The 143270-nt window shown below is 46.9% G+C and overlaps 3 protein-coding genes across 5 annotated transcripts in view; 2 read left to right on the forward strand and 1 right to left on the reverse strand.

The window, feature by feature from the left end:
- Window positions 1-24197: 24197 nt before the first annotated feature.
- On the reverse strand, window positions 24198-48492 carry GALNT12 (polypeptide N-acetylgalactosaminyltransferase 12). Its single transcript, XM_036433228.2, has 10 exons — window positions 48023-48492; window positions 41042-41211; window positions 36858-37047; window positions 34414-34599; window positions 33966-34083; window positions 32479-32655; window positions 31268-31399; window positions 28666-28779; window positions 27660-27806; window positions 24198-24622 (listed from the first exon to the last, which is right to left on the reverse strand). Exons 1-10 carry the CDS (start codon window positions 48409-48411, stop codon window positions 24482-24484), a joined length of 1764 nt encoding a protein of 587 aa, XP_036289121.1. The 5' UTR covers window positions 48412-48492; the 3' UTR covers window positions 24198-24481.
- A 12174-nt stretch (window positions 48493-60666) lies between these two features.
- On the forward strand, window positions 60667-100585 carry ANKS6 (ankyrin repeat and sterile alpha motif domain containing 6). Of its 3 annotated transcripts, XR_004987100.2 has the most exons (17): window positions 60667-61075; window positions 65881-66389; window positions 70145-70189; window positions 70868-71072; window positions 71747-71853; window positions 73966-74114; window positions 75372-75570; window positions 76300-76349; window positions 79375-79578; window positions 81156-81309; window positions 83181-83350; window positions 87040-87223; window positions 92060-92127; window positions 93955-93986; window positions 94145-94240; window positions 94365-94481; window positions 98450-98468. XR_004987100.2 is itself a non-coding variant. In XM_036433226.2 (15 exons), the coding sequence occupies exons 1-15, from the start codon at window positions 60720-60722 to the stop codon at window positions 98552-98554; spliced, it is 2622 nt and encodes an 873-aa protein (XP_036289119.1). In that variant the 5' UTR covers window positions 60668-60719; the 3' UTR covers window positions 98555-100585. The 3 variants fall into 3 exon arrangements, 1 of the variants encoding a protein (XP_036289119.1); XR_004987101.2 differs by lacking the exon at window positions 94145-94240 and having other exon boundaries at window positions 98450-100585; XM_036433226.2 differs by lacking the exons at window positions 93955-93986; window positions 94145-94240 and having other exon boundaries at window positions 60668-61075; window positions 98450-100585.
- A 24044-nt stretch (window positions 100586-124629) lies between these two features.
- GABBR2 (gamma-aminobutyric acid type B receptor subunit 2) overlaps window positions 124630-143270 on the forward strand; it is a 304115-nt gene continuing 285474 nt past the window's right edge. Inside the window, exon 1 of the mRNA XM_036433225.2 lies at window positions 124630-125026. Coding sequence (XP_036289118.1) covers window positions 124703-125026 — 324 coding nt within the window. The 5' untranslated portion in view covers window positions 124630-124702. The remainder of the gene's footprint in view (window positions 125027-143270) is intronic.

Raw genomic sequence — 143270 nt, forward strand, 5'->3', positions numbered from 1 at the left:
GGCTGCTATTTTCATTTCATGTCATCACACAAAGTAGCCGACTGGCCTTCCCCATATCCTGCCACCAAGAACCTGGGGGTTCTGGTCCCAGATGGTGATCCAAAGCCTTGCATCGAACTAAAATAACTTACACTAAAATAATCAAACAGTTATAATCATGGGGAAGCACTGCATCGCCACCAGAAACTTGGAAAGGGTACCCTCTTTGGCCAGAACTTTACAGCGCTGCCCAAATTTTAATGTGCACACGAATAAAGGCATCATGCTAAAATGTGGATGCTGATTCAGTAGGTCAGATGGAGCCCAAGAACTAGCATTTCTAACAAACTCTCAGGTGATGCTGATACTGCGGGCCCATAGAACACACTGAGGAGCAAGAGATCAGAAGACAAATGTGAGCAACTTTCAGAACTCCAAGGAAATGGTTAAAGATATACAAATGGTGACAGAAAAGTTGAAGAGCAAGCCTAAAGCTACAATGGAGCTTCTACATATAGAAGAAGAGAACAGAGGAGATAGAGAAAAAATTAAGTTGTATGTACCTTGAGCAGCCAGATTACTATGATCTCTGGATGCATAATAATCTGCCCCTCAGTGTATATATTCTGAGGCCCTGTGCATGAACTTGTGCATAGGTGGGGTCCAGCCAGCCTGGCCAGGGGGAGGGGACATCATAAAGGGGCAAGAAATTTAACAGTATGCTAGCAGCTGAAGAAAAGACACATGGCCTGGCTGGTGTTGCTCAGTGGTTGAGCATCAACCTATGAACCAGGAGGTCATGGTTCAAATCCTAGTCAGGACACATGCCTGAGTTATAGGCTCAATCCCCAGTAGGGGGTGTGGAGGAGGCAGCCAATCAATGATTCTCTCTAATCATTGATATTTCTACTCTCTGTCCCTTTTCCTTCCTCTCTGAAATAAATTTTTAAAATGTTTTTTTAAAGAAAAGACACATGGATTAATGCAGAAAGTTCAGAAATAGTCCCAACCATGCATAAACAGTAGTAAATTCATGGACTCAGACAGTGGTATGAAGGCTTGGGGCAGAGGGCTAGGGCGGGCTGGAAGAGAGTCCATGGTGAGGAAAAGAGGACATCTGTAATACTTTCAGCAATGAAGATAAAATTTTAAAAAGTAGTAAATTGTAATGCTATTGTTTCTAAATCAACGAGAAAAATATGTGGTGGTGCAACTTGCTAACCACATGGAAAAAATAAAATTAGATGCCTACCTCATACCATTCACAAATTTCCAAATTAATTAAAGCTATAAATGTAAAAATGAACCGTGAAAATATAACAAGAAAATCTGCATGTATATTTAAATAATCTTGGTCTGGGGAAAAGACTTTAAACCCTGCCAGCAAAGATGGAACAAAAAATAAAAATATCAATCAATTTTAATTTTAAATATTTGCATAGTGCTTTTAAAAGGCCAACATTTAACTGGAATAATGAAATAAAAAGGATCTGGAATAGAGCTAACTAGACTAATCTAGTCCTTCACTGGGTCAACTATGAGAGGTTGGTAGATCCACACTCGCTATACTTTTGTCTGTATGCTAGCTGAGAGTTGATACAAATATATAATTTTTTAATTGTTCAAAAGTGTATGGTCAGCATGGATGAACCTTGAAAATATTATGCTAATTGAAATAAGTCAGACTGAAAGGCCATATGGTTTATAAGTTTTTTAAAAAATATATTTTTTTATTGATTTTACACAGAGAGGAATTGAGAGGGATAGAGATTTAGAAACGTCAATGAGAGAGAAACATCGACCAGCTGCCTCCTGCACACCCCCCACTGGGGATGTGCTCGCAGTCAAGGCACATGCCTATGACTGGAATTGAACCCGGGACCTTTCAGTCCTCAGTCTGACGCTCTATCCACTGAGCCAAACCGGTTTCGGCTATAAGTTTTTTTTTATTATGGAAATCCCATAGCTATTGGAACAAGCAATTGCATAGAGACAGATATGTGACTGGTGGGATCTGAAGGGAGAGGAGAATGGGGAATGACTGCTAATGTGCACAAGATTTCATTTGGGGGCGATAAAAATGTTTTGGAATTGGACAGTGATGATGGTTGCATAACTTAATATAATGAAACCATTGAATTGTACACTTTAACAAGGCAAATTTTAAAGTATGTGACATATCTCAATTTTTTTAAAAAAATGTTGAAATTTACTATGAAGAGCGGGTTCAGTCCTTCTAAACTGAACCTGTTGTTGTTGCTATAATATAGTTAAAAGCTCCCTTTGGGTATCATTATGACGTGATGCCTGAGCAACACTTACTCATGGGATCTTTCCCTCCTGGTGGCCAGGGGAGACTAGTCAAGGCCATGCCTCCTCATGGAACAATGCAGACCTCTCCCATTCGGATGAGCCACCTACCTATACTCCCACTACCAGTTCAGAGCTTGCCAAGCAACCTCCCAACAGCTCCAGAAAAGTCTGGTTTTAGTTTACAAATTTGAGTAAGCATGTGCTGATCCTTTAGTGGGTGGATTTGGCCATCTGTGGTTTTAGACCATTTCTAAACTTTTGGTTCCTAAACCATGGCCTTGAACTCAGGAGGACTGGGATCCTCTCCCAGAAATCCATCAATGTCCCTTTCCAGCAACTCTGTGTCAGTGGGCCTTTTGTCAATCTGATATCATGCAACTTACAGATATGATTTATCAGAACTGGAATGAACTTTAGAATTTAATCAGTCCAACCACCCTGACTTCCACCTCCTACAATCACTATTCAATGGATGGGGTCCAGAGAGGAGAAGGAGCCATCCTTAAATCACCCAACTAATAAGTGAGGAAATAGAATTAAATTACATTTCTATGACCCAGTCCCAAAAGCACATGGGCTGTATCTCCAATTATTCATGTTGCAATATTGGCCTTGTTGCACTTCCAATGTAAGAGTCTCCCACACAATGAAAAGCAAATGGAATGGTGCAATATCAGCATCAGGACAAAGGTCTTAAATGTTAGCAATTTGGAAGGCATGCTCAGGGCAGGCCCCTCAGGCAACCTGCTGGCACCAAGCATCTTCTCCAAGTTCCCTAAAACTATGTAAACAGCTTTGTTTGTAGCTGCAGGTGGAATTAATAAGAGGAACCTCTCCAGCTAAAAGGCAAATTTTACAGTCTCATAAAATACTGTAGCAAAAAGGAGCAATTTTCTTCCTTATCTCCCCTGTAAATGAAGCAGTTTCTATTGTGATATCAGATGCCCTTTCATTTATGTATTTTTTTTTTTTCAACCAACACTTTCTAAACATCAACAATGTCTCTGGCCCTGTGTCAGGCACTGGGACATGAACATGGGTCAGACATATACCCAAGTTCAAGCAGCTCCCAGTCTATTGTGAGAACTCCAATACTACCGTGGAGACTCAGGCAAGGCCATGATTCTGGTTTGGAGGTCAGGGAAGCCTTCACAACGGGGATGACATTAAGCTGAAGCTGGAATGTTTTCAGGTGGCAGAGGGGGAGAGAAAGCTTTTCTGACATAAGGAACAAGTGAGCAAAGGCCCAAATCATGAAGGTGCATGGCATTTCTGGGAAAGGGGAAGAGACGGAGTTTCTGGAACACGGTGCCTGGAGCTGTGTTATGTTGGCCTGTTCCCACTGTGTCTCCATCCCTAAATTATGGATTTCTTGGGGTCAAGCCAGGGACTCTACATTATCCCCTTTTAAATTTTCAGCACCTGGCCCAGTGCCCAGAACCTTGTCAGAACTCTGCAAATTTTTCCCCCCAAGTGAAAGAATAAGTGAAAATAAGAGTTCACAGGTGTTAGGTACTAACTATACAGTAGGCATTGTACTGAGTGCTTTATGCACATCACATAATGTAAAGCCCACGTAAACCGATGAATTTGGTGTTCTTACTCTCATGCTTATTCCCCTTTAACAGAAGAAATTATTAGGTACACAGAGGCTTGTAGTCACTTGTCTAAGATCACTCCTCAGACACTAAGAGCCTATCTGGTCTTCAAACCCAGAACCGAGCCAGAGGTATTCTCTGAGAGACTGCTTTCTCTCTCCCCAGGGGCCAGGTCTGCTCTCAATCCCTGGAGTTTGCTCTCTGAAATGCTATTATCTCACTGCAGTGGGAACGAATAATAAGAGGAGGAGGCAGGTGTCAAGTGGTGAAGAGCTTCTCCTACCACAGTTGGGATCCTGGACTCCCTCTTAAGAGATAAGAGAAGGCTTAACACAAGCCAACAAATGTCCTGGGTCCTTTCAGTATCTTGTAGGAAAATGAGCTGTGTGTGGACTTAGCAGCCAGGCCAGATCTCCTGGAAAGAGAAAACTGGAACCTAAAACTTCTTTGCTCTGTTATCAGGGTAGGTACAACCAGATGTACAAGAAGTGGTGCGAGGGGCAAAGGTACTAGTGGGTTAAGGTTTTCTCTGTGTGATAGTCTCAAACATCTGGATCTTGTCTACGCTCTAAATTTGGGTCGACTGGAAATCCACTTCCTCCTGATCAAGATAAGTCCTCGGCTGAGAATCCAGGCAATTGTGTTAAGTCATTTGATTGCCTTCCTCTTGGAAACCTTGAGCCAGCCATGGGGGAAATTCTCAGGGCAAGGCAAAGAATAAAGGTCAATGCCATGTTGCATCCTGATGGCTTTTACAGACCCAGGAGCCACAGGAGAAATCAATTCCAGTCAGAGAAGTTGTAAAATTTTTCCAAAGTGGAGCCAATATTTTATGATTCTTCAGGTAATGGAAAAACATACACTAAGAACATGAAAACAACCCCAAGTGTCTCCAGCAGCACGGAATTTATTTCTCATTGTTGTCTAAATAAAAATAGGCCAGTTCAGTCACAGGGCTGTGTTCCTTAATCCATCACTAAATGACCTGTTATGAGTATACATGGGAAAAATATGATTACAAGTTTTTCCTACTTTTCCTGGCTGCTCACAGCCATGCTTTCTTTTTCAAAGCTTTTTTCCCTGAGTATAAAAATAATATATATTTTATTATTAAATTAAATAATAAAAATTTCAGTGTAGAAATTTTGGGAAATAAAGAGATTTTTAAAAAAGTAAAAACCACTACAATCTACCATTAACAAGGTTTTCTTTAAAACAAAAATTGAGATCATGTTGTATATATAATCTCATATTCTCTTTCATTTAGCATTTATCAGTAGCCTAATTTTATATACCCAATATTCTTCAAACATGTCACTTTTGTAAGTTATATTAGACTTCTCAGGGTGGCTGTGCCATAATTAAAGTAACTGATCACCAGACTGGACACTCAGGTTGTTTCCAGTCTTCCTATTTTATAATGAATGTGTGAAATGTCCTGGTGGAAATATCTTTGCCCCACTCTCTACAGGTTTCTTTAGGAAGTAGAATTTCTAAACCAACCGGTGTGCAAAACTTACATTTCTTTTTTTTTTAAATATATTTTATTGATTTTTCACAGAGAGGAAGGGAGAGGGATAGAGAGCTAGAAACGTCAATGAGAGAGAAACATCGACCAGCTGCTTCCTGCACACCCCCTACTGGGGATGTGTCCACAACCAAGGTACTTGCCCTTGACCGTAATTGAACCTGGGACCTTTCAGTCCGCAGACCGATGCTCTACCCACTGAGCCAAACTGGTTTCAGCAAAACTTACATTTCTTGATAGATATTGCCAAGTGGCCTTCTGTTTGTTCAATAAATATTACTTGGATGCCCAAATGCCAAGTGTGGTTTTGGGCACTGGGGGTGAGACACACTTTGTACCTGGGGAGTTATATTCTAATGATGGTGCCAATTTGTCTTCCCACCAGCCGTGCCTGGCTCCTCGCCCCCTTGCCAGTGTGATAATTTTTTAAGAATAAACCTAGGGTAACCCAATAGTCAAAAAATATTATTTCAATTATTGTTTTAATTTTAGTTTTTTATTAATGTACTTTCCCATAAATGTAGCAATCATCTCTATTTATGTGTGTGAATTGTCTTCTCATGTTCTTTTTTTTTTTTTTTTTTGTATTAAGATGTTTGCCTCTTTTTATTGGCAAAAGCTTTGGTTATGTTCTACACAGTAACTTGCTGCCTGCCATATTTTACACATACTTTTCATTTGCATTCTGGATATTTATGGTGCTTTCTAACTTTTCATTTGGCAAATCTTGAGCACATACCAGGCATGGAGGATGGAGCAATGGACAGAAACAAACATGGAACAGGCAGCCCCATGGGGCAGACAGACTTGCTTTATGAGAATAAGGCAGAGAAGGGAAGGGTAGCATGCAAAGATTCCTCTGGTGACTGAGGCATGGCAAATGTCTTAGGGAGAGTTCTGAGAAGCAGAGGCTGATGGGAAATATCCAGGGAATGCTCTTCAGGAAAAACCTATAGGGGGTGAGGGAAGCTGAAAAGAAGGGGAAAAGGCCTATCGGGAATGCTGTCTCCTATACAGTTCAACTTGTCCTGACCCGCAGCTGGCTAGGGAGCATAAATTAAACTGCAGATCTTCTTGCTTTGAGGTGAAGGTGTGGAGCCCTTTGTGAACTCCCACCAAGTCATCCTTGGTTTTGAGATGTTCTGGAGGGTCAGGGAAGGCAGCCTCTCTGGCAGGTGGCTCCCCAGAAGAGGCAGCTGTGAGCATCAGTGGTCAAGGCTGCTGCATCTGGAGATGGGTGCAGAAGCCTGGTGAAGGGCAGCTGGGTGGGGCACCGATGGTGTGTCCTGCACATGCCCAAGCACCGGAGAGGCAGTGTGGCAGGAGGAGTGTTGGCAGAGCTACGCAATCAGCTTGGCAGTTAGCAGAAATCAGTTTGGCTTCGGTGTGGAGATTGATACATGGACAGGGCAGAGGTGGACTGCAGGGGTCTAGGAATAATTGAGTAAGTTTAGGGCATGCGAAATACAGTCCCCCCACCTTGAGGAGTCCTTGTGGCCATGATTAACATGCCAAAGGCTCTGAGAAACCCTATTATTTAGAATCTTGATTGACTTTGCTCCAACCCACATTTCCCAAGAAATCACAGAGGAACAGAAAGGACAGCATAACAATATAAAGGGTCAACTCCAGGTGAAAGACAGAGGCCTGGACAATGGTGATCCAGAACTGCAGAGAACTGGGTGGACTGAAAACATATTCAGGAATTTAAAACCACAGGACTTAATTGAAGATTGGATATGGAACAAGAGAGAGGAAAATGTCAAGGATGACTAACTCCTGGGTTTCCAGAGCTTCTAGGTGGTGGCGCATCATTCTTGGAGAAATTTCAGGTCTGACATCAAGTGGGATGATTGATGGTGGGCAGGGAGAGAGGACCATGTATTGGCAAAAAAAATAAAAATAAAAATAAAAAAATAAAATGTTACTCTTAGAAGAGCATTATGCCAAGCGGAATAAGCCAGTCAGAGAAAGATAAATATCATGTGATCTCACTCATTTATGAAATATAATGAACAACATAAACTGATGAACAAAAATAGAACCAGAGTCACAGAAGCATCAAATAGACTGTCCAACCTATGAGGGAAGGCGGGGGATGAGGGGGTAAGAGATCAACCAAAGGACTTGTATGCATGCAACAAAAGGACACATATGGGTGGGGGGGGAGTGGGGGAGAGGGCATGTGCTGGAAGATGGAGGAAGCCAGGGAGAGGTCAATGTGGGGAAAAAAGACTTATGTAATACTTTAAACTAGGGGTGTCGAACTCAATCAGAGAAGGGGCCAAAATCTAAAATCCAGCCTAAATCGCGGGCCGAATGGTTTACTGAACAGTCATAAACTGTCACTGTGATGGAAACGCAGCGGAGTGTAGTGATAACAGCGCGGTGCGGGCCACATTGCAAGGCCTGGCGGGACGGATTTGGCCCGCGGGCCTTGTGTTTGACACATGTGCTTTAAACAATAAAAAATTTAAATTAAAAAATAATAATAAATAAAAAATAATATAAAAAATTTTAAATGTTACCCTTAGATATTTAACTTAATAAATGCCAGCAAAATGTGAACCCATGGGGAAAGCCCTGGACTATAGGCTTGGGTTCTAGATCCATCTCTACTAATAAGTGATTCTAGAACCTTGAACAGATCCCTTCATTTCATTGAGCCTCAGTTTTCCCACCTGAAAAATGGAGATAAGTCCTATTCTAACTACCTCACACAGTTGTTATTTTGATCAAATAAAATAAAAATAAAAATGTGTCCAATTGTAGAAATTAACCCAAATACAGGAGTATTATTATGATTATCACTAGCAGTCATTAGAGGTTATCTCTGCCATAATGCCCTAAGGAATCAAGTCAGACAAGACATGAGATCAATAGATATTCAGGCACATACATTTGTGACATGGCTATGGTATAAAAGCAATTACACAGATTCACTTATAATCATCCCAACAACATTTTTTTCAGATAGAAAACGTTTTTTCTATGTCACTAATGTCTCTCCCTCTGCTCACTCTTACTCAACCAGAGTCAACCCCAACCCCATCAAAATCTGATCTCAAGAAATCGTCCACTGATTGGAATTAAAGAAAAAGTGCCGATAAAGCCTAAAGGATTTTCTTCCCAGGGATCTCCTCAGCAGAGAATTAAATCCTTTGCTAAAGACAGGAATTCCTATGGCCAGACTTGGAGAACAGGGAGCACATTCAAAGAGGTATTGAGGGCAAAATAAGCCAGTCGCAAGAAGACAACGACTGCATGATATACAGAGATAGGAAGAAGAGAGGCGTTTGTCAGAGTTTGGAGGTGGGGATAATGGAGAGTTGGTTTTTAATCAGGGAAGAGTTTCTATTTTTCAAGTTGAGAAGAGATTTGAAGACAGATTGATGTTTGCACACCAATGTAAGTGTACTTAAAACCGTACACACTTAAAAATGGTTAAGATGGTAAGTTATATGTGTATTTCACAGTAATAACAAGAAGGTATTGAAAAAGTTCAGGATCACATCATTATAAATTTGTCAAAACCTATGCAATGTACAATACAAAGAGTGAAGGCTGATGTAAGCCCCTGACTTTGGTGATGATGATCTGTCAATTATGTCCATCAGCTGTAACAGATGTGCTGGTGCCTCTCTGATGCAAGATAGTCAGGGAGGCTGTGCGTGTGGAGGGGCAGGAGGTACCTGGGAGGTCTCTAAGCCTTCCACTCAATTTTTCTGTGAACCTAAAACTTCAAAGAAAAAGAAGGAGAAGAAGAAAAAGAAGAAAGATGTACTGAGGTTTGTGATGCTTGTCCTGGTGCTCAGGGAATCAATCACCCTGCAGAGGGAGCCTTCTACTACACACACACACACACACACACACACACACACACGCACATGCACATGCACACGCACAGCTCTGCACAGCCTTCTCCAGTCAGCTAAGCAAGGAGAGCCAGTGCTCATCACTTGGGTACATTCAGGGATCACTCTGAAGCTTTAACATTCAAAGGCAACTTTGTTCTCATTGTGGAGTCATTTCACATCCCATTTAGCTCTTACATAAGACATACTTTGGATCTGATCTATTGCGGGGGGAGATGGAAGCATTACCCATTTTACTCATTTCAAATAAACTAAAAATAACTATTCTACCCATTTCCTGGAGCCCATAAAACACTATTTGGAAAGAACGGAGGGGGGAAAAAAGATATAAAATGAAAAGAAAGACATACAGAAGCTTGGCTTCAAAACCTGGCTCTGCCCCTCATCTGCTGTGCAACCTGGGGCAGGTTCCTGGCCCTGTCTGGCCCGCAGGCACCTCATCTACCAAGTAGGATATTTGCCTTGGAACCTCTGGCCTTTGAGATCCCTTCAACTCTGACACCCTACTTTCCTGTGAGAAGTAAGACAAGAAGTTGGGTTGCCTTATTTTGCTACCCAGCTAATAGATAAATCATTTTTTTATTATTGAGAAATTTTTCCAGATTAATTTTGATGAGATCCATGTGGTAAGAAGTAGCTGATGTCATCCTTCCTCTCTTTCCTGTTCTAGTGTCTACAAATAGTCAGTAATGCTCACAGTCTCCACTTCCCCAGCTCCTGCTAGCTGCTCAAAATCACCATAACCTCCTGTGGCCAAATCACAGATACAACTCAGTCCTTTGTTTCCTCCCTCGCCTCTCAAGAACATTTCAACATAGGTGACTGCCCTGTCTTTCTTGAGACACTCTCCTCCCTGGGGGTGAGAGAGAAAGTGAGGTTGCCTTCCCAGAATCCTGAGTGTCAATGCCCGGATTTGTACTTACAATATTGCTGCCGAAGCCCTGGGCCTTGATGCTATAGGTGTCACATCATTATTTGCAGTGATTTGCTTTCCCGTTGCCATTATTTTACCACTCAATTCTTGACTCTCTGGATGATTCATTCATTCACTCATTCATCAATTACTTGTCAAGAGCCAAGTATTTGCCATATACTCTATTGGCAATTCGCATGTAGCAAGACTAGCATGGCCCCATTATGAATGCACACCCAGCATTTATAGTTCATGGAAGAGGCAGGCATTAAACAGGTAATTATAAGATGCATTTGTTTGTTCGTTTGTTTGTTTATAACTATACTTTTATTGATTGGAAGAGGAAGTGAGAGGGAGAGAGATAGAAACATCAATGATGAGAGAGGATCATTGATCGACTGCCTCCTGCATGCACCCTACTGGGGATTCAGCCCACAATCCAGACATGTGCCCTGATCTAGGTGGACACTCAAACACTGAGTCACACCGGCTGGGCAAGATGCATTTATAATTATAAATGTGATGCATTCTCTGAAGAAAAATACCAGGTGAAAGAGGAGCTCCACAGGATGTCAGCAAAAGCCACTTGAGGAGGGTAATGTTGACACTAAATCTAAAAGGCAGAAAGGAACCAACATAAATGAGTGAGACAGTTGGAGTCCTCCAGGCCCAGGAAAGACCCTCACGAAACCTGGTTGGGGAAAGGGGGAGTAGCATCTTGAAATGGGGACCCAGGGTCCTTGGCAATGTCAAGAACCAACAGCACCCTGCTCTTACCTAGATCAAAGTTTTTGGAGTTGCTTTGGGGAAGCAAATGGAGACTCTGGAGGAACTAAGCCCCCACTCCTACCCCCAGTCACCCCCTGGCACTGCCACTGGGGCCAGGGCCCACGGAGACCATAGCCTTTCCATTTAAAGGCCTGAAGGGGGCCAGAGCGAGGGAGAGGGCAGAGCAATTGGAGGAGGGGGTGTCAGGAGGGCCTGGACCCTACCAGGCCCCAGAGGACTGCTTTAGAAAAAATATTCTGCTGATCTGTGGAAACTTGGGAAAGGGCAGGGAAGAAGGTAACTCATCTTTAGTGCTGGCCCTGCTTATTTTCAATAGAGGTAGAATAATTTGTCACAGAGAAAGGACTACAACCCTTTTCTTCAGCTTCCCTGTGGAGGTTGGGCAGGCACTACCTGTCATCATGACACCCACAGGGCCTTCGCAGGCGACCTGGTCCTGCTCCCTCAGTCACGGATGAGGAAATCAAGGCTGTGAGGTGAGGGACCTCCCAGGCCAGACCATGTGACCAGTAAGAGGCCCAGTTAGGACTTAAACCTCATCTGCTTGTCTCCAAAGCCCACGCCTTGTCCACGCATCACCCTTGGATGCCACCTGGGCCACTTGCAGCTTTCCCAAGGGCTGGAATCCCAAGCTTAGCAGCCTATCGGTGCCCCCTCCCCTGCCAAGCCGTCTCTCTTCTGTCACAGAAGAGAGAAAGTGTCCCCTAAATGAATGTCATGAGCAGATGGCTGTGAGCAAAACAATGTCTCTGCGGCTGGGAGTGGCCCAAGGCCATGTGAGGAAAGCTCGCCTTCCGAGGGAGGACCAGCTGCTGTGGAAGCTGGAGCGTTCGCCGGCGGCCCCTCTCCCAGGAACATTAGCTCAGGAACGAGCGTTGGGCAGGAGCCCGTGGGAACCAGGCCTGCGCTCCCCTCTCTAGGGGCCGCCTCAGCCACGGACTTCGCTCTCAGCAAAATTTTTGCCGGACATCTGTATTGTTCAGGGAACTGGCGCCGGGGCTGGCTGCCACAAGGGGCTCCAAGAGAGTCCACCAATTCTGGGGCTGTCACCTCTGACCCCACAGAGTCCGTGTCTCCCAAAGTCCACATTCTGACCTTGGAAATCTGGAGCAAGCTAGGGGGAATTTAGACAGATGTGGCTTTTCCCAGTTTCCTGTGGAAATTAAGTGAAACCAGGAGGCATCTCATTCAAGGAGATGAGATATGTGAGGAAAATGGAGAAGATAAACACACGAGGTATTTGTTTGCAAAGCAGTGTTCTTCCAGGCTCAGGGCTCATCAGAGGGAAGTTAACCTCTGGAGGGCACTTGGCAACAAAGCAAGACCTTGAGCCCCATCTTTCTTCCCTCACGCCCACCCATGACCCCATCCTCACAGCAGTGATCCTGGGGTTCCCCACCCCTGGCACCTTTGCACACTTGTGAGCCTTTGCACCGTCTGTTCCCTCTCCTTGCAATGCCCTTCCTTACCTTTTTGGAGAACCTTTACTCAACCCTCATGGACCAAGTCAAACAACAGCCCTTGGACTCCCTCCCTCCTGCCTTCCCAAGCCAGGGTGCTCTTCTGGGTTCACCCATCACCTATAAACACCCCCACAGTGGTCCTGCTGCATGGACTTGAAGGGCCTCTACATTCTCCCTTTATGGGAATGACTGGGTTGTGAGTGCATGGCCCTCCTCACCTGTCAGGACCACCCCTGCTGCAAGGCAAGCTGGGACTGATGGCCTTGCGCTGAGTCTATACGTACCAAGGCGAAAGTTCTGTTTCTGTGTAAAAGGAGGCAAATAAATTTTGGAAACAACCAGACACCTTTTCTAAAATAACAACTGACAGAAAGTATTTTGGTTTAGTTTGTTGGTTGATTTTGTTTTTATATATATCAAAGCTCTAGCACCATCCCAACAACCCCGTGAGAAAACTGAGGCTCCAGGTGGTCATGTCTTTGGGTGAGGACACTATGGGCAGTGAAGGAACCAGACAGAAAATCTGTGGTTTGAGGATTTCCATTTAAAACCTCCAAATACTAGAGGAAAAGGAAGCTGACCAGGCAGCTAGTTATCGGGAGAAGAAATGGGGTCCACTTGAGCCCTAACCCAATGTATCTGCTGTGTTATATATCTGTCCCCAAAGCGACACTCATGGAGGCTAACGCCCAGAACAAACGGTGAGGGCCGGCTTTCCCAGACTGGACTGGCTGCCCTGGGAATGCTCTGTTCTGGGGTCAACCTTAATGGGAACACTGAGAAACTGAGACATGAAAGGATGTTGGGCTGAGACTGGCTAGGAAGGATCTGCACGCCCCATCCTGTGAGGAAAGTACCACAGCTAAACACCTTGGAGACAGGCAAAACCTGGGGAATGTGATTCCCTGTCTCTCTCCTCCATCACGGTGAGGACTCAGTAAAGGAGAGTGACAGAAGGGAGCGAGGCTGTCTGGGATGGAAGAGGGCTCGGTGAGTGCCCCCCAGGGTGTGCAATGAAATCCAACTCCACAAAGCCCTCACATGGCAAACTGGGAGCAGACACCTCTCAGCTCCTTGGGTCTGAGGATCCCCCATTTGTCACAGGCCAGATCCAGTGCCTGGGATGGTTGCCAGCCTTTCTCTGAGATACCCCCTGTCGGTAGATTTCTCTTTATGTTACTGCTAGTTTTTGCCTTCCACAACCAGAGACTCTCCCCTTTATAGGATTGGATGTACCGTATTTTCCGGCATATAAGATGACACTGTGTTCTAGTAAAAAGCCTGCTCAGATTGGCTAGAGTCAGAGAGGCGGTCTATTAAAAAAAGAACTGGTGTTGCCTCGGAAGTGTGGGGTAGTCTTATACAGCGAATATAGGCCTAAACCTATGTTTTAACTATAAAATTAGGGGGTCGTCTTATACGCCGGAAAATACTATAAGCAGACTTGTAAAGTGGCTGTCCCCAAGGAGCCATGCAGGTGGTGGGAAGGGAGGGGCAAAGATGGAGAACAGACTCTGAGTCCTGGTCCTATGTGGGCACCAGGGCCCCCGAGTGACCTGAGCATGTCCCCTCTTCTGCCTAAGCTGCACTTTCCTTCAGATTAGAACATGTTGCTTGCAGGGTGGCTGGGACATCCAGAGGGGGCTGCTCAGCAGGCAGCAGATTAGGAAATGGCCCTGGCTGCAGAGAGATCTGCGAGTTGCCAGTGTGTGGGTGAGAGAAAGGTCTAAGAGAGGCTTAAGAATGCCATGGACACTGGCTTGCTTCTTGCCTTGATGACTTGCTGTTAGAAAAACCTGCCCCGGAAAATGGTTGCTTGTCCCAGAACTAGTACACTTAGAGCCAAGACAGCTGATCCATGACTGGAGTGCTGCCCAGCTGAGCCTGGCCCAAATTGGCTTGTTACACTGAGTTTTGGGGTGATTGTTACTGAGCATTACTGACTGATGCAGAGACGGGAAAGGTCTTAACGGGGGACAGACTGAGCTGGCAGGTCTTTTACTCTTTCCCCTTCTCCTTCTCCTGGACTGAGACAGATTCAATGCTTGGAGGGTGCAGCCATCTTATCACCACAGGGTGACAGGAACATGCTAAGTGTGGCTGCATGGATAGATAGAACGAGCCTCCATCCCTGATAGCACCATGAAGCCATTGCGTCAGCCCTGAAATGCCTAACCCTGGACATCTTCTACGTCAGAGAAATAAAGCCTCTACCTCCATTAAGCCTCTGTTTTTCAGGTTTATGAAACTTCAACTAAATACAGTGCGTGATAGACACATAACCATTAGATCAACCAGGGAGGCCGTGAGAGGTCACAAGAGGACCCCACAGGATCCCAGCAAATGTGGCTCAAGAATGTGGGAGAGAGAGGAAGCCCACAGAAGTCTGAGGTGAAGGAGAGGCTGAAGTGAAGGGGGAACTAAGAAAGGTGCTGACCAGAGCCACAGAGAAGAGAGTGGTAACAGGAGACAGGGGTAGGCCAGGCTGACGCCAGTGGTGAGATACAGAAACACGAGGAAGAAACCTTCCAAGGAATTTTGGAAACAAGAGGTCCTTGACCTTGGCAGGGTTGAGGACAGAAGCCAAACCACACAGAATCCCAGGCCCCTGCGTCTCACTCCTGGGGATGGACGTTGGAGGAAGGATGATGCAATGGGAGGAAGTCACTCCTGGGCCAGCTGCAGTCTTGTCCTCACCGCAGGGACCAAGTCTCCTCCTCACTTCCAGATTGGAGTCTAAACTCCTCAGCTTGGCTTCCAGCCCCCCCCCCCCCCCCCCCCGCCTCCAAGACGCAGACCCAGCAAAGACCTGGCCTCCCCTCCCAGTTTCCCTTCCCACAGTTTAATAACCACTACCCAGGAACCATTCCTGGCCAAGCTGCCCTCCCCTTGGACAGCTTTCCCCCTACCCATCCACCGCCTGCTCAGCCTTTCCACGTGGCACCAATGTCACTTCTCCATGATGGAGATGAGCTCTACCCGTTCTCTGCCTCCTCCCACCTCCCTGTGCCCACCGGAGACCTCATTGTCTGGGTGCAAGTGGTTTGCACTTGCCGGGGTGGGGACGCCCAGGTGGGAGTGCCTGTGTTTCTGGCACCTGTAGCCTTGGCGAATTGTCATCGCCTGGTGGCAGGAGGCCTTGCCTGAAGCTCCCAGGGCAGGGAGACCTCCTGGCATCTTCAGGCTCACTCCCGCCCCCTTCCACGCCCCCAGGGCTGCTGTCCAGCCCTCAGGAAGGAAGCAGAACAATCAGCAGAGAAGCTGAGGACTTTCTTCCCCTCTCTCTGGAACCTCCCAGAGGGCAGCTGCTTCCTTTCTCTCCTTTTAGAACAAGAAGACGCAATTGTGACCAAATTTAGAAAACAACCAAAAATTAAAATAAAATACAACCCATATTTTAAAATCCATTTTGACAGCTCCACCCACTTTGAGGGATGTTTCTTCTGAGCATCACGGCTGAGGGTCCCGCAGCAGCAGCAGCAGCAGCAGCGGCAGCAGCAAGACCAGCCGCGATGTCACGATGTTGGAGGCTGATGGGGGAAGGGGGCTTCTCACCCAGGACAGACAGACCTACCACACCAGCAAAGGGGGTGTGAGGATGAGACCCCAGGGAAGGGCAGGGCCAGATGAACCCAGATCCAAGGAAGCATCTTCTCGGATTCTTATTTCTGCCAGTAGCTGGAGAGGACAGATGCTTCCAGAAGCCACCTCAGAGATCAGTCACGGTGGAGGGGCCCCTCCTTAGGTCCATGCTACTTTTAGCACATTGTTTGGCTGTGTTCTGTGGGGAACAGAGGGAAACCCAGGGAACCAGACAAACAGTGTCTCCCACCTTATATAATAATAGCCACCGGGTACTGGGTAAGTGCTATGTTTCAGGAGCTGTGCTGGAAGAGACTTTTTTTTGGGGGGGGGGGGGGGGGATGGGGGGTTAATATTGTTGCCAGGAAAACTCCATGAGTCGCGTTGCCTCAGATTATCATATGGTCGGGGGTGGGGGGGCAGTTGTGGGCCAGAGTGAAGGAAAGGAATTTGTTAGGAACAATGTAAAGTCTTGCTTTGTACTTATGGTATCCAGAGGCAGTTTTAGTAAGGCTGTAGGGAAAAGCTGCTATGTCCTTTGGCCACATTAATAAAGATAGAGAGGCCAGATTCAAGGTGATGATCTCACTGAACTCAGTTCCCATCAGCCCAAATGAGACCCATTTTCACTGAGCCTTAGTTTCCTTTTGGGGTTTATTTATTTTGTTTTATTTTTTGTTAATCCTCACTCAAGGTTATTTATTTAGTTTTTTTATTGATTTTTAGGGGGAGTGGAAGAGAGAGGGAAAGACTGAGAGAAACATCAGTGTGGGAGAAATCATTGATTGGTTGCCTCCTGCCTGAGCCCTGGCCAGGTCCCCGGCTGAGGAGGAGCCTGCAACCAAGGTATGTGCCCTTGACCAGGGTTGAACTCAGGACCCTTTGGTCTGCAGGCCAAAGCTCTATCCACTGAGCAAATCCAGCTGGGGTTGAGCCTCAGTTTCTTCTCCAATAAATCAGAGCTAGAAAATACCTCTTTCATTACATTGTTGTGAAGACTAAACAGGTAATGTATGAAAACCTATCATTCATCAATGATCATCATTGATGTTTAAACCTTGGCATTTAAAACAGAGGGGAGGTTTTCTCCCAGAGTTGAGAAGATCTGGGAATGCCTACTCTCTTCATATATCTGAACCCTCTTAAGGGCAAATGAAAGAGACTAATTCTGCAGAATCAGTCTGTCCTAAGGGACAGAATCATGTTCACTTGGCAAAAGCCAATATTAAGCTAAATTCAGCCAAATAAAAGAAATTGCAGCTGTAAAACTGGAAGGAAATACAGCTGACCCTTGAGCAATATGGGGGTTAGAGGTGCCAACTCCACCCCCACCCTGTATAGTCCAAAATCTGTGTCTAACTTTTGTCACCTCTAAACTTAATTACTAACAGCCTACTGCTGACCAGGAGCCTTACCAACAACAGTTAACAGTTAAGCCTCAATTAACAACAGTTAATTGGCATGTACTTTGCATGTATTCTTACAATAAGTAAACTAGAGGAAAGAAAATGTTACTAAGGAAATCATAAGCAAAAACACAATTACAGAACTGCATGTGTTTACTGAAAAAAAAAATCCACACTATTTGTGCACCTGTGTAGTTCAAACCCATGTTGGTCAAAGGTCAACTGTACTTCCACATGGTGCTATCTTTGGGTATTGAGAATCTAAATGCTTTCTTTATATTCTTGTGTGGTTTCTAAATTTTTAGCTGAGCATATTGTTTTGAACAATTAAGAAAATATAAAGTGTTAAAGAGAGGAAAAACATATGTGTCAGGAATATGGTAGTAGGAATTGGAGATCTACCAAATATAAATCATGCTTTCAAAACTCTCAAACCTGAAGTCCATTCCCAGCAGAGGTAATGCAGCCGCCCTCTCTGGGGCCACCCCAGCCCTCATCCTCAGAGGACAGAGAACAGGCACCTGACAAAGGACCACGAGTCCGGATCTAAGAGTGCAAGGACCACCTGCTCCAGTGGAAGATGGTGCCAAGGGCCTCAGAAGCCCATGAGGTGGGGAGGAAGTTTTTCAGCCCAGCGCTAGGGTCAGGCAGCTTTACCATCAGTTAAGTCTTCCCTCAACTTTTAATTTAGAAAACAGACTTGCCTTGGATTTGAAAAGGCAGGAGTGAGCGGCCAAGGCAGGTGATGGGGCAGACATTAGAACTGGCAGCAGCTGATGTGGGAGCTGGTCCCAGCCTCGTCTCCCGGGCTGTGTGATGGCTGGTAAGCCCCTTCCCTCTCTGAGCCTCAGGGTCCCCTTGTGTAGTTCCAAGAGGCTGGGCAGAATGAGCTGGTTCTAAGCTGCGCCCCAGCCCAGACTCAGCAGCTGAAAGCCGCAGTCCTGCGGCTATACTTTCTCAAAGTCTCCACGGCCCAATGAACCTCAGAAGCCTTTCAACCCCATTGTTCCAGCCCTGCCTTTAATGGAGCCACATCTGGAGTGTATCGTCTCCGATCCCTGTTTTGTACAGTTCTTCACAGCTGGGTCCCCATAAATCAATTAGTTCTGCAGACAAGTTCCCAGAATTGTCCAGAATCTTACCCAGAAAAGGCAGTTTTATTTCCTTGCGTTCTCTGGTTCCAAAAGGAGTGAACGAGCCCAATCCATTTCAGGACAAACTCCCAGAGTCCTTGGAATCTTGTGGCAGCTAGGATTTTGTGGGGTGGCCGAGACCCATGCTCCTGCGTCCTACCTGTGGGCCCAGAGGATGGATGGGCCGGGGAGTCCCCTAACCCCCATCCTACTGAGAAAAGATTGGACTGAAATGACCCTCAAAACTTCTTGCAGCTCTTGGACCCAAAGTTTTCCCTGGAATGAACTAACTCTGAGGGAATAGTTCAAAAGTTAACTTCCCTGCAGAGGGAGGAGGAAGACTGGGGAACCTTCCAGAACTCCCTTTGTCCGCTTGTTTTACCCAAGGCAGCAAACAGCACAGAATCCAGGACTACCCCTGTTGTTCCTGACAGCTGTTCTGATCTCCAAGATATCTCTGGGGTGGAGCAACTCAGACTCTTTGGTCAGTAAATGGCCCCTGGCACCTCTTCTGGCCAGATGCTCTGTGCCCACGGCCTGGCCCACCTCATCTCATTTCATCCTCACCACCCACTTCCAGTTAGGCACTTATTGCATGGCCTCTATTTTACAGATAAAGAACTGTGCCTCAGAGAGGTTTATTAATTTGCCTAAAGTCACATACTAACCAGTGACCAAAGGGAATTTATATCAAGGGCTGTCCTTCTACAAATCCCAAGCTCATTTAAATATATTCTGACAAATAAAGCCAAATCCAGGCCCTTAATTGTTTTTTTTACTAACAAGAGTTTAGACTTGGACTCCATTTATGAGAATTTTTATACCAAATGTACTAAGCTGAAGTACATGTACTTAGCTCAAAAAGGCTAGTAATACTCAATATTTATAATAAAACCAATAGTCCCTGGTCCCACCCTCCCTACTCTCACTCAGATCTGGTTTCCAAGAGGCCTCTACTCTCAACATTTCCAGCTAGTTCTTCCAGAATTTGCCTCCGTGTTTCAAACAACATTAGCCCTGCTTTCCCATGGTATTTCAGTGTTAGACCATTATTATAGACTTCTTATTATGGAAAATGAGGGTTTACTTATACCTTCTCGCTCTTGCTGTCTCACACACACACACACACACACACACACACACACCCTGCCCCTCCCCACTCCACAGCCTACTAATGTCCTTTTACTGCTCCCGGAGCATCTGGGGTAACCTGAGCAGCCTAAACTGTCTGCAGGGATGGAGACGGAGAGTAGAGTGTTGACCTTTGGCTAAACACAGATGTAACGCCAACATCTATCTCACATTCCCTCCCAGAAATCCAATGAAAAACACATCCCATGAGGATGGTTGAAGAAGAACTGAGGGCTGGCTAGCCTGGTGCAGAGAGGATTCCATGCAGAACCTCCCTATTGACTCCTCTAAGGGGGACCCAGAGCAGTAAGGAAAGTACCAGATAGGTGGCTGAGCTTCATACAAAGCCATCTAAGAACAGAACAGAACAGAATGGCCTGGGAAGAAGGGAGGAGCAGCCCCCACTGGCAGCGGACAAACCAGGGGCAGCCAACCATGTCCTGAGGACCAGGAGGAATTCCTGCATGAGGAGGGAGTTGAATACATGACTTCTAAAGTCCCTTAACATTCCACAACCCTGGGCATTTGCTTCCTTTTATAACAGTTGGCAATGAGAATCCAGTGGGCCTTTGCAATCACTCCCGAGTTAATAACCGGAGCTGCCCCATAGGCACACCCACCAGGCAACTTCTTTTCGGGATGCTGAAATAACTAGCTCAACTTTATGATGAACGATCAGTCCCATTGACCCTTGCCTTGCAAAAGAAGGTTCGAGATGATTCACAGAGGAATCATGACATGGCAGATGGGATAGCGCTCTCAGTCCCCAGCGGCTGAAGCACACTGAGGATGAGTAAGCGCTGGATGGAGCAACTACAGTTATGTGGCCACGGGCTGTGAGCCTCCTTGGCTTCACAGCAAGAATCTCCAACGGGAAACTGAAGAAACACCCTCTAAACTGTGCTTCCCCCCTCCCTCCCCCGTCCCATTTGAAAGAGCAAGAGGGCAAAGTGTGGGCAAGGGCAACATGGAATTGCACGCGGATAACTGCACCGAAAGGAGCAGGTCTGAACCCCCAGGGACTGTCCCCGTACTGCTCCCTGACTTGGCGCTGCCGAAAGAAATGTGCTTGCCCAGATGTGTGACTCCGCTGGGACCACCTGTGCTCTCCAAGCTGGACAGGCTCACTGATTCTCATGTCATAACGGGACAGTGGTGTAACTGGACTAAGAATGAGGGGAGGGGCCGGGTCAGGGTGTACAACCTGTGTGACTTGAGCTGGTCGCCTCCCCTACAGAGAGTTCTAGAGTCTTAACCTTTGGTTAAATGCAGCAGCTTTAAAGCTGGAGTAAGACTATCTGGGTTCAAATTCCATCAAGACCCCTGGTTAGCTGTGTTACCCTACCCTCTCTGAGCTTCATCTTTGAGAATTAAATTACTGCATTTGAGAATTAAATTAGCTCATTTATGGAGGCCTGGTGCACAAACTTCATGCACTGGGGTGGTGTCCCTCAGTCCAGAAAGTACCCTCTCCAATCTGGGATATCTGTCTCACAATCTGGGACTGCTGGCTCCCAACGGCTCTCCTGCCTGCCAGCCTGATCACCCCTAACCACTCTCATGCCAGCCCAATTGCCCCCAACTGCCCTCCCCTGCCAGCCTGGCCCCTCCCAACAGCCCTCCCCTGCCGGCCCAGCCCCTCCCCACTATCCTCCCCTGCTGGCCTGGTTGCCCATAACTGCCCTCCCCTCCTGGCCTGATTGACCACAACTGCCCTCCCCTGCAGGCCTGGTCACCCCTAACTTTGGAAAGAATCTTTCAAAAAATTGGGACTTTTTAAAAATGTCCCAGGATGCAGGACAAATTGTTAAAAATTGGGACTGTCCTGCCAAAAGCGGGACATCTGGTCACCTTACCCTAACTACCCTCTCCTGCCAACCATCTTGTGGAGGCCATCTCTGACTACATGGAGGTGCAAGGGCATTAGGGTCAATTTGCATATTACCTCATTATTATATAGGATAATTATATAGGATACTTAGAGCAGTGCCCAACTCATGGAGTGATTAGGGTTAGGATTATCGGCAGCTTCAAACAGGGCTCAGTAATTCTCACCCTGTTGATCTAATAGGCTCGATTGATACCCTTGAAAACAAAACTCTAAAGTTATATATAAATGTGAGAAATGTGGTGTGTAATACATTAAACCTCACAAACATTAGGAGGCTGTTAAAGAGGCCAGTGTTTCTAACCCAACATGTTAAATAATCACTGTGGTATGATACAACAAGCCATGTAGCATAGTCTTTAGAACTTTTTATTAAGGTAGGTAATTAATTTTACTTGATAATTTAATACAATATAACGAAGTCAATTTTGTGTGTGTGTATGTTTTCTTTAATCCTTTAATCCTTGCCCAAGGATATTTTTTTCCATTAATTTTTGGAGAGAGTGGAAGGGGGGGAGGAAGGGGGGAGAGAATAATATTAATGAGAGAGAGACACATCAATTGGTTGTCTCTCACCCATACCCGGACTGGGGCTGGGGATTAAACCTGCGACTCAGGTATGTGCCCTTGCCTGGGAATTGAACCTGCAACCTTTAGTATGAAAGACCATGTTGTAACCATTGAGCACACCAGCCAGGAGTCAATTTTTGAAGAGACAATGTTTAAAAAACACTACCAGTTTAACACTTTAAGAAAAATATCACAATCAGGCCAACTTCACAACACTGATGACTACATGCAATGATAGGGATTGCCAAAGCACATGTCCCTGACTTGCTGGGGGATCTTCAGCAAACTCCTCCCTTATTGGCCTCAGCCCATCCTCCCCTCACCTTCCCCCCCCCCCCCACCTCTACCTGTCAGCTACATGGGGCACAGGGTGATCTCTGGGGACTTCCAGGTCTGCACCCTGTGGACCTGTGATTTGGAGAATCTTCTAGACCAATAGATTTGGCCTCGACTATAGCATTGTCATATTTCCTGAGGGGACAACATCATCTGGTGTGGGGGGCAGAGGGGAGAGCAACCAGCCAACGGGGAACTGTCTTCTCTCCCTTGAATATCTTGCTACTCAAAATATGGTCCCTAGTCCAGCAGTAATGGTGCCATACGAGAGCTTGTGAGAAATGCAGACTCTGTCCTCACCCGACCTCCTGGACCTGAACCCCGCCTTAGAACAAGATATGCCAGGTGGTTCCAAACACATGAAAGTGTGAAGAGTCCTGCTCTGAAAGAAAAGGGAAGCTAGTTAGCATAGGAAACATAAATTTTAACATAAACTCAGCCCATGAAGAAACCCAGAATTGAGCCATATAAATAAACAAACTTTTTCCAATTGACGTGGAAGGAGCTTTATGCAAGTTTTCAAAAAGGAGCCTTCTCAAACAGGAAGCAGGCATCCGATGACAGGGAGGGGCATGCCTGGACCTGACTTTCAAATGCACCCGCACTGTCCACGTTGTTTTTGTTGCCGTTGTTGTTGTAATAATCACACTGATGACCAGAGCTGCAGGCCAGTTCACACCTTCCAGTGGGGCGGGTGGGGACCTGTGGGGCGCAGACTCCTCACCCATCGGTGAAGGGAAAGCTTCCTCGGAGTATTGTAAATTGCCTCCCAGTCTCTGAAAATATTTCCCTTGATATCTCCCCAATTGTTTTTTATTTCTCTACCCTAAAAAGCACTGCAAATGCACTGATGGCAGGAGTAAGGCAGATGACTTCCCACGCAAAGGTAACGTACTGGGATGCCCGGGAGCGCCCACAGGAGTGGCCTCCTGCACGCCTTGTGGATTTGGGTGCATTAACCTCCTGTTTGCTGAGCGGTCTTCACACTCTTTCGAGGGGCTGGCACCCCTTCTTTTTTTAATTTATTTTATTGAATTTTTACAGAGAGGGATAGAGAGTTAGAAACATCGATGAGAGAGAAACACCAATCAGCTGCCTCTTGCACACCTCCTACTGGGGATGTGCCCGCAACCAAGGTACATGCCCTTGACCAGAATCGAATCTGGGACCTTTCAGTCTGCAGGCCAACACTCTATCCACTGAGGTTTCAACTAGGCACTCCTTCTTGGAGCTCAGGCTGACAGTGCAGGTAAGGCAGGAGGAGGCAGGCAGGACTCTCACCTCCATTACAGGCTGAGCGTGGCACCTCACCTGCTTAACACGTCACCAGGATGGGGAGGGGAAAGCCTTGACCCCATACCGCCTTGCCTTTGAGTTTCAGCTTTGGTTAGTCTTCTTTGGCTGACATAAATTTTAACTGGAGGTTGGTCTATGGCAACAATACATAACCAAGTAGCATTCTTTATTAAATAAACCTAGGTTATCTCAATGCCCTGAAGGAATCAGCACCATGTTCCCACTGCCCATCTGTCCACAGAGTAAAAAATCGAAACCAACCTCTGAGGGATTATCCGTTTACACAAAGGACATTACATGAGTCTAACTTCAACACATGCAACCATCTTCACACCTGGAAATGCTTGTAAATACCGAAATATAGCACTTACTTGGGAATGAAAAGGCACAACTGATCTTGATAGAAAAATATTCGAAGGCTTTTAATTCTCTGCCTACCAAGAATTAACATTTTACAATCACCCTTTGAAAATCGGGTATTTGGGAACAATTTTGAAGTTTTTAAAAACAGTACAAAGCTTATTCACATTCTTGCCACATCGCTCTCACGGACTGCACAGTGATTTCCTTAGGAAAACAGAGCAGCCAAGTTTTCGGTGGGCCCGTCATTGTATGTAGTAAAGTCTTTTGTGCTGAGTCCAGGGCCCCCGTCTCTCAGGTGGTCTCCGTGGTGCAGCGACGCTAGGACATACGTTCTTTAAAGAACCATTTCTGATGATCCGAGTTGGTGCAGTCTCGTAGGAGTGGTACGAAGCTGTTGCTGAGCGCCTTCTTCTCAGCCTGAACACACTTCTTAGACTGCATGTGAAATAAAGAACCATCCTGCAAAAGAGCATAGACATTGGACGTTCAAGAGAATTATAAACATTTCTCAGAAAGTATCTTTTTCCTTAAGATGTATTGTGCTCAGGGCAACTTTTATCATTTCAGAAATATTTATTGAGCCGAGACCAGTTTGGCTCAGTGGACAGAGCGTCGGCCTGCAGACTGAAAGGTCCAAGGTTGGATTCCAGTCAAGGGCATGTACCTTGGTTGTGGGCACATCCCCAGTGGAGGGTGTGCAGGAGGCAGCTGGTTGATGTTTCTCTCCTATCGATGTTTCTAGTTCTCTATCCCTCTCCCTTCCTCTCTGTAATCAATAAATATATTTTAAAAAGAGAAATACTTATTGAGCAGTAAGAGTCTGCATGTGTAAAGTCAATGTCTGTGTAGAGAGAGGGCCAGGCATGTACAGACATGTGTCATGCTAGCCTTTCACAGGAGCAGTTCACGGGGTCCTGGACTCCGCTGTCAGGGCCAATGGTGCCACCTGCTGGCTGCTTTTGGGATCTGCCAGATCCTATATCTCAGCTGGACCATTTTCCTTTTCCTTCAGGGAAATCAGGACCAAAGAAAGTCTCTTTATGAATCTCTTCCACTTAGGTCAACTAATTCCATCCCTGGAGATCGCTTTCTCTTATGTATTTAAATGGAGAGTCCGGAGGCTTGGAGTTAGTCCCAGCTCAGCTACAGACCAGCTGAGGGAGGGAGCAAGTCACCAGAGAGGAAGTAGGCTCCACAGACTGTTTCAATTCCCAAACTCCCAAAGACCATGATCCTCTTTAAGGCCTCCCTCTTCTCTTCTTTTTCCAAACTGTTGCTGAGTTAACTCGGCAAATCTCTCCCCAGGTCCTGGAGTTTGTCTCCCCTAACCTCTCTTTCTATTATAAACTGTACATCCCCAAGAAATTTAATCATGGCCTGGCAACAAACGGGCAGAACAGTGACATCACCTGTTCCAGAGCAAGAGAAGCTTTATTAATAAAATGAGATGCAAAGGAATCTCAAAAATATTAATCACGGGAACCTCTGAAAGTGCTCATACATTGCCTTTGGAATACTGTGGAAGTAAACACAGGGCTACCTCATTTTATTACACTACCTTGTATTGCACTTCGCAGATCATGTTTTTTTTTTTTTTGTTTTGTTTTTTACAAATTGAAGATAAGACCCTCTACCAGCAAAAATATGACTTTGAAGTGCTCAGATGATCGTTAGCATCTTTTAGCAATGAAATATTTTTAATTATTGCTCTTTAAACATATACTATTATTAAACATCTCTTAAGACTACAGTATAGTGTAAATATAACTTTTTTATGTTCCAGGAAACCAAAAACTTAACGTGACTCGCGTTACTGTAATATTTGCTTTATTGCAGTAGTCTGGAACAGAACCCGCAATATCTCTGAGGTATGCCTGGAATTAAGTAAAGCACCCCTCCTCCCTCCCTCCTGAATAGACTTTCCTTAAACGGTCACTGAACTTTAAGACAGTCCGGCTGGGGTTGCTCAGTGGTTGAGCGTCGGTCCATGAACCAGGAGATCACGGTTTGATTCCTGGAAGGGGCATGTGCCAGAGGTGTGGGCTTGATCCCCAGTATGGGGTGTACAAGAGGCAGCCAATCAATGATTCTCTCTAATCATTGATGTTTCTATCCCTTTCTTCCTCTCACTGAAACACATTTTTTTTTAAATGTTTTTAATTAAAAAAGGAGAAATTTAAGATAACATTTCAAACCAATTTTGTAGTCTCTATCTTGCATTCCTGTTCTCTGAGGGCGTACAATGGCTTCCAGTGGAAGAAAGAAGAGAAGGGGAGGGCATTGCAGAGGGTCACAGACTTTTGGGGTTTGCAGAACTATTTTCCCTCCTTTTTTTTTTAATCAGGTAGACAACATTCTGGTGCCTGGCTTTTCCAAGGAGCCTGCAAATTACACCACTAATCATAACCTTTTCTGCAGGAAAAAGTACCCCAACTTCTACTCCTACTTGGAATGATCCCATTTATAAGCCGTCTAGCTGACCTTTCCATCCCTGGGGCCGGCCTAGGAATGACAGCTTCCCACAGAGATGAAAGGGAGCTAATTTTTATTTTGAATTATTTTTCTTTGGTTTTATTCCCTCAAGTGCTCTTTCTGTGAGTCAATGGATATGACTGATTTATGAATCGCATCACGGGCTGACCGCAAATATAGTGGAGCTAGTGCCCTCCATGCTTAAAATAACACCCAATTCCAACTCAACGACTATTCTGAGAGAGAGCCAACTCCCTCAGAGAGATCTTTTCTTGGTTATTATACTGACAGTAATGACTAATCTCGAAAGAGCTTCCTAGTCTCAAAAGAATATTCCTGGCCATACATCGAATCCTTGCCAGAGTTAAGACAAGGAGACTATGACTGCACTCACTTTATTATTTTTTTTAATTTCTTATATTTTTTATAATTTTTTGATTTTTTACAGAGAGGAAGAGAGAGAGGGATAGAGAGTTAGAAACATCGCTGAGAGAGAGTCATCGATCAGCCGCCTCTTGCACACCCCCTACTGGGGATGTGCCCGCAACCAAGGTACATGCCCTTGACTGGAATCGAACCTGGGACCCCTCAGTCCGCAGGCAGATGCTCTATCCACTGAGCCAAACCAGTTTCGGCAATCCCCTCACTTTAAAGCCGTGAAAAAGGAGGCTCGGAGAAGTGGAGTGACTTACACCTTGATCTAACCTCCCATCCTTACACGTTGGTGATCTGTTCCACTTGTTTAAACCCCATTTCCTTCTAAAGCATCTGCGGCGTGTCCTCTTCCCATTTCGGCCTGCTGCAGCTCAAGGTGGGAGGTGGGGGTGGGGGTGGGAGGAGGAGAGGAGTGGACAGCATGGGGAGAAGGGAAGCGGCTGACACTGACTCTGGGATCCAGCAGTGCGGCCAGGGCTCAGGGTCACCAGGACCTTGTCCTGTACAAGGCGGAATCCCTGCGCCTCTACGCTCCCCTCCACAGCCCACAGAGGGCAGCCGGCGAGGAAGGAACAAGAACGTTGCTCACCTCCTGCAGGATGAACTTCTGGTTCTCCGGGGCCCTGTCCTGGCAGAGGTGCATGATGAGGATCTCTGCTCCGGCCTCCGCAGCAATGCAGGCCTCGGGATGGTGGGTGTTATAGCGGATCTCATTCTGGGACGTGTACTCGAAAAACTAAAAACGGAGCAGCCAACAGGCGTCAGTTACCCTCGGACGTGGAAAGGGGAATTGCTGGATGAGAAACGGGGGTCACGAGAGCATGGGAGTCGGGGTCTCTCCTCTGTTGGCCCTGGCCTGGTGGGTCCATCTGCTTTCCTGGGCCGGGGTCCTGTTCTGGTCCTTAGACCCTCCAGCTGAGGACAGCACTTAGCTCAGGTCTGCCCAGGTGCCCAGCGAGGTGACTGCCCTAAACACTGCTTTGCAGGGTAGCACTCTGCATCAAAACCTGCCATTCTGTTTAAGAATTAGTGATAAGGAAGTCATCTAAATTGCAGATCTGCTGGGGTTTTTTCCTTCCTTTTTTTTTTTTTTTTTTTTTTTTCCTAACCAAAGATGTTAGTGGCAAGATTATCTATAATCGCAAAAAACAGGGAGGCAGGAAATCTGTTATAGCCACACAAAGACATATCAGAGGCCAGTAGGAACAGTATTCTCAAAGAATGTCTATTAACAACATAGGATCAAATTAATGGGAACCGAGAGTGAAAAAACATACAGATACTTGAAAACAACCATTTAAGACACATATCCCGGGGCTGTGCCTAAAAAAAGAGGGAAAGCAAATATGTCTTAATCCTTGTGGTGGCTGCTCTGGGTCCTGTCAATCACTACTTTTATACTTCCCAAGTGGTCTATAATGAGTATGGATTACTTTTATAATGAAAAACATAGTGAACACTTAAACTTTTTTAAAAAGCACATAATGCCCCTCGTGTCCCTCTTCAGAGGCCCACACCAAGGACCGCTGGGGCACAGAGCCTCCCCCGGGGCGCCCCCCGCAGGAGACCAACAGGCTGCAGAGACGAGCACGTACCTGGTTCTGGCCCATCCCGTGGCAGAGGTACAGGATGACCTGGTGGCCCGTGAGGTCCTGCTCGCTGGGAGGGTTATAGTCAAAGCAGTAACCTTTCAGTCCTTTGTTCTGCAGCTGAACAAAACGCAAAGGGGGGCCTTTTGGTCCAGATGCACACACCACAGATCCCACCCCAGGCTCTGGGGTGGGGGGAGGGTCAGCAGAGTGGGAGAAGCACCTGGCCTCAAGAACGGGACTCAAGGGTAAGAATCCCTGACATTCCTCATTTTAAAAATGCTCTGCCACCCTACACCATCGGCGAGAATTGTAACCCCATTGTGAGAGGATAGACCTGAGGATCAGTGAGGTGAACTTTTTATGACCTGAAAGCCCGAACTCCTCGTTTCTCTTTAATGCAGCCTTGTGACTGTGGTCGTCCAGACACAGCTGGACTGGCGCCTCACAGATATACCACAGGGCTCCTGTCGTTACGCATCAGCAAAGGACACCCGGATGGACAGACTCGGCACTCCCCAGATCACTAGGCCGCCTTTCTAGACTCTAGACACAGCATAATACAAAGAGCCAATGTTGCGCAAGGTACCCCAACAGTAAGTGGAGATACCTGAGTCTGGAATCCAGGACCTCGGACTCCAAGTCCAGTGCTCTCTCTGTTACTCAACAGAGTCTTACCTAACGTCACCTCGGGGGTAACTCTTGGATCTAAAACCCTTTAATTGCTCTAAGAGCAAAAAGACCACGGGAGCCCTAACTGTTTTTGGCTCAGTGGATAGAGCATCGTCCTGCGGACTGAAAGGTCCCAGGTTTGATTCCGGTCAAGGGCATGTACTTTGGTTGCGGGCACATCCCCAGTGTGGGGTGTGCAGGAGACAGCTGATCAATGTTTCTGACTCTCTATAAAAAAAAAAAAAATCAATAAAATATATTTAAAAACAAAAACACACAAACAAAACAAAAAAACACAGGAGGTTCCATGTTCCCTCCGCCCTTCCTGGAGCCTCTGGGGGAAAACATAATACTTTCCGCATTCCTTCCTGGAGAGTTCGAAAAACCCCCTGAACCCCACTGCTGCCCTGGCCCTTGCCTACTCTTGACTAGTCTGTTCTGATGACAGGACTCAGCCATACAGAAGGAAGGATTCCGCAGCCCGCTAGCTGGTAAAGCACAGCCCTCGGAGTTCCTGAGATCGCTTTGCGGGTGAAGAAGCCGGGAACAGGACAAGTCCCCATGGCTCTCCATGAACTTATGATCAATTTCTAACATCAGGGGGACCAGACACTGTGTGCTCCCTCTGAGATACCATGTGAGTGCAAAGCACACCTGTGAAGGGTCTTTGCAAAAAAGATTTCTCCAACTCCAACCACACTTTTAGACCTCACTTCCATTGTAAAGAATATGGGGAGAGGCATAACTTAAAAGTCACCACAAAGAAACAATTAGACAGTCCCCAGGGTGAGGCACTCTCTAGGGCAGTGGCCGGCAAACTGTGGTTTGCCGCTCTGTTGACTAATGAGTGTGCTGACCACTGGACTAGACTAAATGTTACTGTGTAGTTAGAAGCTGTGAGGATTAGGCAATTGTGGCATATTGTGTGCAAAGAGGTAAAGGGTAGTATGACATGGTCGGCAAACTCATTAGTCAACGGAGCGACAAACCACGGCTCTGGAGCCGCTGCAGTTTGCTCTCCACTGCTCTAGGGCAACTAATGCTGTAGCAAAAGAGAGAGAGAAAGAAAAAAAAGAAGGTCTGCCTTAGATCAGAGAGACTTTAGAAGATGCGGTAACCATATGCAACGTGTAGACCTTGTTTGGAACCCAAAGGGAACTTGCCAAATACTCGAAGAGAAATTTGACCGTCTGGGGGAATCTGGATAAGCGATGGATGTTAAATGACACCAAGAAGTTATTGTTCACTTGGTTAGGGGTGATAATGGTCCGTGGTTTTGTAGGATGATGTCCAAGTTTTACCAAGATTCCTGCTGAAGTTATAGGGGTGAAATGACAATGTCTGAGGTTTCCTTGAGAAAAGAAAACTGTGGGAGGGTGGAGCAGAGGAGAGGGAAAGCAAGAAAGGCAAAATCTTAACAATCTAAGAATCTCGGAGACAGGGCTCATTATACCATTCTCTCTGGTTTAATGAGGAATCGCTAACTCAGTGCAATTCCTAGCAAAAGCCAAAGGCACCAGACATTTTAGCTGGCCTCACCCCAGGAACGTTTCTTTTAAGTCTCTTGAAATAAGTGACTTTCCTTGCCCCACCACTGCCTTTGTGGATCCCTGAGCTGGTAAATGACTGATCTGGCCACTGAGATCTGAGATAATGTCATAAGGTGTTGGTAATAACTAGGACATGGAAACACTCAATGAGCCTCAGTTTCCTCATCAATACAATGGGAAGTTTAACGTGTCAATTTCAAGATGGCCCTCAGGACTGACCCTCTGGACCTGAGTCCCAAACACTCGCAGGGAGAAGGAAGAGCAGTGGATGAAAAGGGAGAGAGGAGTTTGGCCCGCAGTCCCCACAAAGGGGCCTTTCTGGCCCAGGGATTGCCGATCAGACCTGGGGGCCAGGACTCCCTGGCCCCCTGGGCCGATTCGCTCACCATCCCGAAGAAGCCAGGCCTGTCCTCGGGCACGTGCAGCTCCGGATACACGTTCTCCAGGAACCACTTGAAGCCCTTACACTGGAGCCTGGCGCGAAGCTGCCTCCTCTCTGTCACGTCCCCAAAGGGCTCCTGGGAAAACAACAAAACAGCGAGCCGCTGAAGGCGATGGCACTTCCTATGGAAGCCCTGCTGCCCACTGCTGCCCACTCACTCCCTGAGCTTTTATTGAGCATGTACTGTGTGCCGGGCCCTGTGCAGGCCACAGCGTGCCCAAAGCAGCCTCAGACACCGCAGAGTGCACCAGAGGGAGAGGCTGTCGCACAATCACATGGGCAGGTGCTCTTGCTGCAGGGAGGTGTGACCAGGCGCACAGGGAAGGACACAAAGCACCTGCTGGCGGGATGAGGAAGCCACATCCCGGGGCCAGCACGTCAACAATGAACGTGTGATCACAGACCAGCAAAATGCCAGCAGCAATCATATTACAATGACATTCCAATTTACCACCGATATCCGACACTCACCACGAATGAAAACCTTACGTGCTCAGTGTATTGAAGTTTAAGTATATACTTACGAGAGGCTCTGTGCAAAAATTCATGCAGCGTCAAGAAATTTCAATCATTGTACTGTTGCTATGTGGCTCTGCTGACTAATGAGTCTGCCTGCCACTGTTCTGGGGAGTTCACAATGGGAAGTGGTCCCCGAGCATAATGCTGAAGTGCTGTGGAATGCTCCTCAGAGTAGGCAGGCTGTGAGGGGCCTGCCTGGGAAATTCTGTGTGCTTAATAAGCTTTTCTCCTGCGTAAGTGACAGTACTATTGGCCGTGAGACCAAAGTAATGAACCAACAATATATTAAATATGATGAAACACACAGAAAGCACGGTCATGGTTATGGATTGACCAGTGACAAAAATGTCAACCTGCTGGAGGCTTCCAGGAACCTATCCCTGTATTTCCCACAAGAGAAATGATCCGGTGTTCCCAAACTCAGTGTTTGCGGTGACTATACAGAAAATAATTACTGCAAAATAACGAGAATCAACTGTGAATTATACGTGAAGGAAAAAGATCGTCCCATCCTGTATCGTGAGCACCCCATTTATTTTCTATTTCTGGAACATGGCCCACCGTGGTCCAGAGGCCAGATTAGCTGGTTTGGTTCAGAGGCGGCGGCGAGGCTGAGTGCAGGGGGCGGGAACTCACCAAGCGGGCGTGGGGATTGCGGTGGTAGTAGATCTCTTTGAATTCATCCATCCACACTTCGGCTGCACGGACACTGTTGGCCAGGGCCTTTTTGCGGGAGTAGGGAGCTTGCTTGGGGAACACGTGGCCCACGTGGGAACACGGGTGTGTCTCCAGAATCCCGCCGCACTGCCAGATCTGCACACAGAGAGCAGAGGAGAGGCCGCGGGAGGTGAGCCGGGGATGAGGTGCTGATCCGTAACGCCTGTGGCCGGGAGGCCGAGCACAGAGGACAGGATGAACACTGCCACACTCTCACCCTCCGCAGGAGGCCACGTCCACAGCGCCCCCAGAACACAATATACAGGCAGAGTATGGAAGCAGCCCCAAGACAGACAAGCCCTGGAACCAAGACCCCACGTCCCATGCACTAAGCCTCATGCACTTGATGCGTGGCGGGACCCATCGCTGACCTCGCTGGGAACCCATTCACTCAGGATGCAAAACACAGGCGGATTACCTGATCAGCTAGCCACAGAGGATAGGAAAGCAGCAAGGAAGAAGAGAGGTTTGGGAGGGGGAAAAGAGGAGCCTCTAGAGGCAGGCAGAGCAGCCTGACACCTAGGGAAAAGGCAGAAAGACCATTAAGAGCCACTCTACAACTCAACCGTCATCAGGGGCCATTGCATGCTGGGCAAATCGCCACGGAAACCCACTGTCCAGGGGAGGTATGGCCCGTGATGGGGGTGTGAGTCCTCCGTGGAAGGCCAAATTCTTGTTCGTTAGATAACTCTTCTTAAGCAGGAAACCATATAAAATATTATTTAAATTTTCTATTGGAAAGCTCACAACATTAACATAAGGTTTTGGTGCTTAAAATGCAAGGATAGTTAACTGGAAAACCCACTGAAAAGCTTAGGGCTTCTCCACGGGGCATCATCTGGGAGTCGTGGCTAGCAGAATCCGTAGATGGGCTTACTACAAAAGGCACATTCCTGATCCCAGCAGGAAACCATCAAGTCTGACTTTCGGGAGACGGTGTCTGGAAATCTGCCTTTTCAACAAGTTTCCCCAACAATTCTGTATGTGCCCAGGTTTGAAAGTTGCTGTGCTAAATAAAGAGGCCACTTCATAAACAGTTAAGCAAACAAGTCTGCAAAGCATGGACTCAGGAGGCAGGGACCAAGTTTTGGTATAGTCTCTGCCACTCATTCCTGAGCCAGTCACGTCCCCTGGCTGGGCTTCAGCCCTTCCCGCGATAGGACAGGAAAGAACTAGGTGACCTGCAAGGGCCTTTCCTACCCGAAATCTATTTAAAAGTAGGTATTTTTAAAAGTTTAGACAAAAATGGTAAGCATATCATCTTTCAGAATTTCTGGATAAATTACCAATGTGGAGGGAAAGTGTACCAGAACCTCATAAAATCCCATCGTTCCCAGAGAGAAAGAGAGAGAGAGAGAAAGAAAACAGGTTAAGAATAAGTTCAAAGAGAAGACTGGAATACTTACCCTAAAGGAGAATTCGAGGTTTTCTCCGCCCCATACTTCCATTCCTGTATCATAAGACCCCAGATATTCAAAATATTTCTTACTCACAGCGAACAGCCCACCAGCCATTGTTGGAGACCTAGGAGCATATGAGATCCATATTGCCATGCAAGCAGCGCAAAACCTCCAGTTAGTTGAACTCCTTTCCCACCACAAGCCCCTCAGTCCAGTCATGCATCTCTAAAGAGCACCTTGAGCTCAGGCTCTGCCAAGCACTAAGCACAGGCAGACCCCACAGGCCCTGCCCTGGGGACCACAAAGGCATTTCAACAGGCAAGTACATGACTCTGTGCATGACACATGTGTGCACTAAGGTGAGGGGCCCAACGGCTGACGATCCCTCCCAAGGGCCTTCACTGACATGCTAGCCAGATGCGATGAGGCTCGCTCAGAGAAGTCGACCCCTGACCTGATGACATCGACAGGGGACCGCATCCGCATCCTCTCCCTCTCGGGAACCACGTGCCACGTGAACACCAGCCTCCAGTCGAAACCGCCGATCTGGGGCTCTCCGGAGTTCCCCAGGTACTCGAAGGTGTTCCAGTCGATCACATCAATCACAGGGCACACCACTGCCGACTCCTCTTCGTGGATCCTGCAAACACCAGGACACCCGTTTCTCCACGCGGATGGGCACGGGAGGGCCGTTAGGAAATCTGGGAAGGAACTCCCCTCAGCCCTCCACTAGGAAGGAGGAACACCCTTGTGTCTGCAGCCATGTCAGGCAGGTGACCACCTTGGGGTTTTTTTTAGGGGAAAGTGGGGAACAGGGATTCTAACCTTAATATGAAACATCCCACAGCTTTAATGTTCTGATTCTATCTATGGATATTCCCACTAACCATGACTTCCTCTATGAAAGTCAAAACATCTAAAAAAAAAAAAAAAAATCAAAGGTAATTTTTAAAAAAGAGAAAGCAGATGTTCAATTTCTCAATTGCAAAAGGTTCTTTCATTTAATCACAATTAATCATAAACATCAAGCGTGGCTCGGTGGTTGAGTGTCAACCAATGAACCAGGAGGTCACAGTTCGATTCCCGATCAGGGCACATGCCTGAGTGAAGGGCTTGATTCCCAGTAGGGGGCTTGCAGGAGGCGGCCAATCAATGATTCTCTCTCATCACTGATGTTTCTATCTCTCTCCCCTTCTCCCTTCCTCTCTGAAATCAATGAAAATATATTTAAGTATATATATTCTTTTTTAAATGTCAAAAAATAATAATCTCCCTGTGCAGAGATGCCCCTAGCCCACATGTGTCAAACACAAAGCCCTCGGGCCAAATCCGTCCCGTCAGGCCTTGCAATGTGGCCCGCACCGCGCTGTCATCACTGCACTCCGCTGCGTTTCCATCACAATGACAGTTTATGACTGTTCAGTAAACCATTCGGCCCACGATTTAGGCTGGATTTTAGATTTTGGCCCCTTCTCTGATTGAGTTCGACACCCCTACTAGACCAAAGAGCCAGCTTTGGAATTAGAATATAAATTCTCATCCTATTATACACTGTGTGAACGTTAACTGAGCCATCTCACCTCTCAGGGCCCAAAGTGGGCAGGCAAAGTAGGTTTAGTTGTTTGTATGGAAAATGATACAATAACTAATAAATAAGAATATAAGAATAAGCTCTGTGTTTCACATACTCATGACAGTACACTTGTTTTTGCCCACCCTGTATGTACACAGAGGGTTAACGTGGGAATGTCTGTGAGATGGCTGGCAGAGAACCTAGAAAGACTGCTGTTCTTTTCTTTCTATCTTTATCATTGTGAAATGTTACACACAGTGGGGTAAAACAGCTATGATTTTCTGTTGCATGCATCAGCCTGTGTGTATGCTTTAGCTAGTTCCTATACATTCATTATTACAAGCCCAACCATCCTTTGGCATGCTGCTAGAATGTGTTTTTTGTTTGTTGGTTTTTTGTTTTTGTTTTTTTGCATTTGATAGCATATCAGGAAAAATGAGCTGAGACTGGACTATGTGTGAACACTAGATTTCTCTGGGTTACCTTTTAGGGTTTTTTATCCGGAATCTGATAACTAAAAATCATTAGTCACACAAAACAATGGCGAGAAGAAACAGAGATCCACCAAACTTGAGCGATAAGGGTTTTTAGAATAGCACCAGAAATGAATGCCATTATAAATGACACTGAGGTAAGAATTATGAGTTTGGGGAAAACTGCACCGTTCAGGATGGATTATGTGAGACAAAGAACCAAGCTCCTGAGTTCACCAAATTCAGGAAATCGCAGAGTGAGTATCTACCAATGCCCAATTCTTTAAATAAATTGAGGGCATTATTAAAAGGGGCGAGAGGAACAACGGCAGACCTGCTGGGCAGGTTCAAAGATGCTGCATGGCCCCTAGTAAAGACCCTGAGAACTTGCGACTTGTGATCAAGCTGGTTGGAACCATGGGTAACTTAAATTTTACAAGAAAGAAAACTGGGGAGTCAGCACTGGAGTGGACTCTGAGTCACGGTGATGGAACGTGCAGGCCGAGGAGCAGAGTGCCCCCTAGAGGCACTCACTCCTGGCATTTGGGCAGAACCATGTTTCGCTGTGCAGGCTGCGCACACTTCAGGATGTCTGGCATACCTGGTTCCCAGCTCACAAAATGCCAGGAGCGTGACCCGCTGGGCATGACATCCGAGAACATCCATTTCCAAAAGCCCATGGAAAGAATGGGCTATGTTCCTGGCTGGGACCACCCGAGAGACACTGCCCACCGGCAAAGGACTGTCCCAGGAGCCACTGAACCCAGGCGCGCCACGGCCTCTCACACGTGGTGATCATGTTTTTGCTTCTGTGTGGCACGGGGACCCTCCCCACGCGGACGGCTCACGCACCTCTGCAGCAGTGGCTCCAGCCAGCCCTCGTGGCACTCACAGTGGCAGTCCAGGAAGGTCAGCACTTGGCCCTTTGCCACGGAAGCCCCCAGCAGCCGGGCTCGCACCAGGCCCTCCCTCTTGTTGGCGCGGATCAGGCGCACCTTGGGCAGCTTTGACAGCTCATTGGCCAGGCGTTCCTTCAGGTGCTCTGGGGAGGCAAACGGGACAATGAGGGACACACATCCCAAGCCAGGTCCTTCCAGGGCCATCCTGTTCCCAAAAGAAAACCAAACGGACGTAAGCCTCCTTTGCTCTGCCACCTGGAACACGCTCACCTCGCCCAGAACCAAGGCTGGAAGCGCCCCAAAGGCCAGGGGAGCGGAAGGGGGAGGAATTCCCGAACCACCAAAGGCCTAAAATGGGTGACATGTGTGCAGATATAGCTCAACAGAACTGTTACCCCCAAAATACAGTACACCTTGACTTGTGAACATTTAAAAATAAAAAGCTCAAGAACTACCCAACCATAAATTCTCTGAAAAATTGTGTTAATATAAACTTTGTTAATGTATGTTAATGAATTATGCAATATGCTATACGTTTTTAATTTATATGGAATTATGTTCATATACATGTTGTTATGACAGCTATATTATTATAGCTATATGAATGCACATTTTATTGTAGGATGTTATGATAGTTCTGTTCATGTAAATTTTCTCACAGTAGCATATTTCAGTTGACACCGTAATAGCAGTCATAACAATGGCAGCTAGCCTGAGAGGGCCGACTGTGCTCATTGCTAAGTGATTTATAGGATTCTTACAACAATCCTACAAGGTAGGTACCACTATCACTCCCATTTCATAGAGGAGACCACTAAGGCCAGAGAGGCTAAGGAACGTGTCAGGGTCACAGAGCAAGTGAGCTGAGGGCCCATGGTTTAAACCCACGGACTCTGCCCCCTTGAGTCCACAGGTTTAACACTGCCTCCCAGAGCTTTCTTATGCACCTTCTGATCTTTATTAAATAAATCTACAACGTGCCAGGAGAACATCCTCTTTTGCTAAAGAAGAAAGGAGTCCTTAAAAGTTGAAAGGATGTGCCCACAGCTAGTGCTGACCCCAGACTCCCGACCCCATTCCCAGGCTCTGGGCCTGGAGGCCCCGTCTCACGCCCCTCAGTGGTCAGGGGGAGGCTGGTGGGCACCCCTGGGGCAAAATGAAAATGAGAGAATTTCTCTACATCCAATGGGCTTTGTCTCAAGGTCTTCAATCAAGAAAGGGGAAATTTGCCGAAACCGGTTTGGCTCAATGGCTAGAGCGTCGGCTTGGGGACTGAAAGGTCCCGGGTTCGATTCCGGTCAAGGGCATGTACCTTGGTTGCGGGCATATCCCCAGTAGGGGGTATGCAAGAGGCAGCTGATCAATGACTCTCTCTCATCGATGTTTCTAACTCTCTATCTCTCTCCCTTCCTCTCTGTACAAAATCAATAAAATATATTAAAAAAGAAAGGGGAAATTTTATAAAATGTTCTAGGTTGCTTCATAGTTTGAGGAAATATTTCCCTAAATATTCTTGCCACTAAAAAAAACACACACACACACAAAAGTTAACACTCATCAGTTGTTGTTTTTTTCAATCCAAATATAACTGCAAGTAAGTTGATGGTAGGAGCAAGACAGACGACTTCCCACACAAAAAGTAACTTACGACGGTGACCAGGGAATACCCCAAAAAGTGCACCCGTGGCCTCCTGCACTCACTGTGGATTTGGTCAGCTTTAATCTCTGCTGAACTGTCTTCCCACGCCCCCGAGGCTGCCGCCTCCTGGAGCTCAGACTGACAGTGCAGGCAGGGCGGGAGGAGGCAGGCAGGACTCTCCCCTCCACTGTGGGCTGAGTGGGCATCTCACCCACTTTACAGGCTATCAGGCCCGGCAGCACGTTTATGAGGGAACTGAGCTGTGCTGGGAGGGGTTTGGACCGCGTTCCTGCCTGCCACGGAGTCCCACCATTCCTAGGGAGTGCCCAAAGGTAACATTTTAAACCTGCTATTTCCTTCTGAATGAAGACGTTGCTATTTCCTTCTGAATGAAGACATTTCATGAAGTCTCGGCACTTTATAGCTTAACATTTCATAAAAACAGAAGTTATCATTTAACAAGTGCTAACAACATACCAGGCACTGGTGCCTTGCTTTATCACATTTAACCCTCGCAACAACCATACAAGGTAGGAAATATTATTTTATTTATTATGTTAATGAATTATCCTATCTAATAATAGAGTAATATGCAGATTGACCATCACTCCAACATACAATAGCTGCCCCCCATGTGGTCAAAGATCTTGCCCCCATGTGGACACAAGATGGCCACCACAAGATGGCCAGCAGGGGAGGGCAGTTGGGAGGCACCAGGCCTGCAAGGGAGGGCAGTTGGGGGCGATCCACCCTGAAGGGGAGGGCAGTTAGGGGTGGCCAGGCCAGCAGAGGAGGAAAGTTGGGGGCAAACAGGCTGGCAGGGGAGCAGTTAGACATCAATCAGGCTGGCATGGGAGTGGTTAGGGGGTGGTCAGGCTGGCAGGCAGAAGCAGTTAGGGGCAATCAGAAAGGCAGGGAAGAGAGCAGTTGGGAGCCAGCAGTCCTGGATTGTGAAAGGGATGTCCGACTGCCCGTTTAGGCCCAATCCCAGCCTAAACAAGCAGTCGGACATCCCTCGAGGGGTCCCAGATTGGAGAGGGTGCAGGCTGGGCTGAGGGACAACCCTCCCTTGTGCATGAATTTCATGCACCGGGCCTCTAGTATTCATATATTTTAAAACAGGGGGCTAAAAAAATAAAAATAAAATAAAACAGGGGCTGAAGCAAGGTTGAAACTGGTGACGCTCCTTGCTCAAGGCTGCATGGCTGCGAAGTGTCGGAGTGGATTTAAACCCAGAACAGTGTCCACAGACCAGGAGGAACGGACAAAAGGCAATGGGGATGAGTACCTCTTCCGTGCTCCTGCTACCTGAGGGTCTGTCCTGTACATGTGTGTATATACCTGATCTCCCTTATTCCTCACCACGACCCTGAGGCAGGGGGAGGGATAAACCCATGAGACACAGGCTCAGAGAAAGACACGTGAGCAGGGGCTTGTCCTGCTGCCCATGGAACCCCAGTGCCTAGATCAGCACCAGCACACCGCAGAAACTCAAACACTGTTCGCTGAATCATGCAGGACCAGCCCTGGGCTGCATGTGAATTGCCGGACCCTAGGCCATGGGTCAGGCCTGCAGGGACGCTGACCGCCCTGTCGATAGGACACCTCTCCCTGGCTTCAGTGCTTTTGTCTGGGCTGCCCCCTGTTTTGATCTCATCTCAAACTCAACACGTCAAAAACCAAACACCCCTTTCCTCTCCCAGGCCTGTTCCTCCTGTCCTGGGGGCTTGTCCAGCTCTCAGATGGCACCACCATTCACCCGGGAACCCCTGCCAGAAGCCCACGGGTCCTTCTTGCCCCTCAGCCAGTCTCTGGCCCTGCTCCCACCCTACCCCTCCCTTTCCTCTGCCACCACCTGACTCCAAGTCGGCATTTCTCACCTGGGCCACCCCAACAGCCCCCTGGCCCTCCCCTCCCAGCTCCTCCGTACACCATTCTCCACAGTCCAGCCCAGAGGGATCCTCCCCAACAGCTCTCCTGCTTGTAGTCCTGCCTTGGCTCTCCCTGCCCTTAGACTTAGAAATTCCCAGCTCCTTGGCCTTGGGCTCTTGCTGCACCCTTTTCCACCTCTCCTCCCTGCCCTCTCCCTACCACTCCCCAAGCAGCTGGCCCTCCATCCTTCCCGGACCACTGGCAGATCCTACACAATCCACACAGCGCTGCATCTCCAGCCTTTCCACATCTACACCCTCCACTGAAACACCCTCCTTCGGCCTTTGCTGTCCACAGACTATTCGACCTTGGAGGCTAAGGTCAACCACCCATCCTGAGCACCCAGCAGACTGAGTCCCTTTCCCAGGCTTCCTGGAGCACCACGTGGTAGAACCCTCTGTCATTCCATCTGTGCCCCCCCCTCCAGGCTCTGAGCTCTCTAAGAGCAGGAGCCGGACACAGGGGGACGCAGGAGGCCTGTCCTCACCGGGCCTTGTCACACGCTCACCTCCCAGGCATTGCCATGGAGAGCTGGGCCCCGCCGAGAGCCTGTGTCAGGGGCTTACCTCGATCGCTGTAGTCATCGACAAGGATAACTTCTTCCAGCAGGATGTCTGGGGACGTCTCGAGGACACTGTACACTGTCCGAAGGAGAGTTGACCAGGCTTCGTTATAAAATGCTATGACCACGGATGTTGTGGGCAACTGATCATAATCATATTCCTTTTCTTTGCACCTGCAAATACAATACAGCTTCAGGAATGGAGAATCTACTGTTGACTGGGTGTGTATCCGGCCAGGCGGGTGCTGGGGACGGGGTGGAGGGGACATAGGTCAAGACCAGATGATGGGACAGTGATATTTTCATAGTGTTCCCTTCCATGGGCCATCTATTCTTTTTTTTTTAATTTTTTTATTTTTATTGATTTTTTACAGAGAGGAAGGGAGAGAGATAGAGAGCTAGAAACATCAATGAGAGAGAAACATCGACCAGCTGCCTCTTGCACACCCCCTACTGGGGATATGCCCGCAACCAACGTACATGCCCCTGACCGGAATCGAACCTGGGACCTTTCAGTCCACAGCAGGGCCATCTACTCTGAGGAGAGCCAGCCACCATGCAGGGAGGATGGAGCTGCTCTGAGCCTATGGAGCGGTGTACGGAGCGAGAGACCGAGGCCTCCCCGCTACAGCCAGTACAAACTTTCCTGCATGGGATGTGCCTTCTTTTTTTATTTTTTTATTTAATCCCGACCCAATGAAATGTTTTTATTAATTTGAGAGAGAGAGGAAGGGAGAGAGAGTGAGGTTTTTGAAAATGAAGTTTATTCAATTTAAAGAACTGTCCTTTAGTATGAAGTGACAACCCTCCTGTTCAGGATTAAAATTTACTTCTTCTCACAATAATAAGCAGGAGGGCAGAAAAAGCTCTGCTTGACCGAAGAGAGTTGGGACAGGATGTCAGCCCCTCCTCAGAGTTTTTGTTTTTGTGTTTCCATTTTGTGTTTCTGTGACAACCCAAAGCCCAAGGCCAATTTTCTCAATTGTCTGGGTGGGTTCTCTATTTGAGTCCCCTTCAATCACAAGAATGCTGCATACCACTGTGGCAACACACACTCAGAGCCTTAAAATGTTCCTCTTCTCTTTGATGTCATATTACTATATCTAAGAACTTCTCACCTAAGGCAATAATCCGAGATATCCTAAAGGAGGCTTGTGGGGAAAAAAATTTTTTTTGCAACATTATTTATAATAGCAAAAATCTCTTGACAATTTCAATGTCCAACAAGAAATTGTTAAATAAAACGTAGCATGGCTGCATGAAGAAATGCTACATTGGCCACCCATAACAACATCTTCAGAGGATATCCTATAGAATAAAGAGGTAATATGCAAATTGACCCTCACACCATCACAAGATGGCTGCACCCACAGCGGAGGCAGGGTTCCTATATTGGGCGATCTGCAGGGACCTGAGGCTGCATGGCGCCGGGCTGGGTCGGCGGACCTGAGGCTGTGCCCCTGCCCAGCGGAGCTTGACTGAGCTCCTCAGCCATGCCTCTGCCCTGGTGCTGAGTCTGGGGACCTCAGGCCATGCCCCCCACCCTAGTACCTGGCTGGGGGACCTCAGGCTGTGCCTCCTGCCCGGTGGAGCTTGACAGGGGACCTCAGACATGCCCTTCGCCCTGGTCCAGGGGACCTGAGGCTGCACCCCCTGCCCTGGTGCTGGGCCAGGGGACCTCAGGCTGCGTCCCCTGCCTGGTGGGGCTTAACAGGGAACCTCAGGCCATGCCCCCCATCCTGGCGCCACGGCATGAGAGCATGGCGACTATATATTTACATATCAGCTCTTTATTATATAGGATTCAGGTTAGCACATTGAAAATTCCTATCCTTTGTAGAACAGGCCAGGGAGATCATAATGTCCACTGGTATGTTTTATCTGCCCAGATTCCTTTCTCCTTTCTTCACAGTACTGCACTGTGATTCCCTTCCAGAAACTATGCCTCCTGGACTCTCGGTTTGTGTGGTTAAACACACACACACACACACACACACACACACGTATATTTACATACACACAGTCCTCTGGTAAGGTCAAATGCTCCAGGCCTGACCAGTCAACATTTTCTGATGAAACCCACTGAATCCCTGACACCAGGGCCCAAAATAATCTGAACCCAGTTCTCATCCCAGACTTTTCTACTATAGAAGTCAATGTTTTCTTTTATATTTAAGTCTGTTTCCCATTGGGTTTTCAGTCCCCTTCAACCCAAAGAACCCTAACAGAGAAAAAGTATAACAAAAAGAAAGCATAAAATAAGATGGTAGAATTAAACCCTAAAATATTAGTAAGCGTAATAAATATAAATAAACATGACTATCTGGTTCAAGTCAAAGACTGTCAGTCTGGATTTAAAAATAAACAAACACATAATTCAACATGCTAGAGACACACTTCAAACTTAATTACATAGCGTGAGTGGGAAAACATATCATGAAAATACTAACAAAACTAAACACGTTCGAAACTTAAAGAACTGATTCGAAGAAAAGGTGCCACTCCGAGGGCCACATGATGAATCTAATAAGAATAAAATATCTTGCAGTCTACAGCCTTGTTGGAGAAGCAAAAGAAGCAAGAGTCTAATCTCCACACGAGAGGTGACGTTTTCCCAAAGATAATGTTATCACAACAGAATGGCAGGCCACCTCCCTGCAAAATGAGAAATTCTAACCAATTCCCTCTAGCGAACCCCTGCAAGACACAGACACTTTTGCTAAATTCCTTAATTTGAGCTATTTCGAGACTGTCATCCCAGCACCCAAATCCTGTTCCCTAAACTTGGATGCATCAGCAATTATGGTATTGATAAGGCTAAAACCAGAGCAAGCGTTTTAAAAATGCAAATAGCTGTGCATTATTTAGACGCGTTCCTAACCAGTGGCTCAAACTCCTGTGCTGTGGCAGAGAACCCCTGATGCTCTTATGTGTGGCATCCTCATCCAAGTGCCCGTGCAAATGCACTGTCACTCAACTCTTCTCTCTGCCTAAATAAGTCCGATCGCAAATGAGAACGACATTCTAGCGACGATCTCAAGGCTTCTCTGACCGAGGAAAACCAAAACTTTCTGCAAATATTGGGAGTGCACTTACTTGTGACACGTCTTCCAACACGTCATCACTAGTTTCAACTGCACTTGGCCTGCTTTTAATCCCCACTTTGTCTAATTCTGGTATTCTCCCACACCCTCCGAAGCACCCACCCACCCTTAATCTTCTGAGTGAGAAATCCTCAGGCTCTCAGCCAGTAGCTTTCAACACTCGTTGACATCAGCCTTAGCCTAGGCTCTACCCACAGAAAATTACATTTAATTGTTCTGGGGATGGTCTCTGGAATCAATCTTCTTAAGTTTCCAAAGGCCACAGCCCCAGCTAGCTGGCTTCCCACTGTGGCCGGCGGCCATCTCAGAGTGCAAGTTCCCTCTCCCGGCGAAGCTCAGTTGAGATGGGACTTGATAAAGAGTTTTGCAAACCCTACACTATATCCCCATGCAAGGAGTCCTTGTCATCCTCCACCTCTTCCCCCTTGGTTTGGTGCTATAACTAACAGAAATAAGGCTGTGCTCTAATTCACGTAAAGTGTTAAGACTCAGACGAGCTGGGGTCTACAAAAAGTTTTAAGGAATTAGAACCAGCACTCCTAAGTTTTTCTCTCGGTCTGGAATCAAACCCGAAGGAATTTGAACCTGACGCCTGCAGTCCACGGGCTAATGCTCTAACCACTGAGCAACCTGCTGGGGCCAATATGTATATTTTCAAAATATACATAAAATCTAGAAGGATGACAACAAAATGTTAACGGTGGTTCTCCCCAGGATGGTAAATTTATAGGTGATTTTTATTTTCTGAACATCTATTGTGGTTTTTTCTTTTTTTAATAATTAAAACAGATAAATAATTGACTCCACCCAAAAGGGAGGAGAGAAAAAAAGATCTGGGTTCTAACCATGGCTGGTGTGGCCCAGGGGTTACAGCATCGGCCCATATACAAAAGGGTCACGGGTTCTATTCCTGGTCAAGGGCACATAGCTGGGTGGCAGGTTTGGATCTTGGCCTAGATCCCAGAGCATGTGGGAGGCAACTAATATGTGTCTCTCACATTGATATTTTCTCTCTCTCTCTCTCTCTCTCTCTCTCTCTCTCTCTCTCTCTGTCTCTCTGTCTCTCTCTCTCTCTCCTCCCTCACTTCCTCTCTACCTCCACTGTCTCTAAAAATCAATGGGGAAACATGCTCGTTGAGGATTAACAAAAACACTGAGCTTTGGGAGGAGGAAGGCAGGTGGGAGTGGCTGGTGGGAAGGGAGCCTTCTGGCTGTGGGAAGGGAGCCTTCTAGATCCGCTTTCCCCAGATGTGAGTGTTCTTCTGGCTTCTTCTCTTAGTTGAGCTGGATGCTGCCTCAGGGCCTTCCCTTCTGTAATATTCAAGCTTCTTAACAAGCCCTCTGCTTACTAATTAGATTCCCAAGGGACCATCTCTCCCATCCAGACTGGAAACTCATAATTTGCCATTCCTCAGGCTAAATCTAAGAGCTTGATTAAGTCCTCACCCCTGTACGAACTACAAAAGTGAGTTTCCAAGGAAGTCCCTGACACTATTAGTCACACCAACGTTATACCTCAAGACCTGGCCGGGCTGAGCCCAACGGAGATAAGCACACCTTTCTCTCCAGCTGGGCAAGAATAACCCAGCAGGCCTTGCAGCAGGAATTAAAGGCTGCAGGTATTCATACTTCTTATCATGCTGGGTTTGGATTAACTTCCCAGGGTCAATGCCACAGCAGGATCTACAAGCAAATTCTGATAGGACACGGGCAGCCGTGTCACCATGGAGACAGGATACCATAGGGCATAGGTCATCCACAGCTATTTCAGAACTGGGACAATAAAGGAAGTTGGAATCCAGAAAAGAAAAACTTTATGACCAATCCCTAGGAGACTCTGAGAAGTGGCCTCCTGAGTAAATTGTTAGCAACAGGGAAACGAACAAGAATTGAGTACACAGTGTGTTCCCAGGTGTTAGGTGCTTTATTACTGCCTAGGGCCAGGGGTCTTCAAACTGCGGCCCGCAGAGGAGTCTGATCCGGCCCGCCAGGTTTTTTGGGCAGTGAGCGCAGCCGAGGTGTTACAGTAGGAATTAGCTCTCTGAGGGACCGTGATCTGGCCCCCACTTTAAAAAGTTTGAGGACGCCTGGCCTAGGCCAACACTCTAATCATTGTGCACACCAGCCAGGGCTACTCATTCCCTGTTTTGCAGGTAAGAAATCAGGCTCCGAGAAGCTAACAATAGCTTGCTTAAGATTACAGAGCGGATGGACAAAGAGTGAGAATTTTATCTCACATGGGCTGGGTTTGAACCCTGGAAAGCTTCCCTTAGACCAGTGGTGGGCAAACTCATTAGTCAACAGAGCCAAATATCAACAGTACAACGGTTGAAATTTCTTTTGAGAGCCAACTTTTTTTTTAACTTAAACTTCTTCTGACGCCACTTCATCAAAATAAACTCACCCAGGCCATGGTATTTTGTGGAAGAGCCACACTCAAGGGGCCAAAGAGCTGCAGTTTGCTGACCACTGCCTAAGACTGTCACTCAGTGAGCACCCTTAGGTTTCAAAGAGATAAACATGCCTTCCACCATTTGGATGTTGAGGAGGGAACTACTACTTTAAGAAGTCCCAACAAACTTCTCAAAAAGATTAATAGGGCCAAAACCGGTTTGGCTCAGTGGTCAGAGCATCCACCTGCAGACTGAAAGGTCTCAGGTTCGATTCCCATCAAGGGCATGTAGCTGGGTTGTGGGCACATCCCCAGTGGAGGGTGTGCAGGATGCATCTGATCGATGTTTCTAACTCTCTCCCTCTTCCTCTCTCTTCCTCTCTGTGAAAAATCAATAAAATATATATATATTTTTAAAAAGATTAACAGGGAAAGTGCTTCAAGCAAATGAACCAAGCTAGATGCGAGCAGATCCCAAAAGATAGGGAGGTGCAAGTCCATCCAAACTTTGCAGAGGTCAGGCCACCTCATGCAGACATTCATTCTCTCTCTGGCCAAGGCTCCACAAAGCAGTTCCCTTGAATCCTGAAATCAGTGCCAAGAGAACCAAGAGGGTCACAGTCCCCACCCAAGTTCCACCACTTTCTAGTTGTCACCTATCCTCTCCGGGCCTGTTTCCACGCCTGTAAGTTAGGAAAGACAAGGATCAGGGAGAAGTAGCAGGTGCCTGACCCACACAGTAGGCTGTCCAACCATGAGCTCTCTTTATCTCAGTTTTTAAGGAGGGGGATCAGCAGGGAACTGAGAGATTCCCATCAACTGGGAAAAAGAGAGAGAAGGCTGGAAGGGCTGTCCTCCTGCCAGCGTGTCCCTGGGCCTGCACCACCCGCAGGAGTGAAGTGGGCTGGCTAGACCACAGCCAGAAGGCGCCCTTCCCACCAGCCACTCCCACCTGCCTTCCTCCTCCCAAAGCTCAGGTGAGAGGGAAGGTGGATTGCAGCCTCTGACGTGGCTGGAATTCTTCACGGCCCAGGCGCACACAGAAGTAAACGGAGCCTGTCTGGAACCCCAGGAGTCCTTGGCGTCGTTGCCAAGGCAGGATGATGCTGGCAGAGCTGGACTGAGGGTGCTGTGGGACCCAGGAAGGGCACCCAATGGGGGAGGGGGGTCCCATCTTAAACCTGTCGGCTTAGCCCCGACCCCCCACTTTTCTGGACCGAATGACAGACAGACCTTCTGAAGAGGGAGAGAGCCAAGAGACCTATATGGGAACAGATTCCTCAATTTCTGACATTTTCCTGTTCGCAGTTTTTAAAACTTTGTTGCCTCCCCCCTCCCCGCATATGAACCCTTCCACTGCCAACTCCTAAGAAAGACTCAGGACCCCCCAGGTATGTGGAGACCCCACTGCCACAGGCCACCGCACAGATGCGGGCACGGAGGTGCGGGGACCGGGCGGGCAGGGCTCCGCGGGCACCTGCGGACTCACAGCGGGTTCCAGCGCTCCGGCAGGCGGCGGTGCAGCGAGATGCGGTCGCTGAGGTAGGTGTTGATCTGATGCAGCCGCACGCTCTCCTCCTGCAGCCGCAGCTCCTCGCCCTCCAGCTGCAGCCGCACCGCCTCGCCCCGCGCGCCCAGAGCGCCCTCCGGCACCGGCGGCCGCGGCAGGACCGGGTCGCGCCGGCCGGAGCGCGGGGGGCGCGGGGGTCTCCGCTCGGCCGCCCCGGCCCCGGCCCCGGCCCCGGCCCCGGCCCCGCGATGCGCCCTCAGCACCGAGCCCAGCCCGGCCAGCGCCAGCAGCGCCAGCAGCGCCAGCAGCGCCTTCCGGCCGCGCTTGAGCCCCCGTGGGCAGCACCGCCAAGCCGAGCGGCCCCACATGCGCCCACCAGCCGCTGCCAGCGCTCGGCGCGCCCCACGGCGGCGGGGCGGCCGGGACCGGATCCCGGAACAGCGCCGCCCCGCCCGCCCGGGCCCGGCCCCGCCCGCCCCGCCTGCGCCCCGCCCCCTGCCCTGGGCCCGCCCGCCGGCTGGAGCCCAGTCCCCTGGAGGAGTAGGATGGCCTTCCTTACCCCTCTGCCTGGGCTTGCAGAGACTTGCACCTTGCTGGTTGGGCTGTGGGCATTATTTAAAAGATAACGGCCTGGCCTGCGTAGTTGAGTGTTGACCTATGACTCCTGATCAGAGTTTTATTCCCTGTGTGGGTTGCAGGATTTATCCCCAGTGGGGGTTGCGGGATGGAGGCGGGCAGAAGGCAGCCGATCAATGATTCTCATTGATGTTTCTGCCTCTCTCCTTCTCTTTCTTTCTAAAATCAATATAAATATATTTAAAAAAAATAAAAACAAAAGGCAATGGCTTAAAACCTTTCGCTCAGCGCCTGGCACATGGTAAGCACCCAGTAAATGTTGACTATAGGGTGCTAAGAATTTTACTGCCATGATCTCAGCTGACCCTTATGCAGTCCAGTAAGAGCGTACTAAGATTATAAACTCCATGTTACAGATGAGAAGACTGAGGCACTGCGAGGCTAAGTGCTGTCCACTGAGGCCTGCAGGCCCCACCTAAGACATATGGTTCAGATCCCTTGAATAACAAAGCCTCCTCCTGCTCCTTCCTAGCAGGTATTAGTGTTTCTTAGCTACACTTTACAGATACCTCCAAGAAGCTGATCAAAGCAATGAACTATTCCCTCAGAAAAACACACACATACACACCCATAATATGATCGCACACACGACAGGCCATCAATTCATGGTAAATACCCTGGGCCTTGGCTCCAGGTTTCCTTTGGAGGCATTGAGCAAGTAAGGGAGCCACAGGGGCTGGAAACATTTAATAGGTCAGGACTAGAATGAGACATGAAGATCTCTCTGAAGTGCAAAATTTAAGAGTGGGAAAAAACAACAACTCAGTAATCAAAAGAAATAATGTTTTTCAAAATCAAAATCAATGCAAAAATCCATAATGAAACAAAATATCAAAGTTTTAAATAAAAGCAGAATCTCACCATGGCTCACCTCCTAATGCCAGCTCTGATTGTACTAGTATGTGTAACTCCATCTATTGAAAAAAATTCGCATTATTAACCGGTACACCTGGTAGGACACATCACCTGGTCCCACCCCCCTGTTCATGTGCCCACTTCCAGCTGCTCAAGTGGCCCTACCCCCTTGTCTGGCACAATCACGTGGCCTTACCCCCTTTGGGATCAGGAGGAGCCGCCTGTGAGCTGGGCCGAGTTGAGAGGGAGGTGGGCTAAGGGTAGGGATCTCTGCTCCCTCTCTCTAAGCCTCAGTTTTGGCATCTAGAATATGGGCACAACAACCCAGTTGCTGGCTCCTGTCAATCCAGGTGCTCCTGGAAGTGGGCCCCAGGCTGGACTCATTGGAGGGAAGGCCTGGGGGGGTAAGGGCGGGGATGTGTGGCACCCTGCATCTTCCTGTAGCTGAGGGCTCAGCAGGGTGGCCAGAAGTCCCTGAGCCACAAAGCCTGCACTTCCTACCAAGCAGCCTGCTCTGGTGTTCCCACTACACTGCTACCCTGTCACTGCCAAGGAGCGAGAGACAGGGCCGAGGCACAGACACAGAGATGAATCTCCCTGTGAGCCCCTGCAGTGAGAGGTCTAGGGGATCTCCTGTGCTGGGGGACGGGGTTCAGATGTTCCCAGACCTGGTCAAAGCCCCAAAAGAAAGAGCAAGGCAAGGTCTATTTCCTGACGCTGCTGCTCCAATGACTACAGACTGCCTGAACCAAACAAATGTGTGCTCTCCCTGAAGCCTTCTCTCTGAAGGCTCCGGAGGAGAATGTTCCATGCCTTTCTCTTAGTGTCTGAGGTTGCTGGCAATCCTTAGCATTCCTTAGCTTGTGGGTGCTTCACTCCAATCTCTGCCTCCACCAACATATGGCATTTCTCTGGTGTGTGTTTCTGTGCCCCTTCTACTCTTTTTCTAAGAAAACGAGTCCTATTGGATTTGGGCTTATTCCAATGACCTTATTTTAACTCAATTACACCTGTGAAGATCCTATTTCCAAATAAGGTCACATTCGTGGGTACCAAGGACGAAGGCTTCAATATATATCTTTTAGGAGGACCCAATTCAGTCCATAACACCATCTTACTTGGTTACAGCACTTGGTACATTGGATTGTGTTGAGATCAACCCTGATCTTGTAATAATAACAACAAAAATATGTAAGGGACTTAAGAATATGAGCAGTGGTCACGTTATGTTCTCAGAGCTTGGTACAGTGCCAAGAACACAGTGGCTGGGCAATTAACGGCAGGCTTGGTGTCTTACACTCACTGTTGGAGGCATCTACTTAAACTCATTAGAGAGGTACCTAATGGAGGGCATAGCCTGGTGAAGGGCAGAGAGAGGTTACTCCCAAAGAGTAACGGACAGGAATTCTTCAGGTCTCCTTGCTGGAAGGGCCTCTGTGGTCATCTAATCTGTGAGTTTCAAAGTCTGCTCCCAGAAACTCCGGGGAACCAAACAGGAAAGTTAAAAAGAAGGCTTACTGGGTGGGGCTCCAGTTCTCCCTGAAACCAGAGCACTGACATGTTTATGTGCTCAATACTCTGAGCTTCTTTATTAGATTGAAGCACTCTCTTCCCTAATTACCAGAAAAACTGGTACCAAGAACAAAGAAAGTATGTTGTTCAGGTCCACAGCTGATCTGTGACAGAACAGGAAATAGAATGTAATAAAAAAAGTGTGACAGAAACTGCTGGATGACTGCAAGTATTTATTCTGCCCTTCTTGTTAATCCTCACCGGAAGATATGTTTCCGTTGATTTTTATAGAGAGTGAAAGGGCGGAGAAAAGACACAGAAAGGAATATTAATGTGAGAGAGACACATTGATTGCTTGCTTCCCACACACAGCCATGGTCCAGGGACTGAGCCTGCAACCCAGGTACATGCCCTTGACTGGAATCGAGCCCGGAACCTTTCAGTCCGTGGGCTGTCCCTCTCTCCACTGAGCCAAACTAGCTAGGTCCATTCTGCTCTTCTTAAGAGTAGAATCCTTGCCGAAACCGGTTTGGCTCAGTGGTAGAGCGTCGGTCTGCGGACTGAAAGGTCCCAGGTTCGATTCCGGTCAAGGGCATATACATTGGTTTCGGGCACATCCCCAGTAGGGGGTGTGCAAGAGGCAGCTGGTTGATGTTTCTCTCTCATCGACGTTTCTAGCTCTCTATCTCTCTCCCTTCTTCTCTGTAAAAAATCAATAAAATATATTAAAAAAAAAAGAGTAGAATCCTTGATTTTTTTTTTCCACTTGTTTGTTTCTACGGTCTTCCAAAATGATGACCAGATTTCCCAGCCTCCCTGCAACTAAACATAGATGGCCATGTGACTAAGGGTGCTGCCAATGGGCTATAAGATGGGCCTCCTAAGTAATGTCCTTCAAAGAAACTTCCTACCCTTCCTTCTTCCTGCTGGCTGGCTTTGGATATGAAAGCTGCAGCTCAAGCAACCATCTTGGGTCACAAGGTAAAAGTCATACTGGGACAGAGAGAGAAAAAACATTGATGTGAGAGAGAAACATCGATCATTTGCCTCCAGTTCACACCCCAACCAGGGATGTAACTTGCAACCTAGGTATGTGCCATGACGGGGAAATTAAACCCACAACCTCTTTTTGGTATACGGGATGATACTCCAATCAACTTAGCCACCCACCCAGGGCGTAAGCCCTATAAGAAAGCATTATAAGAAAGGGTCAGGTGCTAGCCAGAACTCTGAATTCTTTGGGTAGCATTCAGCTTTCTAGGACAGGCACCTGAGAGGGGCAGTCAGGGTCATACTGGAGATACTATCTTGAGCAAAAAGAATCTATGCTAGTGTTTGTTTAAGTCTTTCAATGTGAGGGGAGGTAAGTAGATAAAATCATTTAGGTTGAGAGTCTACAGCACATGTGTCAAACACAAGGCCCGCGGGCCAAATCCGTCCCGCCAGGCCTTGCAATGTGGCCCGCACCGCGCTGTCATCACTGCACTCCGCTGCGTTTCCATCACAATGACAGTTTATGACTGTTCAGTAAACCATTCGGCCCGCGATTTAGGCTGGATTTTAGATTTTGGCCCCTTCTCTGATTGACTTCGACACCCCTAGTCTACAGTGTTTATAGGCCAAGGTTGAGTCCTAATTGAGAAGACTCAGAGGAGCCTGACTAGAGTTTGGTCAAGAGAAGAATCATGGTCAAAAGAGAGATTTTCACATCATGGTGCCTAGAGTATAATGGAATAAGCAGACATTAAAAGGTACCTGTTTGAAGGTATCAGGGTGCTAAAGAATTACAGGGTGCTAAAAGCGCTTATAACAATAGAACTTGGTCCAGTTAGGGTTGTAGGAAGGCTTCTCTGAGGAAGTAATGTTTACAGGGGTACCTGAATGTTAAAGTGGTATCAGAGATTTTAAATCATATTTTAGGTTAATCTGGGACACCCTCTGCTGGTGCACAGTGCCAGTGTGTGTGTGTGTGTGTGTGTGTGTGTGTGTGTTAGTTATATGGCCAGATGATAGAGTATACAAGCCGTTCTCTGTGTTTGTATATGTGTGTTTAAAACATTTTATCAAATATTCTCTATCTAACTTGCCATCCTTGTCAACTCACAGCTTCTGGTTTCTGAGCCCCCTGAAGGAAAGGGGTCTGCTGTGAGCATCTCCCTCAGGCTCTAAGAGGGGGACAGGAGTTTGGGGCGAACCATGCAAAGCAGCTCCCACTTAGGACAACCTGCTGCTACCAGACAAGTAGGAAGTGACTCCACCTATAGAACAGTCTGCTAATCGGAGCCAGGAAGGAGGAGTAAAAGCCTGGAGCTGTGTGCTTTGGCCTCTGTCCAGACAACCAACACATTTAAGATCTGTGGTCAGATTAGAAAACAGAGGAGGAGTACAACTCCTAGTGTCTTGGATCAGCCTACCCAATTGGGATACTTCCCAACGGAGGCTTAGGTGCAGAGAAAAGAGGATGGAATTAGGCCTTATAAGACATAGGTTCAAGTCCCTGGTCATAGATAAACATTGTCATTTATTGAGCACCTACACATGCCATAAACTGCTAGACTTTATTTTTCACTCACCATTTTATTTCACCCTCAGGACAACCTTGCAAGGTAGACAGACGAGAAAGCAGGCTCAGAGAGCAAAGTGACTTATCCATGTTAATGCTACACACAAGTGCAAAGCAAGGTTTTGAGTCCACGTCTCCTCATGTCTGGTTCAGGATTTCCCAGCACACAAGTTTCTGGCAGGCTGCTGCGACACCAAAGAACAGCTTAGTTTAGTGGGTGGGAGCTCAGCCTTAGAGTGGACTTTCCTGAGCCCAAACCCCAGACCCATCACAGATTGCTGAGTGGTCTGAGGTAAGTTACTTGACCTCTCTCAACTGAATTTTCTCAACTGTAAAATGGTGGTGATAATAATAGGACCTCCTAAGTAGGGTGTTTTGAAGGTTTGAGTGACACCATCCACACAGCTTCTCTGGGCACAAAGCAGAGTGGAGAGAGTTTCTGCAAGGGCAAATGGAAGATGTCCATTACCTTGATGCTCAAAGTGTGGTCCTTGGACCAGCAGCGTTGGTACTACCTGCGAGCTATGACTAGTAGAAATGTACACAACGGCTTGTAGCAGAGGTAAAACACTAAGAATGGCTTCTGCCCCGGGTGAGCACTAGATAAATGCTAATGACGACAACTTGGCATCCATAGGAGACAAATCTAGCTGGAACCTCTATTCTTTTCATACCTCTTCCCAAATTGAGTACCCAGTCCTTTCCTTGGGTTTGTTATCAGTTTGGTGGAATGGTTTATATGTTCTTTGACCATATGATCTCATCTCATCTCATCTCATCTCATCTCATCTCATCGGAGTTTGATGAACAAACAGATTTCCCTAGGAGGCATTTTTTATTTGTTGTTGTATTAGCTACCTTTATGGGGGTCATTACATCCCTTTGACCTCATAAGATGACATATGTAGATATGGTATTTCAAACATTAGGGGGGAAAAGATGGCTGATTCAATCAATAATTGTAGCAACTTGATAGCCATTTGGAAAAAATAAAATTAAATCCCAATTTCCCACTAAAATAAATCTCAAATGATAAAAAGATGTCAAAGTAAGAAAAAAAATTTTCGAAGAGGAAAGTACTAGATGAAAAAACCCAAAGGCCATTATGGAAAAGATTTATAAATTTGACTACTACATAAATTTTTAAAAAATTTTGTAAGGCCCAAAATAATATAAACTCAAAAGACAAAAAACAAATCAGAAAGAGATATTTGCAGATGGCATATACCCAGTATGTGAATTAACAGGGAAATAAAAAAAGAACAAACAGAAACAAATAGAAATAAATATGGCCAGAGAATTTGAAGACAGTTTTCTCAAAAAGATATTAAAAAAACTCTATTTAAAATGCATACAAATTAAAATTACTCTGAAATATTGTTTTACCTATTAGATTGACAGAGATTAAAAAAATTATCAATTCCAGTGTTGCCAAGGATGTGAATAAATGGAGACTCTCATACTCTGTTGGTAGGAATGCAAATTGGTATAACCTTTGGGAAAGCTATTAGGCAACATTTATTAGAAATGTTAATATTCACATCCCTTTGATTCTGCAATCTCACATCTAGGAATTTACCCAACAGAAACAGGTTCACAAGTGCTCAAACAATGAACATACAGGAAGCTTATTGTAATATTGTTTTTAGAAGCAAAAAGTTGGAAACAACCCAACTGTTCATGAATAGGAGATTATAAAATAAAGTATTGCACATCCATGCACTGATAAACCATAGTATTATTAACAAGAATTATACTAATTGGCCCTACCTGGTTTGGCTCAGTGTATAGAACATTGGCCTGTGAACTGATGGGTTCTGGGTTCAATTCCAGTCAAGGGCACATGCCCGTTTCGGGCTCGATCCCCAGTAAATGGTGTGCAGGAGGCAACCAATCCATTATTCTCTCTCATTATTGAGAGATGATTCTCTCTCATCTATCTCCCCCTCTCTCTTCCTCTCTGAAATCAATAAAAATATATTTTAAAAAAATAATTACACTAATTGTAGCTGTTTAACATAAAAATGTGCTTAAGATGCATTGTTAAGAAAAGCATGTTGTTGAGCTGTATGGACAACATGATTGTATTTTGGAAAAATGTGTTAACATACACAAAAGGAAAAAAACTCTACAGGAATATTCACCAAACCATTAACTGTATTATACTTACTTCTGATATGTGAGATTCAGTGACCCTTTCATTTTCATTCAATTTATTTATTTTTCAACCAATATTTATTGATGGGCAGTGTGCTAGATTCTGGGGATATGGTGGTAAACACCCAAAGCCATTGATCTCAAGGAGCTAGCAGACTATATTTTCACAATCCTGGAATTCTTTACAACAAACATTATCGGGAAAAAACGTTAGATAATTAAAAGTAAATAGATTATTTTACTTCCTAGCAAGCCCTCTTTACTTCCTTGCCAATCCACTGCACCAGTCTCTGGTCTCTCTATCCTCCTGCTCTCTCTCTTTTCTTACAACTATCCAGACTCCACCCAGTCTTTAGGCCCAACTTGTGGCCAAGCTCTCCCATGAAGCCATCAGCAATACTTCTCCCTCTCCTCTCCAAACTGGGTACCTTCCTTTGAATGGACAACAAAAGTGCACAGATGACCCTGTTCTGCCACCATCTGTGATTCTCTAGAGGCCAGGGACTGTGGCCCTCTCATCCAACACACATAATGCCTGGCTTACAGAAAACTCCATAAATGCTGGTTGAATGGGGATTGTGTTGGCAATAGCGGCACACTGTTCTGATAACCTGATGGAGAGCAAATTGCCTGAGAGCCTCCAGGGGCTGTGCCTTCAGGTCCTCTCTGGAATTCTTACTGAGGCTCTGCTTCCCCTGGTTTCTCCTGGTCAGTGACTGGGCATGGTGGGGATACCAGAACCCGGCCGTTTCTGTGTGATGCTGTACGCCTTAGCACACCACCTTTGGTCGGGTCGCCCCATGAGTGTGGTTGCACCGCAGAACTGCATGGCAGTCTAAAGCTTTTCCTACCCAAGCCTCCTCCCTTCCCTCTCTCCTTTCTCAGGTGTCAAGCCTGCATCATGCTCTGAAGGCTCTCCTTCCCTTTTCCTCTTCCTTCCCTCTTTATCCTACACAAGCATTTCTCCCCCAAAACGCCATTTTGCATTTGATTCTCAGAGGACCCAAACCCATACAGGAATCGATGGAAAAATCGCTAGAAGAAAGTTCACAAATAATTTATACACAAAGATGTGTGAGATCCATGCCTCAAAAACTCTGTGCATGCGAATCACCTGGGGGTCATGTTGAAATGCAGATTCTGGTCCAGTTGGTCTGGGGTGGACCCAAGATGCTGTGTTTCTAAGAAGCTCCCTGTGGATACCAATGCTGCTGGGCCAAGAACCCCACTTTGAGCAGCAAGATGCTGGAATCTTTATTGACCTGCCACATCTCTCTGTTCCCTCCTCTGAGCCCTCAGAGGCCCACTGTGATGACTCCATCAGCACCTTCTGAGCCTCTGATCAAAAGTTGGGTTTGGCCAACGAGGGGCATGAGCAAGAGACCAGAGGGCAGGAAGAGATTGAAGTCAGAGGTTTTCATTCCTATGGGAATCGCTTCCTATTGGGTCTCTGTGGGTTGGCTGTGTTCCTCTGCCAAAGATTATAGCTCCTGATAGATAGATCTCTCCAGTTTTCCCTGGTGCAGAATTCTAGTCACTGCTCTCTCCTTTCCCTGCTTTGGCCTGGGGTGGTAATGGCTTCCCACTGTCACCAGCCTTGGAGTACTGCACCAACCCTTGGGGCTCTTAGTAAACCTGGCCCACACTTCTGGAATCAATCCTTCAGTAAATGTTCCTCATTTCCTCAGCCAAGTGTGCCATCTGTCTCCTCCTGGGACCTTGACTGCTACAAGCATTGTTCAATGCAGATTTTTTTAATTTTTTATAATAGCACAAAACTGGAAAGAAGCTAATTGGGCATCATTAAAATGATTAAATTCTGGTATATGTGCTTAATGGTGTTACATACAACCATTAAAAAGGATGTAGTAGCTCTATATTCACCTGCATGGAAAGATGCTCAAACCATTTGAGCTAAAAATTAAAACAAAAACAAAAAAAATCCCGGAAGATCTGAACAGTGTGCATAGTATGAACCCGTTCATTTAAAAAGTAAAATATACATTTGTGAAGGCTTGGACCGCAAATGACTGACGAGGATCCTGCTCAAAACAAACCTAACCATAAAAGGAGGGAGGGGGTGGGGTTTCTGACTCTGTCTCTTCCTATCACTTGCCTCTGGTTTCTCATGTGGTGGCTTCACTATCAGGCAGACTGTCTTCAAGTGGTGGCAGAGCAAACCAGTGTGGCTCACAGCATCCTGACAACTGACTACCTCAGTAGAAGGGGCCTCAATCCTAGTTGCTTTAACAAAAAAATCCTGGGCTGAGGCAAGCAGATGGGCTTGGACATATGCTAACCACTGAACCACATGGACTGGGAGTCAGCGAGGGAGGCTCCCCAAAAGAAAGAGAATGTTTCTTCCCAGAGAAAGAGGGGCAAGGCAAGTGTGAGCAGCACTTGTCCACTCTCGAGGAATTATCTGCAGTGGACATTTGTTATCCTTTTTGGCTGCCCAGCATCTGAACCTCCTTCCTATACTGGAGCGAGTCTCCTACCTTCTCGAACACTTATCCTGGAGCCTACTTCCCTCAGAGATGCTGAAAATGCCAGGAACACACGTTCCCAGCCTCCTTTAAGTGCATGACCCGGGCCATTTAGACACTCTGATCTCAGGGCTGGTACAGACGCCACCTTGGGACAGGGTGCATCTATGGCATGATTTGGGACCTTGTTCCTGGTTGTGAAACTTTTGAGACTGGTTCGCCTGCCCTCATGGGATCTGCGAGCTATGAAGAAACCTTGTATTAAATCCCCTTTCTGCTTAAACTCTCCAGAGGGTTAATTTCTGCAACTTGAAATCAAGAAGCTAGATTAATGCCTACATGAATGTGTGCATTTTTGGAAAGATAAACAAAATGTGAATATTGGCTACCTATGGGGAGTAGAACTGAGAGAGTAGGACAGAGGGGAGGGACTTTTGCTTTTGTTTGGTGAAAACTTTTTTTTTTAACCATGTATATTACTTTTATAGTGAGACAACTAGTTGGTAAAAATATAAGAAAAGACACTGAATGAATAGAATAAGATGAGGATGCAATTGCTCAGGATTTTCATAGAAACAAAAGTCTTCATTAGACCTTCAAAAGATAGTCATCATCACATCTATTGTGATGAATGGCTCCAATTCCGGAAAGGAATGACAGTGAGTCATCCCGGACACTGACGGGGCCTAAGTGGTTTGCTCTGTCCCTGTGATTCACTCACTCAAACACTATCCATGGCTCTCTCTTCCTCATGGAATAATCCCACTGCCTTTAACCTGGCACTGGAGAGTTTTGCAGTTTGAGTCTTGTGTACTTTTGAGACGTTTATCTTTATGCTTCACCTAGACCTTTTCTTTCAGCCCCATTGGCCCAGATTCAAAGGGCATTACCATCTTTGCTCTGCCAACACCACGACTCTTAATTCCTTCTTCATGCCCTCATCAAGTGTTGTTCTGTATTATAAGTCTACATTTATGAAATGTAGCCATGTAACAGTCAGGTAACTGAGTACCCACTGTATGTCTGGCCTTGTGCTAGGGTTTAGGGCCATAGTTCACAATTTATGGAAACCAATCACCTCCTACCGAAGTTAATGTTGTCACGATGAGCAGATGGCATCAGCAATTTGCAGGCAAGGCAGGGCTGCTCTGGTTAGAATCTTTCTCTTCCCCTCTGCCTGGATTGCACTCTCCCCAAATGTCAACATGACTCAATGTCTCAATTCCTTCCTGTCACATTCTCAGTGACAACTTCTCATCCCACCCTTTTATAAAATAACATCCCATCCTCTGACCTATTGACTTAGATTTGTTATGTCCTATTTATTGTTTGAATAGCACTCATCACTCATATCCTTTCCTTACTTGTTGGTGTCTTTGCAGCTTTTCCAGCACCTAAAATAGTCCTGTTTGTTGGTAATAGAATGAGAACTGGACTAGACACCAAAAGACCTGGGTTCTAGTAACAGCTCTCCTCCAGGAAACCATGTGGCCTTTAGCAAGCTGCAGCCTCTTTAAGCCTCAGCAGGCTCCTCTGTAAATTGGGGGCGACCATTTGGTGGCTGGCAGGTCTGTCTACAGGCCCAGATTACACAGGGTCTCCAACTTGAGCATGGATCAGAATCGCCAGGAGGGCCCCTTAAATAAAACAATTGGAGGGGAGTATTTCTAGTTCGATAGGTCCTGGGTGAAGTGTTGGAAAATTTGCATTTCTATAACATCCTCCGTGGAGCTGATTCTAGAACTACAGTTGCAGAGAAAGGCACTGGAAGTGCTTGTAACCATAAGGGCCTTGCCCAGCGAAGGACTGAAACAAAGGGCCTCGCAGGACCATCTGTTCTCTAATAGAGTCAACAACTATTTTAAAAAAATATATTTTATTGATTTTTCACAGAGAGGAAGAGAGAGGGACAGAGAATTAGAAACATCGATGAGAGAGAATCATCGATCAGCTGCCTCTTGCACACCCCCTACTGGGGATGTGCCCGCAACCAAGGTACATGCCCCTGACTGGAATCGAACCTGGGACCCTTCAGTCCGCAGACCGACGCTCAATCCATTGAGTCAAACCGGTTTCGGCTCAACTATTTTGGACGCGCCGCCGGCCAGGCCAGCGCGGCGGTGGACTCGGGCAGGGGACTCAGGCCTGGGCCCAGCACAGTGTCCGCAGGGCCGGGCACCGCTCCGACCCCGTAGGGCGGCAGGGAGTCTCCGGGGCCGCCAGAGGGCCGCGGGCCGGCGCGGAAAAGGCAAAGTCCGGACCGACGAGCCAGGGCCCCAGACCCAGATCTGGGCTTTTCCCGGAGCCCGCGCTCCGCTCCGCTGGCCGCGGCGGGGACGCGACCTCGCCCGGGGCGCGCGCCGGGCACGCGGCGGTAGGCGCGCCGCGGGCGGGAGGAGGCGCCGGCGCGCGGCATCCGGGGGCGGAGCCGGCGGGGCGGACGGGCGGGCGCGGGCCCGGGGCCGTGATGGGCGAAGGCGGGCTGCCCCCGGCCTTCCAGCTGCTGCTGCGCGCCTGCGACCAGGGCGACACGGACACGGCGCGGCGGCTGCTGGAGCCGGGGGCGGCGGAGCCGGCGGAGCGCGGCGCGGAGCCCGAGGTGGGCGCGGAGCCGGCGGGCGCCGAGGCGGCCGGGCCCGGGGCGGCGGCGGCGGCGGCCGGGGCGCCGGTGCCCGTGGACTGCTCGGACGAGGCCGGCAACACGGCGCTGCAGTTCGCGGCGGCCGGGGGCCACGAGCCGCTGGTGCGCTTCCTGCTGCGCCGCGGCGCCTCGGTCAACAGCCGCAACCACTACGGCTGGAGCGCGCTCATGCAGGCGGCCAGGTGAGCGGCCGGGGCGCCGGGGTGGTGTCCGGAGGGGCCCGGGGTCAGGCGGCCAGACCTGCCCGCGGACCCTCTCATCCCCACCCCGCAGACGCCCCAGGAGGTAGAGTCCAGGACTCCTTGGAGAGAGTTGGAATGGTACACTTGGAGCAGCTTTGGGATGCAACGAGACGTAGGAAAGCGTTTTGTTTTAAAAAAATATATTTTATTGTTTTTTTTTTTTTTTTTTTTTTTTTTTTTTTTTTTACAGAGAGGAAGAGAGAGGGATAGAGAGTTAGAAACATCGATGAGAGAGAATCATCGATCTGATGCCTCTTGCACACCCATACTGGGTGGGGATGTGCTGGCAACCAAGGTACATGCCCTTGCCATGAATCGAACCCCGGACCTTACAGTCCACACGCTGACGCTCTGTCCACTGAGCCAAACCGGTTTCGGCGGAAAGCGGTTTTTAATAACATGAAATCAGAGTCTCAGAGATATTGGCCTTTCCAAACAGAATCTGAACACTGCCAGTGGAATCTTAGAGACTCACTCTTGGAGGTTCATTCATTCCTTCTTGTAACAAGGGTTACCTGGGAACCTGGCCACCCACCCTCGCTTGGTGGTGGGATGCTGCAAGCAAGACCCAACTCAAGCTCCCACTGGGAGCGGCTCACATGCCATTGGGTAGGCCAGACCAGGGAGCAGGCTTGGACAGGGTAAGGTCAGGGAGCTCTTGGAGGTGCGAGAAGCTTTCTGGGAAGGATGATGATGCTTATATACAAGTGGAGATCTGAGGATTTTTAAGAATTAATCAGGACAGAAGCAGTGGGAGGTGCGAACCCTGGGATAGGAGACCCCGCAAAGGTTTGGAAGCAACATTGAACATAGAGCATTGGTAGGATTGTTAGGAGGATGTTATGGCTGGGAGGGGGGCTGGGAGTGGTGGAAGATGAGTTCTCCTTGGAGAGATGAAGGCAGACGTTAGGGGCAGGGCTGGGAAAGGTTAGCCATCCTCAGGGCACTGGGGAGTGATGGAAGGCTGTAGGCAGGCAAAGTGAGTGACAGAATCAGGTTGTTTTGGAAAATTAACAGTAACCAGGATGGATTGGACAGGTAGGTGTGCTAGAGTCAGAAAAGCCCAGCTAGAGGCAATTGCAGGGGTCACACAAGAGCTTGGACCAGAGCAGAGGCAGTGGTTGGGTGAGCAAAGAGATGAGTGTGAGATGTGCTCAGGAAGCGGGATGCACAGGACTTGAAACCCTGGTTTATAAAGAAGCTTTAGTGTACAGGGAAGTCTCTTAACTCTTGTCAGCCAACTACGGAGGCCCACCCAGCCCTCAGTTTCTTGTGGAAGGTCCCCGAGGAGGGAACGCAGGGGATAGGTCATGTTGGGTGGGTATCGCCAAATTGCTTCCCGTACCGTGTGTCAGTGTCCGGTGGCTGCTGTAACAGCTTTCCACAAAATCAGCAGCTTCTGTCCCCTCCTCTGACTCCGAATCTTCTGTCCTTGTTTTCCACAATTAAAGGACCCTTGTGACCCCAGTGGGCCCACCTAGATAATTTAGGATGCTCCCCATCTTCAGATCAGCTTACTGATTACGAATCCTATGTACCACCTTCATTTCCTCTTTGCCAAGAAGCCTAACTCAGGGTCTGAGGGTTCGGGTGTGAATGCCTCCGGGAGCCCGCTATTCTGCCGGCCACAGCAGCCACACCAGTTTACCTTCCCAGCAGCAGTGCGAGCGAGGGCTTGTGTTTCCACAGCCTTGCCGACAGTGTGCTAGCAAACGTTTGGGTTTTTGTGTCTGATGGGTGAAAAACCTCACCTCCATGTGGCTGTGATTTGCATTTGTTTCAAATATGTCATTTTAAACTGCTGGGTGAACATTCATCCATGGGGCAGTACCGTGGTTTGCTTAACCATGCCCCGGCCATTCAATGGGCATTTATTTCAGTCATTCTATGAGCACAACTTTGGGAATACACCCCAGGTAGGGAATGCGTGCCTGTTGGCAAGGGCTACGCAGTGTTTCATGCTCTTATCTGGATGTTGGGGCCCTTTGTCTTGGCACCTGATTTCCTGCCTGGAGCAGTCTGGGATGATGGAAAGCCTTCGGAGCTATCTTCATCTTTCCCCCGAGGTTCCCTGTCACTCCTAGGCTTTCTTTCAGGCTTTGAAGTCCCAGGTGAGTCCTGGGCCTCGGAACCTGTCTGTGCCGTGGCCGGGTCTGCTCGTCTGTCTCAGCCGTACCCTCTCTGGGATCCACACCCCCTCTCCTTCCCCTCTGCCGCAGTGCAGACCACACGTGGTAGGAGTCTCCTCCTGCTCTCCCTTCCTCCGGGGGTGCCCTCTCTAATCCAGCCTCTGCAGAGCTTCCGTTCTAATCTTGATTGCCTCGTCTGTGAAATGGGCGGTTTATTAAAATAAAATAGGATACAAATGTGACAGTACCTTATAACCTGCTGTTAGGAATTATACTAGTTTTTTTTTTTGTTGTTGTTGTTTTGTTTTTCCTGGATGCTTGATAACTAAAATGGAATTACCTCTTGAATTCTCTACTCCAGTGGAGGATCTACCAGTCCATTGCCTGTCTCTGGACCATCCTCTACAATGTTATGCCAGCCAGTCAGTCATTCATTCACTTACTGGACAAAATTTATTGAGCTCCACTGTGGGTCAGCCCCCAGTCCTCTCTTTGGAGAGTCTAATAATTGGTGAGTACAGATGAGCATGGCCAGAGGGCACAGTGTGAGAGCTGGGAGGAGGTGAGGTTGAAAGTCGGTGGGTCTTCAGCAGGGGGAAGCGGCCGGCAGATTTAGGGTTTGGGAGTGTCATTTTGGGTTTGGGGACTGTCATGGAGGATGGGCAGGAAGGGACAGCCCAGGAAGCAGGGAGACAGGCCGAGGTGGCAGCTTTCTGCCGTTGAGTTTATTCCAGCTGGACTTGCCCTCTCCCTGCTCTTGGGGAAGAGGACAGGCCCCGTTCCCCTGCAGCTGGAGGCGTCAGTTCACCAAGCTCTCCTTCCGGGCAGCGCTCTGTGGGCTGAGGTGACCTGGTGCTGTTCAGGTTCATGTCCCAGAAGGTATTTGTAAGTTCAAAGCAGAGTTCAGCCTTGGCTCTGCCTCCACAGGGAGGAGGGAGGCGCTGGGTTTAGCTGAGCTACAAAAACCCGCACAACAGGAGACTTAAAAAGCTGCCTTGCCGATGCAGACATCGCACAGGTATAATGGTCTTGTAAAGCCTGGCAGAGCTGGCCCCTCTCTTCTTGCCATCCTTTCCTTGTTAGTCCAGGCCTCTTCCAGCTCTGACACACAGCTCGGAGCCCAGAAAGAGTGTGCCAAGCAAAAGTGCTGTGAAACAGAACTTTTCTGTCCTCTCCAGGCGAAAGAAGAGAGAGATTTTCGCTAGGAAGAGGCATCTGTTTTCCCTTCCTGGTGTTAGAGCTTTGGTGGGTGCTTATTTGTCTCCCCAGGGTCTCAGGAGGGCCTTTCTTCAAGCTTCACTCGGGGAGGGGCTTGGGGGAGGGGGGGGAGTGTCTGACTCAAGGTCCAAATCTAAGCTTCAGGCAGTGTACTAGTACATTCCTGCCAGCAGGTGGCAGCAGGCCTCTGGTGAGATGTTCAGGCCTATTTCTCCTGACCACAGCCTGGCCACACCTCTTGGCACGGGGTCCTGTGCCTCTGGTCTAGAAGGACCTTCTCTCTGTGTGCATCTGGAGAGGAAAAGGGTAGACATGAGTCAGACATGGGCCCTGCCCATGGGGAGATCAGCACTGGCAGATCACCAGGCTACAAAACAGAATAAAATGACCTTTCCGAGATGTGGGAGGCAGCAGCGCGGTGTAGGGGAAAGAGGGAGGGCAGCAGGGTTTAGACTAGGGGTGTCGAAGTCAATCAGAGAAGGGGCCAAAATCTAAAATCCAGCCTAAATCGCGGGCCGAATGGTTTACTGAACAGTCATAAACTGTCATTGTGATGGAAACGCAGCGGAGTGCAGTGATGACAGCGCGGTGCGGGCCACATTGCAAGGCCTGGCGGGACGGATTTGGCCCGCGGGCCTTGTGTTTGACACATGTGGTTTAGACAGACCTGGTTTCTGACTCAGGCCCTTACAGGCTGGGCAACCTCGCATGTTGCATAATGTGAACGGATTACAGTGATAATAGCTAACATTTGTACGGTGCTTCCTTTGGCCAAGCACTGCTTTAATAATTATACATTTATTATATATTTAGGTATGTTAACTCCATCCTTAACATTCCCTTGAAATCTGTACAGTCACATCGCATTTTACAGATGAGGAAAGGAAGGCACGATGAAGTTCAAGTTCTTTTTCGAGGTCCTGCAGCTAGTGGATGCCAGGACCAGGTTCAAGCCTAGCAAGGCAACTGCTCACCTTTGTGGTGGGGCATGTGCAGGGCTGGCACCAGAAGAAGGCCTTTTATTTTTTATTTTATTTTTAATTATTTTTTTAAATAAGATTTTATTATTTTAGTAGTTCACTCTTTAAAAAAATATATATTTTATTGATTTTTCAAAGAGAGGAGAGAGAGGGATAGAGAGTCAGAAACATCGATGAGAATCATCAATCAGCTGCCTCTTGGACACCCCCCTACTGGGGATGTGCCCACAATCAAGGCACATGACCCTGACCGGAATCGAACCAGGGATCCTTCAGTCCGCAGGCTGATGCTCTATCCACTGAGCCAAACTGGTTTCAGCATATAAGCAGCTCTTAGGGCTTCATGACAAGCATTCAATAAGTGTCTCCTTCTCAGGGCTCCATGTTTAGTGTCACCGATTCTCCATCTTCCTGGCAGATTTGGGCACGTGAGCGTGGCGCACCTGCTCTTGGATCACGGGGCTGACGTCAATGCCCAGAACCGGCTGGGGGCCTGTGTGCTCACGGTGGCCTCTCGGGGCGGCCACCTGGGTGTGGTGAAGCTGCTCCTGGAAGCTGGTGCCTTCGTGGACCATCACACCCTGTCGGGCGAGCAGCCGGCGGCGGCGGCAGCAGACAGCAGGAACGAGCTGCTGGACATCACGGCCCTGATGGCTGCCATCCAGCACGGACACGAAGCTGTGGTGCGCCTGCTGCTGGAGTGGGGTGCGGACCCCAACCACGCGGCCCGGACCGTGGGCTGGAGCCCGCTGATGCTGGCCGCGCTCATCGGCAGGCTGGGTGTGGCCCAGCAGCTGGTGGAGAAGGGGGCCAACCCCGACCACCTCAGCGTGCTGGAGAAGACTGCCTTCGAGGTCGCGCTTGACCGCAAACACAGGGACCTGGCAGATTACCTGGACCCACTGACCACCGTCAGGCCCAAGACAGGTCAGGCTGCTTCTCTCTCCCCCCATCCCACCCTCTCCCCCGCTGTGGCTTCAAATTGTGTGTTTTTTTTAAATATTTTTTTTTTTATTGACTTCAGAGAGGAAGGGAGAGAAAGAGAGAAACATCAACGAGGAGAGAGAATCATTGATCAGCTGCCTCCTGCACACCCGACACTGGGGATTCAGCTCACAATCCAGGTGTGTGTCCCAACCAAGAATCAAACTGTGACCTCCTGGTTCACAGGTTGATGCTCAACCACTGAGCCATGCCATTTGGGCTTAACCCACTTTTGAGGTTTTTCAACACCTAGTAATGTGCCCTGTCTCTTTTTTATTTTATTTTTTCATTTTTTTGCCATCTTTCTGGCATTTAAAGAGCTGTTTGAACAATCCTTAGCAGATCTGCCATAGAGCACACTATGTTTCAAAACTTCCAGTTCATCACGTGCAGTAGGACCGTGAAATGCCATTTCACACACAGCCTCAGTACCCTCTTTCTGTGATGGGGCCCGGGCTGTAATGACAGGTTGCAGTGCGTAAGCGTCTAGGACTGAAAGGTGAGAATCTGAAGGAAAGGCCAGCTGAGGGACCTGGGATAGGTTGCCCGAATTCCCCTAGCTTCTGTGTAGTCGTCCACAAACGGGGGACAGGAGTAGCACCATGTCCTAGGACTGCTGTGAGGATTAAGTGAGGTCACCCTGGCCAAGTGTGGGTACTTGAAAGGCATTGAGAGCTGCCACCCGTCCACCCCCGATATTGTTACTGTTGTCATATTTGACCGGATCAGGCCATGGCTATGCGTATAGACTTCCTCGTTGAGCAGACCCAGGTTTGGAGCGAGTTCTTCACTTTGTGGCTGGATGGACTTCGGCGTGTTCGTTGTCCCTTCAGGACTTCAGTGTCCTCTTTCCCAAAAGAATCATCATAAATGTGCTTACCTCGTAAGGTTCTGTGAGCAGTGGTAAGGTAGATGCCTGTAAAATGTGTGCCTAGCCCCTGGCACATAGTTAGCACTCAGGAAATAGAAGCTGCTATAATAGGCTTTAATTGACCGCCGTTCATTTAGTTAGCATGAGTGCCTATAAGGTACCGGGCACTGCTCTCAGTACGTGGGATATGTCAGTGAGCAGACCAGCCCCTGCCACTGAGAGCCTTGGCAATCAACAGGAAATAGAATAGCATATTAATTAAATAAAATGAGTTGCACAGGAAGGTAGATGGTACGTGTCAGGGGGCAAGGCAGAGGGTTTGGAGAGGTCCAGTGGGGGTGATGCAGTCCTGGCCTCCTTGAGGAGCTGAGACTTACACCGACTCAGGAGCTGAGGAAACAGGCCATGCAGGCTGTCAGGAGAGTCTTCAGGTGGGACAGCAGCAAGGACCAAGGCTGCATTATTAATAATGGCAGGCTATTAGAGAAATTGTAATGGCCACTAGCTCTTTTTGTGAGATGCCAGGAAATTCACCCCACCAGGGACTTAGGGACCCGCAGGTCTCTCTTCTCAAATGAGCAGCAGCAGGCTGTCTTGGAGGCTGTACCTGTCATTGTGATGCCCCATCTGCCCTCACTGTGGTTGTGCGGGGGAGGGAGGGGACTGTTTCTCTGTTTTCCATGTCCATCACGGAAAACGACAGTTCCTGAGTAGAGGAGCTGGGGATTAAGAAATATTGAAAAAAGAAAGAGATAAGGAGGCAGACATAGATTCATCAAGCTAGGCGCTAGGTGGGCACCATCTCTCTGATGGAGAGGCAACAGGCCCCAAGCCGAGCCACGCAGCAGGTTTATTTATAGGGTCAAAGGAACTTATTTGCATACTTAACTAGGCCCTAGCATTACTGGATTTACATATCTAGACTCTCCCCTGCTGATACCTGGACAAAGGTACTCTGCCAGTGCCTTGGGCTCAGCTGACAATTTAAAGAATGTCCGTGTGCCTTCTCAGGCGGCCCTCTACATGGTTGTTTCTTGGGCTGGGACAGGGTCCCCAGAGCTGTTCTTATACTGATGCAAAAAGCTGGATCCTGGAGTGAGGAAGGGACCAGCCCAGGGTCACTTGACATCAGGGGCACAGCTTACCCCATCCTTCGGGGGTCAGGCTAGACTGTCAGTGACTCATTTGTAGCAGGCGGTTGCTTAGCAACCAACATGAAGGCCAGGTGACACGCTCTTTTCTGTCAAAGGGTCTTGGCATGAGAGGGCACCAGCCCACAGCAAGTTAGACTCTGAAACACTTAAAGGAACACATCATATTTATTAAAACAAAAATGCAGATTCGTTTCATAATGGTATTTTATGAATAAAACCTGACACTTGGTTCCACGTCTATACTTCCTTTCACAACCCTGCAGTTAAGTAGTAGTCCTTGCTGGGGTGGACGCTGGTCACTAGTAAAGGTCACAAAAATTGTACTCTGAGAAGGACCTAACTATTTCTGAAGCATTCCCCTCTGTGTTATTGGTCCCTGCAACCACCATGTGGCCCACACATGAACATGTAATCCCCATTTTAGTGACGAGGAGACAGATGGTTCTAGAGATGCACTCATTCTGATATGCTGACTCCAGACTCCTGCTCCCTGGGTGGTGCTGCAGCTTCCTCCTAGCTGCCCTGGGGGCTGGTCTGGACCAGAGGTTCAGCCCAGAGCCTCAGGCTTCCTCCTGTAGCGGCTCCATCCCTGGAGCTAGTCAAAGGCGGCAGGAAGTCCTGCCTTTACCACTCGCCAGAGGACTGTCCATGTCTGCTTCCCTACAGGAGCAGGATCCCCACTAGTCAGGCTTGGAAGAAGGTGATGGATGAGCAGATGAAGGAGGGGCTGGCACTGGGTGGGTCCAGCAAGGCCCACCTTTGAGGGTCAGAAGTGGGAGGAGTGGGGGTTTTACACTAGCCAAGCATGAACATGTCAGGTGGGAAATTGCCCACAGGGAGCTGTGTCTACAGATCAGGGGCGGGAGGTGACTCAGATTGTTGCTTATTTGGGAAAGAAAGCAAAAATTAACACCGGCTCTTCTGCCCTCACCGGATTGGCTCAGTGGATAGGGTGTCAGCCTGCGGACTGAAGGTTTCCAGGTTTGATTCCGGTCAAGGGCATGTACCTTGGTTGCGGGCACATCCCCAGTAAGGGGGTGTGCTGGAGGCAGCTGATCGATGTTTCTCTCTCATCAATGTTTCTGACTTTCTACCCTTCTCCCTTCCTCTCTATGAAAAAAATCAATAAAATATATTAAAATCAACAAAAAAACAACAACAACAAAAGTTAACAATGGCTCCTCTGGAGGCCATATCCATGACCGTTACCTGGGCTTAGCTGCTTAGCATCTCAGGGCCCTCAGCTCTAGGCTTATCTCATGGCTGTCCATTTTGTTTTTAGGAGAAAAGACTCATTCTTGCTTTTAAAAATTTTCATAGGAGTTCAGATTCTTCTAAGACTGTGCTTTTCTGTCATACCTAAGACAGGACATCCCGAAGTTTGGAATGCCTAAAACTTTGTGAGTGTGGGGTCAGGAAATAGTCCGCTGGTCACTCATGTCCTTTTGGCCAAACGACCTCCTAAGACGTGTCTCTGAAGCATTTCCCGACACGGATACTAACCCTTCCGGGGGGGGGGGGGGGTGGCGGGCTGCTGCATTCATCTGCTATTTGGGTCTCCAATTCGATTGCTTTTGAAAAGTAGATGATTTTAAAAGTTAGGCTATGTTGTTACACGCTTGTGACTTTTCTCTTACGCTAAACCTTAACTTTAAAAATCTTTGTTTACCTAGATGAGGAGAAAAGGCGGCCTGATATTTTCCACGCGTTGAAAATGGGTAAGCGCTTTAGGAAACCATGGGGATATTTAAGGACTCAGTGCCATATTCTCCCTACCTAATATCTGTCGTCCTCCTCAAGGTCACCTTGGGCATTTGGGAAAGATAGCAGGCGTTTTGTTGTTTCACCCAGGAAGGTTCAGACCCTGGAGGCTGGTAGTTACTCTGGGGCTTTACCAGCAGGTTCCAGCCTGCCCTCCCAGGCTCTCCCACCTCTCCCGACAAACCCTGTGGTTAGGCCCTGGCTTTCCCCTCCCTCTGAAATGCCAGGCTGCCCACCTACCTGCTTCAGTGTTTTTGGGATGTAGGACTATTCAGCCTAAAATCTCCTCTTCTGATATAGACCCCGCCTCCAGGCAGCCCTCCCTGATCCTCAACCCCTGGCCAGACATGAACTCACCTGCGTAGTACTTTCTATGCCCTTTCTCTGTTTCCTTCATCTGTCCTCTTAAGATACCAACATTTCCCTCATTTAGGAAACCTATTTGTATGGTGTCTCTGTCCTTTATAGACTGAAGGATTTGAGAGAAGGGGCTACCTCCGGCTCATCTTTGGACCCTCTATGGTACCCCAGTAGCCCAGGGCAGAAGCAGGCTCAGCAAGTGTTTGTTAAGCGAACCCCCCGGATGCGTAAGCCTGCGGCTGCACAGGCCCATGGACGATTGCTTCTCTCTGTAGGAAACTTCCAGTTGGTCAAAGAGATTGCCGATGAAGACCCCAACCACGTGAACCTGGTCAACGGGGACGGGGCCACCCCCCTGATGCTGGCGGCCGTCATGGGGCAGCTGCCCCTGGTGCAGCTGCTGGTGGAGAGGCATGCCGAGGTCGACAAGCAGGACAGCGTGCATGGCTGGACGGCCCTCATGCAGGCCACCTACCACGGGTCAGCGCCAGCCCCACGTTCTCTGCGGCAAGGCTGCTGGGATGCTCCGGCTGGGAGGGGGGTCCTGATGGGGCTCGCTGGTCCTGAGACCTGCAGGTAAACCCCACGGCGGTGAAGCTGTTGGGGCGCGCACACGAGGTTAAAGGAGTGCAGGCTCGTTCTTTCCTGTGTTCCTGCCCTTCCGTGTCCAGATGTCCCATGACTCTGTCACAGAACGTCCCCAGGGACCATGCCAACCACTTTTTAGGAATAAGTTTCTGTAGGTTGATTTCAGTTGATCAGGGTGATTGGCTTCTTTTCTTACTATCAAGTAAGAAGCTTCAACTTCCACCTCAACCCCTTGGCCCCTGGGAGGCTTGCATGTGGAGGGGGGTCCTGATCTGGGTGGGGGGAGCGGGGCCTTGTGTAGTCTGGGTGGCCAAATGGTTTGGGGGCAGAACCCTCGGTGTTCATTTTGTCAGTGGAAGGAGCCCTTGGGCTTTGATTTCCTTCACGTTCGCGTCTGACCTGCCCACGGGGTAGGGACGAGGCCTGTGAGACTGTGGGCAGCTCTCCACGCTCTTAACACACTCAAGAACGGGGCACCGCAGTTCATACCACGTCTTGCTGCTCGGAAGCAGAGCCATGCTTTTGTTTTCCGTGGGTCTAACCCTGGCTCTTTCCTTCCTCCGCAGGAATAAGGAAATTGTCAAATATCTGCTAAACCAGGGAGCCGATGTCGCTCTCCGAGCAAAAAACGGGTACACGGCCTTTGACCTAGTGATGCTGCTGAGTGATCCTGGTGGGTTGTTTCAGGAAAAGGGTTCTGGACCTGCGTTGCCTTTTCCGGGCTGGGAATCCAGATACTCACCTATGTTTGAAGCACTTGCTTATTCAAAGGGGGAGCAACTCTCAGGCCCCAAGAGCTCACCCCATGGCTTTCAGCAAGTCACCCCCTTCAGCAAGGGCTGGGCTGGGCCCAGGCAGTCCCTGAGGCCTCCCCTAGCACCAGCCTCTGGGAGCCTCAAGGAGGGAAAGCCAGCAAGGCGTGTGTCTGCCTTGGCAGTCCACACACATCCTAGAATGGTATCTGATCTATAGCCAGAAATGCTGGGGACTCGGGAGGATACAAAAAGGCCCTCTGACAGCAGAATTAGAGGTGGAGCAATGTCCCCTCAGTTAAATTGTGTAGGCTGCCTGGTCAAGGGTGCCATACTGGAGGTACCTGTTATACCAGCCCACCTCTCTTGGTCTCCACATGGCACTGTTCCCCCCCATTAGCCCCTCCCCGAGTGTGACGGGCCCTCCTCTGTGACCTGCCACTTCTAATGAGCCGGCTCAAGAGGCAGGGTCTCTCTGTTTATAATCCTGGAGTTTTGAGCCCAGAGAGGGAGAGGCTGAGAGGCTCTCCTGACCCCCAGGCTTTAGCCCTGAGCCAGATCCCAACCTGCTGGCCGTGGGGAGAGGACTTTTACCTCCACAGTCCCAAGTGGGGTTACTTCTGCTGCTGCTCCTAGCTACGGGGTGGCAGGCCAGAGTGTCCTTTCTCATCAGCAGCATTGCCACCCTCCCGCCCCTCCCCACACATCACACACCTGCTTGGTTCCACTTCATCCTGCTGGGGTGTGCGGGAAGCAGAGCTTCATACTGTCCTGTAGAGGGAGGTGACCGAGACCGGGGGAAATTACTTGACCCAGCGGGAGAGGCGGGCCCTCTGCCCAAGTCCAGTGAGCTCACTCCTGTCATTTAGAGTGAGTCTCTCTGTGACCCTAGGCTGGATGGCACAGGTTTTCCTGACAAACTTTGTCTCTCACTGTGTCTCTTCTTTCTCCTTCCCCATCCATTTCTCCTCTTCTCCTATAAAATAATCTATTGCTAGTGTTGTTGTTTTTTTTCTCCTAGTGGATTTTTTAATGAAGTTTTCTGCCTGAAATTTTCTAAGAAAAACATGCTTATTATTGAACTAGAGGCCTGGTGCACAAATTCGTGCATGGGTGGGGTCCTTCAGCCTAGCTGACAATTCAGGCTGATGGGGGGGTGTGGCAAGGGGGAGGGGCTGGTGGGCCCCCCAAGTAGGGCCAATGAGGGGGCCAGTCAGTTAGGGGAGGGACTGTGGGAGGTTAGCTGGCTGGCTGGCTCCCCCAGTCAGGGCTGAGTGGGGTAGAGGGGAGGCCAGCCAACCGCAGGAGGTTGGCTGTGGGAGCACACTTACCACCAGGGGTCAGCTCCTGCATTGAATGTCTGTCCTCTGGTGGTCAGTGTGCGTCATAGCAACCAGTCGACTGGTCATTCGGTTGTTCGGTCGCTTAGGCTTTTATATAAATAGATACTTGGAGAGAAGAAAATAAACAGGCATCAAGAGAAAAGCACTGTTAATAGTTTTCAGTAATTTTTGTTTCTTGCTTTTTTTTTTTTTATAACCTAGTTAAATTAATAATAACTAATAGTACTTGGCTTTTTTCATGTACTTTATGTCAGGAATTCCCTCGAATCCTCCAGACACCTTTATGTGGGGGCACTGCAGTCACCCCTTTTACACAGGCACAGAGAGGGTCCTTATTTTACCTGCAGAGAGGTCCCTCTGCTACCAGCCCCCGCTCTTGGTCTCCAGAGAGGGCCTGAGGCAGACTTTGAACCTCTGCCATCTGGCTACAGAACCCGTACATTTTAAACAATACGCTCTGCCTTCCTGCGGGAAGAGAGCTTCTGTTTTTTCTTTCTGGTTAAATGGGTTCAGTGCTGCTAGCCTTTTTGCCATTTTTTTTTTGGGGGGGGGGGGGACCTTGATCATTGAATACCAAAGACTCTGGAGCTACAGGGCTGAATTCTAAGACTGACAGGGGTCGTCTTAGGCCCAATCCCCGTAGCCCAGCAGACATATTTGCAGGTAAAACGCTGCCTTTTGTGCCCATAGACACGGAACTTGTTCGACTGCTGGCATCTGTCTGCATGCAGGTGAACAAAGACAAAGGCCGGCCCAGCCACCCGCCGCCCCTGCCCCACGCGAAGGCCCGGCAGCCCTGGAGCGTCCCAGTGCTGCCCGACGACAAAGGCGGGCTCAAGGTTTGCCTTTTCTGTTCCTAGAAGGCTTCTGAGAGTCAGATGGACGAGTGGGGGATGCCTGCCACTTCCTGTTAACCTAGGGCTAGTTTATGCGTGGGGGTTGGGGGGGGGCGGCTTGCAGGGGTGGGAAGTAAGATGGGGATGACAGTAGGGAATGGTGGGGACTGGGGAAAACTGGGGTGATCATAACCACTTAGTGACATCAGTGGCTGTTTTGCAAGAATATGGGTCCATGTTATCAGTTCTTCTTCTGCTTCCCCCCCACCCCCCTAAGAAATTAGAAATCCAGATTTTGATGTGGGAACTCAATTTATAAATGTAGGGAGCATTTTAAACTTCTGCGTGATGTAGTCCTGAGCTAGCCAACGTGAACACCTCTGCTCCCACCCAGGCCATCTGCTTTAGTGGGTAGAACATCTTCTGGTTGTGCCATTCTGGGATCTCCCCGTGGTCCACAGGCCCCCATCAGCTTCTTCCTAGAAAATCCAAAACCACGCTCCAGTGGCTTATTTCTAACTGCAAGCCTGGTGTTTTTTTCGTTGAGCTTCTCATCCTCCCCATCTGCTCTACTTATTTGAAATCAAACTTGTCCCCCTACCAGCCCCATCCTGAGGTTCTAGTGCCTCCTCAGATCTGCAGACTTGGCATTCCTTTCCCAGGCCTAGATTCTTCCTCACCGTGCTGCTTGCATAGATCCCCCTGACCTCACTGCCATCTCCGTAGGCCAGGCCCTCGCAGCCTTCCTTTGGGCTGTGCCTGTTACCTTCGACGGCAGCTGTCTTCTTTCTAGGTGGGGAGGCATCAGCTACTGGGACACATGGCCAGGCCTGGGTATGGACATCCTCACACCACTCACATCGTCACTGGGATGGGGGGAAAGAGCTTAGGCAGTGATAGATGTTAAGGTGTTTAGTGTTGCCTCTGTGTCCATCTCTCTGTTCTTGACTCACCGTAAGACTGAGCAAGGAGCACCCCTGCCTGGGTCTCCATGTCTCAATCTGTGCCGTGTGGAGATTGATTAGATGAAGGGTGGCAATTAGGGCTCACTGCCACCTCCAGCCTATTGGAAATGGCTTCTCGGGCAGGGTCAGGAAGTCTTCAGACAATCAGGCTTTATTGGGAAAGGGTGCTGTCTGCGATCCATTGGTGACGCCTGCCGTGGGCCCAGGAGAGGGGAGGGGAAGCAACTGTGAAATAGTCTCTGTCCCTGGGCCGGGTGTTCCTTTTCACGACCTCTGCTCCGCATCCCCTCGGCAGTCCTGGTGGAGCCGAATGTCCAATCGGTTTCGGAAGCTCAAATTGATGCAGACTCTGCCCCGCGGGCTGTCCAGCAACCAGCCTTTGCCTTTCTGTGATGAGCCAGAGCCAGCACTGGACACCACCATGCGGGCACGCCCCCAGGACAAGACCAGCTGCTCGGGGCTCCCCGACGCGGCCCCCACAATGAAAGACAACGGTAAGAAAAAGCTGCAGGTGCGGTAGATCTCCCAGAACGGTTAGACCCAAATCCTCTGCCCTACGTCCTACCTTCTAGGCTGCTATCAAAGGGGAGATGATGTTGGAATGTGACGGTGCAGCGGAATGGCACCTGCCTGTCAACGTGGTGGAATCAGGGGAGCTGGTGGCCAGAGCCCTGGGAACTGTTCCACACACCCTGCGGAAGGACCCGAGGCCACTGGGAGGCGGCTTTCCCACCCTTCAAACACGATGTGTCTCTGGCACTGAAAGTGTTTTGAGACAGAACGAGTTTTCCCTGGGGGCGGAGGGGTGATGAGCTCCCTGACACTGGAGGTATTTCACAGTCGGACGCCTTTGCGAGGGAGCCAAAGGAGCTTCCACGCTGATGGGGGAACTGTTTAGATCAGATCTCTTCTAACAAGCGCCCCACACCCAGGCCAGCTCCTTGGGCACCACTGCCTGAGACAGACTATTGAGCTGGGTGCACCACTCTCTGACCCAGCACGGTAGTGATTTATGGAAAAGCTCAAAACATGCTCCGAGTTACATTCTTAATGCTTTCCTTTTATTCAGATATCGAATACCAATTATTATTAAATATTTAATCTCCCAGGAGAGTTGGTGGACCAGGATGAAGGCCAACCTGGTCACTCACTCACCCTCATGCCACAAACTCGTGGGCCGGGTTGGGGGGGGTCATTTCAGGAAACTTCCATTTGTCTCTCAGGTCCTAGGAGCACGAGAGGAGAGAAGGAAGACGTGTTGTTGACGACCATGGTGAGTGCGGGGCTTTTCTGAAAGCGTTCCGGTCTCTGCCAGCCATTAGTTGATTGGCTTACAGGGAGGGATGTGGGCACTTGTCGTTCTTGTGGTGGTCACGGCTGGGATTCCCATCACAGTGTGTTCCAATGGGTACAGCTCTGGCACTGAGGAGTCTGAACAGATGCCAGCCCGAAACCGTGGGTCAGGCTGTGCTGGTGCTTACAGGGCAGATGTAAGCCCCGAGGACAGGGCATTGAAGGGTAGGAGTTGCTGGGTGACATTGGACATTTGGTATGGAGAGCCCCTGAGAGAGGACTCAGAGAGAGAGGGTTTTCCAGCCTGAGTGAGGCCTCAGTTTCCTCATCTAGGGTTGTATCAAGGTTGAGTTCAGCTGTAAGTAGTAGAAACTCCCCAAATAACAGTGGCATACATAAGATAGCAGCGTTTTTCTCTCATGTGATTGACGTTCAGGACTGGTACGTTGTTGTGTGGAGTTCGGGGCCTCGGTTCCACTACCTGTTGGTCTCCTGGGGATGGCTTCTTAGTCAAGGTGGCTCTGGGCATTCCAGCCAGCAGGAGAGACGAGATGGCCATGGGCACCTAGGTGCCTTTTGAGAATTTTCCTGGAAACTCACATATCACTTCTGTTTACCTCAGATGGGCCAGGAGTTAGTCACATGGCCACATCACACTGCTCAGGAGGTTGGGAAATGAAGTCTTTGTTCCAGGGGGTTGTGTGCCCAACTAAATATCAAGGGCGTCTGCTAAGGAGGATGTGGAAGATGGATACTGGGGAACACCTAGCTCGTAGTCTGACTTAGGATGCTCTCTCACATGGCTATGGTTTTGAAATAAGGTCATCCACAGGGAGATCTTAGCATAGCGCCTAGTTCACAATGACCTGTTATCTGCTGCGTGACCTTCAACGTGCTACTGCACCTCTCTGGGCTCCTCCACTCTGGCATGAGAGCCTCCTGGTTGGGGTGGGACTGAAGTCCATACAATTGAGACCCTAATCTGGAGGCTGGCCAGGAGAGGGCAGTGTTGGAGAGGAGAAGGGAGCCGAGGAGCTGCCTTAGCAGTCCTAAGCCGCCTCAGGACTGCCCAGCAGCCATGAGTCTTGACCTGAATCTGCCTGCTCCTGTCCACCATGCAATAAGCATAAATTGGTGTCTCTGCACACGGTCTGTGGGAGCGTGTACTGCCTGACATTTGATAATATTAAAGAGCAATACTAACTTTCGGTATGATGACAGAAAGACTGTTACTGACATTTGGGAAGATGTTGTAAAATATAAAGGAGAAAAATAAAATCACCCATGATTACACATATAATCATAACTGGCATTTTGTGGTATATATCACTTGATCATTTTTCTAACATTTTTAGCACCTATGAATATGATATCATGACACACACACACACACACACACACACACATACACACACATTATAATAGCAGATACTTAACACAGCACTTGTACCAGCTGCTATTATATCACTTTACAGACATTCACTCATTTAACCTCTCCGATAACCATGCAGAGCAGGCACTGTTATCATCCCCATATTGTCCCGAGCTTGATTTGTTAACAGTTTTTCATTTTTTCTATGTCAGTGCACACTCTCTGTCCCCATTGCATCTAACAGCTGCATGACACAACATTCCATTCCATCATGGGAATGTGCCTGAGAGACCATGAAGCCTGACCTTTGGGCTCTGGGGTTTCTAGTTTTTTATTGTTGTTGTTTTAAAGCGCTGGTGAATATCCTGTGTCTCAGTTCCCCCCCACTAGCCTGATGATTTCCCCGGGATAAATATCTAGACATGGAATTTCTGGATCAAAGGGTGTGAATGTCAGTGTCATTGCTTTCCAGAAACAGGGCCACAATTTAGACTCTCCGCTGAAGGAGTGAACATGTCCCACTGTGGTGGGTTTGTGGCTCCTAGGTCATTTTCCAGTGGAGCCCCCATGTGCTGGATGGAATCGCTGAGGTCCAGAGGGAACAGCACTCGTTCACAGATTCTGAAAAGCCCAGTACAGCCATGCTGGGAACCCAGGGTGCCCCCTCTGCCTTGGACATCTCCTCTCCACCTCCTTGTGCCCTGTAGAGGGCAGCAGTATGCCCACCTGCCCCTTGGCAGATGGAAGCTGCTGGGGAGCCCTGCTGAGTGGGCATTTGCAGCCATCCTTGCGGAGATGCCCAGCTTGGAGGCAGGTTTAGCTGTGGGATGCCCTTCCCTGCAAAGCACCATCTGGCATGAAGTTCAGTCTTTTCTTAATTAAAGTTAGCGTGGACTGTGAATGCTTTCCCTTGACAGTGCGCCAGTCATGGTGTGGATTTATACTGACCCCAGATCACATTTTCAACATTTTAAATTCAGTTACAGTTAAAAATGCCAGCCGTGGGAGGTGTGGCTGGAGAGCAGGATGGGTGTGGTGGGATGAGGAAGGGAGTGTTTGCTGGGCTCACGGAGAGCTAGCCTGAGCCTGCCAGTCCCCTCCTCTCTCCCCTCCATCCTAAAGCCCCAGCTGTGATCACACAAGTCGCCTTGCAGTTGTGCACGTGGCCTGCTTCTCCCCAGGCCTTCCCACATTCTGTTCCCTCCATCTGCGACATCCTTTTCCCTGTCCTCCCCGGGCCAGCTTGCAGTGGCCTTCAGGCTCAGCTCAGGGGCCCCTCCTCCAAGATGCCCTCTCTGCCTGCAGCAAGGAGTGCCTCCCCTGTGCTCTGCCAGCTCCCCTGCCTGCCCCACAGCACACCCGACATCACTTGGCTTCACCTCGGCTCTCTGTCCTCTTCCTGTTCCAATCATGCTGCTGGGGATGGTTCCAGGAGAAGCCAGGAGCTGGAGCAGAGCAGATGTGGGTATTGCTCAGTTGCTGGGAGGGGAGCTGAGGACTCCGTGTGGTTTTCTGGCTTGGGTGGAGGGGTAGATTGGTGTCCTTCTGAGAAGCAGAAGGAAGCTGGAGTCTTGCTCTCAGAGCTGGGAGCCCTCCGGGGCCTTTGTCTAACCCACAGTCTGTCTTTTTTCAGCTTCGAAATGGAGCCCCCTTCACCAGACTCCCGAGTGACAAGCTGAAGGCCGTCATCCCCCCTTTCTTGCCCCCTTCCAGCTTTGAGCTGTGGAGCTCGGACCGGTCCAGGACATGTCACAACGGGAAGGTGGACCCCATGAAGACTGTGCTGCCCCAGAGAGCCAGCAGGGGCCACCCCATGGGCAATGGGAGCACAGATACCGTAAGTCGCCCAGCTGACACACTTCGATGTGTCACTCGCCACTCGCTAAAATAGTGATGTGTTGTAAGCACAAGGTCAGACCCACTAAACCATAGAGGTTAAATAAAGCTTTTTTATTTTATTTTCTTAAGTCAATGACACCATTTACCTAACGAAATCCTATAAGGGACTTAATATGTAAATAGATTACAGAGTTAGAGTGAAGGGAATGAAAGCAGGAACCCCACTTCTCTGTCCTCTCTCTGGAACCCCGGGACTCCAAGGAACACAGTTTGAAGACCTGAGCTAATTCAACCTTCCCTTCAGTAGCTGAGGACCCTGGGACCCAGAGAGGGGAAGCAATTTGCTGAAAATCACCTCGGTAGGGTACACCTGAGACCAAAAATCAGATTCTTGGCTTTTAATCAAGCTCTATACTACCCTGTTTCCCCGAAAATAAGACAATGTCTTATATTAATTTTTGCTCCCAAAGATGCACTAGGTCTTATTTTCAGGGGATGTCTTATTTTTCCATGAAGAAGAATACAGTACACATTTATAGTTAAATGAAAATAAAGGGAATTTATTACCTGTATACGGTACGGTAGTATAGTAGTTGTCAACACAAACCAGACAAACTGTGAATCCTACAATATCAAGAATTTACTCATTTATTCAATGACAATCATGTCATCATCTTCTGGAACATCATCGTAACAATCCAATTCCTGAATTTCCTGGTGAATTTCTTATAACTCCATTTCTTTCAGAATCCGTGGACCAAATCTCTCATGTTTAGCCTGGGGGGGGGGGGCTTATTTTTGAGGGGATGCCTTATATTTCACTCAGAAGGAAACCTGTAAGTAGGTCTTATTTTCGGAGGATGTCTTATTTTCGGGCAAACACGGTACGTTGTTGAGGTCCATGACCAAGAGCAAACACTAGGAGGCAGCTGTGTTCGATACTGGTGTTTTCTTGCACCCAGAAGGATTGTGATTTCATCCTCTGGACCATAGTGGTTTCCATCTCTGTGGCCCTCAGTGTCTCTAACACACTGAAGTATCCCTCTTGAGGGTGGGAGGTTATCTCCATGTGTAGATGGTCTACCCCGTGGCAATCCAAAGACGAGGATTTTGGACCTGCCCTGCTGCTCTGTGCTCAGTGACTGGAGAAGGTCAGGGCCTCCATCTCTGATATAAAATGGGGCTGACCCTTGTGCTTGCTGCTGCTTCCCTGGGCCACTGTAATATCAAATCTCTGCAGAGAAATCAACCTGCCCTGGAAATGGGCAGGGTGGGCTTACATTTGGTCCACAAAGTGGGAGGAGTGGAGTGATCCTGAAAGCAGGGTGACCTGTGGGAATTGATGTCACGGGGGCTCAACCTGAATTAATGGCCAGATTGTCAGCAGCTAAAAGTGAGCTCCCATCCTTAGGGGACTCCTAGCAGGCTGAGCACTGGTCAGCAAGGGTGTGCAGGGCAGATGCAGGCATTGTTTCTGGAGGGCCAGCTGAACTCCAGGCTCCTCCCCGCTGAGATTCCGGAGTCCAGGGGGAGGAACAGCAAACCCTAACCATCACACCATCCTTGTACTTGCAGACTCCTGTCAGGCCGGTTAAATTTCCATCTCTCTCCAGAAGCCCAGCCTCCCCTGCTAATTCTGGAAACTTCAACCACTCACCTCATTCCTCAGGTGGCTCCAGTGGGGTAGGGGGCATGAGTAGGCATGGCGGGGAGCTGCATAATCGCTCAGGTGGGTACCCGGGCAGGGCCATTTGGGGAGGTGGGGAGATCCCTTGGGGCTGTGCCCACTCTGCATACAGTTCCAGAAACAATTGCATGCACCTCATCTTCTTGATGTGGCCAAGGGAATTTTTCACTGACTTCACAATTCTGAGTTTCTTCCCTACATTTTCTTGGGGGCTGGAGTGGAGACAGAGGAAATAAAGTTTGTAGTACTTTAATTTTTTGAAAAATTTGACAAGAAATTAGGAGAAATGTATGGCGTTTCATGGTGTTTAAAATTCTTGAAGATAAAACCTCAGAGAGCTGTCTGTTCTTGAACAGATGAGGAAACTGAAGCTCAGAGTGGACAAGAGATTAGCCAGGGACATGCAGCAAGTCGGTGATAATTAGGACTCACGCCCGAGTGCCCCACAGTTATTTTGACCTTACAGCATACTTTCTTGTCCTCTCCAAGGGCATGCAGGATTAACCAAACCCAGCTTTGCAGGAAAGACACCCCTGCTTTATGCCATTACAAGGAATGCATATGTCTTGTAGAAAAGCTTTAAGACCAGATAAACCAAAAGGTAATAGTAATGATGATGATGATGATAAAAGGTATAATCTCATCCACTGGACATTATCAGTAACATTTTGGTATATGTCTTTGCAAAGTACTTTCATGCATATTGTATTTATGAAAGTGGAATAATTTATAGAGCACTGAGTATGTACCAGGCATACTATCAAACCCTTGAAATGAATTATCTTCTTCAGTCCCCCAACAGCCTGCAAGGATACATTCTCCATTTTACAGAGGAGGGAGCTGGGGCTCAGGAAAGCTAAATAACTCGGCCAAGGTCACACAGCGGTGAAGCAGCAGAGACAGGACCTGGACCCAGGCAGGCCGACTTCAGAGGATAGAGTGCTTGGCAACCTTTTCCTCTTTGCACACACATCACCCAAATGTGAACACCTTTTCATGTTCGTACACCTGTATCTGCAGCATCTTTTTATTATAATAGCCAAAGAGCAGTCCATTCATAAGAGTTATCACACTTTTATACAGCCAGTTCCTTATCTTGAACACTGAGGCTGTTCTAGAATTTTGCTCTTGTAGATAATAACCACATTAAGTAATGCTTTCCTACCTCCATATTTGCATACTCAGTGATTTGCTTAACATAAGTTCCCTCAAATCAGGGGTCAGTGAGTTTGTCTGATTTCAAGGCCTTTGATACGTTTTTGCCTTTCAGAATGACTCTTTTTATACGTGTAAAGTATTTACCGCAGTGCCCGGTAAATGCCCTGTAGATGTTAATGATCAGTGTCCTCCCTCTGGCATCTCTCCGAGCCCTGCGTATTGTCACTTTCCTTTTTTCTTTCATAATTACTCAAGGTTGCCAGGTGATTTGGGGGAACTGGGATAGGGAACGTGGTAGTCAGGGTTCAAGCAGGGAATATGACATCCGGGTGCTAAGAATGAGGAAGTTCTGGAATGTGAAGGTCTGAAAGGGGGAGGCAGAGGTGGAGGGAAGAGCCCTGGTGAGGCTGGACAGATGGAAGGCGCTGCACAGGGCTGCAGTGGGAATTCAGGGCAGGGTGGGCAGGCACCTGTGCCTGCGGGAAGCTGGCTAGCTGGCTATGGTGCGGGGCAAAGTGAGGACAAGCTGATTTTGCCAGTCCTGCATCCTTCACTGCCTCTAACCATGAAGCTTTCATCACACAGTGGCCACTGCATCTTGGCCACTTCTAGTTCTCCTGCAGTGTCCTTTCATGGTCAGCCCTGACCCAGAATCACATGGAGAGGGATTCTGGGAGATGTGGTTTCTGGCTCCTTCCGGTCAGCACAGGGAGTCCATTGCACTGTGACAGTCACTCCCATTCCTCTTTTCGCAGGTGGCAGCATAGACAGTGTCCTGTCCCAGATTGCTGCCCAAAGAAAGAAAGCAGCCGGACTCTCTGAGCAGAAGCCCAGCCATCGGTCAAGTCCTATTGGGCCAGCCCCTGGGTCCAGCCCTTCTGAACAACCGGTCTCCCCTGCAGGTGGTGGCAGTCCCGGTGGCAAGGTGCTTGTTCTGCTTCTGTCTCCTGTTCTGTCCTAACATGGCAAACATGCTGGGTGATGGGACTCCAGACAGGCCCCTTCCAGCAGCTGCTCCTAGGTTTTCTGAGAAGGGCTGGACTGTGTGGGTAGTTGCTGAGGTCACGCCCTATGCCCTGGGTCCCCCGCACACATGGTCATCTCCCGTCTGATCTCCAGGGCCTCAGCAGATGCCTTACCCAGCCTCACATTGCACATGTTTGCTCATTGGTTAGAGCAAAAGGCTTCAGAGTGTGGGTTCAGGAGCAGACTGCCAGGGTTCAAATCCCAGCTCCACACTTTAGCATTTAGGATGGGGCCTGGCCCCTGGTGAGGCTGTGTGTCAGCTGTGTTGACATTTTTGGCACTACCTTATTCATTCATTTGGAGCTTCTGCTCTGTGCCTGGCACTCTAGCAGTAAGGATCCTGCAGTGGTTTGGGGTCTTGCGACCATCAGGGGGTCACTGTGACACACGCAGTTTCACCTCTGTGGTACGTGCTGTTGTGGAGAAGGGAGGACGCCCTCCCAGTTTCAGGGCGTCAGTGACATCTAAATGGGGAGCAGAAGAATGAGGAGCCAGATGGAAGGATCAGGAGTGAGACTGTTTCAGGATGAGGGGACAGCTGCGCAGCACTCCAGAAGCCAGAGTATACAGAGGGGAGGGGCTGAAGGAAGGCTGGTGAGCAGGACAGGAAGAGCCAGAGCCTCACCTGCCTGCTTTGAACCATTCCTCCAGTGATGCAGCCCAAGAGCCATCACTGCATTGTTTGCATCTGTGGGGTTTGCAATGGGCAAGAGACCCTAAATGCTTCTCTGGAATGGTGCAGGGACGCCCAGTTCCTCCTCTGAGAGGACACCAAAGCCAGGCGTAACCCCATTCTTTGTCATATTTTTTTAGATCTTAAGCTTAAAGTTAGGTCACCTGAAGGTCTCATCCGTGGACCTTTGTCCAGAAGTGCCTCCAGAGGTTGATGTGTTAATGATGAATGGGAAACAGTCTTTGTTTCCTGCCCAGCCACTGTTCATTACACACTTGTTATTCAAAGTCCCTTTTGCAATTGGACCTACATAATTATGCTCCTTTTACAATATAGCTCCAGAAAAAGTTTCTCTCTTTATGCATTAGCATATTATCCATTATATTGAAATTTTCTTGGGTAATAGGATCTATGTAATTAAGTTCCTTTTGGAATTTGGTTCTTGGAAAAAGATCTCTATTGATACTTGGATATGTTTTCTTTCCACAAATAGTATGAATTATATACTTATTGTATTACTCTTTTTTTGCCTTTGCTGCTAGGAAACTCAGAACTACTCATTAAAGTAAATTTGCTAGTCTGCGCTCTGATATAGTTGTCCTCTGTTGCCTAAAATTTCCTGCTTCTATTTTGATGACCTTATTAGATGTGTTGGATATTATTTCTTTCCTTTAATTGGTGTTGGAAATAGACATACAAATTATAAATTATATTAACTATTGTTTCACATGAATGCATCTATCATTTATAATCTCTATACATGCATATTCTGATGAATGGAAATTGTGTCAAAAGATGCATTCGGGAAAGAATAAACTGGGGAAACGATCCAGTACAATGATCACCTGATAGTCTTAACATAATGATATGCTGTAACCTTCAGGTTTCTGGGCTCCACCCAGCATAATGAATGAACTCTCCAGACAGGGTCTGGGGATTCTGTTTTCCCCCCAGAGCGTTGAAGCCATCCCAGCTCAGGGCTCTCAGAAACCACTGCCCTAAATCAAAGGACACCAGGAGTGGCTTTCTGTCAGTGGCTCCAGCAGCAAAATGGAGACATAAAGGGCTTTTCAAAGACTCCCTCAGGAAGCATTAGAAATTAGTATTCAAAATATGATCCTCCTGAATCTGGTTTTTGTACTTTGCTTAAAACAAGCTCTACTGTCATAGTGGAATGTTCACAAGGCATGGCTTCTAGCTGGCTTGTGAGTCAGCATGAAGTGAGCCTTAGGAAGCACAGAATGGGGAGTTCAGAGCATTTTCCTACACTTCCCAGATCTCCGAATGCCTAAAGGTTATTTCTGCTTCCACCCTAAAGCTGAGTGGTTTAAAACAAAAAAGCATTTCTTTAGCTCATGAATCTGCAGGTCAGCAGTGCAGGGAGGAGTGGACAGGGAGGAGTGGGCATGGGCCCAGTAATGTAATCAGTCTTCTATATTGAGGACATAGGGAATAGTTCAGATATTTCAGAGCACCTAAATCTTGTATTTACCTGCCCCCTTCCCAATAATGCTGCCCACAGGTCCCGAGTATCATGTTTCTTTGCTGTTGTCTGGGGTAGATCTGTTTTATAGACATATACTAATGAAGAACTTTTAGGTAAAAACAAGATACTTAGCTCAAAATATCTTCCCCCAAATATTTCTTTATTATGAAGGGAAAAAGAGTAACTTTCCAATGGGAAAACCCAACAGATACCATCTTACCTAAGTAATGAAGGTTAACATCATCAGTAATAAGATACTGAGACTTTGTGCCTCCTGGTATGACATGCTAAGAATGACACATCATGTCTGTGGTCATTGACCCAAAAACCCATAAGCAAATCTAATTATGAGAAAACATAAGAGAAACCCAATTTGAGGGACAGTCTATAAATATCTGACCAGGATTCTTCAAAAGTGTCATGGTCATGAAAGATAAGGTAAAACTGAAGAGCTGTCTGTCACAGATTGGAGGGGATGAAGACGTGACAAGTGTATGGAGTGGGAAGCTGGACCAGATCCTGATGAGAATGAGGGCATTAGTGGAACAAGCAGTGGAATGAAATCTGAGTAAAGTCTGTAGTTTAGCTAACGGTGTGTCCCAGTGTTAATTTCTTCATTTCGATAATTGTACTATGGTTATGTGAGATGTTAACATCGAGGGAAGCTGGCTGAGGGATACACAGAACTATGTTTTTGGAATTCTTCGGTAAATCAAAATATTTCTAAATTAAAAAGTGTTTTTAAAACCAAATGGTAAACACACACACACACACACACTGAGACAATGTGTCCTTTGGTGAAAGGTTGGAAGCAATTGGTTTAGATCACATGTGTCAAACACAAGGCCCGCGGGCCAAATCCGTCCCGCCAGGCCTTGCAATGTGGCTCGCACTGCGCTGTCATCACTGCACTCCGCTGCGTTTCCATCACAATGACAGTTTATGACTGTTTAGTAAACCATTTGGCCCGCGATTTAGGCTGGATTTTAGATTTTGGCCCCTTCTCTGATTGAGTTTGACACCCCTAGTTTAGATGATCAGACATTAAGAACAGAAAGGGGTTTCGTGTGTACATAAGCCACACTTTCATGTTAGAACTGGGTTAACTGAGAGGTAGGGGACTTGGCCAAGGACCTGATGCTAGTAGAGGCAGGACTAATCCCTGAATTTCCTGACTTAATGGGCCGCTTTTTCCATCCCACTGCTCAGCTCCAGGGAGGATTCTCCCGTAACTGTTCTAGTAATAATACTGTGTTTACTTTCATGTGTTTTTTATTATTATTATTTTTTTATTTTTTCATGTGCTTTTTTAAAAATAAATTTCATAATCCTGGTTAGATATCCTGTTGAATGTTCTCTGTTGTATGTCTGTTTTAATCATTTCACCTTCCAGGTGATAGCTATGTATTTGTCTTAATCTTTTGTGCAGAAACTGGAGATGAGCAAAAGGCCTCCGTCTGGAACTTCCACTACCTCCAAAAGCACCTCCCCCACCCTCACCCCCTCCCCTTCGCCCAAAGGCCATGCGGCCGAGTCCTCGGTGTCCTCCTCTTCGTCCCACCGGCAGTCCAAGAGCAGTGGGGGCTCTAGCAGCGGCACCATCACCGATGAGGGTGAGTCCCCTGAGGTCCTGAACCCCACCCTTCACTTCACCATGGTGACCTGGCAGGTGCCTTTCATTGCTATAGTCATCCTAGGTCAGGCTTATTGGTTACAAATAAACGACAACACTGGCCCCTCCCCTTCCCTGATTCTACCTTGTATTTTTGTCTTCACTGTGCTTAAGGTATGGTAAGCTACCTCATAGGTTTTGAATGTAGTAAGTTTTGTTGATATACACAAACACATGCCACTAGAACTATTTCTCCAACAGCAGTTAGGGACTACTCCCTGAACCTTGTATAAATCAGAATTCTTTCAGTTGCAAGTGATGGAATCTCCACTCAATTGCTTTAAGCAAAAAGCAAAAACAAAACCTCATCATTTGTTGGTTCATATGATGGATATGTCTAGGGTGTGCTTCAGGCATGTCTGGATCCAGGTGCTTTGGGAATATTTCTCTCCACATCTCACGTAGGCTCTCTCTGAGTGATGACAAGGTTGTTCCCAAGCAGCTTTCGGCTTACTTCCTCTTCCTACTAACTTAGCAACCCCAGCAGAAAGAGCGCTGACTTCTCAGTAGATCCAACGAAATCCCAAGCGGAAAGGCCATTAGCCTGCTGTGGCTATATTTATCACAACTTGTGTCATCCTTGACTACCTCTGGGTCCACGGGGGTAAATGTGCTGACTGGCCAGGCCCAGGTCTTGTGTCTGTCTTTGGAGCTAGGGTTGGAGTCTGCACTGCCTACACAGTATGGATTGGAAGTGAGAGAGAAATGGCTCTTCACAGGAAAATTGAAGTGCTGTTTCCAGAAAGAGGAGGAGGATGGATACCGGGCAAGCAAAAGCTGTAGACGTCCACTGCTAGCAGGACTTGGGACCTGCACGCATGAATTGAAGCCTCTCCCGAGGGGGTGATGAGGGAAAGGAGGAGCGGATGGCAGGGCAGGCGAGGAGGCCCAGCATTGAGGCCCCAGGAAAGATAAAAGGGAGATGAAGAGAAGAAGGTCATATATTAACACTGCCCTGGAAGTGGGGGTGGGGAAGGAGGGAGCAGAGCTCCCGTGAGAAAGAGGGGCCCAGACAGGTGCAAATCAAGGAGTATAAATCAGAGAGGGGTGGAGAATCTCAGTGTGCATATGGGCCTCACCAATGCATTTGCAGGTCCCTCCCTGCAGCTGCAGGGCGGTCGGGCTGAGCAGGTTTCTGCCCAGCAAGTGATAAGTCAGAATCAGCTGCTTAGGCTCTAGTCTGTCCTGAGTTGATAAATGCATGCTGCTGTTGGCATCCTCTTTATTGTTTTGTGATATCTAGTGCGATCATTTATAAAAGCTTCAGATTTCACTAGCAAGCCCATTCCTCCTGTGTTTTCTAGGTGGAATCTTTAAGTTTTTACTCATGAATTCTCTCACCTCAGAGGCTTCCAGGAGTTGAAACCCCTAATGATTCAATTAGATATTTGTACCTCACCTTTTTCCAAAACAGTTGAGACAGTGGACATGTGCATGCATTGTCCATGCCCACTCTTTCCCCCTTTTATTCATTATTTAAAAGGTGTGCAGAGCCCTAGTTGGGATGGAAAAAAGAGGAGGACTTGTCAGCGAGTTCTTTTTGGGTTAACTTCTCTTTCTTAGAAATTAAAGCTCAGTTTTTCCTTCTGGGGCTTGCGGGTCCTGGGGCAATGAGATCCTTGTCCTGTGGGCATTAGATTGTCGCAGAGTAGATGCTGAAATCCATCGATAAACAGATGTTCTTTATATTTTTATGGGAAATGTGTGGGCCCCAATCAAGGGCTGCATGCAAGCCTTTGCTGCCCATCTTTCCATCCGCGTCCCTCTCTCCGGACTCCTATTGGAAGTCGCCTTCTCACTCTCACATTCATCTCATGAAGGCTTCTAGGCAGGCACTTCGTGTGCTGGGTGGTGGGATAACTCACCATCAGGCAGGGGAGTCAGATGCATTCAGTGGAATGTCATGAAATGATTGTAACACAAGATGTGAGCAGCAAAGTGTAGAGTTCATAGCAGGCTTCGCCAGAGCGGGCATTCAGCCAGGCCACAGGGCTGAGAAGAAATGAGGCAGTGGTGGGCCGGAGCTGAGTGTTAACTTTACAGGAAATGTATGAGCTGGTGATTAAACACAGCTATTAAAAGTCAAATTACAACAATTGTGTGTATATATATATATATATATATATATATATATATATATATATGGTGATGAAAAAGGAAAAAGAAGTACATGAATTTATAATTAGATAAATTACATTAAGTATAAAGGCATTGGTATTTAAAACAAAATTTTTTTTTGCCTTTTTTTAGTGTGTTTTCGTAACATCTATGCTCTTGAGGTTATTTACATCTTGTTCATGGATATGGTGGGAATCCTATATAATAAAAGGCTAATATGCAAATCGACTAAACAGCAGAGCAACCACACGCTGCCCACAAGGGGGCAGGCGCTCAATGCAGGAGCTTCCCCCGGGTGGTCAGTGCACTCCCACAGGGGGAGGACCTTCAGCCAGAAGGCAGACATAGACCTGGGCCTGCTCCAAGCCGTCAGTCAGACATCCCCTGAGGGCTCCTGGACTGCTAAAGGGTGCAGGCCAGGCTGTGGGACCCCTCTCACACGTGCATGAATTTTGTGTATCTGGCCTCCAGTATTATATAATGATGCATTAATCCTGTATTTCTCTTCCCAGTTCCATTTTCAGGAACATTACATTGGTAGGTTGAAATCAGCTATGATGGGTGTATTTTACATCATGGAAATCCACAAACACCACCAGTCAGGGCTAAGTTTGTTGTTTTATAGCTCACCTAGACGTGACCTAGTTCATGGGAGTCAATGTTAACTGCACGTTAAACTTAAAAGTGTCATGTCTGGTACTGATATGCTGTGAATAGCACAACAAATTGAGAAAATATTCTTCCAGGATTTGAAAACTGTTATCTAATTCAGCAAAGTTTGCTCACATGAAGTTCTAACCTACTATAATAGTATGTCTTCATTGTTTCATTTCATCTTACATATCACATAAAAGGAACAATTAACCAGCCTTTATGTTGGAAATACGTTGTGCTTCCTAGCTATAGGTACAAGAATTCAGTGAGACACCTGAAATGCAATGAGAACAGTTGCTATATGGAATTTATAATAAAGAGTATTGTATAACCTATTATCATATGTAAATTGTGCATTACACATTCTTTATGTCAGTAAACTCTGCAGGAAACTTACATACCTATGCACATGAATACATTTCCCCTGAGAGGCACTTGTTAACCATTTAACAGCACACCACTGTGGAAGAAGACAGCATGTGGAGGGAACAGCAGGAGCAAAGGTTTTGGTGTCATGAAACTACATTGGATTATGTCTGAGTTGGGACTCAATTCATTGCATACATCCTAGCTCAATAGCAGCTCTTCTGTGAAAGACCTCCAGCTCCTTTGGCTGGGCCAGCTGTCCTCTCTGTCCCCAGACCCCCTTGTTTGTGCCCTTCACTCATCACCAGTGGGAGAAGTGGCAGAGCGTGGTGAATAGTACAGACCTGGTAGCTAGAGCTTGGGTTTGAGTCCCCTTGGACTGGCTGTATGATCTACTCAGGATATGGCACCTAACCTTTCTGTGCCTTACTTTCTCATCTGTAAGTGGGAAAGTAATAGGATCTACCTCATGGGGTTTTGTAAAGAGCAAACAGGTCATCCATGTACCAGGTGCCTGATGGTGAGCAGTGTGCATCAGTTGTTACCTCTTCATTATATCTTCCCAGCCACACTGAGCTCCTTCATAGCAGGAACCTTCCATGCTGGCATTCCCAGCACATAGTAGACACATTGGTAGCCACTGTGGGTTGAGTGAATAAAAGAAGGAACTCAGGCCTTTTAACCTCCAGTTCACTCTTCTGTGAACTGCACCCACTGCCCCAGGACCTTTGCACTTACTGTTCCCCCTGCCTGCTACTCTTCCCTTAACATCTGCACAACTTCATTTAGTGCTCAAAGGATGCCTTATATTATAAAAGAAACCTTTCCTGACCATTCTCTATAAAACAGCATCCTAAGCCATCAGTCGGACATCCCCTAAGGGCTTCCCGTCTGCTAGAGGGCGCAGGCCGGGCTGAGGGATACCCCCCAACCCCCAGGTGCACAAATTTTGTGCATCGGGCATCTAGTGTTATATAATGATGCATTAATCCTGTATTTCTCTTCCCAGTTCCACTTTCAGAAACATTACATTGGAAGGTTGAAATCGGCTATGATGGGTGTATTTTACATACTGTTCTGTTCCTCCTTTGTCAGCCTGCTTGTCGTCTATTTGGTCCCTATTGAGTCCTCAATGCCTAGTCTGATAAATACTTATTGAATGTGTGAATAAATATTTCTTCAAGCCCTCAGATGCTGGTCTTGTTTTCTTTTTCTACCCTCCCTACTTTGATATCTCGATACCCAAAATATTCTGTTTTCCCCTGGTCTCTGCCCCTCTGGCGCTGCTGCTCCACTGAGATGTGACCTTCTTACTGGAAGCCCACAGCTTCTGCACACATGAGCCTAACCCCGACTCTGGTCTCAACCGCACCTGCTTCTTTCTCTTAAGTTCTTTCTCTGACTAGCTGGGGACTTGCTGGCATTAGCGTTCACTGCAGGTGCAGAGACCAGCAGTCAAGAAACCATAACTAAAAACTGTTCTTGGACAGAAGGCGGAGTTTTAGTTCCAGCAGCTAGAATACCAGGAACTTAATGGTTGCAGCCATTGGAGAGTCAATGAAAGTTTGAAGTTCGCTCTTTTGATACATTTATCAAATTTTAAAATGGTATTTTTTTTTCACATCTTTCCCTCTTGAAGATGAACTGACTGGAATCCTTAAGAAATTGTCACTTGAGAAATACCAGCCCATTTTTGAGGAGCAAGAGGTAAGGATGTTCTTTCTGAATGTCAATTTAAATCTTGCTGTTAAAAACATTTGTCTAAATATGTGGGTTTTCATTTTGCCAGCTTTGATCTTTTTCACTGAGACAGCTGAGGAAATAGAATTCGTGTTCAGCACATTTAGTTCAGTTCATCACAGTGAGATCCTGGGGACCTTATGGCTTGTTTTGTTGTAATAAACGTTTGTAATTTTGAGCGCTGCTCTCTCTCTCATCAAGTTTGAGTCTGTCCACACACTTGTCAAAGGGGATTGACTGATAGGACTGTAGGTTTAAAGCGGATCAGAGGCACATCCTAATGATTCTGTGCTAAGTGTCTGGCTATAGAGTCTGTGTTCATCTGAGAGAATTCCTATTTGCTTCAAAGCACTCACAGTCACATATTTCAAATATGACTGTCCTGTAGTCTGGTAGTCTCTCATAATGTTAAACATAGAGTTACTGTCTGACCCCACAAAGGTATACACCCAAGAGAAAGGAAACACATGTCCAAACAAAAATTTGTACACAAATGTCCATAGCAGCATTATCATAGTAGCCAAAAGGTGGAAAGCACCCAAATGCCCATTGCACTGTACAATGGACTGTAACTTGGTCATAAAAAAGGAATGAAGCATCGACACATGCTACAACAGGATGAACCTTGAGAACATGACACATTGATAAGTGAAAGAAGCCAGACACAAATGGCTACATGTTGTATGACTCTGTTTATATGAAATGTCCAGAATAGGCAAATCTGTAGAGACAGAGATTGCTAGGGAATACGGGGAGGATAGATTGAGGAGTGATTTCTAATGGACAGGAAAATGTTCTAAAATTGAGTGTGGTGATGGTTATACAACTCTACTAAAAACCTTTGAATTGTATACTTTAAATGGGGGGACTGTATAGAAGATGAATTATATCTCAATGAGCTATTAAAATATTTCTTCTTTTGGCCAAATAAAATTCTGTGGATTAAGCCAGGGTGTAATCACTGGTTTAGAATATTCTGGTGCTCAGTTTAGTACATGGAACTGTCATAAATATAGTACGCAATCAAGAGAATCAGTCCTTGTCCCTAGCAAGCTCAAGATGCAATTAAGGAGTTTGTATTTTCTTTCAAGAAACGGACTGGGGTGATATGACTTTCTTCCTCGTTTTGCTTTTCTGCCCTATCCAGTCTGTCCTTCCCGTCTTCCTGGAGTTTTCCATTTGAGCAGGGATTTTTATGGTCAACAAGAAAGTCTTTTCTGTTTGCTGATGGCTGCCTACTCTTGCTTTACATATTCCCTGCCTTCCGAGGAGCTGGCCACAGGGAACTGGATGTGGCGTCTCTGCCACATGTCTGGGATGGGGGCAGAGGGGAGTGAGTGTCTTGCCTGTCAAGGGGCAGGTGGTTTCAGTCAAAACCATGGCACTCTTTCGTGCCTGAGCTGTAAAGTCCCAGAGGAGCTGATCGTCAGAGAGATGGGGGATGGATTGGATGCATCTCAGAGAGAGCTTGGGATTGGATAAGGGAGTAGATCTTTTCCCACCAACTCAAACCTGGGCCAAGGTTTTTTTTTGTTTTTGTTTTTTAAATCTGGGAAAATAAAGTGACTGTTAAAAGAGAGAAGGAAAGATGGGGTGGAAGGTGTTTCTCCTGGAGCTGAGGCTCAGGCAGGAATGACAGAAAGGATTTCTCCTGTAGAAATCAAGTTACTGGGGCCAGACAGTAACTCTGTACGGCTTTGGGATGCCTTTACTCTGAGCCCTTCTCCACCTCCGTTCGCTGTGCTTTTCTTTCCTTATCGCTTCTGCTTGTTTATTTTCCCTATCTTTCCACAGTCTGCGTCTCTTGTCCTCTGGGGGGAAACATGGTGAGTACTTCCATTTACCCTTACTTTCTGTGCAGTAGTCAATATTGTTAAAAGTCCCACAAAACTGGGATTTACTGTCTAACAGCAGGACTGGGACATTTACCACTCTAGCCACCCAGATTACTGCTCGGAGGCTTTTCTTACTTTTCCATCTTCAGGATTTTCCAGAAAATTCCAGGGCTGGAGTTCAGGAGAGTTAGTTCTTACTGATACTTTCAACTAAACCTTCAGCATAAAGTCAGGAATTGGAAATAGTAAGTCATAATTAATTCACTACTAATAAGCACTAATAGCTCATAATCATGATATTTCCATCGTGGTTGGGCACAGAGGTGTGGCACCAGGCGGATGGTAGCGAATTCCCCACTTTCTCCCCAGGTGGATATGGAAGCGTTCCTCACCCTCACTGACGGCGACTTGAAGGAGCTGGGTATTAAGACAGATGGATCCAGGCAGCAGATTCTGGCAGCAATTTCTGAACTGAATGCAGGCAAGGTATTGTTCTCAATCGTTTTTATTTTTTCTCCCCCTGTTTTCAACAGCTCAGAGCTCTACTAGGATTCTAGGCCCTCCATGTTTCCAAGGATCTTCGGAGTCTAATTTTATCCCCGGCATATTTGACAGAGGCTGGCTCTGCTTGCATGCATCTCATGACCAGGTGCCTCCGAGTGAGACCTGTTCCTTTTCCAGGTCTCTCTTCCCATAAGGTTGTTTCTCTTGAGATTCAGCTAAAATCGTCCCTCCAGCCGAAACCGGTTTGGCTCAGTGGTAGAGCGTCGGTCTGCGGACTGAAAGGTCCCAGGTTTGATTCCGGTCAGGGGCATATACCTTGGTTGCGGGCACATCCCCAGTAGGGGGTATGCAAGAGGCAGCTGGTCGATGTTTCTCCATCATCGACGTTTCTAACTATCTCTCTCCCTCCCTCTCTGTAAAAAATCAAGAAAATATATTTTTAAAAAATTTAAAAAATAAAATAAAATCGTCCCTCCAGTAATTTGAACCTATAGGGCTGGGAAATGCCCTCAAGAGCACACTGGAAGCAGGGACAGTGATTAAGACATGCGCTGCTGTCAGGCCGACCTGTGTCTGAATCACAACACCTGCACTCACTCCCTGAGCTACCCTGGGCAAGTCAGGTAACTCTCTGAGCCAGGCTCTCCTTGTCTATAAGGCAGGAATGATGGCATTGATGCCAGGACTAAAATGCTTCGAGCTCCTGGCACACAGCAACCCATCAATCACTGTTGGTATTGTTGGCATCCTGCGTTTTTGTCTAATGTTAAATTTCACCTTTCTCACCCAAAGGCACACATGTGCAAAACACAAACAAACAAACAAACAAACAAACATGAAAAGCAAATCACACCCACTTTGTAGATATTAGTCCGGCAGTCATGTTTCAGTAGCATCTGGCCATTGACATGCCTTTGCCTTCTGCGTTTTCCCCTAATCTGGGCTGGGTTTATCGTCTCTCATTCCAACAACAATGTACAATACTTGCTTATCTGCTGCTTTTCCACACTTTGCCTAACGGCTCCCCATTTGTTGCACTATAGTGCCTCGTCTGGGATTTTGCTGTTACAACAACTACCGTAGTAGACATCTCTGCCTCTTGTCCTTCTGTGGTTTATTCTTCAGATACGAGGTTATGTCAGAGAGCATGATCGGTTTCATGGTTCTTTGTATTGCCAGGTATGCACAGAAGTATTGACCAGACTTGTAGCACCAATAGCAAATAAATATTCAGGAAGCACTTTGTCATCCATAGCAGAGTTGCATACGCTTCCTCAGTTAATTGGCTTAGTTTTCAGACCTTCCTCCTTTGGCCTTCAGAGATGTGAGCCAAGGAGAGGATGGAGATGGGGAAAGCCACATGTGGGCCAGTAAAGGAAGGACAGAAAAAGTTCTAGATGTAGAACATTTTAGCCTAAATTAAAAAGAAAAAAAAAAGAATATTAACTAAAAACCTGTCTCAGCCATAAAGAAAAATCAGCAAAGCACTGTGGACCCTCAGCCTGTAAGCCATGTAACTTCCGTGCAAACCCACTCTAATATTCAGGCTGCTCTATGTATGTGAGTTGGCTTATTAGTTAGTTTCAAGAAGTTTATATGTTGGAGAAAGTTACCCAGAAATGATCACCTGAGTTTCACCTTTGATTGGTCTTAAGCCATTGATTGCTTTTTTCTTCCCATTCCCACTTTTTTGTGATTATCAAAGCAGACATATTCATTTTACTAAATTTGCACAGTAACCAAAAAGGTGAATTTTTAAAGAAACCACAGTCCATCCACCCAGAGGCCAAGACTGTTTACATTTGAGAAGATTACTCTGCAGTATTCTGTGCCAAATGTTTGCCTTTATGTGGCTGAGATACATATTTTTTTTACATCCTACCTTCTTTGTTTAACATTAAATATGCAGTTACCCATGCCATTAACAACTCCTTTTAATATAATAAGTTTGCATGGATCTACCAAAGTTACTATTTTTAAATTCCCACTTGTTGGATGTAGATATCCAAACTTTCTCTAGTGCTGCAGGGGGCAACTTTGTGTTTATGGCTTTCTAATAATCTGCTCAGAATAGACGTCTAAAGTGGAATTATAGAGCCAGAGAGTCTAATTCAAGGTATATGTTATCTTCTCTTGAATTACTTTCCAGAAAGAGCCAGTGAACATCCCCACTAGCTGTGGGTATGAGTTTGATATGTTTTTTAATTTTCATTAATTTGATAAGCCAAAACATGTGCCTTGTTTTAATTTGCATTTCTTTAACTATTAGACAAAATACTTTTTCTACTTTTAGTGGCTGTTTGCTTTTTTTCTTTTGAGAATTATCAGGCAGGTCCTTTGAAACTCAGGGGATTTTAGGGGCAGTTATCATCATCATCTTTAATCAGTTGTGGATGCAGGAACGATTGTGGTTTTTATCACCCACGGTTCCCTCCTGAGGTTAGGAGGCAGAGAATGCTGGAACCCTGTCTCTCTCTGACCTCGTTTCTCAGGCAATTAAGGCTGAGGTGATGCTTAATAATGGCATCGCTGTCACCCTCCTGTTTATTTTTTCGCCTTCTGCAGTTTGCATAGTGTCACCTCATTCATTATCTCAGGTTGAGCCTCATCACAGCCCCAGCATGCGACATTATCCCATTTTATAGGCATGGACACTCAGCGGTGGGGGGAAGAGGTGCATCATGCCTTAGGAGGCCCCCACCAGTGAGCATAGAGAGGGGACTCAGGATCCTCCACCCCCACACCTGCTCCTCTGCTCCTATGCTGCAGCCTTCCGGTTTGTGTGGATGAAATCCTGGTGGCATTTTCCCAGCTTATTTAAAATGACCTGGAAGAGCTAACTGAAGGGAGACTCCCTCTGCCCTGTCAGGTGTCAGGGGCACCATGTCAGCACTAGAAAGCTCCACCTGGGAGTCTGGAGAGGGGCCCCTCTGGATGTGGGGAGTTCATGAAATGAGAGAGTTTGGTGTCTGCACTCATTTAATGGACTTGTATTCTTTTTATTCTTAGCAGAGAATAATCTGCTGAGAGTACTCATTTTTAATTTGCTTTACAATTTTAACCACATTTATTTATTTTTCTTGTTTTCTAAATATTTATTTTTTTGGTTTTAAAAATATATGTTTAAGCCACACTGCTACCTTTTGAGGGCAGGAACTGTAGGCTTCTGCTGCTTACACAGGGTCCGCTGTCAGCAGCAGCCATTTAAGGTGCTATTATTATCCCTGTTTGATAAATAAGGAAACCAAGGCCCAGAGAGACAAAATTCTTTGCTCAAAGCCACAGAGCTAGTAAATGCAGAGATGGGATTTGAACCCAGGCTGTTTGATTCCAGTCTTTAGTCTTAACCTCTGTGTATTGCTGCCTCTTGGCCAGGCATTCAGTGGGGATGTTCTCTAGGCTTAAAGACACATTTACATCCCCTCCTTTTCTATCTCGAACTGTGTGTGTAAGGGGGCAGGGAGGGGAGATCTTGCAGGGATGGGGTGAATCACTGTGAATAGGCATGTGACATCCTTTGGGCAAGGAGGAGTAAGGCTGTTCAAACTCTCACGCTGTAGCAGAAAGAAGTCTGGCTCCCACAGAATCCCCTGGAAACCCAAGGGCTGGAAGATCATAAAAAGCAAAGCAGGGGAGATCATCTCCTTTCCATGCCATGTGACCCGGGCAAGTCAGTCCTGCTTCCAGGGCTCTGCTGTCCATGCTCGTCCCTGGGTACTGGACTCCTGTGTCTCGGGGCCTCTCCAGTCTTTGGCATGCTGTGATGGTGGGTACTGGGGGAGAGCCTGACTCAGAGTGTGTTATTAAACTTGGTACTCAGTCAATTATTTCCCTAAGACACCCATAGCTTCTTCAGGTATGAGTTGAACATTAACAGCACTGTGTCAATTGAATTAATGGTTAAAAGATTGAACAAAACTTTCTGTGTCTGTTTTCCATTTCCTCCACAGGGACGTGAGAGACAGATTTTACAGGAAACCATTCACAACTTCCATTCTTCCTTTGAGAGCAGCGCCAGCAACACCAGAGCGCCTGGAAACAATCCCTGTACATGATCCTCCTTCCTGTGGCCACCAGCGTGAACTTTCTGAATCTCAACACTGCCTCCACACAGCCAGTGTACCAGCCACCCTCAACTCTTCCCGGTTCCCCGAAACACTCATACCACTGTGCCTTAGTCATGTTGTTCCCTCTGTCTGGAACACCCATCTTTCCCTGTCCTGCTGTGGTAGTTTGGGGGCCCAGCTTCTTTCATCTGTGACTGTGCCTTCCCAGGGGCCTCAGAGTCTTTTCTGGCTGGCAGAAGAGGAAAGGGATGGTGAAGGTGAAGGCACAGCCATTTCTTACTGCCTTGCTCTTAACTGCACCTGTTCCACTGGCTCCTCCTACTCCCATTCATCAGTGGTCACCAGCAGTCACATGGCCATACCTGGATGCAAAGGACACTGGGAAACGTAGTCTTTGTTCAGGAGTGGCTTCACAGCAACAACTCCTTCCTGAGGAAGAGCATGTTTTGGTAGATTAGCCTTTTCTGCTACATCTTTCTTTAAAACTTCTAACTTGTTCCCCACACTTAGACTCATCTCTCAGATGAAGCCTTTTCTAACCCCTCCAGTCACTGGGGCCCTTACTGCTTTGTACATAACTCTGCTTTAATACTTCACTGCACCTACTGCATACAAGATGCAACAGGATGTGTGTGTTGAATGCGCTTTTCTTTATTGCAAAGACAGCCTTTTATCCTGGAAAATGGAGGAGTCTCATTGTGTGAACTTGAGAGATCCCTTAGCTTTCTGGCCCTCAGTTTCCTCATCTGTGGTCAGGCAAGATTATGCTCTGATACTCCACACCACTCATCCCAGGTCACTGTAGGACTTTCTGCACTTCAAGTGGGAGCAGAAGGCCTTAATATATTACATTATGGAAGAACTTCGGTGCTCACACCTTTTAGGCAAAGAAGCAGAGAATTTGGAATGTTTTCTAGACTCTATTAGTGCTATGTTTCTCAGAAAGGCATTGACTCACGTAGTTTTTCTACCATGTTTTATTAGAGGGCTCTGAATTTAAATCCAGTAGCTTTCTGTACTATTTTCAAGTGAGTATTCACTCAGCCAACACTTGCTGCATTTATGTCATTTGCTGTGTGCTGGGGGTAGAGGGACGAGCCAGAGCCAGTCTCCACCCTTGCATCCTCTACAGGCAAGAGATGTGAATGGGAAATCCAATCCCAACCTTAAGGGACAGCACAGCACAGTGGAGTTGAAAGAGTTTGTGCTCTGGACTAAGGCTCAGAGTTCAGATCCAGCCCTGTGGGTGGCCAGCTGTGTAGCCAGAAATGGGTTACTTAGCCTCTTCATTGGAGCTTAGCACAGAATACATAAAGTGCTTGGTCTGCAGGACGTATTCTAGATATGGTAACCTTCACAGAATTCTGATCCTTCTCATGAGCTCTGCAGGGTACATGCTGGATGCTTGCGAGGCCTCTCACCTCTCCTTCCCCCAGCCATGAATGCCCATTTCTGCTCCATTGGCTCTCAGAAGTCATTACTGCATTGCCCGGAGCCTGATCATGCTCTCCCTCTGCCTGTCAGTCGAGTGGGTGCTGCTGGTTCTTCGTCCTCCCATCCTCCTACCTGCTGAAGTGAACTTTCCACATGACTGGAGAGAAAGGGTTTCATTTTAGTCATCACTGACAAATGTCTTCATAATTGTTCCTCACATGCCAGCCTCCTTTAAGGAGACACGGTCATCGGGCACCATTGTGTGCAGCAGCTTGACCTCAGTGTCATTCATCCTGTCACCCCGGACGCTGGCATGGTTTAACCCCATCCTGCCCATTGGGGAAACAGACATGGAGGAGTGAAGCTGTGTGCCTATTACACACACAGAAGGAGCAGACTGGCTTTGAACTGAACTGGTAGACTTCTGAGCCTGTGCTCTTTCCACTGACTCCCACAGGCTCCTGGAGCAAGAAGCACAGGGATGGCCTAGGTCTGTTTGCACATGAAATAAATGGCCTTGAAATTTTTTTTTTGTACATGAAATAAATGGCCTCTGAGTTATGTGCCTTGAGATCCTCTGCCAGCTTTTCACTGTTTTCCTGTCCTTTTGTTTGTCCAGCTCATACTCAGGTAAGTTTGATTGAACACCCACAATGCACAAGAGCTGGGCATCAGCTTTCCACAAATGCAAATCTCCATGATCTTGTCTGATGACTCCAGATAGAATAGGGCCGATTATTCCCATTTGGCAGATGGGAAAACTAAGGCTCAGAATGGATGCTTCTCTTGGACTCAGTGGTTCTAAGGCTTTTTCACCCAGGAAGTTTGTGTGCTGCTTTGTGAGGGATCTCTGGTCCCCTTTCTGGGCCTTGACCCCTTTTCTGATGACCCTTCTCACTTCAGGTGACCCTTCCCTCAGGAGACTGAACCCCTTGACAGTGTTTCCCTTGCTCAATGACCTTCACCAGCGTTTCCCCAAGTGTGTTCCATGGATGACTATTTTCACAGGATGTTAATAGGCTTTAAATAAAGGGAAAACAAGTGGGGTGTATATGTGAAAGTGGGGTGAAGCTCTTGGATCAAATAGGTTTGGTAGACACTGGGTCACAGCAAAATTCCATAATTATCTTTGCTGTAGGACATGCCAGAACCTTCAGTACAACAGTCTTTGTTTTGAAGGGAGCCAGGTGGCTTGTACTATTTCCCACACATTTGATCACTGCATGCTCCTTCATGGTGCTCTTGCAAGACAGGTTCCTTGAACACAGGCAATGGGACCCTGCTTTAACTGGGACAGTGGCAGCCACGAAGCCCACAGTCCCTAGGATGGGTTGAGGGCACCTTCAAGGGCTTCACTTGTCTTTGGTAATGGTCTTTTCTCTCCCCAGCAGCTCTCTGCAGAGGTGAAGGGGTCCCTGACTTTGAGATGGCTAGGACCCTGCTCAGAGGGCTCTCTGTCCTGTAGGGGAGGGCACTTTCCCAGCAGCTGTGCACTGTCCTTCCTGCTTGGAGTGTGCCTTGTGTCCAAGCCCTGCCTCCCGATGCCTCCGGTGCTCAGAGGAAGGCTTCCGCCTCCTTGGTTTAATGCAGACCATTACAGGGAGGCTGGCTAGTTGTGCAAAGAAAATGTTTACTGAGTATTTACCCTGTGCCCACCCCATGCTGGTGCTTTGGATCCAGAGATTAAAAAACCCATCTCCGCCCTCAGGCAACTCACAGTATCTTAGAGGAGCTCAAGATTAAAATGTTGCAGTGCCATGTGAGGAGTCGTGTCAAAAAGGTGTGTGCTAGCCCGACAGCTTGGAAGATATTGTCAGTGATGGCTCAGGTTTGCTGGACAGGAGTGGCCGGAGCTGGAACGAAGGAGACTGTACAGCAGACAAGAGGGGCAGGCAGAGAAAGGGCCCCCAGATGTGGGGGACATTGTGTTTGAAGGCAGAAAGCCTGTCGTAGTTGTGGGTTAAATATCGTTAAGGGGTAAGTTAGATACCTGTTTTTTTTTCTTCCCAATTTCTGGTTCTTTGAAATGCATGGAAGCCGTTTGTAACCCTGGGAAGAGTACTGATTCTAGAGTCAGCCCTAGCACCGGGGTTTGGGGCTGAGCCACTGTTTATTGGGTAATATCAGGCATATTTCTTTTCACTCCTGGAGCCTCAGTTTCTTGTTATCTGGGGGATAGCGCTCCCCGGGTGCCAAAGATCAGATTATCATACTGGGTGATGTGCAGATATGTGAAATCTCCACAGTGGTTGCCTATTTGAAACCTCTCCCACCTGCCCAGATGTAACCATGGCTGGGTAGGTGAGGCCAGAAGCAGCCTCAGAGGTAGCAGCAGCTGAGATGGCTCTGTGGCAACAGAGTCCTAAAGTTGCCAGGAACTCCTAGCAAGATGGACAGAAAGAAACAGGAAGGTTTCCGAGCCAGTCGCAGGAGCTGGTCCAGCAGACAGAACGGAGGCAGGAAAGCCTTCCAGTTTTGCTCTAGCCTTTGCGCTGCCCTGGACATCCGGGCAGGCCTCACCAAGGCTAGACAGCTGTGACATCTGTGCTGACCTGTGTTGCCAGGAAGATACTTCCTATGGACCAGGGACCTGACTGAAGGTGTTGTGCAGCCATCCATGCCCATCTGTCCTTGTCTATTCAAGCAAGATAATCACATCTTATTAACCAATAGATCCTGTTGAACATGTAAAGTGAATGCCGATGCTCTCCCTGATAAAGTCAATGTGGGATTCTCCAGGACCCAGGGATAATCTATCTGCTCCCTGGGGATGTGGGCAGTAAGTCATCTCCCTTGGGATGGAGGTTGTCCTTGAATAGTTCTCTATGGTCTGCCAGGTTTCCCACAGCCTGATGGGCTCTTCTCTATAACCTGCAGCCCACGAAGGGGTTAGCCCCGCCTTAAATTTCATCCTCGGCTGAGAGGCCAATCTCTGGACAGTGAGTCACCAAAGCTTGGGGATGATAGAAGGGAAATAAACAGTCACCAAGCAGTGGGAGAGAGCAGAAAGCCTAGTTGATTTGTCTTCAACTTCCTTCCAAAGCAGAGACCACATCTTCCTGCCACCCAGGGCTCCCTTGGGGTGAACCAGCTCCCATCCGCGTAATTTCTTCCAGGTTTCCAGTTCCTGATGAAGCCAACTCTCTTGGGCTCATAAACATGGCATAGCTGTGCTCCAGGGAGACCTGAGCCCACCCTCCAGGTGTGTGGGCTAGGGATTGGCCTTACCCTAAAGCAGTGGTCAGCAAACTCAGTCAATAGAGCCAAATATTAACAGTACAATGATTGAAATTTCTTCTGAGAGCCAAATTTTTAAAATTTAAACTTCTTCTAACGCCACTTCTTCAAAATAGACTCAGGCTGTGGTATTTTGTGGAAGAGCCACACTTAAGGGGCCAAAGAGCCGCATGTGGCTCAAGAGCCGCGGTTTGCTGACCATGGCCCTAAGGTAAGGTAAGGCAGGGCCACTGGGCCCTTTAGTAAGAAACCAGGATGCCATTTTATTTCAGCACTGACCAGTGGGTCCTTAGCGACACTCTTTAATAATATTTTATTGTTAATAATATTTTATTGTTGTTTCCATACAGGGAATTGATTCTTTGAAGGAATTTTTTTGTTTGCCAAATGTCTATTAAATAATGGTGAATTGTGTCTTCTCACTTTGATTTTGCTCATGAAGGATAAAATGCTTAGATTCCTTCCAGCGATAATTGTTATGGAGCAAGCACCTGCAGTGTGCCGGGTGCTTCTATAAGTGGCCTTGCCTCCTTCATAACCCTGTGAGGCCTTAAAAATCCCTTTCTGCCAATTTGATGACTGTGACCCAGATATTAATGAACCTCACCAAAATCACCCAATGAACAAGACAGTCGGTTTGAATGCAGGTCTCATCCCCCTCTCTCTCCTGAGTCCACATTTTCTCCATGCTGTCCTGCTGCTGCCCAGCACATAGAGAGATGTTGAATTGGTACAAGCTCAGCCAATCACAGCAACAAAAAACAAAACCTTGTTAGTCTGTAGGGCTTGTTCTCTCTCTCTGTCACTCTCTTTTTTTTTAAACGGGGGGAGGCACTTATGCTATAAATAGCTTGGAGATTCTGTTTCTTCTAAAAATTTTTACAAGTCAGGGGAATGCCTCCTCTCCACTCTCCTGGTTATCGGGATTTCATGTTGACATGCTCAGCTCTACAGAAGATTTGGGAAACAGGGTGGAATGGGTCCCAGTCCTGAAGAAGATAGGGCCTGCTCTCCATGAGGAAGAACATTCCAGGGATCAGGGTTGTCTAAAAGGGGGGGCACCCCTCAGAAGAGCTGCCAGAGGCTGGAGAGGGGAATTTAGACTTTGGATGAGGACTGGACCACATATGTGCTTCTCAAATAACCCATGTTGGAGGTGATGTGAGAGAAACAAGTACAAGGAAATGGGTTGGACTTGATCTTGCCAAAAGTCCCTACTACTTTTTTTTTTTGGGGGGGGGGGGGCTGGTGATGATGGTAGCTTACTGATGTGTGAAATTCAGCAGTCTGAGCAATTCTATTCCAAGTCCCTTTGAGGTCCCTTCCAGGTCACTGAGTCTATGAACACCTATGAAAAGAAGGGGGAGTGGTTCCTCAATAAGTTAAAACAGAATGGCCATATAACCCAGCAATTGTATACCATATAACCCCAAATAATTAAAAAATTGGTATTCAAACAAAAACTTGTACTCAAATATTCATACCAGCACGTTTTACAACAGGCTAAAGGTAGAAACAATTTAGACGACAATTAAATGGATGGAGTGGATAAACATGATGTGGTATGTGTCTACACAGTGTAATGTTACTCAGCCACACAAAGGAATGAAGTCCTGGTCCATCCTACAACATGGATGAACCTTGAAAACATGCTAAATGAAAGAAGCCAGACACAAAAGACGACATATTACATGACCTCCACTTATCTGAAATGTGCAGGATAGGCAAATACATAGATACAGAAAGCCAGATATTGTGGAAATGTGGTGCCATTGCTTAATGGGTTGATTTTCTTTTGGTGAAAAAAAAAAAAGGTTGTACAAGTAGATAATGGTGATGGTTGTATTATACAACATTGTGGATGCACTTAATGTCACTGAATTGTACACTTTAAAATGGTTCAAATGGCACTGTGTGTGTGTGTGTGTGTGTGTAATTTAAAGAAGGAAAAGGGGAGCTCTCGCCCTGACGAGGCTCCCACCCCTGTCAGTCTGTTCAACTTGTCCACCTGTCCTTCAGGGTGAAAGACACAGCCACCCACTCCTTTCCCCCCACCCACACGTGTACACACACCTTTGGGCCCCTTTCATGCTGACTGAGGTTCTCCGGATCCCCGCCCAGAAAATGCTTCATGATGAGTGAGGTGGGATCGCCTTGTCCTCACTGCGGAAGGCGAGCCCCGCCGAAGGTGGGAACGGCTCCTGAGGCTCCCGGAAGCCTCGAGGGGGTGCCACCTTGCCGCCCCCCTGGCCCTCACTTCCGGTGCCCACAGCCGCGCCCTCTTGCCGCTTGTCTGTCTCCTGACAGCGGAGCTTCTCTGCTTCACTTGCTCACGGCTCTTTTGGCGAAATTAATTGTCTCCAGGTTCTCCGCTCAGTTCCGGGAACCCGGCCTGAGAACAGGGGCTTTATCAATGGTCAAGCTGCGCGTGCGTGGAGGGGAACTCCGGCCTTAAAGAAGGATCTAGAACTGGAGGCTGCACACCAGTGTTGCTGCACCTTCTGTGTCTTGGCTTCCTCCGGGAGGTGGCCTCACCGCTTGTACTAACTCCTCACGAGGACGCTAGTCAGGAGCACGAGTCACTCGGGACCCGCTGAGGGAATGTCGATTGGGAGGCAGTGTGGCGATGACGGCTTCCTTGGGTAAGGCAACCTCTGTTTCCTCCCCGTCAGAGCGAGGGGCTGGTTACCCACTCACTCAGCAGATGCTGATGGTGGGCACTGGGGGTACACCAGGGGGCAAAGCAAGCCCCGGCCTTTGCGGAGCGGTGACCCACAGGGGAGAGGACACTCCCCGTCCACAGGGTGGTGTGAGCATTCCCTGAGAATGCAAGGCCGGTTCTCAGCACAGTGCTTGGCACAGAGTAGGTGCTCAGGAGGCATAGCTGTGATGAACAGCTCACGTGCTCTCTCCAATCCTGGGGGCTCAGGGCCAGCGGGGCTCTTTGTCACCAGCTGCAGTGAAGGGAAGTGTGCGCTCTGCCAGGTGCAAAGCTGTGCAGCTGCATTAATGAACCTGAGCAGGTAGCAGTGAGAGGAGCTGGGTCCTGAACCTGCCACCAGGGCAGGGATGACCGGCCAAATGAATTGCAAGAATGAATGGGAAATGTTTGTTTATTGCATATCAATGAACTTACAGATAATACGGTTCAGAACCCACAGTTATATAGAGGAAGAGCTGAGGGCAAAGAAAGAAATGGACAGAAGAAGCACAAGGTGCAGACTGTGCTCTTTAGACCCATGTGTGAGCTCTGCTTTCTATCATTCAATTAAAACATAGAGATCACTTAGCATTCCTGGGTCACATTGACTTATTTTAATTTAGAAAGTTTACTTTTATTTTTAAGGAGTCGCAGAAGTCATTATCAGCGAGGATATTTTGAGGTAACATATTGACGTTTTCACATTCTCTATGGAGAGCCCCAGAACAGGTTATCTTCTATCAGAGCTGTGTGGAGTTCCAGGATGCTCAGAGCCTGGGGCAGAGGGCCTAAGAAGCCCTTCTCCTGACTGAAATTTCCCACCTGGAAAAACCCTTCAAATAGTCTCCTGTTGGCACTCTCAGTGGGCTTCCCGAGCCTTTGGAGCTTTTAACGGAGCTGATAACTGGAGGCCTGTGGGCATGGCACTCTTATGATTAATCCTTGATAACACTTGAGTGGTGCTTCCTTAGCTTTGGTCTTCAAAATGTGGTCCATGGACCAGCAGCTTTAGCATCCCCTGGATGCTTGTAAGAAATGCAGACATGCCCACATTCCTGAGCCAGAAATGGATCTTCCCAAGGTCCCCAGGGGATGTGTGTGCATGCTGCATTGTGAGTGAGGGTGCTGTCCTAGGACCTTCCGTGCATTCATCTCATCACTCACAGCATCCAAGCACCTTGATGCTGGTACATGGAGAAACAGGCTGTGACAAACAAACAAAATGGCTCACTTAAGCTCACAAGATGGTTAAAGTAGAACCTGGGCTTATTTCTTCCTTCAAATCCAGAGAGCACTGGATTTCTGGTTTTACATGTATATTACTAATTTAATTCTTTTGTCCATCTGGAGGGACCATTATACTACCATTTCACAGGTGAGGGAAGTGAGGCACAGAGAAGTTAAATAACTTGCCTTACGATGTCACATCTTGATCTAGACTCAATACATGTGTAGAACTGACCACTTAGGAATCATAAGCAAGTAGGTGGTCTGCTGAGCAAGGCATTCATAATTATTCTAGTGTAGTGGACCCTGCATTAGGTCCAACATCATAAAACCTAGGTTTGGGTCCTGCTGACAGGACTGAAGGCTAAGAGGGCAGATCACCTCACCTCTGAGGTTTTAGTTTCCCCACCTGAAAAACGGAGGGAATAGCAAATGCTACCTGGCAAGGCCGTGGTGAGGACTAAATGAGGTAATAAATTCTGGAGTGTGTTATAAACTGTAAAGTGTTGTGCACATGCTAGTTAGTGGGTTTATTCCCCAAAGACCTTGACACAGTGATGGAAGAGGATGAAGCTCAGAGAACAGGGAAGTTGCAGTAGGTGGAACTTTGGGGTTGTCATGGGAACCAAAGCTCTGAGGCTAATCAAGGCAGGAAATACCATCTGGTTTTAAACATCAAAAAGCCTCAACTCACACTGGACTTATTTCTGTAAATAGCAGAATTCACATCATCTTGTAGCAGCAATGTCAGCCCAGAGCAATCTGGAGATTGTCTTCCCCTTGAGTTCCCAGGTCAGATCTGGACAAAGTACCTTAGGTACTCTGTATCTACCAGCTGTCACTTCCAGAGAAATGTGGACACGTCATTTAGTAAATCTGCATTTAAATGGAAAGAAAATGTGGCTGAGAGACATCCTTTCATCCCCTTTCTGGGTTTGCAAACACAGAGGGATGGCTGGAGGTGGTGTCCTAGGATAGTGCGAGGGGGATCTGGGACCCCAGCCAGAACTGACACAGGAAGGGCATTTAGAGAGCATCTTACTGTCTTTCCTTCAAATTATGGGTTACAAAAGAGGCCAAGAATGGGACAGTGCCTGCTCAAGGTCACTCAACAAATCAATGACAAAATTAAACATGTATCTGTCTCCCAACTTTCAAGTTACTGTTTTGCCACTTCACCAACCACGTCTTCCTTTGATATTTGTTCCAGCATCACAGTGTTGCTCCCAGGGAAACCTGATGCTTGGGATTTCTTTGGTTCCCTCAGGCTATGCGAGATGAGAAGCAGAATGTTTCTCAAGTCCTACACCTCGCAGGGATTTGACACAGGAAGCCATCATTTCTTTGTTGTTTCCACGGGAGAAACAAGATTTCTGTAAACTGTAGTAACCCAAATGAATCAAGGTGAAATTGTAAAAAACAAAGGCTATGACTTTGAGTTTTCAAAGTCTAGAGGAATAATCCAGTTTCATTAGAGCCCCCAATCCAGCAGAGGTCTCCTGGGGATGAGGGCTTCCATCATGGGGGCTGCTAGAAACCATTTGGGCAGGGAGCACCACTGGGATTGGAGGCCGAGAGTGGCTGCCCCGTGCTGTGCAGCTTGGTTTGCCCCTGGAGCCCATTTTCTTATGTGTACCATAACGCAAGTTTTATGTGACCTTCTGACATTCCACCACTTGATAACCATCTTCAAAGAGAGGAAAGGAGATCTATTGCTCCTGGAGTCACCTTCATGCTTTGGTCATTAGCTAATATTGAAATACATACCTGAGTTGAGAAGCATCAAATATTAACAGTACAACCACTGAAAATTTCTTTTGAGAGCCGAATTTTTTAAACTTAAACTTCTTCTAATGCTACTTCTTCAAAATAGACTCGCCCAGGCCATGGCATTTTGTGGAAGAGCCACACTCAAGGGGCCAGAGAGCCGCAGTTTGCCAACCACAGGGCTAAACTTTTTCCAGCCCAATAAGGTACCCCACCCTGCCTTTCAGGTAATTGTCAGAAACACAGCAGTAATATCAACATGAAGCAGATTATTATTGTAGATCACACAGGGAGAACAAAGTGTAAAATATTCAACTGCAGCAGTGTTTGACTATGTTCTGCTCAGCGAAAAAACATGAAATAATTTTCAAGGTCCACCATTTCTTACTTCCTTTCAGTCGGGTCAAGTTTCTAAACTTTCTAAATCTCTGTTTTCTGGCTAATGAAAAGAAAATAGGAGTATACTGAATCTCCTATCTACCCACTCCAGGACTTCTGTGAGAATCAAATGAGATAAGGCATATGAAAATGCTTCACAGACATTTGGTTAAATTGTATAGTGTTTGCACCTGTTTATAAAACAAGTCGTGTTCCTGAGCTGAAGAAACTCCAAGGAGGCTAGTTGCTAGGGAGAGGAAGCTGAGTGTTGCTACATGTCATTATTACCTGGCGCCAACAGTCACTATTTCTGAGCTGTGCTGGGCTGTGGGCCTCATTTTGTGACATGGGGTCTTGGCAGCGTTGGCTGTGATTTGGTGAGGTATCACTCTGGGGTGGTGGCGGGGCCTGTGTCCCATTTGGGGGAAGCTGAGTGTTGGTTTGTTGGCATCAGGTCCGTGGTGCCGTTTATTTTTAAATGGCCAGTGCACATCATGGCAGCTCCTGTGTTGAGCATCTGTCCCTGGTGGTCAGTGCACATCATAGCTACCAGTTGGAGGGATGGACACTTAGCCCTATCTATCTATCTATCTATCTATCTATCTATCTATCTATCTATATTTGAAATATAGGAATGACCTGCTCAAGGTCACAGAGCTAGTAAGTGGGGACAGACTTTTTAATTAGATACAAAAAGCACAGGGCCCTAGGCTAATAATACAAATAATAGATCTGTCTACAGGAAAGGTAAAGATTTCTTTTTAAATGAAGGTCACAATGTTAACAGGGAGAAAATATTTGCAATATCTTAATCTGACAAGGTATAATCTGACAAAAAATATTTGCAAATCAAGAAGAGGCAGTTTCAGAAAGGCAGAAACTTGAATGATTGTCAAATATATGAAAAAATGCTCAGCCTTATTAGTAATTGAGAGAAATGCAAATTACAACAGTAAGATTCAATTTTATCCCCATCAATAAAAAATATTAGCAAGTTGGATAATGCTAAGTGTTGGCAACATGTGGACTCTGTTAAACTGGCACAGCCATCTGGACAACACTCTGTTAGATTTCAGTGATGTTGGGTATGTGCCTGCGGAAGTGCCAGCTACAAGTATGTGTGCTGAGATCCATATCTTGGCCCTTTCCTCTTCGGTCTGTATCATGGGGATCTGGCACCTGCAGGCTTTTTGTCAGCTGACCTCCACTCAGAGGCACTAACAGGAAGTTGGAGGATGAGAGGAAGGGGGAAGCCAGGTTATTTCTTTTCCTCTGTCTCAGTTTCAGGCAGCATCTCCAAGCAGCAGCTGCACCCAGGGGCTCACCTCTGGCTGAACAGGTCAATTACGATTTCACCTTTCCAGGTAGCCCCTCCTCTCTCTGGCCCTCTGGCCCTCTCACTAGGGAAGGTAACAGTTACCTTTGTTGCTAATTCCTGAATACTTTACTGTCACCAAGTAGCTTCTAGGCTCTTTCATTCTGTAACAGTTCCCTATATTCAAGTCCCTCTGTTTTATTTATTTATTTTTTCAAATCTATTTTTATTGATTTCAGAGAGGAAAGGAGAGGGAGAGAGATAGAACCATCAATGATGTCAGAGAATCATTGATTGGCTGCCTCCTGCATGCCCTACACTGGGAATTGAACCCGCAACCCAGGCATGTGCCCTGACCAGGAACTGAACCATGACCTTTTGGTTCACAGGTCAATATTCAACCACTGAGCCACACCAGCCGGACAGTCCCTCTGTTTTATGGTCACACTGATTCACAATGCTATGATCCATCAGTCCCAATCCTAGGCATATATCTTAGAGTGACTCTCCTGCAGATGGCTCAAGAGGGCTGTACAAAGACATCTAGGGAGTGCTGTTGGGGGAAATGGAGAAATGGAGGGAACATGCACACCCATTGCCAGAGGAATGGACATTTTACAAGAATGGGTAATAATGACATGTTTCCAGTACATTGGAGGAGTAACCATGCTGGAAGTTGAAGGAGGATTGGGGATTAGGAATGAAGGGGAAAATGTCTAGAGAGGAGCAGGGATTGACCTAAAGTAACATCATGGTGAAACTGGGCCAGAGCCATGCTGTTCAGATCCCTATTTGGGCAATTTTCTCCTTCACTAAATCCACTGTTAGGCACTGTGGTGGCACTGGAGACACAGCCCCTGCCCTCAAGGGGCTCCACTCATAGGAGGGGGAGAGACATAGAGTCAAATAACCATGGTGGTATGGTAGTTTGTGGCACTGGTGGCCCAATGAACGGTGATATTCTGAAGCCCTCTCCCCTTGAATTTGGGCTAGGTCTGTGACTTGCTTTCCAAAAAACATGATGAATATAACACTGCCAATTTTGGGCCTAAATCTTAAGGCCTGGGGCTTTTGCTTTTGCTTTTTGGAAACTTAAGCTGCCACATAAAATCTCTGGCAACCCTGCTGGAGAGAACACATGGAGAGACCATGCTCAGAGGCCACATGGAAATGGAGCAACTTCAAGACTAAGCAGAGACCCAGAGGATCAAGTGTCCCAGCCAACTTGCCAACTGAATGTAGCCACATGCGTGATCAACGGCAAATCCAAAACTGTCCAGTGAGCTCAGCCCAGATGACAGTCGTAAGCAAACAAAGCAGCTGCTATTTTGAGCCATAGAATCTTAGGCTGGTTTGTTAAGGCAGCCAAATAGATTACCAAAATATGTGGTATCAAGTGAAGAGTGAAATAAGATGGAGGACAGAGTACATGGAGGCCAGGAGGAGTGAGAACAAATTTGACTCTGAGGACCTGAAAGCTGACCAGGAAATAGGAGACATGATAGAAGGCAAGGAAGACAAGTGTTGGACAACACCAGTGTGATTCAACAGATGTCTCTCTGAGGACCTGCTATGTGCCAGGCCCTGGACAGAAGCTGAAGAGGAGACAGAGATAGGCACAGCCTGGTGGAGAAGCAGCCTTGAGCATCACAGTAATAGTGTGAGGTTGGATGTACTCGGTGGGCAGAGCATTCAGAAGACAGAGGAGTTATCACCTTGCAGGGAGCCTCCATAGAGAGGGTGGATTTTAATTTGGTCTTGGAAAACTGGGTGTAGTTTACAGTTGGAGGGAAAAGCTTTCCAGGTGGAGGGTTTCATGTGTACAGAGGCATAAAGTTGGGGTGTTTGGGTTGTTAAGGAGCCTGAAGTGGCCAGTATGAAAGTGGATCAGATCATCACAATGAGAAGTGGTAGTCCTGCTCTGTCTTAGTAAATCCCCCCAAACACAGTGTGCAGAGATATTTTTAAAAAATATATTTTATTGATTTTATACAGAGAGGAAGGGAGAGAGAGAGTTAGAAACATCAATGAGAGAGAGTCATCAATCAGCTGCCTCTTGCACACCCCCTACTGGGGATATACCTGCAACTAAGGTACATGCCCTTGACCGGAATCAAACCTGGGACCCTTCAGTCCCCAAGCCAATGCTGTATCCATTGAGCCAAACCGGTCCCGGCGAGATATTTTAAAATTAAAGCAAGCCCTAGTAACACTCTGTGAGTTAAGAAGAAAATGAATCCAAAGTGAGTAAGATTTCTCCCAAAGTAATTCACGTTATCATCATGGACTGGGAGACAAATAAATGCCTAAGAATAGACACAGCCTATTAATTTTTCATTGATCATAATATCATTTTTATTAACATTAAAAATGTAGACTTTTGGCAAGAAATACTTTTAACAAAAAGAAAAGAGATATTTGGAAAGGTGTCGTATCTCTTTTCATATCACTTGATCTTCTACCAATATATAGGGAGGCTGGACCAGTTAGGTACCATAGTAAGGGGTAGCAAGGTAAATGGTAATAAGGTAGAAGGCTTTTAGACCTAGGTTAGAATCCAAGCTTTTCCCCTTTCTAGTTATAAAGGGCTAAGCACAGGATCAGGAACATAGTAAATGCTCCTGATGTGTTTTTTTCTTTAATTAAAATTACTCACAGTCAACATTCACCCATTTTAAAAAGAGGAAACTGAAGCCAGAGGGCTTCCTAAATGCACCCCCTTTCCCTTCCCTGTCCCTAGAGATTATGCTGTCACATGCCTGGGGCCTGAAGTGAGGAAGACTGAATTCCAGGCCCTTTCACTCCTTTCTGGATTGTCCATTAAGGACTTTCAAAATGTCAATAAGTCACATGACTCCTTTAGAGACTCATACCCAGCGAAAGATGATGTCCAGAGAAGAACAATGCAAGCCACAGGGACCTTGCAAGAGAAAACAACAAAGATACAACATGAGGCACCTGTTACCCAGTTTTAACAAAGGGAACAAAACAATATGAGAAGCTAGAAAATCAATAATAAACTTAACCTGGAAGCTGTGCTGCAGTGGAAAAGACAGGATGTCCCCTTAAGTCCAGAAGTGTAGCCCCAAGTTTGTCACTTTCCCTCTGCTGTCTTGTGCAAGCCATTCAACCTCTGTAAGATCCCATTTTCTCATCTGTAAAATAGGCATAAGAACACCTCACAGAATAATCGAGATAACATATGCAAAGGGCATGTACACACTAGGTTATAATGAACAGGTATTCAGGGGTACAGCCCCTGAAGCTATGTCAGTGCCTTTCTCTGAAGAGGGGTCTGTTGCTCCCTCAGATTTTTTTAAGGTCCCCGACTTCCTCCAAATAAGTTTATTTTTTATTCAAGAAGTTTTTCTGTATTTTCATTGTAATTCCAATTTGGCCCTGGAAGCGTGTCCATGCAGCATCCACTTACTCTGCTGCCATTTTTAATCAAACTTAGTTCCAAATAAGTTTATTTTTTAGATATAAGGGTTTTATTTGGTTTCTATTATAAGATTAAATCTAATATTGAAAAAAACTCAGAGCACAGATAAAAAGAAAATTGGAAAGGAAAAGCAATGTAAACAATACAATCCAAGATGTAGGTTTTTAAAAAATCTTTTTGTTATTTGGTTGTTTTTGGACTTTTTTTTTTTTTTTAATGAATTGAATAATCTTTTGGCTAAACTTCTCAAAATGAAAATATAAGAGGAAGAAAAATAGAGCCAAAGGCAATAAGAAAACAAAGTGATAAAAAGAAACATTTTTTTTCTTTAATAAAAGGAATACATCTTCATGGGGGAAAAATTCAAATATAACATAAGGATATAAGATAAAAAAATAAATCTGTTTTTACCCCTCTATTTCCTCTCACCAATGGTCAATTAGCCAGAGGTCACTGCTCTTGACAGCAAGAAAGTTTTTATTTGTTTTCACATTATGAGTGATTGCATCCACCATCTTTTAAAGGAGATGATGGAATTTAGAAAATTCCCAGAGGCATCTAATTTGCTAAAAGATAATGACTATTGTATAAAAGAATTAAGTGCTTTCCTAGATACTGACAAAATAAAGATATCAATCAAAGAAACTCCCCAAAGAAAGTCCAGATGGCTGTGCAATTGAACTTTATCATGCTGGCAGCCTCCATGCCCTTGAAGTACATAGGAAAACTGTCCAATGGAAAGCAACACCTGATATCTATAGTGAGTTCTACATCAAACTGACCTAAAACTGGAGAAAATCCTGGAAAATTGTTACCTTGTTCAGGATCCCTGTTGAACGTGGGAACAAACTTTGTCCAAAATCCTTTAAACATAGACACATCCGTCCAAAGTCAGGGTGTTCTATGCCTACTTGTGTGCAGTGGTGCAATATCAGGAAAAGACAGCATCATCAATCACATAAAGTGGATAATTCCAAAGCATTTGACAATATATGTTGTATTTCCCAATTTAGAAGCACATGAAAAACAGAACATGCTGGATTTTACTAAAATCATCTATAAAATTTGAATGATTGGAATATTAATTGACAAAGAGTAAAATTTCACTAAAGTAAGCTGCTAACCTCTCTGAGTCTTTTGTTATATAATATAGAGCTAGGTTGAGGGGCAGAGGGAATAATTGATTTCATTATACAAAAGCAAATGAAAAGACACTGCTGTTATTCAAAGAGTAGGCTTGCAACGAGATTGACTAGTTAGGATGTACTTTTCCCTGTCACAGCGTGCTCCTGAAAATCAAGCCATAAATCAGATCCTTGAAAAGCAAATTATATTTACCTGATAGGAAGGATATTACAATTGAAGCTTGCTTTGTTGATCATGGATTCAGCATTAAATTATTCCTGTATAACATTTCCCCTGTAAGCTATGCCAACCACAGGCAAAGGAGACCTCTGTGGCTGACTCCACATCTTCCCCCAACCCCCCACCGTCACTTGGCCCTCACTACACCTGGAGGAAAGAGTAATCCTCTACCCCTTGTGAGAAACCTCATGACGAGCCATACTGAGAAGTCTTCCCAGTGCCACCTGCTCTCCGCACAGTAGAAACATGTGCAGAAGGTGTCCAGGTAATAAAGAATAATGCATACCTATTTATTCAACAAACACATATTGCGTGCTTTATGTGTATGTATGGTCTCACACATGGAAAGGGAGCCAGAGATGCAAACTCTGTAATCCAGAGAGTTGGTCTAGAAAGTGCTGAGATAAAAAATAAAACACTGTCTTTCATCAAATCTAAGATATCCATTATTTTGTGTATTACCAAGAAAGAAAAAAAATACTGCTAATTATAAGATGTCATCCATGGTAAAGTGCATCCAGATTTCAGAGAGGAGTAAAATGTGTCTTACAATAGGTGATATGTGGTAATTAACTTTTAAAGAAGTGATAAGTGATATCTCTCAGCATGAGCCAAGCCTTACTATAAGAGCTGAGAGAAAGTAGCAGTTATTTCTTCTGGAGTGACTAGAGGAAGTATCATATGGGGAAGAGACATTTGATCTGCATCTTGGAGAATTTAAAAAAAATATATATATATTATTTATTTTTTTTACAGAGAGGAAGAGAGAGAGATAGAGAGTTAGAAACATTGATGAGAGAGAATCATTGATCAGCTGCCTCCTGCACACTCCCCATTGGGGATGTGCCCACAACCAATGTACATGCCCTTGACTAGAACAGAACCCAGGACCTTTCAGTCCGCAGGCTGACGCTCTATCCACTGAGCCAAACTGGTTTTGGCGTGATCTGCATCTTGAAGAATTTTGCCAGTGGGAGAAAAAGTGGGATTAACACATTCTACATTGAAGGAATAGCCTGAGCAAAGGTATAGAGACAGAAAAGGGTAGACATATTTATGGACCCAGCTAATATATTCTAAGTAGTTAGAACACAGAAGACGTGGGGAAGGAGAAGGACTGGTTGCTGAATCTGGAAACATTGAAGCCAGATTGTAAATAGCCTAATAATCCTAGTTTTGGGAGTTTGCCATGGATAGCAGGGAGCCATCGAATGTTTTAAACAGGTAAAGACTTGATTAGAGCTGAGTCCTGGACAGGTTAGTTTGGCAGATTAGATGAAGCATAGGCTGGAGAAGAGAAGAATAGAAGCAGGCATACAAGTTAGACTATTGCAACCAGCCAGGTTGGGTGTGGGTGGAGAGAAAACTGAGGATCTGAACACAGATCCATGAGAACGAGTCAGATTGTAAAAGGCTATGGCTCTGAGAGTAAAATATCTACAATCACACACAACAATATGAATAAATGTCACAAACATAATGCTGAGTGCAAGAAGCCAGCCACAAAGAAGCTATGATGCCGTTTATATTAAGACCAAGAAAGGGCAAAAGCCAATCTAGAAGGCTAGCAGTCAGGATGGTGGTTACCCTCTGAGATGATAATGACTGGGTCTGACAGGGGCTTCAGAGTGCTGGTAATGTTCTTAACCTTGGTGCAGTTTAGTTTACATGGGTATCTTCACTCTATGAAAAGTTACTGAGCAGTGCATTTAAGATTTGTACAGTTTTCTGTGTGTATATTATAGTTCAATACAATTAACCCCCTCTCCAAAAACAATTAGTGCCATGGAGAGAAGCTGAAATTAGCAGTCCAGCAGGGAGGGAATCTGCTGGAACATAAAGGCACTCAATCCCAGAATTGAGTTGTGACTTTGGGAAGAATGTCATGGATCAACCAACAGGCTTTCATAGAGTGCATTTGGAGCAAACATGGGTGGATGATGAAGAGAATGCATAACTTTCTCACCTCCAGACCTGTGACAGAGACACACTAGACATTTTGGTGGAGAAATGGTGGAGTGAGCATAATTAAGGGGAAAAGAAGAGATGAGTGTGTGATAATTAGATTAGACCCAACCCAGGTTCAAACTGCCAGCAAGAACTAACTCTCCTTCTCCTGTCCTCCAGGGGGTGCCACTCCTTCTTGGTCTTTCCGCAGCAACAAATCAAACTGCATTTCTACACTCGCTAGTACTTTGTCTCTCCGTTTCCACACCTATCATGAGTTTCTTATTGGCAACAGAAGGACATGCCTGCATACTCTCTCCCCATCCCCTGGAGTGGAGGAGTGGAAGGTGCTTTTTGTGGGGGATGAGGGCTTATTTGGGTGGGTCTTTACCCCATTGTGGACTTCATGATGAAAAGCCTCCTAGAGTAGATTCAAGTCCAGCCCTGATTGCTCTAAAAAATAGAGAGACGAGGAGAATCTCAGAGGGCACTTTGATACTTTCAGAGAGAGAGCATCTAAGGATCTCTGGGAATGAGTAAAATGTAGTGGTGGACATAGCAAAGTTTTGCTCTTCTGAGAGGCTAAAAGGGAGACTTCAGCAATAAGGAATTTGGGTATTGATCCTCAATGATGTTTGGGAAAAACCTAATACAAATGATGTGTGATCACACAGAGAAGAGAGGGATGGTCCCTGGGAGTGGATGTGGGTTCAAGAACCCATCAAACCACAGTTACCTTTACTTGTGGAGTTACTGGACTGCATGCCAGAGGAATTAAGGAGACAGGTGTGTCAGGGTTTCAGTAAGGGCTCTCACGATATTGGAGTTCATGAAGGAGAAACATGCTTGCAGAATGCAGAAGTTGTGGGAATCTCAGTAGGTTTATTCAAAGGGCCAGGAAGGGCAGATGACCCCCAGTGTGGGCAGCCACAGAGCTATGTCTTTGGCATTCTCCAACTTAACATTTTGACCAATGCATCCAATACAAATAGCACTGAGAAATGCTCAATATGGGGCAAAGTAGATCTAAGATGTAGGATGCCCTCAATAAGCTAGGACAGTGGTCGGCAAACTCATTGGTTAACAGAACCAAATATCAATAGTACAAAGATTGAAGTTTCTTTTGAGAGCCGAAACTCGTTTGGCTCACTGGATAGAGCATCAGCCTGCGGACTGAAAGGTCTGGGGTTCAATTCCAGTCAAGGGCATATACCTTGGTTGCAGGCACATCCCCAGTAGGGGGTGTGGAAGAGGCAGCTGATCGATGATTCTCTCTCATAGATGTTTCTAACTCTTCCTCTCTGTAAAAAGTCAATAAAATATATTAAAAAAAAAAAAAAAAAGAAAAGAAATTTCTTTTGAGAGCCGAAAACTGACTTCTGTGCATGAGCCACGAAGTTTCAATCACACTGTACGTGCACGCCAACACGTGGTATTTTGTGGAAGAGCCACACTCAAGGGGCCCAAGAGCTGCATGTGACTCATGAGATGCAGTTTGCCTACCACTAAGCTAGAGCATTGGGACATAATTATGGATGAATTGTTTCAATCTTGTCCATAGGCCCTCAAATTAAACTGCTGATAAATAGGACCAGAGACATCCAGCTTGCTGTTCATTTGCCAAAGCAAACAACAACCCCACCTGGGACTCTTGGAGAACCATAAGTTTTCAATGACCCAGAGAGGGTGATGTGACTGTTAGCAAAATGCAAGTGATTCTAGACGCAAGGTCAGCAGGGACAGCAGTCTAGAGCCTGAGCACAGAGGATTGGCCTGAGAAATGCTCAATATACATGCTTCTTGGCCCATGTGGAAGGTTTGTAATAAGTTCTGGTATTTTCTTTGAAGAGAGCCATGGACAGATTCTACACTGGTGGCTAGAGAAGATGAGGAATTTAGATAACACTTCTGAGGAAGAGAATACTTGGTTGGGAATGGAAGTGAGAAGGTGACTGTGACTGACTTTGCTGAGGAGCTGCCATGGGTGAGGGGGTGCACCATGGCCTTCAGCAGCAGATTGGGATCCAAAGTGGATGCAGAAGGAAGGCTGACTTTGGTAGAGCCTAAGAAATAATGTACAAAAATTCCATTAATCAAATAATGGAGTGGGAGCCTCAGTAGGCATTGATCTGGCCATTTCTGGTGGTATTTTTATCATCATCATCATCTACATGCCCAATAAGTACTGTATGAAATACTTTATATGCATAATCTTATTTAATAAGGGATTTAATTATATACACTTGGAATAGTGCCTAGCACATTTGAGTGCTCAATATATATTAGTTGCTGTTTTATTAATTAAGCCACACAATAACTTTGTTATTGTGAAAGAAGAATCATTTATTTTCACTTTACAGATAAGGAAACTAAAAGTGACTTACTCAAAGTTGCAACACTAATAATTGGTAATCTAGAACTTGAACCCAGAATTATTGACTCAAAAACTCACCATTGCCGCTTAGGCTTGGTGCATTTGTGGACCAGAGACTTGACAAGATTCTTCCCAAATAGGGCTCTGTTCCTAAACCGTGCCTTTTATCCATCCATGATCTCCTTTGCAAAGGATCTGTTTTTGAAACCTCTAAATAAGAGGGGCTTTGTGTCCCTTTGCCAGTCTGTTATGAGCTAAATTTCCTGCCCATGTTCACTTAGGACCTGTCCAGATGACATGGAGCCATCTTTCCACTCTCTTCAAACCACACGAGGAACAGGAGTAGAAGAGAAGGCTCCAAGCTCTGCTGGCCCACCCCAGGCTTAGCACTGACTCCTGAAGGATTTAGTCACAGACTGTCTCTAAGCCAGACACTTTCCCCTGATAAGCAGAAGGAGAATTAGTTTCATGTCTAACTCAGTGGAGGACTCTGGCCAAGTAATTTTACCTCTCTCTGGTGTTGATCCTCAGAAGCATTCTTTGCTTCTTTAAGACTATTTTCTCTCCAGTCACATAAGGGCATCTTCAAGGAGAGGCATGTACAGTAAAGGCACATGCAGGAGTTTGGGGTTAGACAGACTGGTTTTGGGCTTTGTGATTGTCTCTGCTGAGTGTCATTAGGCATATCATTTCACCCATCTGGACCTCAGTCTCATAAGCCGGATATCATTAGACACATCATTTAATCCATCTGGACCTCAGTCTCATAATTTGCAAAACTGGGATTCTAACACCTATTTTTCAGGTAGTCATGAAGATTAAGATGATGCATACCAAAGTGTCTGGCACAGAGGAGGTAGGTGTTTAATAAATAGTAGCTATTATTATTACTCAAACTGTGTCACCAGACCACATCTGATACCTGAAACTCAATTTTACGGTTTAAAAAACATGCCTTGTGAAAAGAGAAAAGCAACTTCGATTCATTCAACTAATCTTGTTTGGAGCCATCATTCATAACTTATCCATTTAAAAAATGAAAACAAATAATGAACTTTTAAAAATCCAGCTGAGCTACTTTGTTGAAACATTTCAATATAAACATGAATAAGAAATACATGGGAGATGTTTACAAAAATAGCTTGTGATTTTTTATAAATGGGAGTTAGAGGAGAGGCAGCATGGGTGACAGGTCAGACTGGGAACAAGGTACAGTATTGGAAACTGAACCCAGTCCTGAGAGGAGGCAGCTTTGGGAAGACAGATCTGGGTAGCTGGCTCTGGGGTGGCAAGGGGTGTCCAGCCCAATATGGAAGGACAGACAGCAGGGGGAGGCCTGTTTAGCCTCCTGCTATTATCCTGCTCAAAGGGATAGGGTTTCTTCTTCTAGGCAGTCAGTGGACCACAGTGCCCCAAAATCCCAGAAAGGGAAAAGGCACCATGTCTCAGGACCAACTCGGAACTGTGGTTTGGAGACCAGCTTCTGGTTCTTGTGTGTAGGAAGAGGACATGGGAGAAAGGATTGCTAAGGAGGTAGGGTTTTGGAAGATGAGAATTGAAGCCATACAGATCTGAGGTGATATTCACCACTTCCTAGGTGTGTACCTCTGACCATGTTGCTTTCTAAAGCCCCTACATCTCTTGCAAGGTAGAGGAGCTCGTAAGGATCAGTGTTTACCACAGCCCTAGGTCTTGGCATCCACCAATGCATTTTATTCTCACTACTATGAAGAAGAAAAATCCTTAACTTAGCCACTTTTCACCACCTCCTGCCTGCACATGGTTCTTGCCACCATACCTGGTTTATTGTAATAATCTCCTAATCAGTTTCCAAGCTTCTATACCAATGATTCTTCACTTGAGAGCTAGAGAGTTCATGTTAAAATATGTCAGATCATGACACTGCTCCACTTAGTATCCTCCAGTAGTTCCTACTTCATCATGTACAAGCCAAAGTCCTGACAAGGCCTAGGTCCTACCGGATTCTCTCTGCCTTTGACCTTGGGTGCTATTGTTTTTCCTCTTGCTCACCCCAGCCAATTGACTTCCTGACTGTTCTTTGAACATGCCAGGCATACTACTGTCTTGGAGCCCCTACCATGCTGTTCCTTTATTGGGAACATCACTTGCAGGTTTTTCTTACCTCCTTTTGGCCTTTGCTCAAAAGTCACCTCAATGTGACTTCCCTATTTTAAATTGCAATCCCACCCAGTCAATCTCAATCCTCTTTCCTGCTTTATTATTGTTCACAAACTGACAAAATATCTTACGCTTATTTCTGTTTATTATCTCCCACTAGATTTTAAATTTTATGAGAACAGGATTTTAGTTTGGCTTATTTATTCCTGTGTCCTCAGCTCCTAAGATACTGCCCAGCACATAGTAGACATTGTAAAACATTTGGAACAAATGATTATCATAAAGCAAAAGGCTAGACTGTAGTTCTAGAGGAATATGGACTTGCGGCTGGTGGCTGAGGCAGGAACTCACCACCAGGAAGCGCACCAAGGATCCAGTTACTCAAACTGGAACACAGGCCAGGGTGGGACCTGTGAGCCAGAGGGAGGCCCAGACATCAGAAGTGGGCATGAGATCAGAGCTTGGCCTGAAACCAGGCTGATGGAGAGTGAGTCTGGTGCTCCTAGGGTCTGTGCTGGTCCCAGGCCATGTGTCTTGGGGCCTGGACACCTCATAAGTGGAGACAGAGGACAAGAAAGGCAGGTTGCCCATAAGGGCCTTCAACCACTTAGTAAATGACAAGCAAAGTTCTCCTAGCTTTCAGCTTATTCCCAGATGGAGGTGTCAGCACATTCTCTATATTGGTACAAATTACAAGGAAATCATAAATAGCTAAGGAAATAAAAGAAAAAAGTGAAAATGCTCATTCAGAAACCTAAGCTGAAAGGTTGAGGAATGGCAGATGCCAGAAGCTTATGACTAGAGGATATCTGTGACGTCAAGTGAGACACCAGCTGAGTAAGCATCTGGAGATTACATTGTCCTATGGATTTTTGTTTGTTTGTTTGTTTTTGGTGGAGATTCTCAGGCGAGCTCTGCCCAGGCAAACCTTCCAGCTTGGAGAGAAGAAAACGCTCCACTTAGCCAACGAGGTGGTGTCTGCTGAAGCCTAGAAAGAGGAATTAGGGCAGGAAGAATTTGGCCAATTTCCCCTGGAGCTGTCCAAGGTATTCTCCAAGAGTTAAACTCAGCTTCCCTTGTCCTTCATGTTTCCTGAGAACCTATCTTGTAATTCAGGATTGTCCCTTCCTGCCTCATTGCAGAAGAGCAAGTTCGTAGACATAGTCTGGCCCAACTCCTTCAGCACATGCCTGAGTGAAATGAGGTCCAGAACAATCCAAAGTCAGGGCATTGTCCCTCCTGCCTGCCGGGGAAGCTTTTTCCCAACCTTTTTCCCACTGCACTATGAAGAGGGCTCCTGTTGGCTCTGGGTTCCAGTCCTCCGTGGGTAGCTCTGTGTACTTTGACAAACTGTGAAACCTTAGGCATTCACCTGTAAAGTGAGGGTGATAAGCAATACTCTCTAGTAATGCAGAGGGCTGTTGTGTGGATTACATTGTAAGGCATGTATTAAGTCTTCTGGGAAGGTTAAACACCCAACCTTGTTACAAGGTCATCAGTTTCACCCACAAAATTTGGTTCAGGATCAAGGATGTGTTTTTTTATTTGATGACCTACTGTGTCTCCCTGATTAATCAGCCCTTGGGATTTCATATGTTCATGGTCACGATTTATATTCTTCAAGTATGGAGAGACACACAGGGAGCACGGCTGCTTTGCTTAAGGTTAGCCAGTGCAGCCAGTGCAGCCTTGGTAGAGAGAGGGCTAAGGCTTGCGGAGCGTGGACCCCGGACCTTCTGTGGCCTGAGAACCGTGCTCCCTGGGAGAATTCTAGGGCGGAGCCCTTCCAGATTGGGGACGCGGGGAGGTCAAATGCCTGGAGGGGGCGGTAGCACAGGCAAGGTGAGGACTCCAGTCTTGCCTGGGTTTTGGCAAAGGGCGGCTTCTCCGTCTGGTGAGGAAGAGAGGGGCTCTCATCCAAGACCCCAAGGGCCAGGGCACACCGAGTACCAGGAGGTGTTCCAGCGCCGGCAGTGGCAGAGTCTCCGGGCTGGGTCAGCCCTCCCTTCTCATTCCTCCACCCCAGGGAACCCGCGCAGAGGCGGAGAGCACTGGCTGCAGGTGCCTAAGACGCCTCCTTGGCGCACTCGCCGCCCTTCCCAGCCAGACCTCAGAGAAGCAGTCCCAAACCACCGTGCAGGTGCTGCAGGAAGCGCTCGGGAAAGCGGTGGTGGCCAGTTCTCGTTCCCAGATTTCTGTCCTCGGATGTTCAGGTCCCTGGCGGGCAGCGGCAACCCGCGCGGCGGAGGGCCGGGGGCGCGTGTGCGTGTGCTGGGAAGGCAGCCCTCCCCGCCGCAGCCGCAGCGCCGGCGCCTCCCCCTTCCCCAGCGCGCACGGCTTGTCCTCGTCCCCGGAGGCGGCCCGAGCCTCGCTGGGCAGCCTCGCCTTCGCCTCCCGCGTTTCCTGCCGCTCGCCCTCCCCCGGCCCCGCTCCGGGAGCTGCCGCCGAGAGGCTCCCGGCGGGAGAGCGGCTCCGAGCGCGCACGGGGGCGGGCGGAGGCGGCCGGGTTCGGGGCGGCGGTGCGGGAGGGAGGCGCGCGCAGAGACGCTGGCCCCCCTCTCCGCGTTTGCTCGCTTCCTCCCCGCCTCCCGCACTCCTCGCTCCCACCCCTTCCCAGCGTGATTGATCCGTCACGGGCGCCGCCGCTGCCGCCGCCGCCGCCGGGGCCGTTCTGAGCCGAACCGGAGCCGGAGCCGGAGCGGGGGCCGGCGCCATTGCGCGGGCGCCGCGGGGAGAGCTTGGCGCGGGGCGGCGGGCCGGGCCAGGCCATGCGGGCCGAGTGAGCCGGCGCCCGCAGCCCGCGGCGCGGCATGGCTTCCCCGCGGAGCCTCGGACAGCTCGGGCCGCCGCCGCCGCCGCCACCGCCGCCGCCCGCGCGCCTGCTGCTGCTCCTGCTGCTGCCGCTGCTGCTGCCGCTGGCGCCAGGGGCCTGGGGCTGGGCGCGGGGCGCCCCCCGGCCGCCGCCCAGCAGCCCACCGCTCTCCATCATGGGCCTCATGCCGCTCACCAAGGAGGTGGCCAAGGGCAGCATCGGGCGCGGCGTACTTCCCGCGGTCGAATTGGCCATAGAGCAGATCCGAAACGAGTCGCTCCTGCGCCCCTACTTCCTCGACCTGCGGCTCTATGACACGGAGGTGAGTGTCCGGCTGCCTCCGCCGTCGGGGCTGTAGTGGGCAATGGTGTATGTGTGTGTGTGTGTGTGTGTGTGTGTGTGGTGGGGGGTGGAGGGATAGGGGGGAGTGTTGGACAGAGGCAAGCTTTGGTCCTTGGGCAAAGCCCTGATTGACCCGTCAGTGCCTGCCAAGAGCATTGCCAACTGGTACTCAGTGCTCACCCTCCGGTGTCCCACCGGGCTTGGCGGGCACAGCTGCGAGCAAGGTTTGCTAAGCATCTCACTCCTTCGGGATTGCCTGTGTGTGTGGTGTAGGATAGGAGGTTAGGATCTCCTTTAACCAGAGAAGGAGTGGAGAAGGTGGGAACTGGGTCCCCCAAAAGGCCTGCATTGCTTTTCCCTGTCCAGGTCCCGCTGGTGGGGCTGTGGAGTACCAGGTGGGAGGCACTGGCGCATTGATTGCAAACGGGACCACCTGGGGCTGGAGCCGCTGGCCTGCTCGCCGGCCCCCAGGAGAGCTGAGCTTTGCTCTGAGGTCTGCAGGCTCCGGACCCGAGGGGCCAGCGCGCGCAGCAGGGCTGGGCGCTCGATCCGCAGGGTGCGGATAGGTGTGGGGCCTCCGGTTCTGCAGCGCTGCCGCTGGATGTGGCCGGTGCTGCCTGTGGCCAGAGCAGTTTTATAAGGAGACCCCCGCCCCCCTTGGGTTAGTTGCTCAGAGTGCCCTGAGCAGGTCTTGCCCCGGATGCGCTGCTGCTGTTGGCCCGGCGGCTGCAGGCAGTTTCTCCGGGCGCAGACTTGAAGCAGGGACTTGGCGTTGCAGCAGCGGTCTTGGGCTCCCGGCCTCCTTCTCCCAGGGGAGCCGAATAGCCTAGACTGGAGCTTCTCCTCTCGCGCCCCCTCCTCAACCCCTTGGCTTGGATTTCGGCTGAAGCCCCAGCACGGACCTTCACTGCACCTCGGGGTCTGAGTGAGGTGCGCAGAAGGTGTTTGGAGGAGAGATAGAGGTTGGGTTTATGAGTTTTTCCCGACTAAGGAAGCCCCCAAAGCTCCGGCCGCAGAGTCTGAGACGCGGCCTGAAGGGGGCAGTGATTTCCTGTGCAGTAAGCTCGGCTGGCGCCTCTTCCACCGCGCCAAGCCTGGCCGGGGCGCTGGGCTTGACCCCGGCTTCCTGGCGCTCTCAGGGCGCTTCTGCTAGAGCCCTTATACAAAGCCCATCTAAGAGGAGAGTTCTGCTGCCGCGCTGATCGTCCAGCCCAGGCTCTGCTTTCTTCTCTGTCTGCTCCTTTTTGGTCCCTGGAGTAAGAGCAGAAACCTGGATTGCATATTATTCCCTGCCATCCTCCCAGACTAACCAGCCTGCTCTGCGCTGTAAATAAAAGGGGAAGGAACCGGTGACAGTTGGTCCGCGAAGGCTGCTGCAAGCCTAGAGGCTTCCTTTTCCCCAGGAGGATGCAAACTGGGGTAGGGGTGGGGTGGTTGTGTGTGTGTGTGTGGGGGGGGGGGTGTGTGTCGGACTGTGCAGAGCTAACTCCTTGTAAGATCATTTTTGAACGACGTTCCCATAGCCCTTATCTTTGTCTGAACACTTAAAGTTCTCTGGGGTACTTGCCCTGCACACGTAAATGGAGAGGACGACACAATTACATGGATGCATGCACTGCTTCTCTGTAGTATATATATATATATATATATATATATATATATATATATATATATATATATATAGAGAGAGAGAGAGAGAGAGAGAGAGAGAGAGAGAGAGAGATGAGAACTGGTTCTTTGGAGACAAAAATGTTTGTAGACAGACAGCCCAGCTTGCATCATCACCAAATATTGTGAGCTGCATAATGCTTTCATCATCAGTTTATCCCTTCAGAAAGCTTTCCTGAACGAGATTTCATATTAGCCTGTTTGCGGCAGTAAAGGGATGGGTGTTTGATTTCAGGGCGTGGGTTGAAGCTTTTAATTTTATTTTTCAAGTGTATCTTGATGATTTTCTGAGTGAGAGGGCCCAGAGTCAAGAGGATGAGGCAGTTAGGAGGCTCTTCAGTTCCTGGGAATATGTAGAAAGCATTGGGAAGGAGGACAGTGGGTAGTATCAGTCTCGTGCCAGTAGGATGTATCTCTGTCTCTGTGAAGGGGCACAGAACATAAGCTTTGGGGTAGGTTGCACCTAGTCAGAAACAGGTTATCTTACCCCCGAGTGACTTTGAGCAAGGCATTTACTCTCCCTAAGCCTAGATTTCTCCGTATGAGAAAGTGAGACTATACTATGATCTCTGCAGGGTTGTGATGTGACGCTTCAGGGTGAAAGCAGGCCAGAGTGGAAATATCTTGAGCTGGTGGACCCACAGCCAGTGCTCTGTCTGACATGCTGTAAACACTAAATAAATGTTTCCTGCCTCCCTTCTCTTGTTTTCCTCTGACATGAATTCACAAGTAAGATGTGGAGACATTAGGTTTGATAAAATGGTCACAACAGGAAGATTAAGACTGCCTATTTTGTTTTCTTGCTTTTGAAATCTCATGAAGACTCAGTGAAGTTATCACCAGAAAAAAAAAGAATTCTGGCTTATCATCAAATAATTATGTTATCTCCTGCCATGAAGTGTCACATTATGGAGAATAGAATGCCCAGGTGATACAATACCTAATTTTTTTTTTTTAAAGTAGCCCATCTGTAAAGTGGAGGTACTTTCTGTCTGAGTTGAAGTAAAAGAAGGATTGGTCTGGGTAATTGCAGCAAAACCTATAGTCATCTAAAGAGTGTTTGGGACCTGTTTTATTCAGGTGGGCTGTCTTTGTGGGTTGTGTTTACTTCCTAATCACTTGCTGGCTATGTCACTTTTTGTCTGTAGATTTGAACATGAGATGGATGCAGAAAGCTGATTTTGGCTGGCTTTGCTCACATTTGCTGTCAGTCAATGGCCAGAGACTGTGGGCAGCCAGGATGGACCTTTGTTCACACAGCATTCAAAGAGAGAAAGATTTAGCAAGGAATGGGTTAATCTGATCATTGGGTCAGTTTGTGTCAATATATGCATTTATCCAGGGTTGATCCTCTACTGTAATTAGAATAGTAACAGAACATTTAAAGCCCCATTCAGTGACATGTGTTTGTAAAAATGAAACAGCCCAACAGAGAATCTGCTAGTCAGGACTTCTTTTCTATGGGATACTCAAATCACTTTAGCAAATATTTCTGTATGTATTCTAAGAAAGAGTTGAATATCTAAAAACATAAACTGGACAATCAAAAATATAGGTAAAAGAAAGCATCAGAAGCCCTTTAGAAGCATTAAAATTGCTGTACCAAGAAATCTGGGCTAGCATGCTTATTGCATTTTTGAGTATTAAATTTTACCTCTGAGCTTGCTGGCAGTCAAAGTAAAAAGGTAAACATGCCGGATTATATTTCTTACATGTTGGATTAAAAGATTCTGAGGGACAATGTCTTTTTTTTTTAAGTTTTATAGGAGACTCAGAGATGTTCTTTATGTGGTTGTTTCTTACTCTTTGGTAGTCACATTAATGAAATAACTAACCAAGAAAAAACTACCTTTTCTGATTTGATTAATGTTCATTTTAGAAAATGGAAAATTAAAGAGAAGTATAAAAAATAATTTTCCATAATTCACCTACAGAAAGTAATTAGCATTATTTTCTTCCAGTGGCCAGTATTTACTAATTTCTGAACTTGTGCCCTTTCATATTTTATTTCATTGAGTTAACATTATATCATGGGTATTTCTCCATATCCTCAAATCATCTTTTTAAAATATATATATTATTGATTTTTTATAGAGAGAAAGAGAGAGGGATAGAGAGTTAGAAATATCGATGAGAGAGAAACATCGATCAGCTGCCTCCTGCACACCCCCCCACTGGGGATGCGCCCGCAACCAAGGTACATGTCCTTGACAGGAATCGAACTCGGAACCTTTCAGTCCGAAGGACGATGCTCTATCCACTGAACCAAACCGGTTTCAGCTCAAATCATCTTTTTAAAAATGATTTTTGGTTGCTGTTAACTATTCTATCTTTTGGGTGCATAAGTATTAAATCATTCCCTTCTTATTGGGTTTATATTTTTCCAGTGGTTACTATTTTAAATTATTCTGTAATAGACTTAGGAAAAGTTTAGGAGCCAAAGGAGCACATTCCAGATGTGCAGCTCTCCGGAAGTCTACCCTGATGCACGGATAGACTTAGAGAACAGAAGAAAACCTAGTGGTTGGTGATCACGTCCCATTCCTTTTTTTTTTTTTTTTTTTTTTTTTTTTTTTTTTTACAGAGTGGAAGGGAGAGAGATAGAGAGCTACAAACGTCGATGAGAGAGAAACATCGACCAGCTGCCTCTTGCACACCCCCTACCGGGGATGTGCCCACAACCAATGTACATGCCCTTGACTGGAATCAAACCTGGGACCTTTCAGTCCGCAGACCGATGCTCTAGCACTGAGCCAAACTGGTTTCGGACATCCCATTCCTTGAGTGGCTTTGCTAACTACCTATTCTCTCATTGTGCTGAAGAAAGGACTCAAACAACTGTTGGATGGAGGCCGAGTTTTTCAAGGAGGTCTGAATAGAGCTTAACAGACATTAATTGAGTACCTACTGCACTTGCTGTTTCTGAAGAAAGGAGTAAAACCCAGCCCTGGGCTCAAGAGGGGAGCTGATGTGTAGGGGAGAAGAGTAAGGATACGGTATATTTCTCATTTTCAATGCAAGATAGTGATCATGGTGATGGTTGTAAAATTCTGTAAATATAGCCGAAACCGGTTTGGCTCAGTGGATAGAGCGTCAGCCTGCGGACTGAAAGGTCCCAGGTTCGATTCCGGTCAAGGGCATGTACCTTGGTTGCGGGCACATCCTCAGTAAGGGGTGTGCAAGAGGCAGCTGATCGATGTTTCTCTCTCATCAATGTTTCTAACTCTCTATCCCTCTCATTTCCTCTCTGTAAAAAAATTATAAAATATATCAAAAAAATTCTGTAAATATACTAAAAACAGTAGATTCATGTACTTTAAAAGAATAAATGTTATGGTATATAAATTATGGTTCAATAGAGCTGTGGTTAGCAATAAAAAGATAGAAAACGATCTCTTTTAGGATTGGGCTCACACCTTACAAGCCCACTGCCCATCATGGTATCTGGCCCTTAGTAAGTGTATTGCTTAGGATTCTTCTTACAAGTGACAGAAACCCAACTTTATTTGGTTCAGATGACTGAAACATCCTGAAGTAGGCTGTAGTCAGGCATGGCTGAATCCAGAAACTCAAATGGTACCTTAAAAAAAAATCTCTCTCTGTCTCTTAGCTCCCATTTCCTCTGTGTTTGGCTTCATTCTCCAGTAGGCTCTCCCCATGTGGTGGCACAGATGGCCCCTAGCAGCTGCAAGTTTACACATTTCCAGTTTAGAAATTCCAGTAAGAAGTGGGTTTCCCAAGTGTTTCAGGAAAAATCCCAAGATCAGCTCTCATTGGCTTGAATTGGGTCATATGTCCATCCCCAAACCAATCACATGACACTGATGGGACTGGGACAGCTGCCAGCCTTTCATAGAGGTGAAACTGGCAGTTAATAATAAATGCTTTTAGGTATTAGATTAAATAGTCTAGAGATACAGGCATGGGCTTAAACTAAATGTTTCAGTTACCTTAGTTGTCACATAGCTAAACATTAAGAAAATACTTTAGTCACTTATAGTAAAAAATTTAAGTATGGTAATCATGTCCTAGAGGCCTGCCTGAAAAGAAAGTTCTAGGAAAAATGTTTAAAAATACACTTCTCTTGAAATAATAGGAAAAATATAGCTAGTGATGCACAAAACAATGATAGCTTAAACCAGCATCCTTTTTTTTTTTTTTTTTTACAGCATAATTCCATTTATACAAAGTTCATGCACAACATAAAATAGCAACTTTCAAGTGGTGTGCCATGACATACTGATGTGCCATGGGAATTCTTAAAACATGCAATACCTATTTAATCAGAGGCAATACCTAAATAGTCAATGTCTTTTCCTTTAGATTGTCAAATACAAAAATTAAAATAGCCATCACAACAATAGTTGTTTGGTGTGAATGAATCAAAATTATACTTATTTTTTTTATCAGATTGGAAAAAATATATTTTTTGTTGTGCCACTGAATTTTAGTATTAGTTTATGTGTGCCATGAGATGAAAAAGGTTGAAAAATCACTGGCTTAAACATAACAGTATTCACAAAACATTTAGTTTCTGACTTTTGTTTTAAAAATAACGTCAGTGATGCACAGTCAGGAAATATCGTACTGAATCTTGATTCTCCAAGACAGTTAGATCACCTGACTACAGTGATGAAGACCCAGACAAGAAGACATTAGGAACTGAATTAATCAGACTAAGGAAAACACTGGAGCTTACACCGGTCAGCTTTGCCCATGACCCCTTGACCCCTATCCCTGAATCTTTGCCTTTAAAACTCCTTGATTAAAATGATCAGGGAGTTCAGATTTTGAAGACGAGCTCCCCATCCTCCTGGCTTGGGCCCTGCCAATATACTGCCTTAATTTCTCCGCTGCAAAACTCAGTGTCCAGGTTTGGCTCTGCTGTGTGTCAAGTGGGCAGACCCTCTTCAGTTGGTAATGACCCTGGGGGCAGGGGTTAGGAGGAGGATGGATGAGGTCAGCTCCACCCCATTATTTGAATACAGAGTGGAGAACAGGTGATTCTTCCAAGGACCTAAGAAGAGGTGTGAATGCCAGGTGGGTCTGATCAGATAACCACAGAGGTAGGTGCTTGGGAAATGCTGAATTCAAGAATAAAATAATAGATGCCAGGGGCATTAAGAGAAAGGGAAGAGCTTCCTGGATGAGAATTAAAGATAGCCCTGGAAGGTGACTATAATGTTGACACAGAAAAGTGGGGCTCAGGGAATTGGAGATTGGTCCCCCCAAATCACAGGACAGAGACAACAAAGTCTGAGGTGTGGTTGAGAATCACTGACTTGTTATATTTTTACCTGAGTGGAGGAAAAGTTAGCCTCGTGGTGGGTGTGCAAGGCCTTGAATGCCATGTGAAGGTTGGACTGTATTCTGGAGCTGTGAGGAGCCATGGGAGGTTTTTGAACATAAATGGGACATGATCAGGGCTGGTAGGAATATACAGGCTGGATGGTAGACAGATGAGCCTGGAGACCAAGAAGCCAGAAAGCTATTATAGTAGTTGAAGAGAGAGATGCTGAGGCTTGTACAGGTGTGGAGAGGCAGTGAGGAGATGTGGAGAATGGGTAGCACTGAGACCTGACAGGGCAGGAGGGACAATGGAGAGAGGGAATCATTAGGGGGTTGGGGGGTGTATATCTGGCAGGCAAGACAGTCCCTGCACTGTAGGGGAATGAGGAAAGCATCCTGGGCATAGAATGGCCAACTCCCACTCCAGAGCCTTCAACCACCCTAGCTCCTAGTCCCTGTGGGTTACTACTTACCTGCTTGGTGACGTTGGGCAGACTACTTTGCCTCCCTTTCTTCATTTATACAATGGCTCTAATATATTAACTGCCTTGTAAGGTGGGTGGGGAGCAAATGAGACCATCCAAATAAATCATCAAATCAATACCTGGTAAATACTCACTGTTACATTGTCACATTCCTGTACTATATGGGGTTAATTATGCTGACCTCACAGGGCTCTCATAAGGAATAAATATAATGGATGTAGAACTTTGAAACACGATGTAAATGCAGTGCTATCTGAAATCTTGTTTTCTGAGAGGTATGTTGGAAAAAGAGGATTTGAGCATGAGATGTTTATTAATGTGCATTTTCCAGCACATATTCCACTCTGCCATATAGCACAGCCATATTTGTCTCTTTCTGCTTACTGGACTGTAGCTCTGTGAGAGCAGGGACAGTTTGATGCCCCAGTATCTTACATGCAGTGGGCATCAGTGAATGTTTGCTAAACTGAACTATGAGTGAACAAATTAACATGTGCATTTTTAATTAATAGCACATAAAATGAATGTTTTTTTTTTTCCTTTTTTTCCAGATTTCTTCCCCAGGGCCTTTACCCTCCTCACCCCATCACCACAGGACTTAGGGTTAATTTGACTGCCAAACTGTAGTTGCCATCTGCATATTCCCATCAGCACCAACCCATGGGTTTCCCTAGTACAAGGGCAAAGCCCTTGGCTATGCCAGTCTCTAACCAGTCTCATTTTTTAAAATAAATCTTTATTGTTCAGATTATTACATGTGTTCCTCTTCCACCCCATAGCTCCCCTCCACCTGATTCCCCATCCCACCCTATGCCTTTACTCTCTGCCACTGTCTTCATCCTTAGGTGTAAGATTTTTGTCCAATCTCTTCCTGCACCACGAAGACCCTCTTCCCCCTGAGAATTGTCAGTCCACTCCCTTTCTATGTCCCTGATTCTATTATATTCACCAATCCTTTCTGTTCTTCAGATTTTTTATTCACTTGATTTTTAAATTCACTTGTTGGTAGGTATGTATTTGATGTCTTTGTTGTTCATAGTTTTTACCTTTACCTTTTTCTTCTTCCTCTTCCTAAAGAATTCCCTTCAGCATTTCATGTAATTCTGGTTTGGTGGTGTTGAACTCCTTTAGCTTTTTGTGAAGCTCTTTATCTGACCTTCAATTCTGAATGATAGCTTTGCTGGGTAGAGTAATCTTGGTTGTAGGTTCTTGCTGTTCATCACTTTGAATATTTCTTGCCACTCCCTTCTGGACTGCATGGTTTCTGTTGAGAAATCAGCTGACAGTTATATGAGTACTCCCTTGTAGGTAACTAACTGTTTTTCTCTTTTTTTAAAAAAAAAATATATTTTATTGATTTTTTTACAGAGAGGAAGGGAGAGAGATAGAGAGTTAGAAACATCAATGAGAGAGATACATCGATCAGCTGCCTTCTGCATACCCCCCACTGGGGATGTGCCTGCAACCAAGGTACATGCCCTTGACTGGAATCAAACCTGGGACCTTTCAGTCCGCAGGCTGACGCTCTATTCACTGAGCCAAACTGGTTTTGGCCTAACAGTTTTTCTCTTGTTGCTTTCAAGATTCTCTCTTTGTCTTTTGCCCTTGGCATTTTAATTATGATGTGTCTTGGTGTGGTCCTCTTTGGATTCCTTTTGTTTGGGGTTCTGTGTGCTTCCTGAACTTGTAAGTCTATTTCTTTCACCAGGTAGGGAAAGTTTTCTGTCATTATTTCTTCTAATAGGTTTTCAATATTTTGCTCTCTCTCTTTTTTTGGCACCCCAAAAATTCAGATGTTGGTATGCTTAAAGTTGTCCCAGAGACTCCTTACACTATCTTCATATTTTTGGATTCTTTTTTCTTTTTGTTTTTCTGGTTGGGTGATTTAAAAAAATATATATTTTATTGATTTTACACAGAGAGGAATTGAGAGGGATAGAGAGTTAGAAACGTCAATGAGAGAGAAACCTTGACCAGCTGCCTCTTGCACACCCCTCACTGGGGATGTGCCCGCAACCAAAGTACGTGTCCTTGACCGAAATCGAACCTTGGACCTTTCAGTCCACAGGCTGATGCTCTATCCACTGAGCCAAACCAGTTTCAGCTGATTGGGTGATTTTTGTTTCCTCATATTTCAGATCTTTGGTTTGATTCTTGAGGTACGTTGATCTACAGTTGAGTTTCTGTATATTCTTTATTTCAGACTGTGTATGCTTAATTTCTGACTGGTCCTTTTCCTTTTTCTTATTTTTTTTATTTTGGCATTCTCATTAAAGTCTTTGAAGGTCTCTTCAAGTTTCTCAGGGGTTTTTAGAAGATTCTTAAGTAACCTTATAAATATAGTTTTGAACTCTGTGTTGTCTAGTAGTTTGCTTTCCTCCATTTCTTTCATTTGTGACATGTTTCTGTGCCTCTGAATTTTGGCTGCTTCTCTGTGTTGATGGAGTGGCTTTGTGTGGTAGGTGACCTATAGGGGCCAGTAGCTCAGCCTCCCCAATCACCTGAGATCAATGCTCTTGGTACACCCCTTTGTGGGGTGAGTGCAAAGTCTTGGTGTAGGTAAGCCTTGATTGCTGTTGGTACACTGGGAGGAATTGACCTCCAGGCCAATTGGCGAGAGGAACTGCTGTGTCTATAATGGAAGAACTGCTGCACTGGAGACACGCTTATGGTGCAGGCCTTGTGGGGCTTTGGTGCTTGCTGAGTCCTCCTCCTGAATGTGTCATTTATGGATGTGAGGAGTTGAAATCTGGTGTCTCACACTGACCACTAGGTATACTGGCTTCTGGATCTCCAATGCAGTGCAAGTCAGCTACTGTCTGAAGCTATCCTGCAGAGCTACAGTGAGAACTACAGTTTTCTCCTCCCTGCTTGGGGCTTAGAGGCTTTGGAGCTGTCTGAATTGTGTTGCAAGTTTGCTAGGTTAAGCTGAGATAGAGAAGGCCATTCATATGCAAAAGCTGCTGCTTGTAGCTTGGGTGGGCTTATAGGTTGTGTGGGGCAGGGTCTCAGGGTGTCACCAGCCAGTCATCCCTGTGCTTTCAACCATGTCCCTCGCCCTAGCACAGCAAGCAAGTATTCCTGCGTACAGCTCTACAAACAAGCCACCGTCATTTTCTGACCTGATGGGACACAGTCCAGCTTCTTCCCATAGGAGTTTGGTTCCCCGACTCTCCCCAGAAACCAGATTTCAGAGAAATCAAAGTTTGTCTCCCTTAGGGTTGAAGAAAGCAACACATGCCACCAGCCTGGATCCACTGCCAGCCAGGATCACACGTGCCTCTGTACCTCAGATTTTCAGTGCTTGTGCCCTGAATGCTCTTTTCTCTTTCCTTCTAATTGTAGAACTTCCACTCAGCTAGCTTTCCCATGGTTCTGGGTGATAGACGTTTTGACTTTTAGTTGTAGTTTTGAAATTGTTGTGCAAGCCAGCAGTTTACCGTATTTTCCGGCGTATAAGACGACTTTTGAAAAAGGGGGGGCCGGGGGGGGAGCCTGCTCAGATTAGCCAGAGTCAGAGAGGTGGTCTATTAAAAAAAGAACTGGTGTTGCCTCGGAAGTGGAGGGTAGTCTTATACAGCAAATATAGGCCTACACCTATGCTTTAACTGTAAAATTAGGGGGGTCGTCTTATATGCCCAGTCGTCTTATACACTGGAAAATACGGTATGTACCTACACTGCCATCTTGGATCTCCCTCTCCCCAACCAGTTTCTGAGACTTAGCCAGGCACTCATAGGGATGGTAGGTGCAATTAACAGACTAGGGCCTGTTTAGTACTTGACATTGGGCTAAGAGTTCTGGTTTTCTAATTTTAAAGGGGTTTTCTTCATGTGTTTGTTCTATCCTCCTGTGGGCACAGAGTAATATCAACTTCTTCACATAGACATCTAACATCTCAGCAGGGAAATGAACAAGCTGGAAGTATAAGTTAGCGATGCAAATAGAAGTGCTAAACAAATCGCATACAGGCTATATGTTTTTTGTTAGTCAGGGTGGACTGGGCGAGTGGTTGGCAAACTCATTAGTCAACAGAGCCAAATATCAACAGTACAACAATTGAAATTTCTTTTGAGAACCAAATTTTTAAAACTTAAACTTCTTCAAAATAGACTCACCCAGGCCGTGGTACTTTGTGGAAGAGCCACACTCAAGGGACCAAAGAGCCGCATGTGGCTCGTGAGCTGCAATTTGCCAACCACTGGCCTAGGTTATACATTGTTAACAAATAAAACCTGAAATCACTCCTGCTTAATACAGTAAAATTTATGTCACTCACCCAAAGTCTGTGTGTCAGAAGTCCTCCTGTGTGGCTCTCCTCCAAGTTGGAATACTAGAATCCAGGCTATTTTGTGATTCAGCCACCTGTGGCTTCAAGAAGATGGGGATATTGAAGAATCCACGGGGAAGGCACACAGAGTTTATAACCATCCTTTCTTGGCAGCAACGTATTGTTTCTACACTTGTTTCATTAACCAGAAACAGGCACTGGTCAACCTAATTGCAAAGGAGGCTGGGATATGTAGAAGAGCATGTGGATGCCACGGATACCTGTCATTCTGGTCCTTCAGTAAGTGATGCCAAGATGGATTTAGGAGTGCCAGCATTCTTGGGGGGAGGTAATTTCTGTGAAATAGGAGGTAGGGAAAGTCTCAGATAACAATATAGAGCTGTTCATATACCTGTGAAAGGAAAGTGGAAAGAAAGGAGAGTTGGGTGGGAAGAGCTCTTAGAAAGTCGTGGCCAGCCCAATGGGCTGCCCTGGAGCAAAGATTCCATTAAAGGGTTCCCATATTGTACCAAAAGAGTCAGACTCCAGAATCTCTGCCCGGTTCCATCATTGGCTGAGGACTGCCTGGGGAGATTGTGTCCTTAGCTTAATTAAATGCTGTGAAAGATCTTGAAGCTACAGCTGAAAGCTGTTAGCTGACTGCACTCCTCCTGTAGGTTCTCTCTTCAAAGAAGATCTGAGTGGCCCATCGAGATGGCTGCTGCAGGTACTACCTGTTCCTGCTCCAGCACCCTGATGCTTCATGCTCTGATTAAAGAACTTTCTGCCAGTCTGCGTTCTAGATTATGGGATGGATGACATACAGATCCACCCTTGGGGAGCTCACTGTGTAAACAGGTGGCCCTGGCATAAAACATTACATGTTGTATGATCCAGCCATGGAAGGGGCAGCAGCAGATGCTGGGAATGCATCCCCTTCTGGAAGTAATGGCTTGTTCATTCCCTATGTTGTCATGGAGTAAGATGTGAGTGACTTCTTATCACTTACCTGGTTCTTTATTTTGATTCTAGAAAGGTGAGAAAATTAATGGCATAGTTTGCCCAATGAGCATCTGCATTATTCTGTTCATTTATGTCATTCTTATTCTCTCTGCTTATGTAATGATAGATGGTGTGGTTGGTAAGATGCCTTTCTCTGTGTACCTTTCTAGGAACAAGCAAGTGTACCAGGCTGTGTGAGTGTGAGCCCCATATGGGGTCGGTGGTCTGGGTTCTGGTAATGGTTAGTTGCTGAGATGGGATTTTTGGCTCCTTTCTGTGAATCACAGCATGAATTGAGGATCTCTGCTCTGTTGTAAGCACTGAGAGGGCAGGTACTGGGCTCCCTTGTGGCTCCCCAGGCACTATCACAGGGCCAAGCACAGAGCAGGTGCTCAATAAATATTTATTGAGCAAACAAATAGATCTAAAAGCCTGGAACTTTAGCTCTTAGGTTCTAAGAGGATTTATGGACATAGTTAATGGAAGTCATTTTAACAAATTGAGGAAGTGCTTTCTATGCCAAGTCATGTGAGGTGATCTTCCTGCTTGTTCTTTATTCTTTGATGTTTTGGGGGGGCCCTGTACTTGTGGAGTGCAAAGGGGAAAGGGTACTTGTTAGATGGTCCAATAGAAAATTACTTGTAAAGCTAATATGAGTTTCTTTTCCCCTGACAGACATGCATAGCATCTTCAAAGACACATGAAAACCAAAGAAAGAAATACTTTTCAGTATCTGAGAACTATTATGATTTTAGGACACCGTTTTGTTGTCAAATGCTCTAACCAGCAGCAGTTAGTGGACATAGGAATCAGGTTCTGATATCCCCTTTCACCTCTAGGGTGTATGAGAGCCAACAGAGGCTGGTCTGGGCTCTGGTCCTAGTAGAAATGATAGGAATAAAGTCAAGTCATCAGCTCTGGTGAACAAGACAATCTAGTGACAGGTCTGAGTATAGTGAATGAAGAGGGACCTTGGAATCCCATGAAGAGCAAGATTTATTCCATTCCCTGCTTTTGAGCTGGAAGCTTCTGCTCTCTGTCCTTCCATGGTCAGGACTGGCTTAGGAACTGGGTAAGCTCAGTCTGGAGGTGAACATCTTCCTGATTGGTTTTAGTTTGGACCCTAAATCTGAGAGATACCAAGTTGATTAGAATTGTGTATAAAGTAAGAGTAAATTGGTTATGAGCTGGAGTTTGAGGGTCTGAGAATTCTTGCTTGAGTAAGGGCAATGTTGTGACACCTATTGGGGCTGACTGGGACGTTCTTTTGCCAGTTTTCTACTGAACCTGTGTGTGTAACTGTCTACAATGCTGGAAGGATGAAGTGTCATTGTCATCTTGAAAATTAGTGATAGATCCAAAATACTGAGTAAATGGACTCATCTGTCTTCATCAGTGCCCACGTTCCACAGCTGCTGGCTGGAGCAGACCCCCTTCTCCTGCAGTTTGGCAAGGACATCATCAGTCACCATTCTGATAAAATGTAGCCAATGAAGGACTTTGTGGAATGATACATTACTGCTTCTCTCAGATGCAGGGTCAGGAGGTGGAAGAGAGAAAATGATATTTTTGTACTCTGCTCATGATCCACTTGACTTTGTTCAGAGAGAACTGATTTTGAAAGCAACAGTCATCCTTATAATGCTCACTATATTATCTAAATCGATTTAAATCGCGTTGTTTCTAGGACTACCCATTCACTGAAGCTTTACTAAGAATGCCCAGAATTCTTTCAGGAATTCTGGCAGATAGGACCTGGAAGCACACTCCAGGACATGCTATCAGAGACATGCTAATGCTCCCACCCAGCCCAGCTCAGAATGCCTGGACTGTGATGGAAGGAAAATTGGCTCTCCTATCTTCACAAAGCATCCTCGAGGGCCCAGCTGACCCTCCCGAGTTCTTTTCGGGACTCTGGAAGTCTAGAAACATTGGGAAGCTCTACGAGAACTTCTAATCTGTCATAAACAAAGGAAAAGGGAAGGGAAACAGGTGCAAATGTGTAGGAGAAGGAAAATGGAATATAAACAGCAAGTCACCTTTATCCTCTGGTTACCGTGTGTCCATCCTTATGTCAAATGCTTTGCATCATCACTCATTTCATCCTCACAACAATCTGATGGAGTAAATACTGTTGTTATCTGCACTTTACAGGTGAGACTTTGAGACATTAAATGACTTATTTAACATCACAACCAACCAAGATAGCTGAGATTTTAAACTGGATGGTCAGACTTTGATCTCTGCAGCTCAAGCACTAAGTGAAACAGCATCTTCATATACCTGTCTTGCTCCCATTGAAAGCAAGTGGCAAGTTTTGTCAGTAGCTGATGCTTAAAAATTTTTTTTTGGTGAATTTTACCCAACTGCTTACCTTTCTCTCTAATTCAGTCCCATCTTCACCCATTCCCCTGTCTGCCCACTCAGTCACACATAGAGGCAGTGCTGGACTCTAGTTACTGTAGGCATGTCTGTCTACACACCTGGATCGTACAGATCCTCTCTCTGCTCCCCTTGTACCTGCAGAACTCACCACCTCCTGTCGTGCTTTCTTGGAACATTAGTGTTTACGTCTGTGCGTGCCTTTCCTGTTATACTTGGATCATCTCAAGGGCAGCAGCAGTGCTTCCTTTATACATGTAGCTCATACTTGCCAAGCACTTGTCCCAGGGAGATTCTTGGAGAGCTGTGTTGCCCCTGCTGGCTATTGTACACCAATCTGAGCTGGGCCAGCCCACGCAGTGCACAGCACAGAGCCTGTAAGATCTGTGAGTGAATGAAGGCCCGTGTCCGAGCACCTAGCCTGGCCCTGGCACATTGCAAGCGCTAGCCAGTGCTTTTTGCACAAATGGTGCTAAACACAATGTAAAATGTAACAATTTTGGATAAAATTACGACTGAGCCTCTAATGGAGCAGAGGGAGAAAACATTAACAGGCATCTGTGAGGAATGATTGCTCCAATCGAGTTCTGGATTTGAAGGTGAGAGAGAGTCGTCCTGTGTGATGAGAACATATTTCCCTTCAGGCTCCAGGGACACGTTGTTTAGCTTAGAGGGCAGGGTGGTTCAGAGGAGAGAACTCTGCACTTGACATGGGTGACCCATTTGTGATACTCAGTAGTTGATGACCTTGAACAAATCATTTAACCTCTCTACACACCTTGGTTATATAAAGTGGAAACAATAATGGCTGCCCTGCTTTTCCATGAAGTTATTGTGGAGTTCACTGGAGGGGAAGGAGAGAGAGTGGTGTGACAGAGGAAGGGAGGGGAAGAGAAACAGATTTAAGTGAAAGAACCTAAAAAAGCTGTAAAGAGTTGAAGATGTAAGATACGCCTTAAGCTAAGCACAATAATTAATTAACTCAGGGTTGTTATTCAGGGCTTTTGGATGTTTCCAATGACATCTTTATAAAGACACAGAGCTATTCATGTGGGTGATTCATTCAACCTCCTGATACTAGGAGGGCCTATTATTGGATGATAATACTGTGAAAGCGTAAGGCAAGGTGCTAAGGTGTTTTGACCTTTGTAGGTTGTCTTCCAGAAGCATCTAGAATAAGTTGTAGTTAAATGTCTTCCTCTCAACTCTAAGATGTCTTGGGAAGGCAAGGATGAGGGGACTTACCCCCGAAAGCCCCAGTTGTAGCTGTGCACACCATGGATGCCTGAGAGCATTTAACAGGAGTAGGGCCCAGCCTTAGGTGACACTGCTTAGATTCAGGAGCCTGCCATGCGACCATTCTGATTCTAACAATAGATAAACAGGCAGCCAGTCTTGCTGCAGAGGTTTCCCCTTTTGACATGGGATTAGCCACAGACTGTAGGTCCTGGGAGACCTGCCTCTGAGTGTGGCAAGGTGCCTGGCAAGGATTAGGTACCCCCTCTGTCCCCTGAGACTGCTGGGGCTGCAGCTGTCATTTGCATCCCAGTGATTGAGCAGACCATCTTGAGAGGATCGAACTTTGCCGCCCAGCTGGGATGCTGAATGGATTTCCTTTTGCAGCTTGATAGTTTCCAGCCCTTTTCCAGCCTGCCACAGGTCACTTCTCTGAGCAGTGGTGCGGCCATTCCTAAAACCCACCAGGGTGGAAGAGACTGAGCTGAGCAATGCAGTGGCTTCTCACACCCACTGATAAGAAGGTAATGAGTAAAGTCTGGTCTGGATTTTTACTGAAATGGATCCATTCTGGGTGTTTAGAGAAAGAGCATTGTGATGGCTCATGGGATGCTGAAAGGAAGGGAAAGGACACATTCAGAATATAGGCATGAATCTTAGAAGGCTCCACCCCAGGGTCTTTCTGTGGGAATTGGGTTTTCTGAGCCTTGGCTTCTTTATCTGTAAAGCAGGGAAGGGGTACCTGTTCTGACTCCCCATCCCCCAGGAGATTTATGCTTAAATCAGATAATGGTGTTGGAAAGCCCTCGGGAACAGTCAAGATAGGGATATCTGAGATTAAGTATTTCAGTGAGAGAGCCCTATTGTCTGACACTTGTCTGAATGTGGGAAAAAGGAAATGATAAAAGCTACAGAAAAAGCAGTATTGTGAAAATAATGGAGATTGAAGTAGGTATCATTTAGGTTTTAGGACGAAATAGGGCAGTAGATGTAAAGATTGAACTATCTATTCTTATTTTTAAGTCAGAATTTGCTTTTCAGGGCAGAAAATGGGCAGTTGAATTCCTTCCTCCTGTATAAGTTAGAAGTCAGGAGGTCACTGGGGATTTAAAGCCCACCAGAAAAACCCCCACAAATAAATATACCCTGAAAAGAAGCCAGTTAACATTCTGTTATAGCAGAAAACAAATTTCCTCTTGTTACATTCTCCTCATTGCTCCAGGATTCCAATTTTTTTTTTTTTCTTCTTCAGAATTCACTGTATCATCTGGCATATGGGTTCAAAAAAACCAATTGCTTAAGGGCAGTACAAAGTTGATGAGGCTTAAAGGGAGTTGCTGTGAAAAAAGACGGAGGCCCTAGATGACCATGATTCAGTATGATTTCTGAGGGGAGGGAGCAACTGGGGTCTGCGCTCAGCACATGAGCTGATGTAAATTCAGGCCACCTGGGAACGGTAGGCTGGAGTCCCTGGGTCCCTGAGAATGGGCTCTCTTTCAGGGCTTGTGCAGGGAAAGACAATAACAGCGATACTATCTAAGATGTCCACAGTCTAGAGAAAAGCTCCTATTGGTGATTTTGGCTTTGTCTTAAGTTATTTCCCTCCCCCCACTCCCTTCCTTCTGTTATACTTAATATGTAAGACCGTTGTGTGCCAGGCACTGCAATGGGCCCTGGTAGGCAGTACCAAACATGGTCCTTGTCCTCCTGGAGCTGGAACAGGTGTGTAGTTGGTGCCAGGGGTTATGGGATGGGGGTCATCAGGCTGGTTGTGGATAAAATCCAGGTGTCCTAAAGTAGGCAGCCATGTGGCCAAGTGCGGGCAAACACAGGTAAGACCAAATGGAGGAGCCAGAAGTGGAAGGGCCATTCTGTGGAATGGTGCATTCTGC

This window comes from Pipistrellus kuhlii, unplaced genomic scaffold, assembly GCF_014108245.1.
Source record: "Pipistrellus kuhlii isolate mPipKuh1 unplaced genomic scaffold, mPipKuh1.p scaffold_m20_p_12, whole genome shotgun sequence".
NCBI lineage: Eukaryota > Metazoa > Chordata > Mammalia > Chiroptera > Vespertilionidae > Pipistrellus > Pipistrellus kuhlii.

Excerpts from the sequence above, each read along its gene's own strand:
- GALNT12 (XM_036433228.2), bottom strand. The coding sequence starts at position 48,411 with ATGTGGGGCCGCTCGGCTTGGCGGTGCTGCCCACGGGGGCTCAAGCGC. Across the intron at positions 41,212-48,022 it reads CCGGAGCGCTGGAACCCGCT|GTGCAAAGAAAAGGAATATG; the intron begins GTGAGTCCGCAG and ends TTGTATTTGCAG. Across the intron at positions 27,807-28,665 it reads ACGGGATGGGCCAGAACCAG|TTTTTCGAGTACACGTCCCA; the intron begins GTACGTGCTCGT and ends CTCCGTTTTTAG.
- ANKS6 (XM_036433226.2), top strand. The coding sequence starts at position 60,720 with ATGGGCGAAGGCGGGCTGCCCCCGGCCTTCCAGCTGCTGCTGCGCGCC. Across the intron at positions 71,073-71,746 it reads ATGCAGGCCACCTACCACGG|GAATAAGGAAATTGTCAAAT; the intron begins GTCAGCGCCAGC and ends CTTCCTCCGCAG. Across the intron at positions 87,224-92,059 it reads CGGCACCATCACCGATGAGG|ATGAACTGACTGGAATCCTT; the intron begins GTGAGTCCCCTG and ends TCCCTCTTGAAG.